At 38.5% G+C, this 131,590-nt stretch overlaps 1 protein-coding gene across 4 annotated transcripts; it reads left to right on the top strand.

The window, feature by feature from the left end:
* The first annotated feature begins 24,216 nt into the window (after positions 1-24,216).
* On the top strand, positions 24,217-114,835 carry GALNT1 (polypeptide N-acetylgalactosaminyltransferase 1). Of its 4 annotated transcripts, none has more exons than XM_065052820.1 (13): positions 24,217-24,810; positions 50,340-50,508; positions 69,105-69,336; positions 76,607-76,781; positions 90,570-90,736; positions 96,247-96,454; positions 98,054-98,224; positions 99,661-99,778; positions 100,801-100,981; positions 108,147-108,286; positions 109,395-109,493; positions 110,230-110,364; positions 113,190-114,835. In XM_065052820.1, the coding sequence occupies exons 3-13, from the start codon at positions 69,198-69,200 to the stop codon at positions 113,334-113,336; spliced, it is 1,680 nt and encodes a 559-aa protein (XP_064908892.1). In that variant the 5' UTR covers positions 24,217-24,810; positions 50,340-50,508; positions 69,105-69,197; the 3' UTR covers positions 113,337-114,835. The 4 variants fall into 4 exon arrangements, with proteins under 4 accessions (XP_064908892.1, XP_064908891.1, XP_064908890.1 ...); XM_065052819.1 differs by having other exon boundaries at positions 50,335-50,508; XM_065052818.1 differs by lacking the exon at positions 50,340-50,508.
* The last annotated feature ends 16,755 nt before the right edge of the window (positions 114,836-131,590 follow it).

Raw genomic sequence — 131,590 nt, 5'->3', positions numbered from 1 at the left:
AAGAAGCACAAGGAATTACTGCAGGGGGTCCAGTGATGGGCTACAAAGATAATGAGAGATGTGGAGCATCATTCTTACAAGGAGAGACTGAGAGAGCTGGGTCTGTTCAGCCTGGAGAAGAGAAGGCTGAGAGGGGATCTTATAAATGTTTATAAATATCTCAAGGGTGGATGTCAAGAGGAAGGGTCCAGACTCCTTTCAGTGGTGCACAATGATAGGATGAGGGGCAATGGGCACAGACTGAAGCACAGGAGGTTCCATCTGAACATGAGGAGAAACTTCTTTACTTTGAGGGTGGCAGAACACTGGAACAGGCTGCCCAGAGAGGTTGTGGAGTCTCCTTCTCTGGAGACATTCAAAACTCACCTGGAGCAATCCTACACAACCTGCTCTACATGAAAGTGCTTTAACAGGTGGGTTGGACTAGGTGATGTCCAGAGGTCCCTTCCAACCCCAACCATTCTGTGATTCTGTGAATACAGGCTGTAGTTTGAGAAACAGACCTAGCCCATGCACAGTGTGAGCACTGGAGGACAGTGCTGTGTATGCAGGCAAGTCCTGTCTTAAGCCTGCCCAAAATGAGGTAAGGCAAAATGCTTTCAGACCATGAGAAGGGTCTGTGAGTCTCTAATATGTCAGCTTTTTCCAGTTGCTGTGATAAAACATGCATCTGGTTTTAATTGCTCCCTTCAGCTCTAAGATCATGTGCGCTGCAAAGGCTACTGATATGTGTTCTGTGTTATTGTCCACCCTGTATAATATTTTTGACATGCAAGATTTAGGTAATTAGAGTTGTCATTAAGGTTTTTCAGAATATGACTACAGGTAACTGATAGTAAGTGTCTTTCTGGGTAATTCATACTGTTACAGATTTGATTGCATCCACCCTGTTTTGACATGGCTAGGGAACTGGTCCAACAGTCTTTGCTGCATTGGAATCTGGAGTAATTTTGCACCAGAGCAATGTATCAGAATAGGCTTGTGGTGATTTGGACTGTGCTCCAGAGTGTTTTACAGTCTTCTTACTGTCTGTGCTGTTTCATACCCTACCCCAGAGAACTGGTAGGTGCTAATATGGGATTGCAGACAGTTCTCAAGTTGGTTGGTGGCTGATAAAACTCTTTTTAGCTTCTTTATGCTTGCATGCACCTGCAGTCAGCATACTGGTCAACTTATTACCATATTTGTTTGAGCTACCTCTGTACAACGTGCAACTACCAGGCTTCTAGCTGCAGCTGTATGAGATCCTGCCTCAGGGCAGGCCTTGCAGAGAGGCAGAGGTCCAAGAAGTTGGAATTCAGGCATAAAAATTAGGTCACGTTTATAGATGGTGCCATAATGAGGACTGAGCTTGGTCACAGTGAGGGTGCCAGGCAGTGCTGTGTAAAACAAAAGCTTTGAAAGCACCCTGGAAGAAAGTTGAGGACAAAAGCCTGGGCTTCCAGGCTGTGTTCCAGATACCTGTGTATGTAGCAGAAAAGCAGGACAAGATTTGCTTTCCAGGGACATAAGCAAAGTCTTGTATAAGTATCCAAGCCCCATCTTCTCCTTCCCAACTGGAGTTGCTGTCATTCTGCCTGAGCATGCAGGCTGCCAGTGGCACTGCAGAGCTGCTGGTAAACACGATTGCGTTTGCCCTCAGTGATCGTTCCAGGCTGACGTGTGCTATGCAGTATGTGTTTCTTCTCACTTCAAATGACAGCCTCCCGTTGCATGCTCAAGATGGTGACCTGAGTTTGAAATTAGCAGTAGTGGGCACTGGGAATTGCAGGGGAGTTGTGTCCCCTGAAAAAGCCAATCTGCATTGCTGTGTGCTCAAAGCTTTGATTTTGCCTTAGTCAGCCTTTTTTTGTTCCCAGTGCTGGGTCCTGTCTCCCATGCACATGCTCTGTCCTCAGCTCCCAGCCATGCCCAACTAGAAAGCAAGCATACCTTATCACAGGAATGTTTTTATCGAGAGAAGCACCTTAAACCCACTGCAGAGTAGATGTTGTGTGTGAATCATGTAGTGAATTAACGTGCTGCTTCCGTGGAAGTTTTTAAATAGCACTTAAGCATTTTCTTATCTGTAGCCATTTTTATCAATTGGTTTACTAAAAACAAAATCAGAAGTCCCATGGGTATTGCAGCAATGTTAAGTACAATGCAATTTTACACTGTACCAAATGCTTTACGATCCCAGGAGGCCTACAAATCACTGGCAAATAGCAATAATGGAAATGTAAACATTGAGAGTGTCCACGGGGGATGAGTAATAGAATTAGGATGTGGGAAGGGCTGTGGAGTTTCAAAGCTGCCTTCTCTCCACTCCTTGAGTGGCTGTCCACATCCAGCCCTGCTGAAAATGAAGAGGTGTTGGTCTGGTGAACAAGTGCAATATGTATCTTACTACGTTCCTTTTTGGTTTGTGGTATAGACGAGGGCTCGCCTGAAGAAGTGCAAACTGCAATTGCTAGTCTGGCTTGGTGTGACGTGCCTCTTCCTGCTGTTCATTTTGAACCTGGCTCGAGGTGAATACCCTTCTCCTCACTAGTACTGCAAGGTCTATTTTTTTTATATGCTACCTCAATAATTAGAAAATTAAATACAGCTCAGCAATAACTGTACGTGCTCTTTGATGTGAGCAGTTTCCCACCTGCCTGTTAGTACTAAGTCTCAGTGAACTGGAAAGGTTCCTTGTACTTTTTTAGACAGTATGTGAGGAAAAATGCATAAGGACTCTGGAGTCTCCTGAATTAGGGTAGAATAGCTCAGGATCCTATCTCAGGTTTGTGAGGTTTGGTTTTGTTTTGTTGTTGTTTGTTTGTTTTCCTCCCTTTGATTTTATGGAAATTGACAACTAATGACAGTTTTCTCATTATGCAGAGGGGATTACTCCAGTTGAGGCGTATTGTGTGCCTCATGATTAGGATAATTTAAATATTTTTTTCTTAATGGAGGAAGAAAGTGATAAGAGAAGAAAATGTTTGGAAAACCAGGGGAAGGATCGTTAGCATGAGTTAGGATAAAGCAAAGCAGAGCAGAGAGAGTGAGGACCCCAGCACCTGCGCTCTGCCCCCGCGCAGCTGCGTCTGTGAGTCACAGGGGTCCTGGCCGGTCCCTCCCATGCAGGTCGCTCTGCTGTGACATCACGACCGGGACAGCAAGGAGCAACCTGAACTGGAGAAGAATGGCCTCTCATGGTGAATGTCAGTAATATGTATCTGGAGGTGCAGGGACAGCTGATGGAGAAGATCCATAGGCAGAAATGGTTGGGGCAGCACACGCTTGGTCAGAGCTGCTCCCTGCCCCAGGAGCTGCTTCCTGGTGAGCAGAGAGTTGTGTGAGCTCCCTTGCTACCCATGCTGGTGACCTGACCCAGCAGAGCAGCTGGCTGTGATGGGATGCCCTTCGACTGCCATGTTCAGGCTGTGGAGGAGCAAATGCCTTGGATGCTTTCAGTCCAAATGCATTGGTACTCTTCTGCTCCATCAAAAGGAAAAACCTGGTCTCCACAACTATGAATTTATTCTGCTCCAAGCTTTGAAACTGAATCTCTCCCAGTACCTAATTTACATCCCACCTGGCTGTTTAGCTTCCAACATTCCTACTATTCTTAATTCTCTACTATCAGAAAAACGAGGGGTTAAAAATGAAATTGTCTGTGGCTTCACTCATTGGCCATATTGCAGTTTATAAAATTGTTAGGTATCTAAAATGATGTGAGAGAATACACATAATCCTTCTGTATGCCACTGAATTAAACTGAAGGTTTTAAAATTATTACATAACCTCTTTCTGCATTTGTTTTCATATGTACAAAACAGGGATAACTTTTTTGCTAGATGGTAGTATGAACTCAATGTAGCAAGTTGTGTCATTTGAAAAGTATCTTCTAATAATGGTTACATAGTAATTTGTACCATTACAATTTCCTGTACAGTATCAGGCAACTTTTCTGTTCATTTATCCATCTTTAGCAGTGTTGCACAGATGCAATATGTGCTATGATTTTTAAGTGTTTAAAAAGACTTAAGTTTTATTAAAAAAAAAAAAAACCCAAACACACACACACAAACAACAACAACAACAAAACCACAACTTTTTGTTCTCATGGTTAGTTGTGTATGTGTCTACTAGGTGCCATTCGTATTTTTATAGGGTCTCTGGAAAAAGAAAAGATTAAAGTTCTTATCTTCACCACTCTATCAAGTGAAAACTGATGGATTCCTGCAGGGTAGTTTGTGAGGTCTGGTGGTATTTTGTACATTATTCTTTAAAAGTATTTGGAGGCTTTGATGACTTTTCAGAGCCTGCAGTGTGAACTCTTGTGATTTGCATTTGTTCCTTGCAATTTGCAGCTGCAGGCACTGCACTAGCTTTCTTCAAATATAATGCCAAATGCCTTTAAAATGGGTATTTGAACTTTGGATTAAGGAGACTACTTTTGTAATATTAAAGGCTTTTTTACTGCACACATCAAATATCTAACTTTCAATGCAATCTTCCTGTTAGAAGTTTTGACAAAGCCATTGCTATATTCTTCATAACACAAAAAGAGAAGCAGGGTCTTTAGAAATGCCTTTTGTGCCATTTTCCTAGTAGCCTTTCGAAGTTTATTTTAAAATGTGATGAATTTGACACATCAGAAGTGAGCAGTAAGAGAAGAGTCAAAGTGCTGTTCTGTTTGCATTTTAGTTATACTTTATTTGAATTTTTTGCTACTGACTCAGTAAAGTTATGTTGACAGCACACTTGCTCTTTATCAGTACTGTTATCTGGAGTGTGGACTTCTCACCAGAAATTGCATGCATGCTCTGCCTGGCAAGTTTAACCAAAATATTGCGTAGATGAGAGAAATCTAACCCAAAAGTTGAGGTTAAATACAGATTTCACTACGGTAAAATAGAGTTCTACACTGGAAAAAACCTATGGCATGTAATATTTGACTTTGACTCTAAATGTTATTCTGTTTGCGTACACTGTGAAAGGAAGAAATGCTTCTGTGTAGTTAATGGAATTCTATGTATCCAGGGTAATTATTTATTACGCAGTATTTAACATATTTACCCACTGTCTCAAAAGATTTAGGAATTAATTTTTCATATTAGATTTAATCTTATCTTTTTGAAAGTGAAAATGTGTTAGAGTGTCCCCATTTAGTTTGCATTCAGATTCTGATTAATGTTTTCTGCAGTTATTCATGTGAACAAGTTCTTGATTTCTGAAATGCTCAGCTGAGAAAGATAAAAATGTCATGCTACTCATTTGCATAATCTTTAATGCAGTAACCACCTTGAAAATGCTGTACATTTGTAGACTGAAAAACTGTGGATTAGCTGAGTAAGTAATCTGATTTATGAACTTAAGATCTTGGTGGAATGGCAAATAGTTTGTGAGCAATCTGGAGCCTGAGCATGGTCATATAATTAATTTATTATTACTTCTAAATAAAGAATAAATTCACAGAAATAAAAATGTCCCATTGAATTCATTAACAGAAGAGGAGTTGAAGTCACTGAATAAATAGCTCACAGGGATTAGCTCATGCCTGTCTGCTTGTTAGAGCAAGTGTTCTGGTGCTATAGCACTTTTAGTTCTATAGTGATTTTGCACTTGCTTGTAGATTAGGGCTGTGGTATTTTTATTGCAGTTAGGATATAAATTTAAAGAAGGTAATATTGCTAACTGTATCCCTAATTGTTAGTAGGCCATCTGCAAGTGTTTTCTGCTTTGTTCAGTATTATTTTCTCAATGAAAAACAAACAAAAACAACAAAAAACAAGAATAAAATATGAAGATGCAGAATGCAACCAATATGTGACACCTGCTTGATAATGTCTTCACTTTATGGTTATTTGTCAGTGACACTTTTTTTTCCCAAATGCAAACTAGGAATTCAGGTGCTAGGTAAACCACTCTGGTGGGTGCTGAACTAGTCAGACTATACCCACTGTCTTAGCCAACGACTGTAAGAGTCTCTGCTGAGTTGCTAGTATGCAAACCAGATGATGGGATGGAAAAACAAAACAAAAACAAAACCCCTAACTAAATTTGCAGAAGTGGTGTATTTTTGTTTGTTAGATTTTTATATATAAATAAATCAGCACAGACAAGCACAAATTCATAAATTATTTTTACAGCCAGTGATCTTTAAGAGTCTGGTGAGTTGACCCTGGGAAATCTGTAGAGACCACGTGAGATGACCAAGAGAGGCAGATTAATACTGCTTCACACTAATGCAATTTTTGTGATATTCTGCCCAAAGATCATCTCTTCTTGGGGGAAAAAAGTGTTCTGAAAGACAGAACATAAAAGAAATGAAAAATGAAAATGATTGGAACAACGTAAATCACGAGCTGGTGTAAAAATGAGTAAGGGTTGAAGAAGAAGGCTTTGTAGAGCCTGTGTGAGGTATGAGCTGAGTGTGGATCGCCGGAATCGCGGTGCCCTGGGACACAGACGTCTCAGATGCAGGAAGCCTGTGAGGCACGTGCTGTGATCCTTCCCCTTGTCAAAGCTTTGGCTGGGCTCAGTGTGAATGCTGTGTCTGGCTTTGGGCATCATGCTTCTAAACTCTCCAAATCTTTCCTGGCTTTCTTGAAGGGAAAAAGGGGATGCTCTGAGGTCTAGGAAGCGTGATCTGGGAAGAGTGAGTGAAATGTTGGGTTATGTGTGTGGCATAAGAAGGAAGAGAGGGCTGGAGGAGATTTCTGCAGGAAAGAAAGAACTGTTCTCTGTGACCATTGTAGATGAACTCAATTTCCTGAGCAGTATAAGCCATTTTTTTATACGCTAACCATACTCCACGCAGGGGTTTTTTTACTAGTAATGACCCTACTGGAAGAATCTGTTTTGTTACTTTCTGCAATGCACTTAGGTGGGTAATATTAATATGTAGAGGAATTTTGGTATTTGGGGGTGGGTGGTGGTGCTTTTTCGGTTGGTTGATTTTTTTTTTTTTTTTTTCTTTCAATCATGGGTTGACTACAATTTAAGAGGGCTTGGTTTTTCTTTCTAGGTTTTTGTAGGTAAGTCCAAGGATATGAAAGGCCACTGCAAGGGCAGAGGGACCATCTTTCCCTGTGTCTGTAACAATGAAGAAATAAAGAAATTAACTTTGCAGTAAGGAAGATTCAGGCTATATCACAAAAAGCTTTTTTTAGAGAGGGCCAGCTTCACACTAGAATAGCTTGCTTTTGAAGGTTTTGAAAAACAGGTTATACATCTACCACAAAAGATCACGCACAAGTGATTCTACCAAAAGACAGGAGACTAGATTAGATGACCTCAAGAATTTTTCCAGTTCTGTTTTCTGTGATTCTGTCAATTCCATCGTTATTCATAAAAGGCATGTGCTTTCATGCAGAGAAGTGAGAATGTGAGGCTGGCCATATGGGGTCAGATTGTTTAACCCAGTACACCGCCCTTGGTGGGAGCTGAAAGCAGATGTGCAGGGAAGACTGTACAAACAGGGCAACTACACAGGATGACACTTGTTCTGCAGATGGTTTCTGTGTTTTTAGTAGCTCTTTGTAGATCCCAGTTCTATGAATTCATGTGGTGCTCCTTGAACAAGCCTGAGCTGTTAGTGTTCACAGTATCCCACAAGCAGAAGTTCTTGCAGCTGAGTCACATGTGTGAAGACCCACTTTTTTCTCTTAGTTTGGACCCTGCCTCTCTTCTAGCTTCAGTTGGTGCTTTTTGGCTCTTATTTTGGAGAGACATTAAAGACCCACCCTCTCCATTGCCTCTAAAGACTTTATAGACCTTTATGTTATTCAGACTTAAACATTTCTGGTTTTAGACCCAAGAGTTCTAACTTATCTAAATATTTTTCCTATGGATGATGATACTTGGATTCTCCTTGCTACCTTGTTTTGAACATTTTCAGTTCTACTGTATATTGTTTTGAGAGGGTGGCACAAACTGCACACAGTATTTAAGATGCATGAGCTCCATAGGTTGCAAAGAGATGTTTTCTGTTCTGTTGTCAGCTCCTCTTCCAATAATGTTTTTTCTTTTTTTCATTGCTGTTGAGCACTAAGCTTATGTTTCCATAATCTGTCTGTCATGACCTCAGGGTCTCTCTTCCTGAGTAATACTGGTCGACTCATTGTGTACATGAAATTTGGACAGCTTTATTCTCCTGTGTATCATTTTACATTTATCTATATTGAATTTCCTGTGCTGTTTTATTGACTAATTACTAAGTCACATAAGGTCTGTATGCAATTCTTCATTATGAACCCTCACCTTCACTACCCTAAATAATGAAGTAGCATCAGCAGCTTTTGCCACCTTACTACACCCCGTTCTAGCTTGCTTATTAATACAATGAGCAGCACAGTCCCAGGACAGACCTCTTTGAGGACTATTTACTTCCCCAACTCTTTCACGTAATTATGGCCTATTTTTTGACAAGTTCTTACTCTGTCCAAGAACCTTCATTATTTTTTGGTATGTGCTTAGGTTCCTTAAGCTTTCTGGAAATCCATATAGATTGTATCAACTGGATTTCCAGTGTCTGTGTGGTCATGGATATAAAAATATGAAAGTAGTAGCAAACAACATGATTCTCTTTCACATAAGAAACTATGCTTTTCACCAAATACAAATTTGTTAGTTTAAGCACAGTATTATGTTCCTAGTTTGGATGCATAGACTTTCTGTCTTTATTTTTATAATACTGGAATTATAAATGGATGAATTTTACTGCTTGAAGAAAGATTTTGATGAAGAATGTCACTAACAGTGTGCTGTTGAATACGTCATATTATACAGTAAAACGTTTTGCAAATGCATTTGAAGATTTTCAATAGACATGATTAGTATTTAAAAAAACTAGATTATTTTTCAGCACTGTTTAGTGTTATTGCTGAGATTATTGACAAAAAATGTGTGTCAGCCTGTTGTAGTGTCCTTTTTATTTCCTAATTTGTGGTTGAATATGGCTCAGCAAACTTGAGTGAAAGGTGAAAGGAAAAAGAACAGGTAGCCTCAGGTCAGGGTTGTGCTCCCCTGGTCGTGTCCTTTGCTCTGAGTTTGGCAGAAGAGCTGAGTTTACTTGCTTGCATTAGATGTATATATATATATATAGCTGTACGCAAACAAGGAATTTTGCTAATTATTTCATTGTATGAGCAAGCTAATATCCCTGCTCCTTTAATGGAGAGGAGCCCATCATTAAAAATGTAATGCGCATTTTTGTGTAAATAAAAATGGTGCATCTGAGTACTTTTCAAGGTTTTTCCCTTCCCCCAGTTCCTTCCTTCCTCCAACACAGTTCTGGCGGGGGGGGGGGTTGTTTCCTGTAGCAAATATTAAGGGCTGATATGAACAGAAGATATTGACTTTATCACTTTTCATCTTTCATGATTGAGAGCAAATGTTTTCTGCATTATATTTTTTCTTTTAACTACAAATACCATTTAAATTCCTCTCCTGAAAGGTTCCAAGGAATCCATCTTCTCCAGCTAAGGATCTGTGAATGCATATAATTATACCTAATAATTCCACCACTGTCAGATTAGATTGATTTTTAGTCACTTTTGTGCAGATTAGGTTCAACTCAGGTGCTCAAAGTGAAAGAAGGTGCATTAATCTGCAGTGACATTCTGTCTCTCCCAATTAGCAAGTTCTAAGAGAGGTTAGATAATGCAAGTTTGATGGTGTGAAGCATTTTTGTTCTCCCACGGACTTTAGTAAAGTTAAGGAGGTTTAGGCCTTCAGAGGGTAACCATCAGCAATTTCAGTGTTGGGCCTACAAAAATAGGCATGAAAAACTACTGGAATTCCTGACAGATTTAAAGGTTGGGGACAAATGATGGTGTTTAAACAGAGATTTTGAAGGAGTCGCTAAAAAAAATGAAATATCTATAATGTAAGCTTGTAGTGTCCACATCTCCATGCAATCAAAACATGTCTTTCAAAATTTGATTAGCATATTGACATTTATAAAGTGTGAAAGTTTGCATGTAGTGGTTTATCTAATGCTGCATAACCTCATTGTCTGACACGTATTGTTTCTGTGTAGTGTTGAAGGTCACACACGTGGTCAGACCATAATTTTAATTATTTTCAAAGCAACAGAACATTAGCATTACAGAAGTGAACAGTGAAGGACAAAGTACTGAAAAATGAAGTGCAAATAAATGACATTGCAATGTGTGCATGTCTTCTGATTTGGCAGAATTAATGCTGGCAAAGCTTTGCTGTAGCTCAAAGTATATGTTTATTGCTTAATTATCTCAGTTACTGAATATGCTCATTGCATAATCTGGGGAAACAGTAATTGAGTCCATTACTGTAGATAAACAATTGCCAATTTATAGTACTTCAGAAAAAAATCTTGACTGTAAACAGATGTTACAAAATCTAAAATATTGATGCTATCTTATTTTTAACATGATGAAATCTTAAATGATTTCCTTAATGTGCACTCTGCCAATGCTTGTTGAAAATATTGCCAATATTTTTCTTATTTCTTGGAGAAAGGAGTCTACTCTGATTATATTAAAAACATTTTTCCTTTTCACACTTGCCTTGATTTTTGTATGAGGTATTAATTTTTTTGTTTATATTTTAATGTTGATATTAGCTAATGTCAAGAAGCAAGTTCTCTTTAATAACTGAGGACTGGCTTTTGATTAAATGAGAGCAATATAGGATGCAATTTTAACTGATGGAGCAATGATGATTTTGTAGGCGTGTAGACATTTTTCAATCTCCTACTTAAAAAGATATAATGGGTTCATCCTATTTTAGGAATGTTTGCATAAATCCCAATTTAATGTTAAAACAAACTAAAAACCAAACCTGATAAGAGCTCAGTATTAATACCAGGAGCTATTTTGAACAGCTTGGTGAGATGCAGGGGTTTTCCTGGAGATCATAATCTCTTTTAATTTTTAGATTTAATTCCTTATGTTTTGCAAGGCTGTTAACCCACCTAATCCCAAAGCAGTGGTCAGTATCCACTTTCCCACTTTCATAAAGCTTGAACTGATTGTTTAAAACTGTACCATAGGTTGGAAAGAGGGAATTTTGCTACATCTGAAACACTCCATGTAAGAAATAGGTTGGGGGGGGGGGGGTGTGTTTATTTATGGGGGGCTTTTTTAATCTGTTTGGGAGTTTGTGTTTTGTTTTGTGGGCTTTTTTGGTTTGGTTTTCCTTTCTTGGTGATTATGAATTATCTAGTGCTTTAAAATACATAACTACTAGACCAAACTCCTGCATCTGCAAGGACACCATAGTCTTGTCTGAATTATTTCTGTTTGGATGAAGCAAGGCCTGGGCTGATTCCTCCTGAAGACAGAGGAAAACTCTCCATTGACCATAGCAGGAGCTAGAATTCCTCCACAAAAAGAGGAGTTACTTTATGCACATAAGAAAGTTATGTGACTCTAAAGCTGGAATTGGCACCTCTAATGTCATAATATGAGAATGAAGTTGCATCCTGTGTGAAGGACTTTCTGTCTTGTAACTGCTCCCTTGCTTTGTTAGGTTATGTATTCACGTATTACAATATACGCTATATAGCAATGATAGATTTATATATATATATATATATGAATATAGAGAGATTTTATTTTGTAGCGTAACTGTAAGTCACATATGTAGACACACACACACACATAGATATAGATATATATATAAAACTTCTATACACATGAGTGGAAGTGTGCATGTGAGTGAGTGTATGTAAAAAGCACTGCAGAGGGCTCTTATACTATCATTGAAGTTTTGCTATTGAGTATAGTAAGAGTGAGTACGTGCTTCCTGTTATGCAGAATTATTCTCCCAGTCTCAGGGGGCAATTTTGTATCTTATGTCTGCAAAATGAAACCGATCTTACAAATACTTAGCCCAGAAGTGTTCATTTAGTCTTGGAAGTAGTCCCACTGAATTTAATGAGCCCTTAGATGGTAAATACTTTGGGGCTCTTATTTTTCTTTGTGCCTTATTCAGTGCTAAGCACAATCTCCATTAGCTTTTACATTAACATCTACTGTTACTTACAGCAAAATGCTTTTAGGTTTTGGCTTGAATATGATAATTCAAACAATAAGCACAAAAACTCTGAAGCAAAGGACAATGATTAAATTAGAATTATTCCAAAATTACGTTTGAAGTATCTGAGTTGGCTTTGTGAAATTTCAGAAGATACATTTTTGCGTATTGCTGCAGGGGCTGTCTGATTTGGCCTTAGTTGGAAAAAGAGTCTTACAGCCATTGGGATTTTTGAGAGAGAAAGGATTATAGGCCTCAGATATTAAACACTCCAACCTGCTGATGTACACTGATGGTCAAGGCAACTCTGGTTGCTCTGTAGCTGGGAATAAGTGTAGAAAACCACAGCTTTTGTTAATTCCGATGCTGATGTCCAAAGGTGTCCGACTGTTAGCCGCTGGGGTCCTCTGAAATCCATTCCAGTCAGCAGCGTTCTTCCAGCTGACTGCACCAGCTCTGGATGAAGCTTTTCTTCTGCATGCTTCCCAAATCACATGCCTAAAATGAGCTTCCTGCAGGCTGGATTTGCTCAGTGGAATTGATGTGGTCTGACTATATATTTATTAATAGGCTATACTTAATGCACAAGCTCATTTTAGATAATTGACACTTTTTTGTTGTTTTTGTTTTTGTTTTGTTTTTTTTTCCCCAGGTGGTTTCAATCTTTACTTTCAGAGCAGAGGACAATTCAACCTTGCCAGCAAAGAATTTCTGTAAACTTTGTAAGTTTTTTGATTCAGTTAGAACAGCATTTCTATTCTGGTGGTGTAAAACAACGTCCCATGCTGACCAGAGCTGTGCATGAGGCTTACAGTGCATGAGCATATTCCCTTAGCATTTGAAACAATTAATAGGACAATATGCTTGTTTTTTAGGTATTTTTGTCTTGAGGGTTATTTGCTATTTTCTTTTTCGAGAAAAAGGAGAGAGGTAGGAAATGGGAAGAAGATGGAGCAGTAATAAATACAAATATAGACAATAAAACCAAACTAGTTTATCATTGCTATGAGAGAATTAGGTGAGATTAGTTGATTTGTATATTGGTTTTCACTTGAAGGCTGTTTGAAAGGCATATCCACTGCATTGGTTGTCATGTTAAAAAATGGTATTCTGGCCCAGCAGTGCTGTCAAGAAATACAATATGTCCCACCTCATTAAGTACCATCTTTTCCCTCTCCATCTGTCTAGTACAGCAGGAAAACTAGTTTCCAAATAGAAAAATAATAAATTTTGCACATTTCTTTTCTTCACCTCTGTATCTGTATTCATTTAAAAATTTGATCAAATTCTCAGGGAAGCACAGCTAGAAAAACAATCCTAATAAAGGCGCCATTTAGTACATCAGGGCCTGTTATTTGGAATGTAGTAAGGTCAGCAATTATGAGAGCCCAAACAAAAAATATATTAGACACATGAGAGAAGGAAAATATGCCCATTTAATAGAAATATAAACTGTGATTGATTGATTGACAGCATAGCTAGAAGAAATTTAGAAAGGCAGGTATTTCCTCTGTTTGAATATGTGACCAAGAGGTTCAACACTGGGTGTTAGTAGTAGTGCAGCCCTCCCACCTAAAAAGCCTGAATGATATGGAAGTCAATAACTGTGCCATATTCAAGAGAAATTCTTTGAAGGTTATTTGATTCATTACAGACAGTACTGTTTAGATTAAGGGCATGATCCACCATGGCAAAAGTGCAACTTTGCCAACAAAGTAACTTGCTTAACCGGGGAGACAAAAGCAAACTGCAGGTGCTGGCTTTACTGTTGGAACTAAGAGGAATGAACTCCAAAAGCCAGGAAGATAAGGCAACAAGAAAACCATTAAAACATTGCCTGTGTTTTCAGGTAATTGCTTTTATTGCTGTTCGGCTTTTGGAAATTCCAGCATTCTTCAGGTTAAAGCGATTCTCCTGATGGGACTCATATCGATGCCATCTCCTTATTCTTTACAGCAGCTGCTCAGAGGTCCTGCAAGAAATCAATTTGAAGCCTGTATTGTCTTTCTGGAGAATACTCCCAAAGACTGAACGAGGGGCTCTGATTAAACCTTTTGCTTTCAGAGGCCTCAGATCATACTGATACTCTTCAACTAGTCGGAGTTGTGATACTGAACAAATAAAAGTGTTAACTTCAAAAGGTCACTCCTTTGCAAAGTCAGAGAGGGTGGCTATTGGCAGAAGTTGGCTGCACACATGGCTGAAGTTCCACATCAAAGGCTGGCTAGAAAATTGTTTTGCAGCTGAGGCAATACCAGAGGATGTGTAACTGCGTGAGTGAGTATTGTTTGCAATACAAAAAGCTGTTTTTAAAAAGTAAATACAGGTTTAGAAAAGCAAATAAGCAAGCGTAATTTATTCCCTGCATCCTAAAATATTTACATGTTTAGTTCTATGTAGACACAAAAAGTAAGACCCCATGTGCAACCGAAGAAATAAGCATACAAATCAGTTGCAGGCAACAGACATCAGTTACCAATTTGCCACTAGGTGATGTTTAACAGTCTGAGAGTAATGAAAGGAATTTTCAGGGAGAATAACTTACTGTGTTCTGGGCTATGCATGTGCTGAAAAAATAACTATGCGGACCATAACTAGTCTTTCAGCTAGAGAGATTTAACACCTATTTGCAAGGCAGGAGTGTATCTTTAAAGAAATCACTTTTCTCTTTCTCCAAAGCCTTCGCTTTATCTGAAGAAGAATATTTTAAAGCATAAAGCAACTTTTAAAACTCTGCTAAACAGTGATATGCTGAAGTGAGATGCATGTAACTAAATAGGTGCATGACTTAATAATGAAGCACAGGAATGGGAGAGGATGTAAGACCTTTAATCCTTTTGGCACTATGTCACCGACTTGCTTTGCAGCCTCAGCCAAGGCCCCAGTTTGCCTCCCAAAAAGCAGGAGTAACCTTACTTGCATGACAGGGTCACAAGTTTAGTTTGGATTCAGTGTGGTGTCTCCGGGCCTTGGAGTCAAGGTGGCCATTGGCCTGGCAAGAATGAGACCAAGACAGCTGCATCAGCAAAAGCTGTGAGAACCTCAGGTGAAAAAAAAATGCGGACATACATGTTCACTTACCTAAGACTGGTACTAACCAACATGCCAGTGTTACTAATATTTAATAATCATCAGCTCTTGTGTACATTCAGATAACTAGACAAAGAGCAAGACTTTGTTTAGCTGCAAAGGTGAACTTTAAAACAGTATGTTGGAAATGATGATATTGTGCTTACTCTTGACTCCGATGGAAGTGATTAGCCAAGATGGTGTGAAAATGCCTCAGAATTAGTATGGGTCAACTGGAATGCAGTTTGTAACCCCAAACAGGTACCTTCCATGCCCACTGCCACTGCTGCATCTTGCTGTTGACTTTGTCAGGCTGATGGGTTCACACAGAGGTTTGAAAAGGAAACTTCACGTTCTTGCACTTTGACTTTATTCCATTGGCTCTGTTCCATAGCAGGCTTCAAGATCCCACTGGGACTTGTGATATTTGGGCATTGTATTAAGCGGTTTATCGAAGCTTGCTGAAATACTCACTGAGATCTCTGCTCATGCACTTCTGCTGCTCGATAACACGAGAAAGCTCGCAGACTTTTCCCTTTTGCATTGTGAGAAACCATCTCAGAAATGGCACTCTGGAGAGTTAAAACTTTTTTTAGAAAAGACTGGAGGAAAAAAAATATATTAAAATAGATTCATACAAAATGAAAGACATTAATTTAATGCTGCTATGCTGGTTCTAGACTGTATGCTCCAATTTTTTCTCATCTCCTTCTAAGTGTGTAGCTCGTTGCTTGCACAGTCTCTGTGCTTGTTACATTTGATGAAATAATCTTTCTGTGCTATCCATCTCTGCTAGGATTTCTGAGCATATATCCAAAAACGAATGCAGCTTCTTTTTAATTTAACAATATAATACTGGGGTGGGGCTGGGGGTAAGGGAGGGGAGGTTTCTGTGTAATAGGGATGAAAAGAGTCTTTATCCTGGGTCCATGACATTACTCACCAGGTAGAATTATTTGCATGGTGCAAAGGAAGAGTTAAAAAATTCAGGCAAGCCACAAGGTGGGAAGAAGAACTAGATCAACAGTTCAGGTAGAGCTTCCTTATTTTGTCCATTCCAAGCCGTGCTGCTCTGGCTGCAGCAGCTGCTGTAGCTCTAGGGCAGAAACAGCAGCTGCCAAGTACTACCTTGAGGTGCTGGATTTTTCTTCTGTAATCCCTCTCTGCTGGGCTCATGCTCAGCCACGGTGTTCTCAGTTCCAGTGCAGGATTTAGGAATCAGGCAGTAAGCATTAAAACAGTTCCAGATGGAGTGATTTTAACCACCTTGTCTAAAATCAGTGCATCCCTGGAAGAAAGGCAGTGAATGTAGTAATATCAAAGATGATTGCTACAGAGTAAGACAGATGAAAACTTGTTTGAATGCCCTCAGTACTCAAATGTATCCTGGGTAAAATATTTTATACTTGCGTATACTTAGAGACTGTGGGTTAGAAGGATTTAAGAATAAGAATGGAGCTGTAAGAATGTTAGACAATTTCCTAATACTTGAAATTTGTTAACAAAGAAGTCTGAGTGACTATACTTGTGATAAATTTATACTTTGGATAAATTATTTGACCTCACACAGATGTTGTCCACTGGTTTCAGAAATCAAAACCCCAGGGAAAGTATGTCCGGGCCAGATCATAAAGGAGAAACTGAATTAAGACATAGAGCTGATAGCTGCCTTTTGCTTTTGCCAGCAGCTCACGTCTCCAAAGCTGACCTGCAGCAATTAAGCATCACCAGCGCATTTAAATTAAGCATGTTCTTACGGGGAGAGGTAACTGAGGATGATCTTCAGCATTATTGCCTCTGCAGACTTCTGCAAGTTGTAGAAGATAAGTGAACTGCAAATCACCTTTGTATTGAAAAGAGAAACTAAGCCCAAGTTCAGGTGGAAGTTGGACAGGTGCCACCATGTGTATGCAGTAGCTGTTGTAATCTTTTCCTGCATACCCAGTTTTGGGGACGGGACGTCAGAGTGAGGAGCTGAAGCTAGACAGACCTTTGGTCTGACCCAAACCATTCATCCGTGCAGGCGTAGCTCAATTACAATGTAATTTGGGTAAACGGTAAATGTAATTAAATCATTGAATTGCAGTGGGTGTTGACCATTTTAAAACCTTAATTGGGCAATAAAACTGGAATCTAGATTATGGGTGGAGTCCTTTGACTGGAAATTACATGTGGAAATGCTAGTCAGTGCACACTTTACTGTGGGAATGCCAGACTAACAGGGGAAAACCTACCAAATACTTAATAAGGGCTCATCCTACCTGAAAAGTGAGTGGTAAGTAATGTATTTTACCATAACAGTCCACATCCTTCACCTGCCAGTAATTTCTTCTGATGCTTGTAACTAAAAAGAAATGTTCCTGCTTTTTTTTGTTGCTGTGCTTCAAAAGCCATATATTTAACAAATAGTGCTTTTCTAACACAACTGTTTATTAAGTTTCAGTCACTGCCTCCACTAGAAACCTGCTGAAGGCAAATGAACTATTCAGTTGTCACTGAAGGCATAATTTAGTGATGTAGCATCTCTCTAGACTGATGAATTCAGCCTTTTTGTTGTGGTTAATCTATGATGTGTGGAGCAGACAGTACCTTCATTTTGCAGAGCTGTCTGTGGGAAGCCCACTTCCTCTTCTGTATATGATAAACAGAGCCTATTTATTGTAGAAGCCATCAAGGTATGAAGCTGAAGCCCTCGAGTGCTACTTATACAGTCCCTATTCAGAAGATACCTCCTTCTTCAAACAATTGGTTTCCAAGTGGCCTCCGACATCCTCTATGAAATTGCCTTGTTTCACATTTGGCAAAAATTTATATTGCTGACCCACTGTGTTAACAGTGATGGTAAATAGTGAAGGATACATGGAAGCATCTGGGTGAGAAATCTGTGACAGGCTTTTATGTGAAAACATTCAATATCTGCTCTCACTTTAATCACTTATTGTTTTTAAGTCAGTGACAAAAACATCCTGCTGAAATAGGAACACTGGGATCCCATCTGCAGGGAGAACGAATAGTGTTAGACAGGCCTTACTGTCATGTAGACATGACGATATATCAGGCAAACATAGTGGTTGCTAGTTTTACCGTTGTTTTTAAAACTTCTGGAGGAAAGTTGCTTTAACCAGGCTTATGAACTTCCAAATGGCTACATAAAATTATATCTTGTCCTTGTTTCTCCAGAACATAAAGCTACTCTGGTAAAAATAAAATAGAGACTTCATCTTTTAGAGGTTTACTATACCTTTATGTTGCCCTCAGGCCATTTCTATTTTTCTTGGGAGAAGGCTCATTCATATTTCTTCCAGAATAGGACCGGTCACTTTCACTTTGTAAAGGCTAGAGCTGCTTGTGACAAATCACCAGTCCTTTCAGTCACGTGTATATTTGAATGAAGTGTAATAGTTATTTTTCTTTCATGGTTTAAACATCCATGTTTTGTAGTTGTGGACATTCTCGCTGGATTAAGTGTTTTGTAACATATTGAAACATGTTGTTGCTGTGACAGAACTTAAAAATAAGTATCAAAACACATTATGACATATGGAAGAACAACAGGCTGTGTAAGAATGATGAATATGCTCCAGGTTTAATGTACATGGAAGTAGAAGCACATTCATACCTGCCAAAGCCTTTTAACGTTTTGAAAACTGGTACTTACATTCTTTGAAATGTTTATATCTAGAAGCAACCTCCTCCTTTGGCAAACTTGGTTTAAATCATCTTGGACCTCTGACAGCTGAAATAATGAATATACGGATATGCTCTGATGTTGTCCTAAAGCTTGTTTTCAATAGGAGAGTTAACAGAAGTAAAAATTAAGGACTGGGGTTTGAGAAACTAGTGCCTGATGAGAAACTAACACTCTGAAAATGTTAGCCTCTGGTGGTTTGCTCCAGTAGGCTCAGTAGGAAAAATATAGTGTTGGTTAAGATGAATTTTAAGAATACTGAAGAAAAAGGAAGTGCAAGGGACGCCAACAGCATTCTCTTTTAACCAAATGCTTTCCATAATGATTCATGGTCTCCTGCAACTCCTGATCCGTTTGTGGTAAAATATCGCAGCATAGATGGCAGCAGCACATTGTGGCTGCTATTTGGCTTGCACGTGAATGCAAATGGTTCAATAATGATTAGGTTGTCAAACTCAAATGATATATGTAAGGCTAGGCTTACCCAGTACAATTTTGCCAGTCCAGTCTTACTGTTTTTCTGTCCTTAACTTTCTCCTCAGATGCAGGGCAGCATCCTACTTGCAGTCCAACACAGAGGCAGGAATGGGGTGAAGGAGACCTGTTCTCTCTCTTACGTCTCCCCAGTAAAGGAGCACAGTGCACAAGAGCCGTGCACTCGTGGGCTCTGTGAGTGTCCATGGGATGTGAGAGTGCTGAGGCCCCTGTACCCTGGGACATGAGAAGGTCCTCTCCCATCCCCTCCAGGGCACCAGTACAGATCCCAGCTGTTTCCTCCTCCCACCCTTACAAGTGAGGCAAGATCTGATTAGCTGGAGGGGTGGGATTGGGTTGATGAAAGAAAGACATATTCTTGTGGTGCTCTCTTTCTTACATGCCATTTGCCCAAAAGGGTATTTTTGTTGTTATTAAGAAAAAATCACCCAGTACAGCCACAGCTTTCTTGCAGCAAATCAGTGGCACATGTGAGGAACACAGAGCTTACCTGCTCGTGTTGGCTTGGTTTGAGTAAACAAGAATTACCCATCTTTATTCACTGCATGTCAACAGAACAAAGGAGGACATAAAGCGTTTTGTTCTTGCCCAGGCTGGAGGGAAAAAAAAAAACAACACCCAAACAAACAAAAAAAGAAGTTGCATTTAATAGACAGAAGTCTTGGATTCTGGAGTAGAAGCTGTGCGTGACTACCTCTCATGTGACACGCTAATTCAGAAGTGGTGAAAGGACATCTGTTGGCAAATTGCCTTTTTGGTTATTGAGAGCAGCAAGTTGAAAAACAGAAGAGATGAGGATATGTGGGATCCCAGTTGACCATAAGAAATCAAATTGTACTCTTTAAAAGAAAACTGATTACCAGACATATTAAAGCTTTAATCTTATTTGCAGTTAGTAGCCCCAAAGAGAATGCTTTGTTGGAGACCTTCCAAGAACAGCTATTGCAGCCAGCTTGTAAAACAAAGACAATGTGATGGAAATAATGCAAATACGGTTCAACATTTGCTATAATAAAGTTAGTTTATGCACCCTTTGTAACAACCTCAACAATAAGCACCAATTTCTTCATTGGCAATTAGCTCTGGTGGGACAAACACTTCCCTAACGGTGACATGAAGATGGTATTTACATATTTCTTTTTAGAAAGTGGATTGTATCTGGCTAAATATACTTTTTATTTTTAAGGTTTTCTTTTAAAAACACCATTTAAACACTGAATGAGTGTAAAATGACCTCCATTAAGGTACTGCTTGTTTGCATTCGGTTCAAATTGGATGCTGCTTCAGATTCCAGCGCAGCAAATTGCCAAACCCTGACACAGTGACCTGCTTCAGCTGGGGAACATTTTAATCCCCGTTCTGTGAGGATTCTTTGGCAAGGCTGCTCCTGGCTCTTGTCCTCACAACACTAAGCTGTGCTGCTGATGTGAATTACGGTTACGTGTACCCTGTCTGTGGGAACTGGCCCCTGGTGCCTCTGTTTACCTTGCAGGTAGCCTGGGCTTGAGTTCCTCATCTGCCCTGAGCCTGGTGGCTTTGGGATTTGCCTTGGTCAGTTCGCCTCCCCACAGCTGTAGGTGGGCCATGTGTAGGATGGAGACCTATGAAGGCAACTCTGCCCATTAGTGCCTTCTCCAGCACAAATTACTCAGGAGGTTCCCCTCTGCAGTGTACCAGCCACTTGCCCCAGACCTGGTATTTTGTGGGGTTCTGGGCACATCAGAGGAGTGGCACAGCTTGGACAAGCATGTAACCGAAGAAAGAAAAATACTCTTTTTTATTTTTTCTTTCCCTTTAGGTATTCTGCAGTATGTATGTTACGATAATTTGAGTCTCATGAAATCAGGAGGACAGCATTGACTATAATTACAAACCATCACAAAGATTTTTAAAATTTATTTATTTGTTCTCATGACTTGAAGATACACATATTTTAAAAGATCACTGCAATAATAATTTTACAAAGTTGACTTAGTAGTGTTCCACAATCCATAAACCTGAATCTCGATATACTTTTCTTAATACAAACACCATAAACCCAGTCTTTAAATTACAGACTACATTTCTGAATGTTCACTTACTCCAAAATTACATCTTTTTATTTACATGGTTTAGTGAATTCATATAACTTCTTAAAGTGTCTTTGGCTGCATCTAGATATCTCATGCTCACTTCTTTTTCATGAAATTGGTAACGTTTGTGTTAAGTAAGTTTCCTGGACTCAGTTGCAATGCAATAGAATAGATAATTGAGGTGTCATAAAGCCATTCCACCACAGGGATTTGGGATATATCCTACAGCATCATCAATCATAGCAAAACACGTTAAGCTCCTTGCATATGGTTAACTGCTTACATAAAACAGATCATTCTTGATAAAACTTTTTAGCATAAAATGAAGACGCTCATTTTTGGCACGAGAAAGCCCCATGCTTCTTATATTATCTGCCTTTGTATAAACACACATGTATTCAATCCCCAGCTTATAAATGCTAAATGGTTCTTGCAGTGGTGTGCATTACCTCTCACAGGGAAGCCACCTCTCATGGTACATGATCCCTGATGAATGTATCAGCTGAGCAACACAGACATTTAAGTTGTTTAAGCACACAAGGAATCCCATTCAGCTCATCGAAGGTGAACATATGCACGAGTCCTGCACTGGGTGAAGAATGCCTCCTTGTCCTGCTGTTTATGCATTGGCTACCTTGGTATTTTTATATGTCTGTTTACTCTATCACCTGACTACAGTATAAAGCATTTTTCAAAATGCTTTTTTTATTCAAACCAATTCAGTCAACATTAGTCAACACCACTTTTAGTCAGCTTACCCTGGCTAGATGTCTCCTCTCCTCAGGAATCCGTCACCCAGTTTTGGTTGTCCCCAGCTGAGGGGAGAACAGGCAACTGGAGTCCAAGTGTAACCACTGAGCTGCTGCCTGCCCTCTCCTGCTTACAGAGGCTGCGCCTGAAATATCTTCTTTAACACTTGCAAAAGTAGACAAGTATACAGCTGTCAAAATAAGCATACATCAATGTGCAGAGAGAACAGGATTCTGTATGCTCTCTACCCAGCAAACTAAGTGCTCACCCTCAACAGCTCTATGGGGCCACAGAAGGATTCTGAACTCAGCAGTTTTACCTGAAGAAAAAGTATCCCAAATGAATGGTTCGGAAAACTAAGTGCCTTTAAGAAAGGCCTGAGTTGCTTTCAAGGGAGGTGAGAGTGAGTAGCACCTGCATATGTGGCAAAGAGAATAATAAAAAAATCTTAGACAAAATAAAATACCACAGGGCTAATGGCAGCTGCAAGTGTGTGGTAGGTAAAGGACTAGAACCAGTCTGCCTGAACAGAGAGATCTTTTAAGAGAGACGTAAATGGAAGCACAAGCAAAATTCCCCACAAAATTGTGGGGCATCAGTATGGCAGTGTTCAGCACTCACCTAACTTTGCTTTCCTGTTTAAATTCTATTTAGAATATCGGGTTTCTGCCAAGGAACTCGTTAAATATGTTTATAATGAGTACAGCATGTTTTGGGGGTTCTGTAAACAAACACCTCTTTAAAGTTATATATCATTTCAGAGACTAAGATCTGCTCATCATGGAAACTCAGTGTTTTCTTCACTGAAACTTTGCTAGTTATACTTTTTAAAGAGGGCATACAAACTTTGATCTATAAACTTTAAAAAGCTGGATTTAGGAGTAGGGAAAGATAAAACATTTCCCAGAATTCAAGTGCCAGAATAAATTTGGAGGGGGGTTGAAGTAATCTTCTAGCTGCATTAAACAGTCTTAGTACACAGGCATTGTTACAGGGTGCATGTCTAACATTTTGATGCTGCAACGGGCCCAATACCCATGGCCTGCTGCTTTGCTCAGCGGCCACTGCTAAGAGGTTTGTTACAGCCTAATGACCCAATGCAACATTTCTTTCACACAGAATCACAGAATGTCAGGGGTTGGAAGGGACCTCAAAAGATCATCCAGTCCAATCCCCCTGCTGGAGCAGGAACACCCAGATGAGGTTACACAGGAAGGTGTCCAGGCGGGTTTTGAATGTCTCCAGAGAAGGAGGCTCCACAACCTCCCTGGGCAGCCTGTTCCAGTGATCTGGCACCCTCACTCTGAACAAGTTTCTTCTCAAATTTAAGTGGAACCTCCCGTGTTCCAGTTTGTACCCATTGTCCCTTGTCCTATCATTGGTTGTCACCACGAAGAGCCTGGCTCCATTGTCCTGACACTCACCCTTTATATATTTATAAACGTTAAATGCTTCAACCATGGTTCCTCAAATCATTGCCAGCACACAGTGTTGCCAACGCACAAGCCATGCCAAACCCATCCGTGGTCCATCAAGGAGCTGGGAACCGCTGCTGCTGGCAGCACCCCATCAAAAGGTGTAGGAAGAGGAGTTTGGTCGGCCGTGCAATTTTTGTTCGGCCTCGTGGACCAGACCCACTTTTGAGGCCTATGTCACTGCGGCTGTGGCAGATGCCAGCGCAGCAGGGATGACACAGGAAAACACCGCACCTGAAAACTGACTACAGACCCCGTAACGCCACACAGATCCGTGACCCCTGCTTGTAGCCACGCGTTAGGAGCCCGCAGGGCCATACAGGAAGCCCAGGCGCCGCACACCCCACCCCAGTCACCGGGCTGGTGCGGGGGGCGCAGCCCAGCGGCGCTCGCTCTGACTGGAAGCAGCCCAAACGAGCAGCCCCCGGGAGCCAGACGGGTACCGAGGGGACGGGCGCCCGCGAGCCCTGCTGCACCGGGAGAGGCAGCAGCGAGACCCCCCGGGTCCAACCGCCCCCACCCGGAGCCGTTGAACGCGCGCACCCCCACACATCCGGGGTAGCGGCGGGGTGGGACGATGCGCGCGGGCTCCGCCCAGGGGGCGCGGGCGCGCGGGGGACGTGTCCGCGCGCCGGGGCGGTCGCCGCCCCTTTCCCTGCGCCCGCCCCCTCCCCCCAACCTCCCGCGCCGCCACCGCCCCCGCGCCGGTGATGGAGGCGCGGCGCTGAGAGCGCTCGGGCGGCAGAGGCGAGCGCGGGAGAGCGGGGGCGCCGCCGGCGGCGGTTGTTGCGCGGAGGCCGGGGCATGCGGAGCGGGCGCTGCCGCGGGGCTGCAGCTGCGGGCTCCGGGGCGCTGAGGAAGGCAGCGGCGGTTCCTCCGCGGGGCTCCGTCTGACCGCGCCGCTGCGCCCGGAGCGCGGCTCCCGGCAGCCGCAGGAAGAGGGGGGCCGAGGCGGCCGTGGCGGCGCGGCGCTCGTTCCCCGGCCGCGGAGCGAGGCGGCGAGCGGAGGCGCCGGTTCCCCGCGGCTGTAGCGGCAGCCGCCGGCAGCCCGGCTGCGTGACGGCAACGGCGGCCGCGCCTCAACTTGGTGCGAGGCAGCGGCCGCCGCGACGAGCGGGCGGTGCGCGGCTCGTCCTCGCCGCCGCCCCGAGGATCTACCCTGCGGGACTCTCCTACCCGGGCGCCCGGTGACAGGCGCGGCGGGGCCGGCGGCGCCCGGTGCTTCCCCCCACCCGCCGGCCGCCCCGCGGCGACAGAGAGGGCCGAGGTGAGTGCGGGCTCCGGGCGCCTCGGGTTCCGCTTCCCCCCCGCGCTGGGGCTCGGGGAAAGGGAAGCGCTGAGTTCAGGCAGCGCCGGGCTTCTCCCCCCTCCGGCCACCGGCGGGGCAGCCGCCGCTTCGGCCGATCGCCGCTTCCTCCCGTGGGGCGGCCCCGCCGCGGTGCCGCTCGGGGGGCAGCCGCCGGGAGGGTCGGGGCGGGGGGAACGGGCACACGCAGCCTTGCGAGCTGCCTGGCAGCGGCTCTCCGAGTTGCTCCGTGCCGGGGAAAGGGGCGGGCGGGGAAAGCTCTGGAGACGTCCTGTTGCTGCTCCCAGGCTGCTCGGTGTCCACAGGGGGGGAGCAGCGGGGCAGCATCCCCGGGCCTGCCGCTGCACCGCTGTCACTCCGAGTTCGATCAGTTAATGGTCATTATATAACATGTGACTAATATTTTAGACTTTTATCTGCTGGAATCCGGATCAGCCTCATTTTGTTCCCTTTTAATTCATAAAGCTGAAGAGGTTCGGGAAAACTGGGGCTCTCAGTCCGAGTAGTTGCCTAAAGCAATTTAGTTTTCATGTGACTTTACCCGTGTTAACAGGGTTACCACCTCCTTCCACTCCAAGAAAGCAGAAGTGAGTGTCGTTCATCTGTCCTTCCCCACCCCCCTCCCCACAACCCCGTTTATCATTAAGTACGGCCAAGTTTCTTTAGGTCGTACTTGTGTTTAGCAGTCTTTAGAACCCGCCACTTTGTGAACTTGCAGGGTGAGATACTGAAATAGAAACTGATTTTTGTGCGGCAGCTGCTGAGAGAAATAACTTTTATGGTGATGAACAGGAGTGAAAACAAGCCTCTTCTGTCTATATAGATGATGTTGGCACTACATGAACTGTAAATGAACATAGCCAACAGCTGTTCAAACCAAAACTATGTAACTAACCATGTATTTTATACACTGCTACTCTCAACTTGACTCCTTTGTAAAGGCAGTGAAGATCATGTTCCTCTGAACACTTGGAACACCACAGATCTCGTTTTTCTTGTAAATACAAAGGATTGCTTATATTGGAGAAAGCATTTAACTTTGTAGTGCCAGCTTCATAATTTTCTGTGACTTGGAATTTTGTCTGTGTCCTCCTGTGATGTTGGTCTTTTTAAGTGGTATTGCTAGCACTTGGAATGTGAATTTTCTCCGTTTTATCAGAATTACCTTATCTGTAAAATGTGAATGAACATCAGAGCTGAAGGTTCCTCAAATGATTGTCAATATGCAGATTGTGGCAGCATGGTCATCTTCAGAAAAGTGATACAAACGGTACCTGGCAAGGACACTACATGCAAGCCACCCTTGAGATCAAGGTGATGGTGATAACACTTGCACTGGTATTGGATGCTGCCTGGCTTTTCAGAATTGTAAGCTACATGAATGAGGATACCTTACTCCTCATATAACTTGTTTCTGTAGGAATAGGGCAATTCAAAAACACTCATGAAAGTAATGGAAATGTTTTAAAACTACCATGTGACAGTCTTTGCATATCCTAGTGGTGAGGTGGTACTGTTTCACTTTTACACAAAAATTCCACCCCCCACCCCACTCGTCATCCCAAACTGGATTTGTACAAATGAGTTCAGGAATAAGCTATACAGAGAAAGAACTGAGGTAATTTAGAATGAATTTCAATGCCAGATTGCTGCTTTAGCAGAATAGTACCCTGCTGTCCTTTCTTTGTTGCATACGTGTTGGTAAAATATGTATTAGTTGTAAACTTATTAGGTATTATTCTTTCTTCTATCAGAGAAAGAGCATGCTGCTTGTCTTTTGAGATGAGAACAAAAAGTAGCTCCAGGGACACTCGTCTAAAAATAGGATACTTCCAAATACTTAAATCACTTGAATGCAATTTACATTATGTTTAGTTCAAGAGACATGAGATTCTTGACAGAGTTTGCATTTTATATTTTTAGTGGTTTGTTTTGTGGGTTTTTTTGGTGTGTGGTGTTTTGGTTTGTGGCGCCTTTTTTTTTTGTTTTAGTGCACATTATAAGTCTCAGACTGTCCACCTGAGACAAAAGTTTGATTCACAGGTCCCAAATGGTATGTTCTTTGGCTCTGCAGTCCTCCCCAGTCTCTTTCTTTAGGTGTCTTCTACATGGAAGTTCAGGAACCATCTCTAGATGTAAGTTGACCTGTGTTGGGAACTTTCAAGGACAAGGACTGGCTTACAAATTGAAATATATATATATATTTTTTTGTAAGATTCATTAAAACACTTTTTAGTAGTTGGAGTGGTGCTTTTGAGAATGGTGCTGTTTCCTACTTATAAACCAATCACTTTATCAAGAATTTTGGAGTTATTTTATTTCTCTTAAATTATTAACAAAAGTCTGGAAGTCTGTAGTTCTGTCTGCTAGGCCAAGCTATAGTGCATGTTTTGCATTCTAGGGTTTCTCTTCAGGATTTTGATTTTTAAAGACTGTTTGGAAGGGGTGGTACTTTTGGTGTGTGTGTCCTCCCCTTGCAGGGCCAACATGGTGATTTTCGCATTGAAATTGTGGCAGTGGAACTTAGTTGGAGTTCATCTAGATGAACAGCTTGTGGCAGATAAAAGAAAGGTTACAGGCAGCAGATGCTGAATATTTTTGTTATGGTATGTGTCTTACAACAATATTTCATAGAAGTAGACTTGGATCCTTAAATGTGATGTTCCTCATCCCAGTCCAGTTTTCTGTCCTTCTTTGGCTATGAGCAGATTCTTTGTAATAAAGATGCACTAGAAATTAGTATTTAATTATGCATTGTATTGAGAAAGCATACCTCTGAACTATATGCTTCCCACTTTCACTGAGCAGTATCTTATTTTTTGAAATTTAAATTATTTCCCTTCAGTTTTCATTGTTTAGTCTACTTATAGCTATGTATTTTTTCATATCCTACTTTGTGATTCTTTGTATTAGCAGTAATATCTTTATACAATTTACAATTGTAACAATTCGTACAATCTCTTTATACATGTTTCTTCACACACTCTATGTAATACTGCAGCAGCCTTTTTGAGGTAATGGTTAACAAAGAAGCACTACTTTTATATGACGAAACCACAGTTTTGCTTGTGTTTGCCACTGCTGCTTTTGAATCCTGATACTTTTAATTTTCAACAGCTATGCTCTCACATTGAACAGATATCTTCCCTGAGTTCCACAGGGATGCTTGTAATCCTCTTGTTTATACTAGGTCTACTTAATTTAGAAGGTTGCTGGCTCTACTAATAATTCTGTCTTTAGCTTTCAGTGACACTACTTCTGCATGTATTAATATTGAATTTTATCTGCCAGTGTGTTACCTGTACATCGTGGTTGATTAGCTCCCAGTTGGTTACATTTTTTGGTCTTCTGTACTTGACTAACCTACATAACTGTTAACTTTTCTACTTTATTTTCTAGATCATTAATTAGTGCCTTTAAATGTTGCTTGCTGTATGGATCCTCAAAGCATCCTGCTGTTAGCCTTCTGCTGTGTTGAAGTTTGACTAGGTATTCATAATGCAAGCTTTGTGTTTCTTAGCTACCAATAAAACAAAATATTTAAAGCAAAATATAACTGAAATCTGCAAAATATATCTGCAGTGTTGTAACCATGGCTTTTACTCAACTTTTAGGACCAAATCTATTCTTGACAGTAGTATTCTAAATTTAACATCTCCAAATAAAATGTTTTAACTATATGCTTGTTGTAAAAGCATTTTGACACCATCTTCCACTAATTCTGGCAAAGCATTTTTTCCCTTTTACAGCGTTTGTAGCAGCCCTAGTCCATTATGTGAAATCAGCCCATCATAAAAATCAATGGAATTGATATACTTTTAGCTAATGTATTAAAGAGCTGGCTAACTGCTCTATTATTCACTTTTTGATTGCTTGAATATGGTTTTACACTATGAAATATCAAGATTCTAATTTAGCCAAAAGTAAATGCTCTTTAAGAAGCTTGTGACTTTGAGTGCTGCATAAATATCTTGTGCATGTACTGTTGCAGTAACTCCCAACCCATTGAGGCATTTTTATCGTCGCGTTCACATAAAGGTCTGGTTATAATCCAGTAAGGAGAAATAATTAGAATTCTAAAGCCCTAGACTATGCAGGTTACTCAGTGGTGGGTTGCAGTTTCTTGTAGCAAATATGATTTTGACTCCTTGTGTCTTTGGTTGAAGGGCAAACGGAACCAAGCACTCCACATGGAAAAGTCTGTTTAGTTGTTACAACCTTAGTTGTCACTGGAAACAAATGTGCTTGGAGACTTGGTCAGTTAAGAAAAGGTATCCTTGGCAAGGTGGTTGTCATAGATTGTCTCTTGATATCACTTACCACACTTGCTTGTTATCCAAGGCTTTATTTTCAATCATTAAAAATAAAGAAATCCAAGTTTTTAATCTTCTCTTCTGCCTTTAAGTGGTAGATAAGTTGTGAAGTGGCTTCAGAACTTTTTTTTTTTGCCAAGGTATTTGATTTTGGTGTTGGAGTGGTCAGCTTCATTTCTGTGAAACTAAAAAGTTATCCTTGAGAGTCAGAGGTTTGTAATGGTGCCTTTTTACTGTAATCAGTGTTGAATGACTACTGCAACTGTCATTGGTAAATTCAGCTGGTGTATTTTTCCTTTATTATCAGCTCTTTTTGAGCATTTAGAAGAGATACATAGGTAGGGCTATTGAGTACTGTTTGTGCTGTGGACTACTATTCTGCCTAATCTGATGGTCCTTAAGGCGTTAGTGTGTGTTCTCCTGTGAGAAGCTAGTGCTAGTGAATAGCGGTATAAAGCAGTAGCAGTTTGCTGCTGTGTAAGTTTAGACTGTGGTACCAGCTGATGTACAGCTGCTGCGAAATTCATTCCTAATTAAAGAGGGATCTGTTTTCATACTTTTCTTTTTCCCCTCTTGTGCCATGCTGGTATCAACTTTCAGAAACTTTACTCAGGCAGAAAACTTAATGCAAAAGATAGACCAGTTCAGTATTCTGCAAGAGCGTTAGCATCCTTTGCAGGCAGAACGTGTGAACTGCTCTTTCATTCCATAAGGCTAGTCCTGCTTTTTGAAACTTTGTCCTGTCAATTTTAAGCCAGTGTAATATTGGAAATGTTTTGGAAAATCTGCTTTATTTTCACTAGTGCTGATATTGGTTAAGCTGAGAATCTCCAGGTGGTTGGGGTTTTTTGTTGTTTGTTTGGTTGGGGTTTTTTGTTTGTTTTGTTTTGGTGGAATTTCTTACTATGGCTGAAATCTTGCCACTTTTTGTACAAATAGCATTTCTTTGTAGTGGGCTATGGCACTATTTTCATGTTGAGTTCAAATATTTCTTCACTAAGAGAATTCCTGATGTGTAAGTGAAGTCATGTGACAAAATTTGTCATCCCAGTTATGTGGAACAATTGAATTGGGATGATATTCAACATCCAAGTTTCCTGTGAAAACTTGTTATGGGCCAGCAAGAGGGTATGTCATACTTTTTGACAGTGCATTAGGATAGACTCCAGAGCTTCAGCTGGTGCTTCCTGTCAGCCACAGGAATTACGATCATATCACAGTGCGTAACTATCTCACATGAAGTTGTTCTACAGGATACAGGAATGCTAGCCTCATTTTGCAACCACAACATGATGAAGGCCAAAAGAGCCTGAAGAACTTGAATCCGGATCTGTTTATTTTTCTATAGCTACGAGTCATCGTTATCTTTTTCCATGTCATTTAAACCTACACTATGTATGCTAGCAATGCTTTAGTGCAAATTGTGAATGATAACCAGAATTGCACTAAAAATTAGAAGGGAAGTGATAATGCCAGGATTCTTCTAGGGAGAGGGAAACAAGGTGTTATGTGTGTTTGTTTTTCTCGGGGTTCTGTGAGGAACAAACCAGGGATGGGAATATTGGTAGTGAGTTGGAATCAGTTGTTACTGTGTAGAGAGATTTTGAAGCGCTCATTAAATATCTGAATGCAGAAGCTGATTGAAAAGCAGAATGAAAAATACATCAAATGACCATGGACCTCCATAAAGAGAAAGAGGTCTTAGGCAGATGTCCCCACAACAGTGTTCTCAAATGAGTTTGACTAGAGCGGCCAGGATGAGGAAGAACTAAGAAAAAGCATAAAGCTATCTCTCACCCCAGCCAAAAGTGGATGACAAGAATATGAAGTTTCATGTGGTCAGTTCCCAGCTATGCTAGGTATTGCAAACAGCAAAACCAACCCACAACTACAGTAGGCTTCTGAATCTTCAGATGGCCCAAGTGGAAATGAGCTATACATGAAGAGGTAGGATTGGTTGGAGTTGTGCTATCACTCAGTGTGACATTCATCAGTTTGATTACCATTATGAATAATTTAGCATTAACAACAACCTGGCCTCTTATGTGCATATCCTGTTCATGATGTTTCTGCATTAAATACATCGAAGAGAGAACATTCACTGATGGGGTGTTTTTAAAGTATCTTTAAGGACTCGTTTATGTTAAGGTTAAGCTAATGTATTTATTTAATTTTCAGTTCATTGTGTACTCAGGGTAATTAGGATTGATATACTTTTCAAACACAGAAATGAATCCTAATTCTAAATGAAAAATTCAGCTTTGACTATTGTCTCCAGACAGTCCTCCTGTAAGAAACTACTTCAGTTTCTGCTGATTGGAATGCTACTTTGAATGTCCAGTTTGTGAGTTAATGACTGTTGTAAAGAAGTTAAGGATGTATTTCCACAGAAACCCTTTCTTTTTTTTAATTTTCTTTAAAGACAGCTTTGCAGTTTTAAACTCTGTCTGTAGTATCATGTGTGTGAAGTGAGCATCTGCTATCTTTACATTTACATACCAGAGCAGTGCTGTTCCAAAGAAATACTTGGAATAACAGGTATACTTAGAGCAGCCAAAAAAACCCCACCCCTGCAAGCAGTGTGTGACTTTTTCTCCCCCTTCCAGTATACTCCTGCACTTTTTCTTCATGCCTCACTGGTCAGAAGTTTAAGAAATATAGGTACTTAAATTAGTAATAGTTTAGGAAACCTATTTTGTTTTCAGTTTCAAATTCTGAAGACAGTGCCAACAAGTACACTCGTAATACAAATACTAAGCTTCTTAAAGTGCAGCAGAGGTACTACAGTTTAAATACATCTATTTGAATACATATTTCAAAAAAAATTATATGCACCCCTAAGGCCCTCTGTCTACAAAGAGAAGTTATAAAATTGAAGTCCATTTTCAGGCAGACATTTTTAAATATTTGATTTTGTGGTTTATTTTCCTGAACTTTAAGTCTCAGAAACAGCATAAAAATACAAAGTCATTCAGTTCAGTAACTTTAGGGAGTAGAAAAGTAGAGTACCACCTTCAGGAGGAGCCTTAATGTAGTTGAAGAAGTCCATATGCTTTATATCTTCTCAGAGACTTTGAAAGGCCTTGAGGTTCTTCTTATGACTTATGCCTTGCTCCACTGCTGTTTGTGTATAGAATGGGTTACAGATAGGATAGGAAAGTCCAGTAAGTTAAACTTGCATTTGCTTGAGACTTAGCATTAATCTAAGTATCTGTCCTCTTTAAAGAACAGACTGGTAATGTTTTGGAAGTGTGGTCTAAGATAGCTGTGGGAAAACAACTCCAAGCTGCTTAGTGGTCCCTTTTCTTCAAATTCTCTTGGGTACTGAAGTGAGCAGGGAAAATAATGTGACAGGAAGGATGCACAGGAATTCTTTATTCTTTCTAAAAGCTCAAGTTTCTTGCTAAAGCAGAATGGAATAGGGCAGCTGCTGCTGTGTTACATGGCATACTCATCAAAAATGAGAATATTGTGTGTGGTGTGGGTTTTTTTAGGTTTGTTTTTGTTTTTTTCTGCTTCAAATCTGTTTTAATCTATGGCATCATGGGGTTTAGGAACATTGGAATAAGATATTTACATGGGAATAAAATATTTTTGGAGTATCAGCCTTGAGGACTGCTCCAGCTGTGCAGAGTTCCGGAAAGAAATGGTCAATAGTATAACCTTGAAAATACCTCTGATGTACTGAGAGCTTAAAAAGTATTGGTAGTATAGCTTTAGAAAAACTAATAATTATTACAGGTTTTACAAGCTCTAAAATCTGTATTGATGCTCAGCTGTGAAGAGATACATTGAATTGCTAGGAGCTGCATTAATATTTTATCAAGTCTAAAATAATGTGTATGTTGTTGAAATATACTACTTTGTACAAAACGTTAAAGAATCAGGTAGCATTCTGTACCGTGACTGTCCAGTAGCACTGGCAGACTCCTGCAGTGAATATTAAACAATCCATCAACTCTTGTAAAAATGTAGTTGGGATACAGCAGAATCAAAGTTACTCTGACAAAAGCATCTGAAAAATCTTAATGTATATATATTCAAAAGGTGTATGGTACAGTTGTTGAAAGCTTTTTTTTTTTTTGTATTATGCATTAAAGTACTATTTCATAATATTATTCTCATTATTCTGCTATAGTGTTATCTCTTAGAAAGAGAAAAGTGTTTAAAAAACATTATGAACAATTCTGGGAGTCTGGGGAGTACCACTTTGTATATGCAAACCCAACATAAAACATTTTTCTCTATCAAAACATGCTTGTCAGGCTACATATCTAATTTTGCACTGCAGTTCTAAATCATAACAACTTTATATCTGCAATAGTTAACTTAAAAAAATGTAAGGTACCCAATACCCAAAATAAACCAAGTAATCTTACCTATTGAATTTAATTAGTTCTTTAAAAAAGAAGGCCTATAAAACCCAGAAACCAAGTCCTCCATTTCTAGAAGTTTCCTTTGTTCTGGTTCCTTCTAGTTCCTTTTGGGTTTTGCAGAGTTGTCAAATCACATCTTTTGTCTTTCCATGTCCAGGAAAACTCATCACTCTTCTGCAACCACTTAATGCTTGAAATTTGCTGCGTGCAAGAAACCAATTGTCCCAATCTCAGCTGTGATGTGATTCACAGAAGTACAATAATATGTAATTTTCTTGCTTTGGATTATGTCAAAGCTTTCTTTTGCAGTTTTAGGCTATCATGACTGTCCCTTTTTTCCCCTAAAAAATTGTGCTTTCCCAAATACAGCAAGAACGACTTAGGGCTGAAACAATGGCTTTTCTATTCTTCTTGAGTGTTGCGTATATTTGAAAGATATCTAAGAACTCCTTTAAACCACATTTTCCTCTTTGTCTAAAACTTAATAAAACAACTCAGCTTCTACCAGGAAAACAGTGCCTTTTATTTTTTTTTTATAGCCTACTTCATGTTGTATGCATGACAGTCGAACAGCACAGAGTTATAGCCAGTAGTTTACACTAATCCACTACTTTATATCACGTGGTTTTAAACAAAGAAACTACAATGGGATGGTTTTTAAAATGAGCTGGCTTTCTTTATTGTCACTTCTATGCAGAAGAGCCCAGACTTAAATAGCATGCAAGTCAGGTACTGATTTCCTAATCAAATGTTTGACCTTGGGATCCTCATAGCTAAATTTTCAACTCCGAGGCTGTAAAAATATATGATACCAACTTTCTTCTAATCGAGCCATTTTTTGTTGAGGAAACTGATGAAATTATGATTCACTGGTGCTTCCATCTGCAGGGATGAGCTGTACCGTCTATTTCTATGGAGCAGAAACGAGAACAATTTATTGATTTTTCAAAGAGATGGTGTCTGCTTCTGTATCTGTCACTTGTAACGTGCTGGCTGTTAGTTTAAAATATCTCTCATCATTTAACTGTTGTAGCATGCCCTCTTAACAGTTTTCCATAATTTGTGATTTCTTTGTCTTCTCCATTTGTTTGGGTGTGTAATGACAGGTCGGGTGTATCATTAATTTTTATTCAGAAAGCTGTGATAATGATTCAAGAATGGGAGTAGAGAAATGTATCTGAAATACGAGAAAATAATAGAAATTGCTAGTAATTTGGGTTTTTTGATCTCTAGTTTGACATATCTTAGAGACTTGGCTGTCTGAAATTCAACCTTTTTCAAAAAATAATCCCTTTTTTTTAAGTGTAACTCAAGTATTTCAGAAAAAAAAAAGAAAATTACCTCAAAGTCAGCTTACTGAGAATGTTCATTTTACCTTAACTGATCCTTGGAGAGTATTCAGAAAAGACATGAGGTCTTGTATTTTCCTTTGCATGTGAGTTCTTGACATAATTTAATTTACCAGAGATATTTCAGTGTATTTTGAATAAATGAGTGCCTTTGTGTTGTAACGATGTACTAAGCTGTTAGATAAAAGGTAAACTAGGATATGTCAGGAGAGGGAGACAATACTTTAAGAGAGAAGTGATGACTGGCATCTTTGAAGTAAATTGAAATCTATTTATGGCCGGGCATATTGAAGAGGAAATGAACACAGTGGCCCAAGTGACATACAATGTGTTTAAAGTTTTCCAAATCTGAGTCCTCTGGTGTAGAAAAAAGGGGATTAGTTTGGTTCTTTTGGTGGCAACTGGAACTGCTACTGCCTCAGCATCATGAAACTTGTGGGCTGAGCAGTCCTGTTCAGAGAGGAGAAAGTTTAGCGAGTCTTATGCAAACAGTTGTTGAAGAATTATCTTCCTTTTGTGAAAGGGATTTGTTTTAGATAGAGAGGTGGTGGAAAAAAAGTGGTTATTTGTAAAAACTCGAATGCTTATGGAGGAACATTACTGCAAAACCTCCAAGCTTATGAAGCCAGCTCTATGTAGACTAGGGAAATTTTAAGGGACTTCTATCTTAAAAACTGCGTATATGTCTGAAAAACTTGTTACCTGCTGCAAGTGAAGGTTTATGGGAGAAATACTATGTTCAGCTTCAAACGTAAGGCTTTTCAGTTATAAGTAAGCGTCTTTTTGTAGCTGTTAGACGAGACTTTAATATACAAAAAGTTTGAAAGACATTTGGAAAAACTTAGTCACTTGCTTTGGCTGCATGTGTATGGATAAAATGTCCAGTCTTCAAGTGATGCGAGGGGTATTTCCCTGGCTGCACCAGCGCTGGCTGGGATTCTGTTCTCTGCCTGCAGTCTGTCTGTGTTCTCATTGTACATCAGTGGGAACATCATGCCCTGTGGTAGTCCTTGTTGTAAAAGCTAATAGTGTTTTTATGTGAATGCATGCTCCAGCCAGGCAACAAAAATTGCTTTGGCAGGAGAGGAAGAGTTTCTTTTTGACACAGTATTACCTCCTGCTTGGTTCACCTTTAGTCCTCCATTGCTCTTCCCCTGTGTGCACTCCCCAAAATTTGTAGGCTATTTTTAGTCAGACTCAGTGGGCAAGGTCCTCAAAATATTAAGTTAGCAGAAGTTTGGAGAAAATTGATGTGGAGGAAGAAGAAAGACAACTAAATAGTTGCCTGTTCTTTTTCTAGCCTGCCGATTCCCCAATGACCCATGTTTTTGACTGACCAGATGGCATACCTAAAGCTTGGAACAAACCCTAGCATGGAATACCTCTTGCTGCTTTGGTAATTAAGAGACATAGGGAAGATAGAATAGTATCGTGTGGGCATGGAGGTTTTGGGAGTGGAGGAATGAAGAAGAGCTTGTAAGGGGCAGCAGCGTCAGGGTGCTGAGGTTATTGCTGTTGACTGAAATCCTGGGAGATGAGTTCTGCTTTTCACAAGGCAGGATAACTTGTTTTAGCAAGGGCTGTGTGCAGGTGGACTGTAATTTATTTCTAAGCATCAACATTCAGATATTTTTTCAGTGTGCCACTGCTCCTACTGTAGCTGGTCCTTTTAAAATATAAAAAAAGTAGCCAGCTGCTGCTGTAGGGTAGTTCTTGGGGAAGTTAAACCATTTTGCTTGCATTAATGAGTAGTTGGTCGTGTTTCTTCTCCCTGACACAAGGTTTCCAGAGTTTGCATATGAACATTTCCATACTGAATGTATTTTTTTTTTTTTTTTTTTAACTGGGAATAGTTTGAAATCTGTTCACAGAAGAGATACTTAGCTTATAAAGTTGGTGTTTCATAAGTATGCTATCTCCTGTTCTCTTGAAAAAACGAAGGGGAGAATAGGAGAGCAGACTGCAGACAAGATGAAGTGAAGATTAATGTATTGTTCATACATGTAAAGTACATGAGCTAATGTAGTTAGAGAGAGTGATAACCTATTTTGTTTACTTTCTGAATAGCATGAGGAAAAGGAATGAAAGAAGCTCAGTTCACTGTCTTCATGCTACTGTTTTCTGCACTAAAATTAAACCTTACTGCCTTGGGAAAACTAAGGCTTTATTCTTAACTGTGGCACCTACTTGCACAGAAGGGTGGTATGAGAAAATTAATAAAGCAACTGTCTGCCAAGATTTTCTTCAAATTCAATTGTTGGATATTTAGTTATGACCTAGTTTCTTTGGACATGTGTTCTACACTAATCAACTGTTAGAAAAGACCCCTTATACTACAAATAATAGTAAACTGTTTATGATAATATTCTCTCACTTTCTTGAATGACTGCAGCTAAATAAGATTATTTTAAGGGCTTGACTGTTATCGAGGAGTGAAATGTTAGTGTTAAGTATGGACATATTTTTAACACTGTCACCTATGCTTTCACTCCAGTTTTTACCTGAATTATCTGCTTTTTTCTACATGTAATATCTAACTTTATAACAACTTTTTTGGCATATTAAAAAAATATAACAATCAAAAGAGTTGGTTGCTTCAAGCTTTGAAATGAATAAATCCTAAGAAAAAATATAGGTTGTCTTAAGGTGCATTGTAACTATCTTAAAATTTATTGTTAATGGTATCTGAATTGTGTTTCTGTTGATCTGCCTAATGGTGATTGCTCTCTTGTTGTTTTGTTTGTTTGTTTGTTTTTCTTTTAGCATATTATTAAAAGACTACAAATTACATGTAATATAATCAATTCTGTTACCAGAATGAAGAAATGTTTAAGTGTAATGTTCATGGGTCATTGATGTTCTTTGCAAAGCATTATAAGTAAATGACAGGATCACCATATTGAAATATTGTACTGTTGGCTCCTCAGCTTGTAATTATTTCAGTAAGTATGTAAGCTGTAAATGGTCAAAGGCTAGACATCTGGTTAAAAAAATAAAGTGGTATCTGATATCAGACATTGCTATGTTGAAGGCTGTTTCAGAAGATACAGATTGCCTCAAAGAGCCAGTGTTTCAGACTGAGGAAAATTGGGACTGGGTGACATAGTGATGTTACCAAGCATCTTTTAGTGATTAAAAGTAGTTGGAGGTGGGTGAGAATTAGAGATTTTGGTAGCATCTGAACAGCTTTGAAATAAGAACTCTGGTACAAGATTCTGTTGATCAAACTAAAGCTGTGATCTCCAGACTTCCCTGAACAACTGCCGTGGGCAATGTGAAGGAAGCAATGACATTTCCCTTTTCAACTTTTTGGTTTACTGCAGCAACAAACGGCATTGGAGAGTCTCCTAGTCAATGCTTTGCCTAAAGGAATGTGTTGCGGGCTCCAAGTATAGGCAAACAGCAGTTGGGCAACCAAAAAAACTCATAGGAGATGGGAACAGAAAAAAAGAAAAGTGTTTGCAAATCCGGAACTCTTGAGAGAATGTAGAAGTGTTGACTGGGGAGTATCTAGCTATTGGCAGGTGAGAGTTTTGACTAGCATGATGAGCCTGTTTAGCCAGTTTCAGGTAGGAAACAATCAGTTTGATCTTCTCCCTTCTCATTCCTCTTGACTAGGGCAAGAGTAAAGCTTACTCTTGACAATAGGACTTTGTTTCCTTTTCAGGCTTGCTCGTGCTTTCTGGAAATAGAAACAGAAAAATGGGAAAAACATGTACTAAATGGTAGAGACATTGATCCAATTCAGGCAAAAGCGGGTAGCTATGTTTAGCAAGAAAATATCAGTGGGATTTTGGTAAGAAATAGGAGGGGTTCTTATACCCCAGTAAAATGTAAAGTAGGCATACTGTCAGATTTCATTTACAGCATAAGGTACACCGTTATAGCCCTGAGGTATGTTGGAATGATTTTTGTGGAGGTAGGCAAGAGAGTTGATGTATTTGGATAAGATGTAATGTCTTGAGCAAAAAATTACATGGTAGTACAAACCAGATAGACAAGACAGTCATATAGAAGTCAAATGTACATGTTGTCTAAATTCTTGTAGTCTTCTTTCACAAACATGCTGAAGATAGCACTGAACTTTAAGTCTTTTGCAAACTTTTTTGCCGTATTAATTCTTGATGAGTAAGCAGAATATTGTTTCTATGGTATGGAAAATCAAATTGAATTTTCCTTTCTGTATATAATTTTTCAATGACTATGGAAGGTTAAGGCTTTTGCTGAAAGAATCTTATTTAAGACATCTTTTTTTTATTTAGAGTTTATTTAGAACTTAGTTTCTGGAAGCATGGAATTTCTTTTGGGTGCAAATTTAAGAGTAATGCTGACAAATCAGTGGTTTGAACATACTTGGTCTGTAGAACACTTCAACTTGCAAAGCAAGTAACTGTTCTCAGCATTTGCTCTTCTTTTGAAGCTGATGAAGCACTTGAGCTGCTACTTATAGTTGCTTCTTATTAATTTTATATCAAAGTAATTTGAAGCTAAATGTTCATGTATCATACCATGGAAATCCAGTTTAGTTATTTTGAAAAATGGATTGTCTCCTGTTTCGGTGAGAGCCCCATGGGGAGATAATTGCAAGCCCCAAGTTTTCAGTTGCGGAGGAAGGTCTTAGAAATACTTTTTCAGCTGGTATTGCTTGTCTAGTTTAGTTACTAATGATGAATTTGATTTGAGTCTTTAAAAACCATAGTACATTTCCTAACATATACAAAAACGTTAGTTGATACTTTCCACATGAGCCAGTGTTAAGAAGTGTTTTGCTAAGTGTGTGCCTTTATCAAACAGTTGAGCTAAAAGCAGAATGAGTTGGGATGCTTGTTTTGGCCTGTCATGAGGTGTGTGTAATAGTGTTGAGAGGTTCCTGTTTGCTTGTCTTGACGTCAAGATAAAGGTTTCAGGTTAAGTGGCTTAAGATAGTACTTCCAGTGATTTTTTTTTCCCCATCTTTCTAAAGGAATAAGCATAATTCAATACTGATTGGATAAATGTAGTACATTCGTATTTTTATCGCTTTTTATTTAACCGTATTTTTAAAAGATGCTTTCATTTTGGTGCTTGCTGAAGTGTTCTGTAGTATAGCCCACCTTCATCTCAAAATGTTCAGATTTTATTCTTCTGTAAGTCATAGTTCTCTCTATATCCTGACCTTTATCTCAAAATAGCAAGTATTTAGCCTACTTGTTCCACTATTTTATCTTTAGTAACTTTGTTGTTATGGGTTGATTAGAAACTTAAACAATCTGAGTGTTTTCCTGCTGCTACCTAACTTTTGGTGTACCCTAGGATGAGTTTCTATATGGAAGATTCCAGTTTCATCACTTTCTAGAACATTCAAACAAGAATTATTCCTCAACCTGAACCAGCCAGGTGTTTTAGGAAAGCAAGAGTTCATACAACTGAGGTCTTTCCAGTTACTACAAGTGCTAAATGGTTGAGTAGCTGGTGGAGATTTCCAGTAGTGAAAGTTTCTCAGACCCTGAAGCAGTCTGCCAGGTATCAGATTAATAATCCTTCTCCTCATGATGTTATTATGTAATCCACACTGTTCCTGGTCCACAGCAGCTACTAAAGAGGTGTTTAAATTGAGATAGAAAACCGATACAGAATAACAGAAAAACAAACAATTAGAGAAGATAGAAGGCATAATGACCATGTAATAGGCCTGTTGAGATTTAGCCTAACAACAGTGGCCAGTCTCAAAATTAGTGAATTAGGTGGTTAGCTTCATGAGCATGCCAGTTTGCCGCTGCTGCTACAGTGAACAGTCTTTTCCTGGCCATTCTTTCCCTTCTTTAGGCATGTTTTATGAAATATCTTGCAAAATTTTAGTACAGAAATGTACTGCAATACAGAAAATAGCTCTAACCTATACCCAAATGTGATGATGTCAGAAAGGAGTGTGGGGATCGAAGCAAATGCTTAGGGACTAGGGGACATTATTATGTATTCCTTGAGCTGCACTGCTGATTTTTAGTGTAGTTGATTTTTTTTTTCCTACTCAATTTTAGGCATGATGCATATGTAACCTTGCATACCTTGTTCCCTGCATAGTGACGCATCTTCTGGGTTTGTGCTTGTAAAAAGAAAGGCTGTGCAGACAGCTGACTGGCTCAGCCATCAGTAAACTAAGTGGAACAGAGTGTTTCTAGGAAGAAACCTTAAGATTTGCAGTGTCATTTGGAAAATTATTTGCTGGATTGCTGCATTGCCAAAGGCTGCATTAAAACAGGAGTGCTTTTTTTAGAAAAGATAATTCATTGGTTTATTGTTGCAGTTTCCTCACCCGTGTTATGACAGTGTTAATAGCTCTCGATATTCTGTTTCAACTACCTGTTACTGATTTTACAGAAAGGAAAGGACAAGAAGGAATTTAGGATAGGTGTTACTAACCAAATCCATTGTTTTGGAAACTTGATAACATTGTGCTTCCTGTGTTCCTTTGTGGTAAACAAAACTTCCTGAAAATAGGGACCATTATCTCACCTGAAACCAGAAAATGTTTGCCTGCCGATTTGTACTTAAAAGAACAGAATAATTTTTTTTTGGTCAAAGTGATCTTCCTACTCTTGCAAATGAGAAATGATAGTAATTTGTCAGCTCGGCCAAATTTCAGATACTGTTGGAAGCAGCAGAGCTTTGCCTGGAGGCAGATGAAGATACCAGAAACTAGAATTTCTGTGGGAGACTTAGCATTTGTGTATGAAGACATATGCTTGCTCAAGCAGTTTGTTGTTTTAGGGTACATATTCTGTTGACACTGACAGACAGTCTTACTGAAATGCTTTAAAACTGGCAGGAGGCAACAAACTATTCCCTCTTCACTTCTGTGTTTCTTCCCTCACCACAACATTTCTGTTTTACATAGAGCATTAATATTTTCAAAGAACTGAGTCCCCAGGACAGAGTTTTTTTCCTAGGGGAGGTTCTACATGTTACTTATGTGCTCTAGGGTGTTTTTTTCTGAAGGTTTACTTTTATGTGCTGTAAGCTTACTGTTCCCTGAGTTAAAGTCCTCCTAATAAGCAGTGTGTTGCTTTGGACTTTGGAGTTATGATATGCTTGTTCACCTCTTAAACAGCTGTCTCTAATATTTTAATTACATACTAAGGGACTAACGTAATGTGTGATAATATAGGGCTTCATAAAAGCTTGTGGACAAGAATACCATTTTCTCATTTTACTCTTTGATTAACGTGTGCTAATTACTTCTTGCAAGAGGATTCCTCCTATTTGATTTGTGAGGTTTTTAATGGTTACATTTGGTTCTTAAGTTAGTAAACATATAAATAACCCTTTTAAGCTGTGCATACAGCCATAAATTATTTGGTTTAGAATAAAGACTCCAATATTTATATTTCTTTTGCTATTAAGGTACAGAGCTGAATAGACAGTAGACTATCTCTTATGCCAGAGTGCTGGAAGAAACAATTTCTCATTTTCTAAACAGACATAATTAGATGTGTGGAGTAGTGGTTTTACTTTGGGGACTTTCTACCACTTAGCACTTTGTTTATTATCTTCATGAGAAAATATTATATCGAGATATTTTGTAAATGTTGAGAAGCATTGTGTAAATTTGACATTTGCTTTTACAAATTTGCCGGTTGATTTATTTCAAATACTGCCTGTTGTGAATGGGAGGTCTTAGGATCTTGCCTGGATACATCCCCCTCTCACTTTTCTCACTTGAAGTAATATGCTGTAGTACACACTATAATACTCTGTTTGATCTTCAAAAAGCCTAAACCTTTGGTAAGAAGTAGAAGAATTCTGTAGCTCCCTTTATGTATAGGACAGAGTTGCTCTAATGTTATTATACCACAGTTGTCTGTTGCCACTTACAGACTTGACTTCTTGGCCTCTGGAAGGCTGAAGTTGTGATTTTTTTAAACACTGTTAAAGTAGCATAACTGTCCATATTTTTGCATCCCTCTGATAATTTCTGAGGTAATGGGAAATATTTGTAGTTATCTCACTCTCTGTAGTTCTATTAAAAATTACCAGTGGAAATGGAGAAACTGGGTATGACCATACCTCGGGTACATTTTTTTTCTAAACTCTACTCTCCCATACCCTCCCCCTGTGAGCTTTCCTACTGCATCACAGAATCGAGTGGGTTGGAAATGACCTCAGAGATCATCAAGTCCAACCCTTGGTCCAACTCCAGTCCATTTACTAGATCATGGCATGTGTGTGTTTGTTTTTTATCAGATCAGAAAATGAAAGAGTACAGATTGTTAGTTGAGTATCATACTGTAAATAGAGCAGGTAGCTTTCCTTGAAGGTCTCTGCTCACTGTTGAAGAAAGCACTGATCGCCATAGGGCGTGCAATTTTACTGAATGTTTATGAGGGCAGCTGTGATTGATTGCTTCTTAATGTAGTTATGCATTTAACTATTTTGTATTCATAATTAAATAGGATTTTTTCACAGTATCACAGTATGTTTGGGATTGGAAGGGACCTCAAAAGATCATCCAGTCCAATCCCCCTGCTGGAGCAGGAACGCCTAGGTGAGGTCTCACAGGAAGATGTCCAGGCGGGTTTTGAATGTCTCCAGAGAAGGAGACTCCACAACTCCCCTGGGCAGCCTGTTCCAGTTCTCTGGCACCCTCACTGAGAAGAAGTTTTTTCTCAAATTTAAGTGGAACCTCTTGTGTTCCAGCTTGATCCCATTACCCCTTGTCCTATCATTGTTTGCCACCGAGAAGAGCCTGGCTCTGTCCTCGTGGCACTCACCCTTTATACATTTATAAGCATTAATAAGGTCACTCCTCAGTCTCCTCTTCTCCAAACTAAAGAGGCCCAGCTCCCTCAGCCTTTCCTCATAAGGGAGATGCTCCACTCCCTTAATCATCTTTGTTGCCCTACGCTGGACCCTCTCAGGTAGTTCCCTGTCCTTCTTGAACTGAGGGGCCCAGAACTGAACACAGTATTCTAGATGGGGTCTCACCAGGGCGGAGTAGAGGGGAAGGAGGACCTCTCTTGATCTACTAACCACTCCCCTTGTAATACACCCCAGGATGCCATTGGCCTTCCTGGCCACAAGGGCACAGTGCTGGCTCATGGTCATCCTGTTGTCCACCAGGACCCCCAGGTCCCTTTCCCCTACACTGCTCTCTAATATGTAATTTTCCAACCTATACTGGAACCTGGGGTTGTTCCTGCCCAAATGCAGGACTCTACACTTTCCCTTGTTAAATTTCATCAGGTTATTCCCCGCCCAACTCTCCAGCCTGTCCAGGTCCCGCTGGATGGCAGCACAGCCTTCTGGCGTGTCAGCCACTCCTCCCAGCTTAATGTCATCAGCAAACTTGCTGATAGTACACTCTATTCCCTCGTCTAAATCGTTAATGAATATATTGAATAATATTGGCCCCAGTACTGACCCCTGAGGCACTCCACTAGATACTGGCCTCCAACTGGACTCCGCACCATTGACTACCACTGGTAGTCCTCAGTATATCTGGGAACTTTTTGCCTGATGAGGCAGGGAAGACTAGAACAGGTTAAACAGAAAGGTACATCTTTCTCAGTTGAAGGGATACTATGTTTGTTTTCCAGTGTTAATGTCACCTACACTTTTTCTAGTGAAGAAGAGTACTCTGAAAGTGGACATTGGGTCATATTCATAACAACTAAATGAAGAAATTCACTTTGTGTGCATACCTATGCAGATGTACGTGTCTATATAGGTAGCTGAGGTTAATGTCAGCTGGTATACTGGAGGGAGTCGATGATTCTGTCTAGTTGCTGCTGCTTGGTTTAAGGCTGTTGCCATACTCGCATTTTTTGAGGAAGATGACTACTTGATCTGTTACACCAAGTGATAATTATCTGATGTCTCCTGAACTTCATGTGACTCATGGTGAAGAATTGTCAGTGAGGTCTAAAGTCAGTGCTTTGTAACACAGGAAATGTGTTACCTGTAATGTCAGGGGTGTGCATCTGCTGCTGCTCCCACCTGAGAGCTTGCAAGTAGGGGGAGAAAAGACAAGACTGTTGTTTGAAACTGTTGTGGAATAGGATAGGAAGGTGGAGATTTTCAGAGGGAAGTATAGCTCAGTCTAAGTTTTCGATAGCCTATTATAATAGAAATATTAAAGAAAGACTAAATTACCCACTCTTTATAAACAAACGAAGCAAACAAAAAACTCGTAGTTGACACTTGATCTTGTTTTCTTGACTTCTGTGTTCCTTCATAGTGAATGCTTTGTCCATTGAAAGGGCAGAGAGGTGTCCAGTGCATTTTACACACATCCTCCACACGAATTGCGCTGGTTGCTTTGCATACTTGTGAAACAATGAGGGTAGTGTTTCCTGGTGGCTGAAGAGAAGGTGCAGAGCGTGTCTGCCAGCTCGTGGCAGTCAACACACAACTCTTTGTTGATAGTCCTTCTGAAGGCAAGCATGCCCGGCCCATTGATGCTCTGTGCTCATACTTGAGGCTGGTGTACGTTAGTGCTTTCAAAACAAACTGGGTTTGGTGGTTGCTTTACTAATGTTTTTGAATCATGATAGATAGAAAGACTTCCAGCATCTTTACAGACCTGTAGTTCTGCTCCTGTTTTGCAAATAACCTGTTTTTTGTCTTTCTGGAGAACAGTTGTGAGGTTATGAAAGGTACCTTTTATCTTTTTTTGAGTTGTGCAATTCTGTGTAGGTAGTATGAATTATGAAAAAGGTATTTTTTTTACAGTCTAGAGAGATTTGGTGATGATGCTGAATATGATAGTAGACACTTTACTGATGAAAGCAGTAGCTTTTCTGGTAATTATTTTTTTTCTTATGCTTTCTAGCAGTGTAGTACTCTCAAGCGAAGTGAAAACAAGCTTTGCTGTAGTCTTGATTTGGGAACAGGGGAGGAGGAAGCATTTTTACAATTGACTTCTAAAAATAATATTTACTTTAAAAAAAACCCCTATGGGTTCAATCACTCTTGGTCTCTCTCATACAGTGCTAGTATTGGCTTGTGTTGGTTTGAGTCAGTGTCCCCAGAAGACAGAAGGCCTGTGAGAGGAAGGCGCTGCTGCGTTGTTTGCATGGATGTATTTGCCACAATTGTTGCTTGGTTGGTGAACAACCTATTGTCTATTTTCTGACAAATTGCATGCAGGAAAAAAAATCTTTGGACTGTCTCCATGAAGAAAGAAAGATTTATTCAAATTGTTGTTTTCCTTGCTGTTTTTCTGTATAAGAAAAAGCCATGGAGAATTGCAGAATAAAACTGTGGTGGTGTGTGGGTTTGGTTTTTTTTTTTGCGGGGGGGTGTGTTTGTTTGGGGTTTTTTTGTTTGTTTGTTCAATATATACTTGGTCACTTCAGGACCAACAGGTAGCAGATGTGTTTTTATCAGTGTTATAAATCTGTTTTCTCTGGAATTTCATGACAGTCTAATAATTTTCTGTCCTTTTCATGTGTTCCTGTTCACTCCATTGCTCTGGTGTTTTTGACCATGTGCAGGGTCATACCAGTGGACTGAGCTGGTAGGAAAATTAAGCTGATGAAATAGAGTTGGCTGCATACTTTATGACAGCTGTATGATTTTGTGTGTGTGGGGAGGTGTGTCAGTGAATAAACAGAAATGGGAAGATAATGCATGACTAAGAAGGAAGAGGTGAAGTGGTAAGTGGGGTAGAGAGTGACAATAAGGAATAGGTTCTTCATTGTGCGTAAGTAGCTCTGTATGATTGCTGTTATTAACATTAAATATGTCAGAAGGAAGTTCTCCGAATAATGGGAATGCAAATATTGAGGCTGTTCAGTATAGACACTTACTTGAATATGAGACAATTATATTTTGCACTCTACAAACACTGTGGCTGTGAATCTGGGCAGCATATCAGAGTGGCTGGCTAAAATTGGTTCAGGTTTACATAAAAGCTCAGGGTATTGGATTCCCCTGAAAAGGCAATTTTCAAAAAAAAACCCTTTATTTGTTGTTAGGTGCCACTTAGAAAAGCTGGGGCACCCACTGTGCAGAGGGTCTGGTGCGTGTGACAACAGAACATTTATCTCGTGGTAATGGAGTATAAAATGGGGAAGTCAAAATTATTGGCAAGGGAGATCTCTGTCTAGAATCATCCTGAGCTAGCATTAATCCTGTAAAATACTTGGAGTTGATGTGAGAACTTATTAAGTCTTGTAGGCTATTTGGATGCACAGTTTAAAGCAGAAGTACTCTTCCGCCTAGATTGTGTAGCAGTGTAACATGGTTTGGGGCACTGAAAGGTAATATCTACTGGCAGCCTTGATCTAAGACTCAAAACTGATATTGCAGCATATGCTTTCTTGTTTTTCTTTACCTACATGTTCTGTTATTGGTATCCAGCTCTCCTAACCCATTTGCCTGTCTACGTCAGCAGTGTCCATAGATTATTGCTTTTTTTTTTTCTGTGTTACATCAAGAAAAGAAAGCGCACACTGCGTCATCTTCACCTTGACTTCTTTTGCTTGTTTCTGGCTAAAATGGCTTTTCTTTTGAGTTGGAACCACGAGAAAATCACCAACCAGTTCTATGTGCCTACTGTGTCTTAATTTTTGTTTTTGACAGGATGTAGTGGAAAATCCAGCTAGAGTAGAAACATACAGAAGTGATGTAGTTACAAGTAAGACAGTCCTCTCTTTGAGCATGTAGTATAGGGGAACAAATTTGGAAGCCTTATTGTAGAGATCAGAAATGCATAATCAGGCTGATCTAACTTCCTCTACAACAGGAAGCTTGTGGACTGGAGAAAGCCACACATGATAGTCTTGCAGAGCAAGCTGAGGAAATATGGCCTAGATTAAAAAAAGCTATTTTAGGATCTGTGTAAAATCATTAGGTTAACAGTAAGCCAGTGTTTTATTTTTCAGTATTTCACCTTCAGCAAAGGAAAGCATATTGTATGGGATTTTGTGAAGTTCTTTTAGGTTATTGGTCTTGTTCATGAACTGAGTAATGGCATACTAGATTATTATAAAATCTGAAGATACTAGGTGTTTGGGAATAAATACAGGTACACGAAGCTGGAATGGCAATTCAGAAAAGTCTTGAATGTTGGAAAGACGTCCTGAAAGAATAGGATGTGATTTAGAAGAATAAGTGAAATGCTTTACATTTAGGTCAAAATAACATAAAAATAAAAGATGGACAAAATCTGTTTAAGTTGTTCCTGCCACCCCATCGCCCACCCTGATCGAGGACAAGCCATGAATTATAAAATGAAAGTTAACAACGCAGCATTTTTCAGAAAGAAGTGTGTGTATGTATTGGCATGAATAAACGGTGGCATAATGTAGAGGATATGTGGAGCTGAACTTTCTGCTCTGTTCTGTGTTGTAAGGTTAAAATACTGTGTCAGTTTTGGCTATTGTACTTCAAGAAAGATGAAGGCACAGTTAATTTGCCTCGCGAGGGTAATGGTAATGGCTGGTGATTTAGAAAAATGGTATGTGCAGAAAGAATGATTGAATTGGCATTTTGTAACCCAAAGAAAAGATCAAGGGAAATGATAAGCTTTTAAGTGTGTGGGAGTTCACTACAAAATAGCAAACATCTGCCCTTGGTAGATGTGCCTTGCTTACTAATGGCAACGTGGACCATTCTCTGTGTGTCCTGCTCTCATTGTTTGCATTTTGTTTGTGTGTTTTAAAAGAGCTATTTTTGTCCAGTGTCTGAATAACATTGAACAAGGAGCCTGTTGTTTTAGGATCCTTTGAAGAAAAATATAAATTAGCAAAATAATCACTTGTAATCACTTCATCTAACCAGATAGATGTATAGATAGATACAAGTTAAAATTCTTGAACAGATAGAAGAAAAATTGCTCCCAGATTTGCCAGCCACTTATCCAGAAATGTACTGGTTTCCCCATCTGTAAAAATGGATTGTGTTCTCCACCTCCGTAAAGCACTCGAGTTTTACTGAAGAAGGATGTGACTAATTTGCTTTGATAAAGGTGATTGGATCTCTTCAGAATTGTCATGATCTCTTAAAATTTAACACTTTGAGAAAGGTAACAATCACATAATTTGTTAGTTGTCCTGCTGGGTATGTCTTGAGTCATTTTGTGAACCTGTATTTTTCCTACCCCTTTGAAACGTGACTATTTTTTTTAGATTTGGTAAAAATTGATATTATTTGTGGGAGATCCTTAGCCAGTTCTTCTAAAATTCAGACTGCAAACCACTTCTGTGGATATAAAACTGGTTGCTATCCCTATTCTATTAGTATGCTTTATGAGTATTTTGGTAATCTATCTTTGAATGGAGAACAAAATTAGGGGTTGAGATACTTTTCTCTTTCTACAAAAATGGGGAGCTGCCACATATTATACTTACTTCACCTGCCTCAGTACTGGGATAATAATGTGTTTCAGAATAAGTGGTTGACAAACATCTTTCCTATTACTGCCAATCTTGGCTTTACTTACCATGTGTTTCCTCTGTACTGTCATGTTATAGTGTCATCATCTTATTTTTTCCTCCCTTTTACATAACTTAATCTGGACAGACAATACATAAAGCTAACAGTTTAAACAGGTAGAGTGATAAACCTGAATAGATTAGTAGGCTCATATATAATATGGCAAATACAACACATAAGCTCATAACATGTGGCTAAATACTAAGTGTAGGCAAGTTACAGTTGCATTAAAAATGAAAAAGTCTGCTTTTTTATCTGCTAAGATATTTTATTTACTTTTCAGGTGCTTAGAATTTTCTTCAGATGTTGCTGTATTAACTAGGTAAAGGAACAGATTTAAAGGAATTAATTCAATATTGCTAAAATTTTAACATATAACTCTTGGAAACGCTCAGGCATAGTTTTTCGGGTGTCACTTTTTTTTAGAAGTGAAAAAAACATTATTTCTTAAACATCAGGTCTGTGTTAGTTTAATAACACCTTTTTATTACAAAAGCTGTCATAAATGCTAGTGTTTAACTTGTGGGCGAGAGGAGAGAATGTGAAAAAACCTACATCTATGAACTAGAATATGTATGGGAAGATGTAGTCTGAAAGAATGATCATCTGGGGAGCTGCTCATGTGAATGTGTGCTGTTGAGTAGGCTGTTTTCTAGCCTTATCAAGAGCAATTCATTGTTGTTTGTGCTAAGTGCTCATGATTGGATAGAGGGCGACATATATAGAACTCAAAAATAGATAACTGCTTATTTGAGAGGACAGGCAGTCCTCCCACTTAAATCATATCATCTGAAAGGCTAAAAAATTTTGATGACTTGTTCCACCTCTCCACTCTACCCTACATATGTTGTTTTCCTCACAGGCTCAGTTCACTGCCTCTTTTTAGAAGCAGTCTTTTGGCTCCTTCTCCCTTGCATAGGATTGTGGATTTTGAAGTCTTAAATGCTGGATAACTTTCCTTCTCTTCCTCTTTACCTCAAACTCTGCCAGAATTGAGTCTGGAACTTATCTGAATTTCTGTTCTTCTTCTAGGACAGCCTTAAGACCTTGTGGATGGAAGACCTCTTTTGCTTCTACGTTCATGTCAGAATGACCTAGGCCAGTCTGTTACTCTATGGTTCCTACCACAGGCGCTCTACAGCAATGTATTGGGATTTTGCCACCAGTGCTAGTGGACTTGCAGATGGCTGTAAACCTGCAGAGGAGGTTAGTACAAAATGTGATCCAGGAGTTTTATGCTTTGATGAGGTCCATCTGCTTTGGATGTATCTGACAGCAAAGAGTGCTTAGAGTCTGCCTATATGCTACTATTTTGTCTTTGCATATTCCATATGTTTCTGTTCCTTCAGGGTCCTGAGGGACCAGTTCAGTTGTCCGCAGCTCATAAACAGGTGTCCATAAGAATCCCTTTAGATATTAGTACAAACCTAATTTATCAGCTACTGTGGTTGTGTCTTGGTATTGGAAAATACAATATCCAAGTGGGTAAAGTACCTCGTTTTTGGTTCTCCTAAACTTAACTTCACTTTCTTAGTATGATATCATCTTGAAAAGAGCGATCTAGGCCAATGAGCTGGAATTCAGATCAATTTTCAATCCAGCTAAACTAAAAAAAGCCTGGTTTTTATTTTCTGTGTTGCTACAGTAAACACAGTTCCCGTAAAGTATCCTTGTCAGACAAGAGAGGACTTGTTAAACTACCCCTGTGTAGTCACTAGCTGCACAGTGAGGGGTTTAACAACTAATTTCTTGTTAAGCTTTCTTTCTGTATGCGTCTCCCACTTGCTACTGGTGTTTTAAGCTTGATTGAAAGAAGATGGAGAGCCATAGTTTAGTGAGACAGATGGGCAAAGCTGTGGTACAAGTCTTTTTCCTTTGGCAGAAAATATTAACCGCTTCAGTTGTAGTAATATTTAGTATGCTGCATGTTGTCCTCCACTTGATAACCTTGGTATTGGCATTTTGTGCTTATTTTCCGCTTTGATTTTTTTTTATTTCCTGCAAACCTGTTAGGGCCTCTCATAAGATTAGTTTTCACAGACTGAGTTCTGAAGAACTCATTGGACCCAACTTTGAAGTTCAGGTTCAGTGAGGTACAACGGAAAAAGCCTGGTTCAGGGCTAAGTGGATCCTTTTCCAGTCAACTTCAAAAGATCTTAACCTGGCATGTACTCTTAATTTCAGTGCTTAAAAAATATAGCTTGGACAAGCATCAGTTTACGGGGAGGGAAAAATAGATCCAGAATTACTACCTAGTACCTTTAAATAATAGCTGAAACTACTCAGAATTAAAAAATCAGGGTAAAAAAAAAAAAGAAAGAGCAAATTTTTTATTTCTGGACTTCCTGCTTATTATCTCAAGCTGTAGCTCTACTGACATTTCTTTTGCTGTAGCCAACACACCACTTCTGTGGTTGTTGACTCTTATCGTAAGTTTAATAAAGGAACAGATTTGCGTGGAAGTAGCCGCTGTTGGGTGCAATACCTGCCTGGTCTGGGTCTGCACTGGGGGACTAGTGTGGTTGAAAAAACACAATTGTTTTTGGTTATTCTTCAGTTGTATCAGTTCCCTGATTGAGTTTCTTCATTGGTGTGTAAATTTTTGCTGGCAAAGTAGAAGACTGGCATGTTGGAATGAGAGAGAAGATGGAGTAGACACTACTCATGCAGTAGGGTGTTGGTGAATCTTTAACCATGATCTAACCAAGTACTATTGCCTCTCAGGCATATCTGCTCTGTTGTAAAGATTCTAGTATCTTCAGAGAAGTTGAATATCTTTCAGAAAAGTTACTGAAAAGTAATTTTAAATTAATTGAAGCACAAAAGAGGATTTTAAACCATCTGATTTAATTAAAATTTTTAAAAAGTGATTGTATTATTGTGGTCTCCAGTTTACGCATAGCTGAGTTTGCAAATGTTCCATCATATTCCCTTTTCTAATGTTTTCTGACACATTAACCTTTTCACCTGTTTCTTTTTTGGCTTGTAGTCAGGTATGAATTTTGAATTGTAAAAAAGCTTAAGTCGCTACCAGCTTCCTACCTTCAGAAAATGATGTGTCAAATACATTAGCTGTTTTTTAACAAAGTGCCTGACAACTTCTGGAAAAAAGGTGCAAAGTAATAAACACCTGAGTATTTGAAGGAACTTAAATGATGTAGTGATGCTTAATACATATCTGCCATATCTAGTGCTACACTGATTGTTTTCACTATGCAACTATGCAGAAAATTGTTAGCATTAGTCTTACCGATAACTAGGGAAAAAGTGAACTCTTTCAATAAGTAATCTTTCTGACTTAAATTACATATCACACTCCAGATTTCTCTGGACTGCTGCACAGTGCAACAGACAACAAATTCTAAATTTTATTTACTTTTTTCCCTTACTGATGCAATACTTATTTCTTGATATGGCTATTCAATTTAAATTTGCCAAACTTTTTTCATATTAGTATGGGAACTTACAAATTAAAGCAGATGGAAGACCTTTTTTGGAATCAGTAGCTGTGAGAGTATAGTCTTGAAATTTAGCACGCGAGTGGATCTACCATTTTCTGTGAAAATGACTTTGTTTAAATACTTTCTATGATCTAAGTGAAAACTTTTTTGAGTTTTATTGGGTTTTTGGTTGTTTTTCTTTTTTTCTAGTACTTTCACAAAGGAGCTCAAAATCTGGTAGGTTTGTTCTTGTTTAAAAAAGTGTATTTTTGAAGCTGTTGATAAAACAGGATTGCTTTTTTCTATAGAACTCAACTTATTGTTTCCATACTACTGCTTTTGATCAAATGTGAACACAAATGTCAGTTTTTATTTTTTGGGGAAGTTGAAAGTTGGGAGAAGAGCTCAGTGGTTTTGTTTTGCCTTTGGAAATCCAAACTGGAATTCAATACACAAATTTAAGGGAGTGGAGCCGTCTCCATTATGAGGAAAGGCTGCGGGAGCTGGGTCTCTCTAGTTTGGAGAAGAGGAGACTGAGGGGTGACCTTATTAAAGTTTACAAATATATAAAGGGTGAGTGTCAGGAGGATGGAGCCAGGCTCTTCTCAGTGACAACCAATGATAGGACAAGGGGTAATGGGTTCAAACTGGAACACAGGAGGTTCCACTTAAATTTGAGAAGAAACTTTCTTCTCAGTGAGGGTGCCAGAGCACTGGAACAGGCTGCCCAGGGAGGTTGTGGAGTCTCCTTCTCTGGAGACATTCAAAACACTCCTGGACATGTTCCTGTGTAACCTCATCTGGGTGTTCCTGCTCCAGCAGGGGGATTGGACTGGATGATCTTTCGAGGTCCCTTCCAATCCCTGACATTTTGTGATTGTGTGATTACAGTAACTTGATAGGGCTACCCAAGAGCTGTTTTAAATTTATATCTGGCTGTTTGATGTAGACTTTTTTCCTTCTTGTTGTATTTTCTCTCATTAATCGTGGTATGCTTTTTATAATGCTGTGTCCCGAGTGCAGAAAAAAGTTCATTCTGAAAAAACTATAAAACTAAGATATTCTTTGTCACACTTGGCTGGATTTAAATGCAACATGTTCTTCAGCTCAATGTTCATATTCTGTGTTTTTAAGTTTCAGTAAATCAAGTCTACCTGGTGGATTAATTTTATTTTTTTGGTTAATTGGAAGTATTACTCTAGTGACTATGAAGATGTTTAAAATATTTACTGTAGTATTGGAGATGAGTCTGAGAAAAGGTGTAGCCAGCATTTAGTTTCTCTGGGAATACTGAAAAATTGGCTTCTAAATATTTTTATAGAGTTACCTAATATATCTAGCTTGGGGCAGGAGGGAGAGGACAAAGTTGTTCACAAAGAAATTAAGAGACTGGATTTTTTTGTCCTTTTTAGTCCTTTTTAGTTGTGTGGGGTTTTTTTGTTTTGTTTTGTTTTTTCCTATATATAATCATAGTATTGTGCAATTGAAATTTATTCTGCTGGCTGGCCATATATTGCCTTGTTTTTCCCATCACATTTCTGCCAGTCTTTCATGACTATTAAGTTGTGCTTTTTGGACTCTTTTTGGTGTACCGATCTAACTTTTTCATGTATTTGTATTTTCTGGGGACTTCTACTGTAAAAATGGTTTCATTGGTTTGTATTAGGACTGGCACATGACCTGGGTGGGTCAAATTGAGTTTTTTCCCCACCACCTGATGGAATGTGGAAGCTCTGCTTGCTGATAACTTATAATAAGCTAGGTGTATGTCCATGGTCAACTACGATTCCTATGCTTAGGTCCATCATTTATAACTGTCTGCTTTTACAGTTACAGAAAGACATATTTGTTGGATAGATGAATACTGTGTGCTTAAGGCTTTTTTGAATCATACAGGCAGCTGATTATTTCTTAGACAGGTGGGGTTTTAACTATTACTTCTCCTCTTTCCTCTTCCTTTTCTTAAATAGTCTTGATTGCTGCAGCAACAGAAGATCACTTTTTCGGCTTGTCTCTGCTTCACCTGTTGTCTGCATTATTGTTTGCTTGGTAGCAACCTAGGAGATGTAGACGTAATAACAGTGGGGGAAGGAGGGTGCATCTGGTGCACAGAACAGAATTGGTCCGAGTTGCTGCCTGCCTGAGAGCTAAGGAGAGTTTCCCTGCTTGAATATCCAAGGAAAAAGTGCATTGGAAAGGAAAAGGAGAGTAGATGTCTGTTGTGAGAATGTCCCAAAATGTGAAACTAGCCTTTCAACATTTCAAAGTAGACAGTACTGATACTTCTGTAAATTCTCTTGTATTGTTAGTCATCTCTAGCTCACTCGAAGTCTGAACTCCAGAGTTTAAGCTCTGGTCTTGTGGAAATATCAGTATCAGTGCTGGAGACCAAGATGCCATGGGTACAAAGAAAGTATCCTATCCTTTAGTCTGGAAGTGGAGCCATTGCTGTATTGGGCTGTTTGCAAAATACTGTAGCAAATTCTCCCTTTCCATTTCTTCTTTCTTTGTCCTGTCTTGAAAATGATTCCAAATTCTTTTATTCTGGTTTATCTCTCTGAAGTAGAACCCAAAATGTAAGCATTGTCTACCTTAGAAATAGATTTTTACATGGACAAATTTATGGATAGTTGAAGAAAATCTCATGGTAGTTCTTTTTATACCATATGTACACTCATATGGGTTGACTATGGAAATACAGAACTTAAAGCATGGCATTTCTCAAGCTTATTTTGTCAGGGATATCTGGGAAGACAGAATTAAGCAAAACTAAATTTAAAACAATTGAGTATAAGAAAGAGGGAAAATGAAAGATGGATGTGAAGAATCTTATCCTTAATGCAATACTGTATTAATACGAAATAGTTGTTAGCAGCCAAAGTTACCTGCTGAGCAGACAGCTCTATGATGTGAAAACAAACTTCATGTGTCATGAAATTGGACAATGCTAGCTTGCCTTTTTGTTTGTTTGTTTTTGTACCTGATCAGCCTTTTCTTTCTAGTGAAAAAGAAGCAAACATATATTCTGATTTTTTGGGGGGTTGCTTTTCTTTTTTTGATAGAGATCTGATGTTTTCTCTGTATTTCAAAAAGTGTTTAGTCTTGAAAAACTGCTGAGCTACTTTTGGTTAGAATTTTTGTGTTTCCTTAGGCATGGTGGGTTGTGGTTTTTTGTTGTTGTTGGGATTTTGTGTGTGTGGTGGGTGTTTTTGTTTATATATATATATATATATATATATATATATATATATATATATAAAACTATCTGCAGCATCTTTGTTAAAGGTGTGTCAAGCAAAACTTGTTAACAAAACCTTTGAGTTCTTTACCTTTTTTTTTTTTTTTTTACTGGAGACAATATAGCCCACCATGTGTTAAATGATTGTCATCCTTATTTTGTCAAATTTTGTCAAATTATATTTCCTAATTCTTTAAGTCTTCATGTTCAGTCACATGCATTATCCTATTCAGCAGTTTTTCACTTGATATCTGCCTGTATTTGATTTGTCAGCAGGTTCTGCAGTTACTACAGGCAGAATTCAGCCAGCTTCTGTAGAATAAACACCATGTGGCCCCAGCACATACCATCAGTTTTTCTTTAAGTGTATTGTTTTCAAAGCTTTTCTTCTAGAACGCTTCTAATTTTTGTAATATTTTCCACATATATTGAAGGCAGAGAGAAAATGCTCTTTGAGTGTATTTATTTAGTAGTTATTCAAGTTCCCATTCTGAATTTTTAATCTGCAACAGAGAGTTTTCAGGATTAGAGGTTTCTGCAGTTACTCACATAAGGAGTTTACTGTATTTGCCCTACGTTTCCAGAAATCTCCTTTATAATCTTTTTTTTTTTCCTAATTAGCCAGTTCTGTTTTTCTTTAATTCGAATTCTTGCCCATTAGTGATTCATCCTTAATGATGATTATTTGCCTATGTAATTTTGTGCTGTCTTTAAAAGTGTTTGAGGAATTAATGAACAATTTTATTCCACTCTAACTTTTGGCTTTGATACATATCTAAATAATAATCAGAAGCTTTATGGAGATTGGATGTTTTGAAACATTTGAGGCTTACCTTGCAAGATTTAACAGTTTCTCCTAATATGAGGAAATATCAAAAATGGTTTTATAAAAGATTTATTCACTTGACTGTTCATAGTCTGCTTAGGTCTTTCTCTATGAAAAATATGTAACTAACTTGGTGATGGTGAATTCTTCTGACCTTTAAGTAGTCAAAAATTTCTCGTTGAAATTTGTGATACTTCAATACTGACATCTGAGTTGCTAGTTTTCTTCGCTTCTATCTTAAGGCCAGAGCAGAGAGTAAATTCCAAACCCCTTTGTCTGTATCCATCAGTGTTTTCAGGAAGAATCTGCTTATTTCTGCAAAATACTTCAAAAGCAAATGCAACCTGATGTTTGTAACTGTTGACATGTGCAGACTGAAGAAAGTATCACCTGCAGAAAATTCTGTTGGGTATTTGACACATTTGTATGAAGAGTGATCTATTGATAAGGATAGTATTCATTTTAGTTCAGTCTCAGCTGGTAAAAAAACTGAGTTTGCAGTTTGACATTTTAATGTAGAACTTTAAAAAAAAATTTGAAGTAAATCTGATTTTCTGGACTATGCAGAAACATAATAAGGGAAGATGAAAAATATGAGCATTGAGAATATGGAACAGCTTACTTTGTTTTTACTTCCATATAGTCTAATCTAGTGCATATGATTTTTTTAAACAGAATGATCGCAATAGTAAATCTGTTTATCTTCAGCAGGAATTTTAACTTTAGAAGAAGTCACGTAGGTTGGTCTGTTCTGCTTATAGCTTATTCATCTTGCACCTGTCAGATGATTTAAACTAGTCTGTGGAATGTGTGACTTTTTGATTATTAGAAATTCTTGACTGACTGTATGCATTTGGTCTTAGTGAACATATGTCTTGTAAGGTCAAGTGATGCTGCTTTTTGGCTGGAAGCCTTCATGCTTTGTTACATCATGTCACAAGCCTGAGTATCTAAAATATGTGGAAGTGTTTACAGGTTTTTGTTGCAGACAACAAATAGTATAGTAATAGCCTAATCTCTACTACTGTGGCACTATCCCTTGTAATATAAATTTTGGGTAGTTCAGATTTTATTTCTTAGAAGAGCCTTGGAACCAGCATTTAGCTCTTATAGGGAAGCTTAAATTACTTAATTAAAAAAAAAGTTTTGTCTGAGTAATGGTGAGCTTGCAAGATCTGTAGCTCACACGGCAGAATGGTTTTTCTTCAGGAAATGGAGATTTTCACCTAGAACACCTATACCAACGAGACCTGGATTTTCCTCTTCCAGTCCTGTAGTGCTGGGATTGAAAGACCAGCCAGCACACAGCTCTTCAGGGATTTATTGAAGATCCAAGTCAGTTTATAGCTCTGGGGTGCTGGTTGACAGGAGCGTTGCTGTACTGAAAAGCTAAGTGCTGGGTCACCAGCTGTGAATCTTCCAGAAAGAAAAACGAAAGAAAATCCCACCGCAGGCCTCTGTGAAGGATAGCAGAGGCTCAAACACGTCTTACTGCTGCATCTTCAGGCATTAATTATCGTACGTTGGGGATTTATGAGCTTGGTGCATTGCTAGCACTGACATTAAAATCCTCTCTTGCTGCTGTTAATAAGAAAAGCTCTTCACTCATGAATTGCTCATTGTTTTCATGATGCCTCTGGTACTCACTGAGGAAAATACTGTCTGTATTCTCTCACTGCCTGTTACTCCAAGTCAAGTACACTCAGTAGCCCTCTTGGAGCGTGCAAGTGAAGTAGCTGTGGCTTGGAAGAGGAATGTTTGCTCCGTGTCAGCATCTGAGGTGTCAGTAGCCCAATTTGAGACTGCAGTTTTTTCGGGAAAAGAAATAACTGTCGGCTTATAAATCTGCTTTCCTGAAAGGATTGTCTATTGTGTAGTTGTCAGGAGAGGCAATATCTGCTGTTCAATGTAAGAAGGAAAAGGTTTGAATAATGGTGGTTTGAACTCACCTGCTGCTACTGTAATACCTGAGAACTGAATGCCTATGCAAAAACTTACTGCTGTTAGCTTCAAGGTGCTATATATATATGTATATGTATCTATCTGTGTATCCATTTTGTTATATGTTGTAATTAAATTGAACTAATGATATACACCTAATATTTGAATCAGTACTGTAAGAAGATGTATAGGCGTTTTTGTGTAGGATTTGCAATATTCAATAATATATACTGATTGTTCACTGGGCATAATAGAAGCATATTTTAAATCTCAAAGCAGTTGAGAGAACAGAAATGTGTGAGGGATCCCTGAATAAATCTGTCTGGTTTTAGATAATTTTCATTAAACCTGGAGAACAGACAGAAAAATGAAATGGTTGCCTCAGTCATTTGAAAGCTACTTTAAAGTCATGGAATAGGAGTCAAGTGAATCTCATCTTTTGATATATTGACAGCAGTAGTCTTTGTACTCTTATTGTATTCTTGGTTCCTAAATTTTAGCTATCCTCTTGAGCTCTTTGTAATATTTACAGCGGTATTCTGATAGGGAATGTTTTGTCTCCCTCCTGGATCTATTTATTCTTCTTCATGTATAGCAAAAAATGTTGCAAAAAGGAATGTAAAACCAAAATCTGTGGAGTAAATTGGTTTTGATCTTTTGTTATTTGATTAAAATATTTTTCATTTGGTCCTTTGAAACCTTCCCCATTGCATTTTCTTCCTTCAAGCAAGATAGGGCTTTCTTAAAGTCAGTCTAAAAAGTATTTGCTATGGTTGGGGTAAAGAAGTAACATAACAGAGCCTTTCAAAGATTTTAATTTGAGGAGTTCTGTAAATAATCCTTTATTTTCTTTTCAAAAACAATCTATTGGGAGAATTTGGGTTTAGGGGAATCTGTGAGTGTGGATTTTTTTTTTCTTCTCCTGAAAGACCAACTTAAAAACAACTCCTGCGTACCTGCCCAACTCAGAGCTGGTGTGGAGGGGTTTTATGACAAAGGTCTGGCATCTGCATTTGCTTCTGGAAGCGATTAATTTAGGCCTTTGTGTTGTTTGCTCCTGTATAAATTCCAGGCTGGAAGACTGGGAGTAGAAAGGATCACTTGGATCACTGTGTCCAGGCCCCTGCAGTGGACTCTTACAAATCCCCAGGGTTCTGCTTTGAAACATCTTGTTTGCTACTACATAGCTCTCCCTCTGCCCTTCCCTTGTGTCATAGTGGTGTGTCATACAATCGTTTCTGGTTTTATACCTAGGGAAGATACTTAAATGATGCATTCAAAAATCTCATTGGCCTTTTATCTATGACTGGATGACAGTGGCAGCTCAGAGTGTCACCCTTCTGAGCATTTGCTCTATTGAAACTCTTCGGCTGACAGCAAAGTTATATAGTCCATTGCATACTGTTGTGCGTATTCTATTGTGTCATGTTGATCTTGTTATTCCAGTTCACAAAACCATCTGTATTTCTATCCTATCACTTGTTACTTTTTAATGGCAACAGGTCTCAAGATTGCCAATCTAGATCTAGCACCAAGATTACTAAAGCAAATAGTTGCCACATTATTGAAGGTGCATTCTTGTCAGCCTACTGAGTTTTTTTCAATAAGTCTTTACAGTCTTTCTTGTAATCATCTCGTTTCTCCACATTATTTTTTTTGTATTAATTCTGATCTCACTTTAAATAAGTTTTCCGTGTCAGAGCTATATTTAAAATGTTTTGCACTATCTGACAGCAGTAACTTTGAAGTCAGTTGGAGATTGAATGAAAATTACACTGTTCTAATTTTATGAAAGTGGTATTGGTACTTATTCAGCTTCTGATCTACTTACATCTCTGATCATTTACTCAGTGTGTTCTAGAAACATTTGCAGTATTTAAATACTATATACTGTATTAATTACTGAACTAACGTATACTATGTTAATGCAGTATTAGCATAATTTATTGTATTAAACTAACTACATGTCTGGATGGCTTGCTGTCCTTCTGAATTACATTTATGCCTGTTTCAGGTAGTATATGTAGTAAATTACTAGACCTGTCTGCTATCATGCTTTGAAGTTTCACATGGCAGATCTTTCTGGGCCCTACAGAAGGGATCGTACTGGCCATCCTGTTTTTACCAGAGTAGGTAATCTTAGTTGGTTTTATTTTGTCTTGGGTTAGATCATTTCCATTTCCTTGTCCCTCCTGCAATTGTTTTTCACATATTTAATCTTTGTTAAAGGGGGGTAAACTATATTTCTAGGATAATTAACGTTGGGTCCATACTAAGTAGTTATTAATCTGCAAATTATAATTTTTATTTGAATAGTGCTAATTAGGAAGAGAATCAGGAAGGATTGCGAAGTAGTGGGAATTCCTTGAAAGTAATGACCAAATGCTTGGTAGATTTCTTGGAAAGTTTTGCGGAGACTTTATCAAGATAATATATGCTGTTTACAAACTCATTGGAGAAACTGTTAAGTACTCTAATTTGCAAAATTAACTACAATCATTTAACTTTTGGAAACAGTTTTTAAGATTTTTCTGAAAAACATAGGCACCAAAATAACAGTGTCTTTTAGTTTTCTTGCAGTAGCTGGAAGAAGAGCTTGCTTTTGAAAGCATTTCTACACAGTTTGGAAATGTTATTTCCTTACTATGTATCTTAGAAGTAATTAGAATTAATCATAAAAGTTTAAAGGTTAAGTAAAGACTATGTAGGTAAGTAAATCAGTAGAATCAGAGGTTCAAGTGCATAGTGACTTAGTTCCATACAGTTATAAACAGTTTGACAAAACTGTGGGTGGAGTATGTACCTGTTGTTCCATTGTTGGCATTGCTTTTCTGTGTGATGAGCCAGATTTTCATCTCACGAGAGCTTCCACTTTTGTAAGTGTATTTATGCATTCTAGTTTAACTCTAGTAAAGCCTTTAGGAACTCATAACTTCTGTTTTTCTGTATTAAGTTTATCCTTGTCTTTTCAAGTATAGTCAGCTACTCCTATGTTTCTATTTTATTCTTCCTTCATTCCAAGTTCTACCAGTTTTAGAAACATAATTGATAGGGTTTTTTTCAAATGGTCAATTTAAAACATTGACTTCTGAATTGAAAATTAGCTTCTGATGGATTGAAAGTGTAGTCTTTCTGCACAGAGCAAGAAAAATAGAAATTGATTTTACTGACCCACATTTCTCAGATTTTTCTGAAGAGTAGGTTTACATTTATTGAATTGTTCTCATACTGCTTCAAACTAGAATGAACTGTTTTCTCTCATCATTTCTTCAGAACTTCCTGTTGCTGGATTATACTGAACAGGTGCCTTTTGAATACTGAAACCTTTCAAAATCTGTCACACAAGTGTAGCTCCATGAAGAGTACTACTCTATGTTAACTTCCAAGCAGAAGAGAGTACTGGCATCCTCAAACTTCTGGATATTTTTTTGCCTGGTGAAGTTTACCAGATGTGTCTATGTTTCGGTGAAGATGACATACCATACACCTGTTTTCCACAGATTGACCTTATGATTAGAATGTTTTTTAGAATGCTTTTTACAACATTGAAACTAGGTAAGACTTTGTTTATCCTCAAACTGACCTATTTACTGAAGAGCTGATGGTGATGAGCTTCCTGGAAGCAAGTACTAAAAACAATTTAACAGAGCGTGGGCCAGTAAAAACACAAAAAAACATACCAGCAGAGTAGCAAAAGTGGTTCTGAAACCTGAGTTTAGTGCTGGCATCACTTCTGTTTTCAAATATAGACATACTTAACTGGATAAGCCTCATTAATAGTTCAGATGTATGGAGTTTTAAGCAATGCTTATATTGACAGCTTGCATTTGCTTCATTTTTTAGGCATTTGCTCAAAAATCCATACATATTTCTAATATGTTACTTTAGAGTATGCCAGCTTCTTCTCCCTCATTACTAAATAGACTGAGAAGCTGAAAATTCAATTTCATGTAGGCCATCAATCTTTCTTTAGATGCTGTTCAGTTAATCACTTCCCATTTGGTTTAAATTGATATTAGTAGTTTAGAAATAGCAAATGTTGTGTCAGGATTTTGATGAGCCCTTTCTTTGTGCCAGCTTCAATCTATTTATATCTGAAGGTTTAGAAGAGAAACTTTACATCAGCTTTGTCTGTTCAGGTGCCACATCTAGTGTAGAATCCTGATTTAGCCAAATAACAGTGATGAAGTCCTTTGTCAAGTCTGTTACGAAGTCATATTGAAGACTGATCACTAGTATAAACAAAAATGAAATTGATCTAAAGATAAAAATGACTGAATGTGTTGTAATGAAAAAATGAAAAAAATAAGTATTCTTTGCCATGCCAACTGTGTTAGTAAAAGGAGGTGGTAAAGTGAAACAATGTACTTTATATGAGAAGTAATTTTAAAGATGACCTTTCCTATAGTGTCAAGTGTGTCATTGATTTTTGTCAGGGGAAAAAAAAATTGCTTGACCTTCAGAAATAATAAGACTTGAACATACCCATTTTTCTTCCTTTCATTTTATTCTTGATAAGTTACAGCCTTCTACTCTTTCAAAGGTGTTTTTAATACTCCTTTTACTTCCATGGCATACAGGTTTTGTTCTCTATTATCCGATATTTTGAAGGGAGAAAAAATACCTGGTTTTGCAAAAATATTCAGTTTTATTACTTTGCTCAGTAGCAGAGGCAATTATTAAACCTATGCATTTTGGTATTATTGCTGTGCTTACTGGACTTGTTTATAGGTGCAGCTGACTTTCTTTGCTGTAAGAATGTACTTCTGTTTCATGTGAAAGTTGCCATCAGACTGCAAAGGTTTCTTTCTGCAGAGCAGCTTCCTATCCTGTTGACACCCAGCCTATACAGATAATCAAGTTATTCCATGCTGAGTACAGGACTTTGTACTTGCATTAGTTGAACTTCTTTAGGCTTTCAACCTGCCTGTTTTTGTAGCTGTTGGATATCCCTTGGACTGGCCACCCATGGCTGTTCCAGGGTATCGTCTCGAGGTATCATCTGCATGTTCCACCCCCAGTTGGGTGTCACCAGCAGCTTTGCTGAGCGTGTATTTAGTCTATCAGCCAGGTTCTCATGAAGACTAACCAGTACCAGCTCCAGTTATGACCTCTGAAGGACACCACTGGTGAATGTCTGTCAGCTGTACTTTGTACTGCTGGTCAAAACCCATAGAGCCAGGTGGTCCAAGGTAAACAACACTCACTGTCCTCCTCTTGTTCATCAAACCGGTCCTCTCCTTAAAGCAGTCTGCCAGGTTGGTCAAGTATGATGTGCTCTTGGTGAATCTGGAGAGTCTTGTTCCCAGCTGCCTTTGTTTTTTGTGTGTGTCTGTAGGTTCCTGGAGGATTTGTTCCATAATCTTCACAAGGGTTGAAGTGAGACTGACTAGCAGATGGCTTTCCAGATCCTCTTTTTCCTTCTTGCTGGTAGTTTTGTTTTGTTTTTTTCTAGTCCTGATGCAACACTTAGGATCACCATGACCTTTCAGAGATGATAGAGAATGACCCTGCAGTAAGATAAGTCTGTTCCTTCAGCACCCTCAGATGCCTCCCATCTGGTGCCACGGAGTCGCACACATCCTAGTGTCTTAAGAGGTCCCTGACTCAATCTGTCTGTACTGCACATTGATGTTTACTCCCACAGACTCTGCCAGTAGACTAAAATCTGGGACACTCAAGAGTAAACCTTACCAGTAAAACAAAGAAGGCAAAAAAGTTACCCAGTATTGTAGACTGTTCCACACCTGTTGTTACCAGGTCTGCTGTTCCACTGAGCAGTGGATCTGTGTGATTCTCAGTCTTTCTTTTGTCAGAATCTTTATAGTTGCCTTTGGCTTTTTTTTTTTTTTTTTTCTTCCCTTTTTTCCCTGCTCTTGTTTCTTCTGAACTTTAACAGCAGGGTTCCATGCTCAGGATATGTTTTTATATTCCTCCAAAGTAGCTGAGTTTCTACCTTCTGTGTATTTTGCAGAAGTACAAGAGCCTCTTCATGAAACTGCTTGCCTCAGTTTGTCACACAGATTTTGCTCAGCAGCCCTCTTTCCCCAAAGCAGGTCTGTTGGTCCTAGAAGCCTGCCTTTGACACCAGCCAGGTATTGGTAGGCTGTCTCCCACTGGAGCAATTAAGGAGAGCAGTATCTGGGTCCCATGCCTGTTGCCCTCTACCCTCCTGGGCTCTGCAGTCATTGCTTATGTGCTCAGGTTCATACCTGGCAGTATCATCAGTTCATACATGGATGGATAGCCAAGGGTTGGCTGTCTAAGAGCTGAACTCGGGAAGACTCATCAATCTTTCAGCAGCATCCCAGATAGTATAACTGTTTTGAAAATGCACATCTGCAGGCTTTCCTTCTGTTGCCACAAGTCACTGATTTCCTGGATCTGTCCATCACCCAGCTACCATCTTGGGAGTCTCCATCCACCTATTCCTTGAGTGCAGTGCCTAGCTGTTTCTTCTTCCTCACCTCATGGGGCTTAGGTTTGTGATGCTGCGAGGTCTCTATGAAGACCCATTTAACTACTCTTCATTGTTGCTCATGGTGTGCCAGTCTGCCCACTTTGCCCTGCAGCCCCTTCCACTGAAGAACCAATGCTTCAAGCAGAGCACCCCTCTTGTGCATGAGGCCACCACTACCCATCCAGCACCAGAAAGAGGTGCCTAGCATTTCTTACAGCCCAAGCCCTGGGTGGTGAAGTCTTCTTCCAGAGCTCTGAGTCAAGACTGGTATGCAGAGGGCAGTTACTTCAGCAGAGTTTCTAGGCCCCTTTGCTTCACTGCTCTACTGCCTGAATTCTGCTGGTAAGCATACAGTGGAAGTGCTGTCCTAAAACCAGTGGTAAAATTACAGTGTAATTCATGAGATGGTAAACTGCCCAAGGGAGTGAGAGCCTTTGTGTAAAGGTAGAGGGAAGGGCCTTATTGGTGGTAACCACTGTGAGTTGAACTTTTGCATTGCTGTCTCTTAATCACTTCCCTGAACTGGCAGCGGATTCAAAGCATTCACAAAGTGTCTCTTTGACATTTCACTGAACTCTCAAAGGAATTTTCTTTCATTAGAGGCAGATATAGTGCCAGCCTGTGCATTTTAAAACACTTGATATAGTTGGTATTTTTATGGACAGAAAGTCTAGATTACAATTCTCCTGGTGTTTTGTTAATTTGAGGACCCCTAAGTACTGTGCTCCTGTGTGTTTTACTCTTTCTTTTATAGCCTAATATCTCACAGGTCTGAACTTCAAGAAATATGAGATTATTGACAGCTGGCTGAACACGAGCCAGCAGTGTGCCCAGGTGGCCAGAAAGGCCAACAGCGTCCTGGCTTGTATCAGAAATAGCGTGGCCAGCGGGACCACAGAAGTGATCATTCCACTGTGCTCAGTATTGGTGAGGCTGCACCATGAATACAGTTTCGGGGCCCTCATCAGAAGAAGGACACTGAGGTGCTGGAGAGAGTTCAGAGAAGGGCAATGGAGCTGGTGAGGGGCCTGGAGCACAAATCTGATGAGGAGCAGCTGAGGGAACTGGAGCTGTTTAGTCTGGAGAAAAGGAGGCTGAGGAGAGACATGATCACTGTCTACAACTATCTGAAGGGAGGTTGTAGCATGGAGGTTGTTGGTCTCTTCTCCCAAGTAGCAAGTGATAGGACGAGAGGAAATGGCCTCAAGTTGCACCAGGAGAGGTTTAGATTGGATATTAGGAAAAAATTCTTCATGGAAAGGGTGGCCGGGCATTAGAACAGGCTGCCCAGGGAAGTGGTGCAGTCGCCATCCCTGGAGGTGTTTAAAAAAGGTGTTTAGACAAGGTTGTTAGGGACATGATTTAGTGCTAAATTTAAGTTAGGTTGTGGTTTGACTCAGTGGTCCTGAGCATCTCTTCCAACTGGAATGATTCTACAAGAATTTATTTAGTTTTCTTTTAAATTAACACTTGTTTAAGTACAAGCAGAAGGTCGTGGTATGACTTGATTCTTTGCCGAATCGTTTCTGTGGTGTCCTGAATTAGAACAAAAGAAGAAACCTATTGTATGGAGAGTTTAAGTACAGTTGTACTGTGTCAGACAAATTTTGTCTGTATACAGTATTTGTTTCTTCCAGTGGTTGATAGTGTATATCTAGGGAAGAGAATAGGGGAAATTGTAATAATACTTCCTTGTGGTCCGTGGAGTGACTTGGTGGTCACAGTCAGGGACTGCCTGAAGGAGCGAGGACTTGGTATTTAATAGCTAATGAATAGACCTACAGCACTGCTGGTGTACTGTGGTAGGCTGTTCCCCTCCATAAGTACACATTGTGGGGAATACATTCCTTTTGTTTTTTAACCTGCTGGCTGATTTAGGTTACATGTTTTCCAGCCAGGAAGAATGCTGCTGTCTTCACTCACATCTTATAATGAAGCTATCCCTTGTTGTCTTTATTCTTTTTGTCCTTTCTAAACTCTGTGTTCTTTCTGAAATGACAAGGGTGAATGTTCATAGAGCGCTCAAGATGAGAAGGCAGATACTGTGTAATGGCATAGTGATAGTTTGGTTTGTGTTCTTCTCTTAGTAGTCTGTAATAAATTATTTTTCTTTCACTGCTGCTGATCACCAAGCTGATGGTTTTATGGCGCTTTGTAGTGCAACTCCAGGATCCAGAGTTCAAGACCATCCTTGTGTCTGTTGGAAACAAACAAACTACCCCTAGGTTTTTTCTTAACATATCTCACTTAATGATTCACTGTGGTAATTTCATCTGCTATTTTATCATCAAGTTGTTAATTACAGATACTTATGCAGTTCTTAATTTTATATAGTTGTCCCTGTACACAAAAACTATATAGATGCAAGCTGAGGTCGTCTTGAACAAAGCACTTTCTTGGCATTTGATGTGTACCTATGCAGGAAGCAGAGGGATACACATACACCCTTCCAGTTATGCGCAAGTGTGTGGCTACAGGCTCCTATGTTGTTCTTCCATCCAAACTGATGCCACTTAGTTGTATTGGAATGCATGGAGACATCAATGTCTCTTCTGCTAATAAGAAGTAAGATGTATTCAGAAGAGGCAATATCATAGTACTTTCTCTTAAGAAGAGAGAAGGAAGACAGGGATCAAATTATGACGATGAAATACTAAAGAAAGAGTAGTCTTAGAGATACAGGGTTCTTTTGTGAGGATTTTGCATAATCATGTCTTACAATTAAAGTTCTTCCCAGTAGATTCTTCAGTTTAGGCTGAAAGTATGTGAGAGAAACGACGTGTGTGTCAGTTTTAAAATTCTAGTGTGTTTTTGAAGTCTTATTTTCCTTTTCTTTTTTTTTAAATAAGTAGTTAAGAATATCTGTAGTTCTGGTTTTAACTTAGTAAGCTATTCCCACTGGGAAATACTTTGGTAATACTTTAAAATACATCAGTACTGGTGGGGAACCTGTTGTTGGAAAAAAAAAAAAAAAAAAAAAAAAAAAAATATATATATATATATATATATATATATATGTATAAAGTAGTATAAGCAAACAAGTGCAAAGGTGTTCTTGATTCTACCCTACACAATTGTCAGTCATGGAAATAAGCAGTCCTTGTAGTAAAATTTCCTTGTAATCTGAGTAGGCCAAAAGAGAATTTCAAAGGTTAGTGTTCTAAAATGTTAATGTATACATGTTGAAAAACATATGAAAGTTTGCTCTGTAATCAAACATTAAAGTGTACTTTAAGCATCGAATGGTTAATTGATACCTTTAGCTTTGAATGTCTAGAAAGGGATCACAGTGACTTGTTCATACTTTCTTCACATTGCCTACGGTTTACCTACCAAAAGGGATGTTTATTTTTGGTTCGCTGAAAGCAAAGCATTTTTCTCTGTGGCCAAGCTGTAATGTGCCATTGGACTTCTATATAAAATACAGGCATTTGTAGATCAGCATTCATAGTGATGGGCCCAAGAAGTCAGTGTGTGCTACACAGCAGGAGCATGAGGAATATTAGCCATGGGCTTCATGCAGCACAGATTGATACCTTGCTTCCTGAGACGTTCCTGCTTTTCATTCATTGAGCTTGTTCTGATCTGCAGAGGTTCCAGAGAATGCCTTTTAATTTCCTTAAATGCGCATACCCTCTTCTCTAGCAGCTCTACTCTGTTTTGGTCACTTGAAGTTTCCAATGATGACTGTTGACGTGGTAAAAGACTGGAGTAATGCTGCTTTAATATAACCTGCTCCCTAAATCTCTTTGGAGTGCCTAAAGCATTCATTTTGATACATAGAGCATTTGGTAAATAAATCATTACCTCTAAAATGTAGTTAAAAATTCTGCTTTTAGCTCCTGTCCTTAGGTAACTTTTTGTGACTTTTTTCTTTTTTTTTTTTTTTTTTTCCAGATATAGAAGAACGTGGTCTCTCAAACTGGATTAAAGAAACCTGTTGATATTTTTATTTATACTTTTTTATTTTTGTATTTGACTTGAAGTGCCATGAAAAAATTTGCATATTGCAAGGTGGTCCTTGCCACCTCTTTGGTTTGGGTCCTTCTGGATATGTTTCTATTGCTGTACTTCAGTGAATGCAACAGATGTGATGAGATAAAAGAACGAGGCCTGCCCGCTGGAGATGGTAAGTTTTCTGCCTGAGTAATCTTTAAATTGTGCTCATTTAAAATTGCACTTCTTTTAAACATTTATTATTATTTTTTCCCCAACAATATAGCTTTGCATCAGCATTTAGGTATCACAGAATGTCCAATCTTTCTTTAAAGGACTAGGGAATAAGCACATTGCTTGAGCTCTATGTTGCAGACTTAAATGCTTACTTAAGGTGTAGAATTTTAAGCACTGATGTATACAAAAACAAATAATAAAACTGTGCAACAAGCAGTTCAGGAATGTAAGCTATGTTAATCTAAAGCATGTTCTAAGTTTCCACCAGTAAGGAAACAAAGGCACTGTCAGCTTCATTAGACTCGGTGGTAAAACAAACCAAAGCTAACCAACAACCAAATTTACTTATCCCCTACCCCTGAAAAAAAACCCAACAAACCAAAAAACGACACAACACACAAACCAAAACACTCCTTCCAAACAAAGCAACTAACAAAAAAAAGCACAAACAAAAAAAAACCCACAAAAACCAACCAAGCAACCAAAAAAATAAAACCTAAGCCAAAATTTGGCCAGTTACTCTAGCAATAAGGAACAGTGAATGTTGTAATGAAAACAAATTTATGAAAATAACTAGAATAAACTTGGATGTAAAAGTGACAAATATCAGAGCATGTGTATGTGTGTGTGTATGTACACATTGATATCTACATGCAACTGTATGTAACTTTTTATTTGAAGGGAGAGCTGTATTATTCAGTACTAAAGCTCTTCAGGTAAGCTTTCAGTTTTGTTACTGGCATGTTAGTTTTTGGGAACCAGTTTTATGAGCAGAGTGTGGCTTTTCAAAAGCCCGTACCATTCATGTTGCCAACTCTGTTTTAAGGACATCATTGTAGTTGATCACATGGGAGAAAGGGTTGGTGCAGGGAGAATTCCCATCCCTGCAATGTCTCAGTGTGGACATTTAGAACTGCAGGCAGCTGTCACATCCCGTTCATTTGTGAAACATCTAATTTTGTGGTATGGTGTCTCTCCCACCAGAAAGGCTGTGTCTGTATGTTTCGCTGCTGCTGTAGGAAACTTATGCTGTGATGCCCAATGTTAAGTCTAATCAGCCAACTGTACTGGAGATTAATTAATGGATTCTGTCACAAAAAACTTTTTCAGCTATTGACATCTGGTATGGACAAGTTTGACCTGCCTGGGAAATTTTCTGAAATGTTTTAAGAACAGTGTTGCTTTGTTACAGGATAACACTGGGGAGATGTTGGGGCTAAAACCAGGCTGATAAATCTCCAGAAAGAAGAGCAATGTATAGGAATGTCAAATTTCTGTGCTTAGTACCTCAAAACTGTTGTTTCCACAACTGCATTCAAACATTTTAGAGAGGTTTTAGTTACCTGAGCTTTGCAAAAGATATTTAAATTTTCAGCTGCTTGCATTTCATCTTTTGGGTTTCTTTTTCAATAAGTGGAAAATAAAGTGATAAAAAAATGGAGGTTATATAGAAAGTATGTCACTATACGAGCTCAGTCTTTTTTTTTTGGTCTTCAGAAGTTGGGAGGTTTTCTTGAGGATAAAATGATGACTGTTATTGTGGTGTTGAAGAATTGATCCACTGTTTGGATTCCCACAAAGGTTTTAAGCAATACTAAGCCTATAACTTTTGTCAGGCTTCTTTAGGGCTGTCTTGCAAACAGGATTTTTTTTTATATATCAAACTTGATTTGATATATTGATGATGTTGAAAGTTCAGATGACTTTACACATAAAGTCCTTGGGGGCTCCTTCAGGTGAGGGAAAATCTGCAGTTTTTAAAGATTAGTACTTTAATTTTCCCCATGCAACATTATTTTTACTTAATTTGGTAGCTGAGTACAGTCTTCATTCTGGCTTTTCCCTAACCTGTGTGTGTATTAAAATCCTTAATAACTTTTTCATATCTTATTGGCTTGTAAAAAACGAACAAACAATACACAAAAGCAAAGAAACAAAAAAAAAAAAACAGCCAAAAACCAAACCAACCATCAAAATCTTTGTATATAGTTTTGTACAATTATTTTTTTTCTTTTTTTTTTTTTTTTACAGCTGACTTGTAGTAGGGTTTGTGCTGAAATATGTCTGCTAGACGCCATAGTTGTAGTTGACAGTGACACTTCCTTTTAACCTAGTTGCATGCCTGATCTTAAATATTCTCATTTGTTCCAGCAGTGTACCCATTTGGAGTCTATAATGGCTTTTTTTCCCCACTCAGAATGCCTCAAATCTCCTCAGATAACATTGAGGCTATTTTTCTTGTGAAGCTTTTATCAAAATCTGCTTTATCACTTTTTTCCCCTATTAATTTCCATAATTGATTTCATTTTCTTGATTCAGCATAAATTATGTAAGTGTTCTGAATTTAATGTCCTTTTTGTCCATGTCACTCTGGTATATAGCTTCTCTTTGAAATTCATGGAAGAATTCCATGGCAGTTAATTAACCTACTGGATACACAATGAAATTTTTCTGAAGAGTTTGTAAGTTTATTTCAGGCTGTTCTTGCCTAGTTGGAAAAATCCGTCTTCAGATATTTTCAGCAGGATTTTGAGGATAGTTTTGGACAGTCTAGGCTTTCACAAAGTTAGAAGGATGTTTTCTTAGGTTTTTAATACAGAAAATGGGGGGAGTTTCTTCTTCAGAATAAGACTTAGAGCCATGCTCTAAATTGCCTTTGAGGAAAAAAAAATCTTTCTCCTTGGTATATAAGATACTAGCATCTTAAATCACAAGTTTCGGCTTATGTGTCTAATGTTGTATTGTAAAGATACAGCTGTCCTGTTTTACCAATGGTTCTGTCATGGTTTAACCTGAGCTAGCAATACAACCACGACAGCCGCTCACTCACTCCCCTACCCCCCCAATAGGGGAGAGAATCAAAAGGGAAGAGAGAAACTTGGATTGAGATAAACACAGTTTAATAACACAACAAAATACTAATACACTACTAGTAAATATATCTATAAAACAGAAATAAAAGATACTCAAGGCAGTTCCTCATGAACATGCTGAGCAACCAGTCCCAGGAAATGGCACCTGGTCCCAGAGCTGATCCCAAAGAGAAAAAAGAGAGGAAAAAGGCAGAAAGGCTCAGAGACCTCTGCAAAATGGTAAAAGGCCGAACTAAACACCCTGACTGAACTGCTCTGGCTCCAACAAGAAAGGGCGAAAAAAAAAAACAAACAAAACAAAAACAATGCCCACAAGAGAAAGTGCCCGAGAGAGTGAGAGGAAGACCGAACTTGTCTTATATCTGAAACATGACACTAACGGGATGGAATACTCTTATTGATCAGTCTGGATGTCAGTCAAGTTCTGCCCCATTCATGCCCCCCTTCCTCCATGCCTCGTGCCTGTGGGCAGAGCGCTCAGAGTGTCCTTGGCTCTCAGATCAGTGCAATTAAAAACATTAACTCTGTGCTGGGGTGTTATCTTCTTGTTCTCAAACTAAGTCCAAATAATGAGCTTGCTATGAAAAAGAAAGGTTTCTAACTGCATGAAGAAAATTAACCCATTTTCAGTCAAACCAGCACAGGTTCAAAAGTGGCGCATCTAGGTGGTGCTTCCCTCTTTGTATTAATAATTACTGATTGTTGATCAGTTAAATTCACAAAGGGTAGTAGCTGACAATGGAAGGCTGTTGCTGTAAGTTTAAAAGTTTTTTAAGAGTTGAGAGAAAAATCACCGAACCTTAGTAAGCATTATCCATGTTATGAAGTAGTTTTTTTCCAACCCTGAAATTCATAGGATATCTAGTGGAGCACTCCTGTTTCCAGATAGGGATTCAGCATTGCAATTTAGATTTCACAGCCTGGAATAGAACTTACCAGTAAGTGTAAACAACTTCTACGCTTAAAGAAAAGGTTCAAGCTGTTTTTTTAACAATACAAAAAAGGGGCTATTCCTATAAATAAAGAAAACAAAACACAAAAAAAAATGGGTAATACTCTGGGTTTACTAATAAAGATTTTTTTTGTGTGTGTAGCTCTGTCTTATTTCTGTAAGAAACCTGTATGTCAGCTCTTAGGTCTTGACTTAAATGAAGACCAAATAAGTGCTTCCTTACTCTCAGTTAGAGGCTTCTTAAAGGTATGATTGCCAAGGAACTTCCAGCTTTGGCACTTGATGCAGTTTCTAAAGAAACTTCCAAACTCCTCCTTTTCCATTTTTTTTCTTTTTTTTTTTTTTTTTTCCTCCAAGGGGCATTCCACTTGTGGAATGATTAGAAGTCCTGCAAAAACAAACAAACAACCACAACAAAACAAAAAAAAACACACACACACAAAAAACCAAACAAACAACTTTAAGACCTAGGACTGGTATTGCAAGAGTCTTGCAATTTCAGCTGCTTGCTGTTTACACTCTTTTCTTGGGGCAATGACAAATTTAAACTAGGACCAGTCATTTTTGTCAAGTGCAATCAAGGCCTGTGTTCTGAATTTTGAGCTTTTGTAAAGATGGAATATTGGGAAGTTGTGACTCGCTTCTGGATATTCACAGCTGCATAAAAAATTCCTAAGAAGAATGACACAGACCTAATTTTTGAAAATAGGAACTGTTCATCGTAAATCAGTCTTGTTCTGTTAAGGCTGAGATGTATGTAAGAGACAATACTTCTCTAAACTTCTACCTGTTCAAATAGCTTTCTTTTAATTGTGGTAGTTCCTCCAAACATGACTGGACTTGTTGTTTTGGTCAGTTTACCATTGTTGTGGCCCCTAAACACATGCCAGGGAAGAATCCATCCGTTTTTCTGGCTTTAGATGGTCTTAGATTTTGAAGTATCTGGTTTTCATCAGACATATTTCCTGGTAAAAAGGAGTTGTAGTCCATAGACATAAAGAGTTCCTGATTTTTAATGACGATCTGGAAGAGATCAAGCCCTCTTTGAACATATGGTTTACTGATACAAACAAGAAATGTCTGGAAAAACATTACTAGATTTCCTGTCGGATCAGGTGATGATTAAGTCATTCATTTAGCTCTGGAACTTGTAACTGTAAATGAAATTTCTGTTTGTTAGAACTATGTCATCAGTGCATGTCTACAGCCCTTCAAAGAAAACATGTTTTTCATAGTTAACTGACAAAAGAGCACTGTGGTTTGAATTTTTGACAATGCATGTGAGTCATTTTGGGAGGGTGTTGTTAGTTTGTGTTTATATGAAAACTACATGCTTTTGTGGGAAAACAGAAACCTGAGAGAAGATGGTTAATTCTTCTTGGAAAGTCATCTCTGTGCATGCACCACAAGCTTGCCTGTCTTTGCATTTAGTGAGTTCCGTAAAACATTGGTGGATCGAGTAGTTAGCTGTTGCTGGATTTTTCTGCACAAGGGAGTACTTTCTTTATGTAAAACCTGTAGTATATATTTGCTAATGAAATTTAAAATTCAACTGATGAATCTGTGGAATTTGTATACCCAGTTATAACTCACTGATATGCTAAACTAGCCTCTAACAGCAAGATCTGCAAATGGGAAATATAAGTTTTAAGTTAATTTAGCTATTCAGTTTAGCTGGTTTAGTCAAAGTTAAGAAACAACTGAAAGTATAAATGAAACAAGAAATTTTTTCTTCTTCTACATAGCAAATATGGTAGGATAAGACATTGACTCTTTATAATGCTGAAAAATATGGCAAATATTTTTGAACATATATTCAGATATCTAATATGCTAATATCTAAAAGCTATGTTGAACACTCATCACTTAATTATTTTTGAAGTCAACCTATATACTAATTGCTAGACATTTAATGAAAATAGTTATGTCAGCTCATGTAATAAAATCAAGTAGAATATATAAAAATTAAGCCCAAATAATTGCCTTATTGTATACCATAGTTTTATGTTGATTGCCTCCCCAAAGGCACAAATTGTAGTTTAAAAGGTTATGCAATTGCAAATAAGCAAGCTTTGATGCGGCTTCAACCACACTTTCTTAGGAGGCAAAGATGCACAGCAAACTGCTCAGGAGCTGCTTGGACATACTTTATCTGTTTGAAGTGTATGGCTGGCTGGCAGCTTCTAGAAGTCTATAGCTCAAATGGCAGTCAAGGGGAATTTGGTAAAAAGAAAGCTTGTCTGTGGTGGGAGGATTTTCTCTGCTAAATGTCACTGCCTTAACGCAACTAGTGCAATTGCCTCAGGTACTTCAAAATGAAAGTTTCTCAAGGAACACATTGTGCTAGTAACTGATTAACGCGAAAAGCAAACTAGCAAAATGTTTCAGTTATTAGTATATATTTTAAGTCTTAGTGTTTCAGCAAGGATAGAAGGTTAGAGCTTTTTTAAAAAAATTATTCTTATTCTTCACATGGCTATTTGCTCTTGGCAAAAGCTTTAATTACACTGTGTTATCCTCAATGCAAATTAAAGATAATTTGAAGCTAGGCTTGTTACTGAGAGCTTTTGGTGCTTTTCTTTTAAAATACTTCTTCTTCCTCTGTTTAAATCTTAAATTACTATGTTTTAAATTAAAATTTTTACTAACTTTGATAAATAGTAATGTATTTCAAATTCAGTATTTGAGCATTTGAAACATTTAATTCAGGAGAAAAGTAAACAGGAGTTTTCAAAGAAAGTGTAAGAGGGGTTTTTTTATGTTTTAGTTTTACACTTAAAAAACAAAACAAAAAATAGAACCAAACAGAAAATAATAATTGAAGGGTTGGGCTTCTTTTCTCTTCCCACTCTCCCTCAGCAGTTTGATCAGTTATTTGATATTTAAACATGTCAAGTATTACTGTTTCTGTCTAGAGTACTAACATTAAACTAAACAGAAACATGTTGACTTAAAATAATGTTGCTAAAACAAATAGAAATTATCTATAAACTGTAAATGTGTCATTCTGTCAAAATAAAAATGTGGAAATAAATGTCAAGTTACATTTTTCCTTTACAGGTATTTTAGTAAAGATTAAATTCAACTTTTACTGTAAAGTTTGTGTGTGCAAGAGTAATCTGGGATATAAATGTCGGTTGTTCAGGAATTTTAACAGTAAAGACAATTAGGACCCAATGATGAATAGGTCTAAACCTTTACTGTTTTTTTCAAATGAATTGTGGTGTCTAAGAGTTGAGCTACTTCTGTTTAACTCCCAAATATGAAGATTTGTTTGCACTTCCAGACGCTGCTGGGTTTAGAACTCTGTTTTAATTAGGAACACTCCTACAGTATAAAATAAAGTATAAACAAACAAAAGCAAGTGTAAAAGTAGTTACCAACATTTTATTTATTCTTAGTTCCAGAACCCATACAAAAACCACATGAAGGACCTGGAGAGATGGGGAAGCCTGTGGTCATTCCGAAAGAGGAGCAAGAAAAAATGAAAGAGATGTTTAAAATAAATCAATTTAATTTAATGGCAAGTGAAATAATTGCACTCAACAGATCTTTACCTGATGTCAGGTTAGAAGGGTAAGTGCTTTATGTTGTATTAAAAATGTACTCTACTTAAATGAAGAATGTACGAAGAGTGATCCAAAACAAGAGTTCACTTCTGTAAGATATTACTGTTGAAGTGAAAAAGTAGGAGGATTTCCAGTACATACAGTGCTTATTTGTAAAATAAGATTGAACAGTAGAAACCAGTTTTCTCCAGAGTTATTTAACTTTGAATATGATTACAAGTATGAAGCCTGTTCGGGGAATAGAAATTAATCTGGTTGAAGGAAAACAAAGTTAACTTAAGACTTGGCATTTCAGGAAAAAATTACTTATTTGAAAAATTCATGCACTGCTTGTAATGAGATAGACTAAAATTCTGCATTATATGAAATAGAAACGATTTGATTATGAAAAAGAAATACTTTAAAAATTTTCTTATCTAATGAAATGTGCAAGACCTCATTTAGATTGTATTATATTTTTTTTAAATACCAATCTGGTTTGTTTTTGATCTTGCCTCTGAAATATTGATTCTTTCACAGCTATTTGAGTCATAAGTAATTAAAAAAAAATTGTAGCCTTGTTTCAAATAAAACTAAGATTGCTTTACTCTCCTGGGCTACTCTGGCAGGATAGCTGATGACTCCCCCTACCCCCAACCCCTCTTGTTTATGAGAGGGACTCTCAAGTTAAGTAAAGCTCATGAAATAAGATTTTCCTAATCAATTATCTGCATTCTTCTGCAAGAATCAGATACTATAAAAACCTCATTTCTTTAGCAGCTCTGCTGTTGCTTCTGTATACACAAGGCCTAGCTGCTGTATTAATTTGTTTTCGTTTCCTACCTCAGAAGATAATATTAGAAGAACGAGATGAAGCTCTGACAGCTTTTCATTTTTAATGAGTGATAAAAGAGCTGGTTTGTAGGTGTTATACCTTCATGTATAGTAATGAATGTGATTTTATGCAGCATGTGAGTTCCTGGTAGTGCTGGTGTTCTTACTAATTGAGCCATATATTTTTTCAACATATTATTTCATAAGTTTGAATTATGTAACTTTTAAATTGATTTTCAGATATATCATTAATTAGTTTTTATGGTCACTGTGGTCACTACTTGCCTGTATCTCAATTTAGTGGAAGAATGCAAATCATGAACTTGCAGGCTTTTCTTTCAAAACCAGTAGATGTTTTGAGGGGCATTGTATCCTTTTTTCTGACATTATTGCTCTGATTGTGGTTTTAACTTGGCAATGGGATCTCTTGGTACTCGTGCAGATTCATATGTAGTGTCTGTGCCTGTTATACTCTCTATAGCATAAGAAATTGCTTCACTGTAAAGTGCTGACTTCCACCACTTGAGATCTTGTAGTTAGCATTTTCAACTTACTTTAGTTGTGAGGAAAATAATAGGTTTTACAGGAGATTTTTGTCAGTTCTGCGATGCTAACTTGGTGTGATTTCTTTGTAGATATAGATATATAGATATATATATTTTATTTTTTCCTGGAAGAGCTGAATGGAAGGAATTAACAAAACTTAGGGGAATTTACATGTACGGTTGGTTATGTGGAAGGTAAACATTGAGTAACTTTTCATTATGGCCCTGGAAGTAGGGGAGAAACTAAGTAACATCATTGGTTTATCAGCATTCATACTGGAAAGCTTGCATGTATATATTCTACCATTTTTATAGTGTAAGTACAAAGATAAGAAAATAAATTTGTGGATCTAAAAATTGGCTTACCTGTAAGCTTTATGAAGTCTAGACTTTGAATTCATCAAAAATAGAGTAATTCTTAAAAACTATGAAGTGCGTTATCTAAGCATCGCTCAAGCTTTTGCAGACAAATGAAATTACAATTATAAAATCAAGGTGAGCTATAGGAATTTGTTGTATTCCACTTGGCTATGGTCTGCAGTTATTGTGTTTTGCAGCAAGATATGCATTATACATTTAGTCATGTTGCATTTGTTTCTTTTTTTCCATTTGTATGGACACAAATACTATCACTATACTATGTGTGTGAAAGTGCAATCTTAGAATAAAATTTTAGGGTAAGGTCTCAGGGCAGAGTTGGATTTTCTGGTTTTGTAAATTGCTGCCAACACTTTTAACATTTATTTGCTGTGAGCATTTTTAGTAGATTTTGACAGAAAAAATAGTCCCCAAAAGCCTCCTCCTTTTGTCATCTTTTCAGTATGTACTCTATAAGGTCACGCTAATTAAGAATTTGGGGAGTGTTTTAACATTTCCCTGGCAAATTTGAGAACAATACTGTGTTTACAGTGCAAGGGTATTTTAATCTGTATGTGTGGATTAATATTACTTTTCAAGAACACTGTAACCATTTTCAGAATTTTGAAAGCTGTAAATGTGCTCTGGTGTTTTATACATAAAATGATTTATCCAATCAGTCAAAATACTCATATGGTCAGAAACATTTTTGTTAGTGGGGTTGCTTCTGTTATAACTTGTTCTTTCTATATCCCTGCTAATATGGAAATAGTTTGAGGAGAAGAATGGGTGATTTCTAGGCATTCATTACCACGTTTATGTGCTTGCAATATAACTGCAAGTAGCACTTTCAGTCAAGGCTTTGAAAACGTGGGATATGTTCAAAGGCACATTTAGCTGTTCAACCATGTAATTATTTTCTTCACAGGTTTTGTGGGTTGCTTTCTTTAATGTGGTGTGGGGGGAAGATGTGGCTATTTCAAGTCCTATAATTCTCCAGCATGTTGGTTTTTCTAAAATACAGAAGTCTGTAAAAGTTTGGCCTAACAGTTAATCATTGAAAGGCCGGTGGAATTAGGTGTGCGAGGACCAATGTGCCACGTGTATTTAATGGGGATGGCATAACCTGTCAACTGGAAAGCGGCTTTTGAAGTACATTATCCTCCACAAGAATTTCTAGTTCTGACCAACTCTTACCATCTGTGTGAAGCCAAGTGTGTTTGTGTATCTGCTTGGTCCTCAAGGCACTGAGAACCTCCATGAGTTACGTGTTCCATCTTATACTCCTGCCGCTGGGTGCTTATAGGTTCATCTCCAGATGACCCTCTCTGGGCATCATGTTTATGTTTTGGTCAATACATTTTGTTTCCTTACTAGATGAACAAAAATTTGAGCTGTTTTAATAACTTCCGGGTACTTCTCCAGCTCAGAGAGCTCCTCAGGACATCTACAGAAGTTGAAATCTGTGTTCTGCTGAGCTGTGCCCCAGTCATATTAAAAGGTTTATATTTATTTTTGTTATGTGGCACAAAATTACCAAGGCACGTAGATGCCTTTAAAATAATTGACATATGCCTGAATTGCTAGTCATTTTGTGTCTGTAAGCAGCAACATTTTTCTACTTATTCTTCTTGTGATCCAAACTAAATTATTTGCTTAACAGAAAAAGCTAAACAAGAAGTAAATTTTTAGCCTGGATACTTCCCCGAATCTGGACTGGGGCATGTTAGTGTAACTAATTAATATAACTGACAGTGCCACAACCTCTGGAGAGATGTTGTTGTGGGGGAACGAGCAGCTGGGGGTAGCAGATCGGTTTTAAGTTATTGACACAGTGATTCTTGTAAGCATGTCTTATTCTGGTCTGTGGATCAGTCATCGAAGTGGGAGCTGATTCATAGTTTCCAGGAAAATATGCAGCTGTGGGCTTGACATGACAGCAAAGAGTAAAAAGATGGGTGATTAGGAACACTAACTAGTGTCTTGCCTTGATTCTGCTGAAAATGAGGCATGCAATGAATAAAATAGGTGTCAGTGACTAAAATAGGTGTTCAGCTGGGCCTGTGTGTCATAGACCAGTATTCAGGCTGGAAAGTGGTGTGGTTCAATGCGTGAAATTTGTATGTGTCATATGATTTGGTTTTGATCTGAATGCTGTTTGAGGTGCCTTGGAAGCTGCTTTGCAAAATGAAGAGTGAGTCCTGTGTTCTAAGGCCTTCCAGGCTGTATTCATTATTTAAATATTTGTGGAATATATAAATTATGTAAGGAAACATTTGGGTCCCTGGTATGAGAGCTTAAACCCAATTCTGACTTTTTTTATACTAGAAAAGAGCATGTTAAAACACTCTTCCAGGCTGGAAAGAATGGAGGCATAGCTGGGACAGAATTATGTCATGCATGTAAGCTCTGGTTCCCACTGGAACTTATGATGCAGCACTAGGAGGGTGTAATTGCAGGTTGTGGTTCCTTAGAAAGGTGATGGTCTTCCCCAAGCAGACCTGCAGCAAGGAGGAGTGTGGATCGCTTTTGGGATGCCTTAGCAAGACTTTCTCCAAGGCTATAGGTTCTGTAGAACTTGGCATAATAGATCTTCCTTGTAATTCTGTTCCCTTAGTTGGTATAATTTTGCCAGAATTAAGGTTATCAGACATCTTACTGTATCTCAGTTTTGCGTAACACTTGAGATCTTTTAACTGTCCTTTTCTCAAACTGTCTGTATTCAGGAAGTAGGGGTGTTGGGTTTTGAGTGGTATTGCTACTGTTAGGATATAAGCAGAGGTTTTTATCTGGGTGGCCATACATATTTGAGTGAACAGGATTTAAATTCATTCAAACCATGGCTTCAGCCATGGTTTAGAGAAAAGTAAGTTGCAGATCTGTAACTAAGACCTTAATGTTTACCTAATACGCTAATGTGGTCTGTTTAAATTGTCATTGAAGAGGGTTTGTTGTTGAATCAAACTACCCTTCTCAGTTCCTCGTGCCAAGCTTACTTTCACAATTGGGAAGAAGCAGACGATTTTTTTTCCTGGGGTTAAAAGCCATTATTCTAAGTTGAACTTACATGAATGTTGTGGAGTTTTATGCTGGGCTCCTTTCTGAGTACATCATTCATATGACTAATTCTGTCATCTCTTTGCTTAGAAAGAACCATATTTAGATTTAGGCACTGTTAATTATATGATACAACATAACACTTTTCAGTTATGGGACTAAAATCTGTTTTTCATATGTGTGCTTTAAAAAGGTATTTTTCATTTTAAGCCTAAAATATGCATGTGAGAATACACTGGAATCTGGATTTTTGACTTTTCAAAACAAATTTATTTCCTGTATACTCTAAGGTATACAGGAAAAGGTATAAGGTATACAGTTGAATCATATTATGACATATTCATAAAATTTACACAATCCCTGTGTGAGGAAAATAGTTTGAGTAAACCTATTAGTAGTAAAACTAGTAAAGGCACACATGCAAGAGCATGTTCTTGGTGCTGAAATGTGTGACATTTTTTGTTTGCTTGTTTTTTTAAATACTTGAAGTATTTACTTTTCTGTGAGGCTTGTGAACGTGTGCTCTCTTTTAATTATTTTAGTTTAGGAGAAGAGCTAAGGGGAGTAATATTATATTATATATAATCCGCTGTAAATGTGGCCTGCAGCCAAAATAAGTCTTCTCACAGCTGTTGATACTGATCTGATAATTGTGTGGCCTTGGTCTTCACTGACTGGATGGAGGATTACACATCAAAAAGGAGAAAAATGTATATTTTGTTGAATCAGCAAACTGAAGCAACACACCCAGCAGCTGAATGATTACTAGATCTGGTGCAAAAAAGGGGATGGGGCAAAACTGGAATGGTGAAAAGTGGGATTATTTTGGCAGCAGCCCACAGTTGTACCAGATTAAGTGGAACATGGTGGAGTGGGGCGGCAAATTTTCTCACAGAATGTATATATTGAAGTCCCCATAAGGTCAAGGGTATTTAAATAGCTCCATAAATTGTGATATGCATTGTGAACTTTGGGTATTTGTTTAGCTCAGGTCATAGTGATGTAAAAGATAAGAAAAAAAGAGCAAAATTGTCAACACAGGTAGTGAGATACTTTAGAAGTTTATTTGATGTTTTGTTCCAAGCTAAAAATCCAGGCTGCTAAGTAACCTGGCATCTGTAAAGGAAATCTGCTGACAGCAGTGTAACTTTGAACAATGTACCACTGGAAGTCTGAAAGCATGTGAGGTATTAAAGACTTTACAATTCTTTCAAGCAGGAATATTTTTTCATCTGGGTTTTGTGGTGTGTGTAGCCTGTTCCTGGGCCACTGTAGAGCCAATATTTGGAAATGTTCTTGTTCACGTTGACTTAATGAGTCAGCTGGAAGAAATTACCTATAAATTTTAAAAATCAGTTGCTTCCTGTAAACCATTTTTTAAATATATAGACATATACACGTGTATATATGCACATGTGTGTGTCTGTATATACACGCAAACATTTGGCAGTCTCATTTTTAGTTGTAAGTGTCTTCTGTTTTGGATGAGCAGCCATATCCTGAACTTTATTCAAATTGATAGGTCAAGTATGGAAAATAATTTGGCTGGAGAACTTAAGGTTCAGTTTCAGTCTTTGAGGACAGAATTGGTTTTGCTTCTGTCAAGATGTTCCTGTGATCACTTTCAGGATAAGGAAAACAGTCAATTGCAGCTTATTATCTTTCTGAAATTCTGCTTGAATTCTGTAACCACAATGGTTTTAAGGACCATTTTGGATTTTGTTTCCAGGGTCTAAAGAAGATTTCTACTTGACTCATGAGATAATGCGACCTTTCTTATATCCAAATGTTTGAGATCAGAAGAAAGGAAAATTTCATACTCTTGATGTCAGGTAAATTATGTAATACTATTGAAGGCAGACATTAAGCAGGCTGAATGGAAATGCTCAAATAATAAGGGATTTGCCTGCATTCAGGTCAACAGTTCAGAAAGGTTAATTGCAGTTGTGATATGAATTATAGAAGTGAGTACCTCTTTCTAAACCAAATTGTTCTGATTTGATTGGAAGAAGCAACTTAAGGGGTAGTGTGAAGTTTTGTCACAACCTTATCTGCAGTGCTGTCTCTTTGTGCGACCCCAAGATAAAGCTGTGGTTGTGTGCAAAGTCTGTGTAGTGCAGAGTGGTTTGGCATGTTGTGATAGTCAGTGATTCCATCTTTCTCATAATTATTGCTTTTAGTCCTTTCAGCTGAGTTGTTTCTGTGTGAAAATGAGATCTTTATCCAGCTTAATTGTCTTCAATTTGGGGGCTTGGAATATTGCTAAAATTTATGTTGGAAGCAGATTTATTAACATCCTTGTTTGTAATGATATCATGAGGCTGCTGCTCATATCCAGGAAAGACTAAGTCAGTGTTTACCAGAAACACACCGCTTGACTTAAGTGCTGCTGGTTCTTGCTGTAGTATTTTGGCACTTTCTTTGCCACCCCTGCTACAGGGCGTTATCCTCTGATGAAAATGTAGTCAATCTCAGCAGCTTCAAGGTGACTCTGAGTCTTGTTTCAAAATGTTATGATCCATGATTTAAGTAGAGAGGAGTTTTTGTGTTGGGCGTAGCTCTGCCTCAGCTTTGTTAGATTAGGTTAACTGCAGACTATAACTTTTGACAAATGGACAGGTACACAACAGAGTACTGATATTTTATGACACTGCAGTGATATTCAACAGATAGGCATAATTAAAGCCTGAGGTTTCGTGAGGGGAGTTCAAATTTTCTGATTTTCTTCTGTATTGATCTGGCATTAATTTTTGGTAACCTCAGTAGAAAATAAATGTGTATTCTCACGTCTAAGGGTAATGATGCTTACTTCCAGAAGTTCCAGTATAGTTTAATACTGAAGATTATGCTGTTTGTACTGCATCAGTAATATTAAACAGATTTATTACAGAGGCTGTGCTGTGTAGCATTTCCTCAAAACTTCAGCTCTAATGTGGTTTTCAGCAAGACTTGGATTATTTGTTTGTCAAATTTGAAGTTCTGGGATGCGGTTTATTTATAACTGCAGCTTTTAGTTATAACTGCTGTTTGTAGCATTCAAAAGAAAAGATTTTACTAGATTTGTAAGATGACTAAATAAGTTTCCTCCCCTGCCCCAATCTGCTGCTAGTACGGCTTTCAAGAATGAATCAGCTCTGCACTATTACAGTGCACATACGAGGTCCTGTCTGAGCTCCACTGGGATTTCCCAACTGATCCATTTAGTGCACAGGAGACACTTGTGCTTGTGTTTCATCTCTGTCCTTTACCAGGGTGCTCTGAGTTGTGTGCACTGGGCTAGAAAACAAAGGTTGAGTACATGTTTTACTGCTGTTAATGTTTCTGAGCCGCTGACAATTATTGTTCATTCCTTGTTCCTATGAAAGGCTGGTAGAATCTGGGAATAAAATTGATATCAAGTATAGCAAATGTGACTCAGGTAGCATTTAAGTTTATTGATTTTTATATTTAGGTTTGCACGAGTGGCCTCATTTTGAAAATTTTATATTTTGAAAAAAATACTCTGTTACTTGTCCTCTCATGCTCCTCTATGGAGAATAACCTGTTGGCAGCAACAGAAGAGGTCGAGATCTGCCCTGTAGTATTTAGAAATAGAGCATCTGTTTCTAATGGAGACTATAAATAAGACGTCATCTTTCTAGAAAATTACCTAATTATTTTTTTTTTTTTTTTTTTTATGTTTTGCCTTAGTGAATGAGAATTTGTCATTGTGTCTCACTGCATAAACATTGTGGTAGTGTATAATTGATTTCTTACAAGACCTTGTTTGTTACTTTTTTTGAGGCTATGATTCTTTGGCCTGTGAAATAAAAGTATGTAAGAGCTATCAGGATATTAAATCCCATTTTATTACATTACTTTCAGAAATTATTTAGCATTAATTTGAAGGGTATGCAAACAGATCACTGCTAACATTGTAAATATTTGTTTTCCAAGATACATTGATATTACACGTGTAGCACTCAATCTTGGGTTTTAGGAATAATTTCTAACAAAATTGATCCATGAATACAATTTCATAGTATTGATAAAATGCCAAGTGCTATTCTGTAATGAGATGCCTACACAGTTGCATTTTTTCAAGGTAATATTTGAGGTGTTTGTGAAAGCCCCAGCGATAGACAGAAAGAGGTGGCATTAGGACACCGAAGGGCGGTGTCCTGAGCTCCTGGCGCCTTGGTGTCTCTGGTGCCGATGGTTGGAGTGGGTGAGACTTGTTGTTCTCAGAGCTGGGCACTGAGAAGAGCAAAGATAGCTATCAGAAGAATTTAACCTTCTGAGGAATTCAAATGAAGGATCTTGTAAGACGACCTAATAGATTTCCTCTGTCCCTGCACTGAAGCTTCTTCTCATTCCTTTGCTGACATGAGAAGAGAGAGAGTCTTCCAGTTCTGCCAGGTGTCAAGGAGGTTTGGGAATATGTGGTTGTGCTGATGTAGGAAGCTCAAGATGAAAAGTTGTCATCTTTCCTTGCCAGATGGTGCTGAAGCAGCATTTAAACTCTGAGATTTAACAGCTTAATTTTATTTGGACTGAATTGCCTTACTTGATGTCTCCTCTAGGTTATTTTTGTAATATCTCCTGTGAACTATTTGTACTCTGGGCTGAAAGAGAAAATAGGAAGGCAGTTTATTCAGAGGCTCTTCGTGTGCATTTGCAGTAGCATCAGGTAGTTTTCAAGTGGCTATACATAATCCATTTAATAAAATTCTCCTTGAGATTTTTTTTTTCTGAACCATCTCCCTATGTAAAATGTTCAGAGGTTCTATATAAGATTCAATTAACATCTTCACGAAAAATCATGATAGTGGAGAAGTATAATCCAACTCATAGTTGCTACTGACCTTCAATTTTAAAAAAATTGTAATGGATTTTAAACTTCAAAATCAGGGTGTCAGGCTACAGGGTGTTAGGGACAACAACTTGTATTTATTTTGATGTCACTGTTTTTATCCTAGTATGTGTGTAGAATAGTGCTAAATATGTCCTCCTTTGTTTGCTTGTAGTCCGTGAAACTTGAATTCAGGTTCTGAAGGACTTGAATCTGTTACACTGCCTTGTGCTCTTGGGAAGATAATGGCCTATGAGTAACCATGTAGTAATAAGGGATCAGGCCAAAATATTTTGAATATATAGTGTAAAATTGCAAAAAGGTGAAATTCCGTGAAAATGTGTATGAGCATCTTAGAGAGCTTGGAGCAGCATCATGTCTTTACAGTCCCGTGGCTACTTTGTAAAACAACTTTTAAAGGTATAGCTTGTTAACCTAGGGTTTTTTTTTCTGAAATCTGTTGGGGCATTAAAGATCTTGGATGACTTTGATTTTATTTCCTAATTAATTTTGCATTTTCTTTCCTAATTACATGAAAGGAAGAAATCAAATATTAGGGAAGAATACAAGGCTAATGCAGTTGAAGCTGGGGATTTCAGTGCATGAGAGGGAGACTTGCCATCAAATAAAGAACATTACTCTTTTCAGCACTGGAATGTGTACATCAAGAAATGTAGACTAATGAGGCTTTATGTCCTGATCATATTTTAACAATCTGGCCTGTTCTTTTTCTGTGTGTTTAGGTAATAGGGCAGTAAGTCTCTGCTTGCATTTAAAATGTCTGACATTTTGGGGGAGTTTCCACAATCTAAATAATATATGGAGTGACATTAGCCAAGAGTTTGCATGATGAATGCCATAGATTAAGAAAAGGATGATGCATTCCATGTGAAGTAGAAATTCTCAGCTGCTGTTTGGAGCCTTCATTAAATTACTGAAGATGGTATGCCTTCCTAATATTATGCACTCAATTTTAAAACTGTTTGAGGCGTGATTCAACAAAAGGAACATAATGTATTAGTGGTGAATTAAAATTCAAATTATCCTCCATTCATACCCTGTGTGTCATACCCCTCGTGGTTATATTCCACTATTAATGTTGCATAACTGTTGGTTGAAACTAATTCTGTGTTTTAAATTACATAGTAATCCATTTCTGGGGTCTTCAAATTTGTCTTCAAATGAAAGACAAAAAGGATTCTTAATTTAAATGTTTTTAGTACGGATAAAACACAAGCTTTACATAGAAAGCTAATGATCTGATCACAGGTGTCAACTGTTCTGTTTTATTTTTCTTATGTTCTGCAGCAATATGTTCCTGGAGGGCAAGAAGTGTATGTCAGTGTTTTCAAAATTAGAAACAGAGGTTTTTATTTTTATGTATTCACAAAAATTTGTACAACTACAGCTAAAAGGTGTATATAAAAAGGCAGATTAAAAGAGTATTAAAAATTGGATATTGTGCTATTAATTCTTTCCTTTAGCCTGTCTGCATAAATGAATCTTTCCGGAATAACTTCAAACCAAACACTTTATTAAGAATAACACTGAGAAATTTCCAAGCCAGTTTATGGAACACCCTCGTGTTCAGCGTGGCAGCCTTTTTACATATTGATCAACAACCCAGTCCAGGGTTGCTCTTAAATTGGTACCCCAGAAAAGGTTGATCTCTGGGGGTGAGAACAGGCAAGTCTTGTTATGGAGAGGAGAATGTTCACTTTCTGCAGGACAGGGTAGTGGAATTGCCTTGTAATGGGGAGAAGTGTCCCAAAAAATCTTGTAAGCTTCCGCCTTAGTGCTAAAATTTTCCTCTTCAAAGACAGATCTTAAATGTTTTGATATATCTGTGCTTGGGGCAGTGTGATGGTTTATAAACATGGTAGTCCCTCAGCACTTGGCTGGCTTTTATTATACCGATTTATTGATTTGAGCTTAGTAAAATCTTCTGTAAAACCATTAAAAACCAAAAACAAACAAACAAAAAAAAAACACCGCAGCAACAAAAAAAAAAAATGGAGATGAGAGATTTCATATTACAATAGTAGATCTTGTGGGCACCCCAGCAAGATATTCCTGGTGAATGACACATTGTTATTGCATTCCACGGAGAACTGCCAACAGGCTTCTCTCAACTTTTTTACAAATATTCTGCCAAAAAGTAGAGGAACAATTGATGGATTTGCATTACTACTGTAGCTGACAGTCTACAATCAGACCCTTATTTTCTGATCTAGGGAACAGTGCAGCAGAAGGAATAAAACCCTGAGAATTTGTTTTTGAAGTGGCAAAATAGGCTGAACAAGTGACAAACATGGGGGGAAAATTATTTGGCTTGTGTGTTGAACTTTTCATCTGAAAATCATAGCATCTACAAAAATCTGTTTTATTTTCTAAGTGATACCACAGAAAAAACTTTCTCAGTTGGCATGGGTTTTTTTATACATGAATTAAATGAAAAAAGCACAGGGATATATGTCTGCTTTCCCTAGGGAATTTATGATGCTCACTTCAATGTGGTGAATAATTTAATTTGGCCATAATTGTAGATTAATATAATATTGAAGATGGTGCCTGATGCTACAAAGATACCGTTTCTTCAGTTCTCAGAAATGAAACATGATTCCACAGAAGCTCTTCCAGATATTTCTTGAATCGTACCTGGATTTACTGATCTTCTGAGGGATCTCAGCGCACGCTGGGTTTTTGTCACCACCTCCGAGCTGAAATGCCTGTGTGCTATCAGAGCTACTCTCACTGAGAAGAGCTCTGGCTCATCAAGTTATGCAGCAAATGAAATATTCATGCTGGGAGCCTGGTTTTGGCTGACGCTCCTGGTGTCACTGCTTGGGGTGGGATTAGATGCTGACACCATGAATCCTGTATTTATGAGGCTGCTCCTTCAGACTTGTTCTTATGTATTTAGAGTGGAGGAACTGCATTGTGCACTTCTCAAAACCTCAGACAGCACCACTGTTAAGACGGTAGCCATGCATACTTGTTAATGTATTTTACTAGTATTTAGATCAGATTACATTACAATGAATTGACTCAGTAGTTTGGGATCTAATAAAAACTTGTTGTTTGGAATGAAGGTCCATTGAATGAAGGTCCACTTTTTCCACCTCAGTGTTTCCTTGTGTCTGAGATCTGCATGTATATCTTTAGCTTTGATTCTTAAAGGGTTTAGTGCCACCGAATCTTATATAAATTTCTGTGTGCGATTTTTGAATGTGCAGGAGGAACAGGGGTGTGCAGAGAACACTTAAATTTGTATGGTTATTTTTTAGAGCAGAATTATATTTTCAGAATCGCTGAGAGTACTTTATGTACAGCATATTGATTTTACTAGGAGATACTGAAAATATTACCTTCTTTAAGGTATTGTGGAGTGTAAAATGTTTGCTGCATGTGGAGTTCCATTGCATAGATGTTCTGAATATAAACTACTGAGAGAGCTAAGCCTATCGTCTTCCACTCAAACTTCGATATGTGAATATAATTCTCTTTTAATTTGATGAACCTTTATAGTACTTCCAACATACGTACAATGAGAAGAAAGAAAACCCTCTTTGTGTAATAAAAACACATTGTATTATGAAATATATCTAACTCGCCAGTATTACAGGTAGCCTGCTTATAGTCTTGACTGTTTCCAAACATGAACTCTTTATCTCTGTTAGTTCTTACTTGGTTTTATTCATTATATACTTTTAATTGCATTTACCTCGTAGTTTGGTTGTCGTTTCTTATTTTGTGTCTCTCTCCATTGCCTCTCTGTCTGCATTACAGTACTAAAGTTTTCCCCTTGCCCTCAGGGGGAATGCAAGCCTAAATTAGGGGCTTGGATTAGTATATCTGGAGATGCTACTCTTCACAAAATAGGGGCAGAAATAAATAATCTGTTGTCATCTCTGTGTGTTAGCAGTGTGGATGTTTCTTTCATTTGTAGAATAGGTTATTGAATTGAGGTTCTCCTTTCTTAGTTGTAGGATGGAATACATAAATGTATGTGTAAAAGTCAGGGTGTTTTTTTGATACAAATATAGATCTGTAGCTTTTTCTCCTTTGTCATACTTTGCCTATGATTGGTATATTATGAATATTAGTGTTGATGCCCAGAAATAAACCTCAAAATTGCAGTTCTAACTGAAGGCTTGACCTTTACAAATATATGCCTTATTTTTGTTTATAGGTGTAAAACGAAGGTGTATCCAGACAACCTTCCCACGACAAGCGTTGTCATTGTTTTTCACAATGAGGCTTGGAGCACGCTTCTACGAACTGTTCATAGTGTGATAAACCGGTCACCACGACACATGCTGGAAGAAATCGTCCTTGTCGATGATGCCAGTGAAAGAGGTAATGATAACGTCGATGCCTTAGCTTGCTGCTCTTCTTATTTCAAAAATTGAGACTGACTTTCTACTGCCTTAGTGGTCCTCAGCAAAACAGTAGCTGAGGCAAGGGAAAGCAGAGTGAGCAGTGCTCATTTTGGAATACAGGTGGGTCATTCTCCACTGAAAACTACTCTAAGTTGATCTGTCTGACTGCTTTTCTGTTGACAGTGCAGAGTCTGTGTTTGCTAGTGACTTGATCCTATTACAGCTTTCATGTTGTGCGTTTAGAATTTTAACACATTCCTAAAGCTTGAGAGCATTAATACTTGAATCACCTGGTGGCTAATAGCAAAGACAGCTCTGTTCCTCACACACATCCAACTTTACTGTCATTGCCACCATCAAGCTTGGTGTTCAGAGGGTTTAATTTTGATTATCCAGTTCATAGCAGGTTCAAATTCAGTTTCTATGCTGTAAGAGATTCTGCTTTTTAATAACAAGTGCTCCAGCTGAAAATTCTGTATTACAGAATGAAACTTTCAATGTGTAATGAGATTGATAGACAAAATAATATCACAGAAATAAAAATAATGTTCTGTATAATACTTGATATTTCATTTCAGTTAATAGTTGATATTTGGCTTGTTGCTTAATTGTTCTTCCTTGGTGGTGTGGGTTATAAAGCATAATTTGGGGGATATTTTTTTTCTTGTGTTTGTAAATGGAGATGAGATGGTAATATGGGGCTTTGTTCATCCAAAACTTTTCTATATTTTTATATTGAATCACCCTTTTTTCTATATTTCTGCATGGAAAATTTTCCACTAAGAATAATAGCTAGTAGGCTGCTACAAAACAGTCTTGGCAGCCATGAGCTGTGGCTGTTACCTGTATCAACAGGAATTCTCATGCTTTATAGAATCATTTCAGTTGGAAGAGCCCCTCAGGATCATCGAGTTGAACCATAACCTAACCTAAATCTAGCACTAAATCATGTCCCTAAGAACTTTGTCTAAACACCTTTTAAACCCCTCCAGGGATGGTGACTCCACCACTTCCCTGGGCAGCCTGTTCCATGGCCTGACAACCCTTCTGTCACAGAAGGGTTTTTACACCCAGCATCCTGACATCTCTGCCTGATGCTTCTGATTCCAGTGGTGCAAAATCTGTGCTCTGCTGCTTATGGTAATTCCAGCTTCAGAGCAAGATGGCAGACTGTTGTCCAAACAAGATCTACGTATGAAGAGAGAGACTGGATTTCAGATAATATGGTCTAAGTAACATTATAGTGCATGGTTTACAATGGTTTTAACAGGAAGTTTGATCATAGCTAGTAGCCATTATAATGGTTAACAGGAGTTTTGTAGCTGAAGAACTTCAGGAGTGGATTTTTGCACTTCACATCTAATGTGGTAGAAAGTATAATGAGTTTCTTCTTTAGGTTGCATGTGTGTATGATGCCTTAGTATGTTAACTGATCTATTCCAAGCTGTGTCGGTCTAGATAGAGTACAGCTGGTTGTGGAATAGCTGAATAGACTAAAGAAAGATCATACCAGCTAAACTGAGCTCTGACCAACCTGTTTCCTGAGGGAAGCCTAGCTCATGCACTCAGGTTGTGTTTGTATCTTGTATCAGTCTGTATTCCTTTCCTCTTTTGGGCACCGTCACTTGCTTATGCTTTCTTACCTGATGCCAACTTCAGCTGCTTCAGCCAATTTCAGTGCAATTTGGAAGAAGGGACAGAGGCCTTAAATACAATTACTCTCTGGCAGCAGAGGAGGAATGCCCATGCAAAGGGCAAGGCTGCTACCTCAATGTGTTCCAGATTGGATGAGAGGTGTGATTAACTTTTGCTTTTAGAAAGACAAAAGATCAAGTGTTCACTGTTTTCCCTTACAGGGAATTTGTAATTACACCCCTCAATTTTGTATTACTCAGGCATCTTTTATTTGTAGTTATTTTCAACAATTACTGAAATCTTTGTTTTGTTTTCCAAAAACTTGTTATGGTTCCAACAAGCATGCTTTTACATTAAACAAAACAAAAGGGTATGATGCCTGAAAATTTGAAGGATTTAGCATGTGCCACTTAAGCATTCTGTTTGTGTTGAGCTAAAACAGCTGACTTTTCCAGGAAAAGAAACTGTGCAGCCTGAGTAGTGTATTTTGAATTCTAGCATCAGAGTCAATTTAATTGGAATAAAGTAAGCGTTCAGTCTGCCTGAAGCACTCTTTGTACCTGCTAGTGTCATGCTCTTAGAAGAATGAATTTGCATAATATCACGCACTTATTTACACCAAAAAGAAAAGCTTTGGAGAAACAAGACATATCTGTAACATCGTTCTCTAGTTACTGATCAGAATAGCATGTTTAGTTTTTAAGTATTGAACTTTAGTAACTAAAAAAAAAAATAGTTAACAGGAGAGATCAGGATTTGTCAGTATTTAAAACTAGGTCAACATTGAATAGACAAGCGTGGTAGCCAGATTGCATCAGGATACACTTAGTTATACAGGTACAGATCAAAGCAATGTAACCAAAACTAAATTCCTGTCAAGAACATCTTGTAAAAGCATTCACGCTTCTTAAAACTGTGTTTGTGTGCTTATATTTTATAAATCTATGTTTTACTGTAGTTTAATAGAAAAAGTTTGAAACTTAATTTTCATTTACATTCATATAAATGTGACTCTGTAATAGAATTGGCAAGTTATTTTTCAACTTATGCACCTACTTGGCTTGAACTCAATGCATTCGTTATTTTGGCTTTCATAGTTCTGCTACTGCCAGAGAAGATGCTCTTTAAACTGTCCATAATCCTAGGTAAAATTTTGCACCCTTTTGATACAGAAAAAGTTTGAAAGGAATATCCAGCAGAAAAAGCTAAATGAAACTAAAGTTATACCTCTGAAAATACGTGAATTATTGTTCCCAAGTAGAAGTGTTTGTGTGTTGGGTTTGTTTGCTTGTTCATTTGTTTTTATGTTATTAAACCTTATGCTCTGTTTGAAGTGTATGAAACAATGCTAGAAACGTACTCAGCTAGCAGCCTGAGTCACTCATAAGGAACTGACTGTAATGCATAAAACTTTTCATTTGAGAGTTTAATAGAGGATTTAGTATAAATATGATCAATAGGTTTGTATAGAAAATCTCTACAGCTTGATTCTGGCATTTCTTGTAGGCCAAAATATGTTGCATACATTGAAGGACTATTCAGTGCTCTGGAGAGAGAGAAAATATGCTACTTAGATTTGAACGTTTGGTAGCAAAGGAACACCAGAAATCTTTATGCCCGAGTTATTTTCCATTCTTTTGTTGGGATGAGACATCAAGCTTTACCTTTTTGCTTATTTTGCTGAAGATCTACTCATTTTTTAAGGGCACAGTTACTGAATGTCTGGCACAATGTTTTGTTTCTGGGACTACTCCCTTCTGAAGTTTGGAACAAGGGGGTAGTTCATAAGAATATTTTTATGGATGTGATTAAACATGGGAGGACTGTTCTTAACCATATTCCCTCCATAGTGAAAACACTGCACATATCTGTGATTGTTTCTTAGAGGAAAAAAAAAGTTGAAAAGTACTTGAAAAGATCAATTGAAATTTGTAATACGTTGCAGAGAAAATGTAGGTAGGACTTAAAATTTTTATATGCAGTATGTTGACCAGGACTTTCTGCAATGTAACTTCCTGGTTTATGCTAATTCGTGACTGGCTGCAACCATATTATTGAAATAATTCTTCCTCTCTTCCTTCTGGCAGAATTTTATCATCCTGTTAATGTAACTCTGCATTCAGGGGCTGATACCCCAGCCCATATTCACTCAGCTTTAAGTGGTTAGAAATACTTTAAAAGCTTATCATTGCTACACCTTAAACGCGTAGATGAACAACCTGATTTGTGTGACTGGCTCATGAGATGCTTAGCATAGAGAGAAATGCTTCACTGTTTTATCCTCTTTGTATACATCATGGGAGCCATATACATTAAAACTATAACAATTACCATGATACTACTTTGTGTGGTTTTTTTTAATTAGTGGCTTTGGAAAGCTACACAGTAAAGAGATGAGATTATATTTGCTACAGACTCAGCTAAATGATCTCTGTTTGTGCTCAACCCCCAAAGGCCTGCAAAATGTTTAGACATGTACACTTGGTTTGTAGTAATAAACATTTATTAATTTAAATTTCTGTTAATATGCAAAATAAGAATTAACTTGCTCTGAGTTTCTCTGGAGACAAACATTTAGGATCTATCAACATCTTAGGCTCTTTTAGTGCAGTTCAGCTTTCAAGATATGTCAGAACTTATATCTGTGGGTTTTGGTGACAGTCCAACAATGTGCGGAAAAAAATGAGGAGGCGATTAGAACTCATTCATCCGAGCAGTGCTAAGGAATGGTAATCACCCTCAGGTCAGCTCTGCCTCTTGAGATTTACAAAACAGCCACTAAGAGTTCATGCTGTGCTTCCCCCCCCTCCAGTGTCACACTTGTTCTTGTATGAGTTACTTACCATCTTATGCTAAATCCTACTACAGACTTTGCACTGTTGTAATACAACTCCCATGTGCTTTGAGTGTATAATCTAATATATTCTGTAGCTGTGTTGTAAGGCTATTTTGCTGTTTTTACAAGTTTGAAATCTGCAAGTTATTGCAGGAGTCTGTTTCTGTGACTGTCAATTGCATTCTTCCTCAATTCTTAGTTCTTCTTTCTGCATCATCCATCATAGTCTAATTTTTTATGATGGGCAAAAACTGTGCTTGGCAATGGGAAATTTCTTAATTTGGCAGCTCTTTGTAATGCAAGTAATTATGAGTCTTTAGGCAAACGGTAGTCAGTTATGGCTGTTCTGTTTTAAATAACTTACTCCTCAGCTACACTGAGGTTTGTTGGTGTTGCAGATATTCATTTATGTATGGCTGATTTTTGTCTTTGTTTTTAGGCGATACAGTGATAATTTAATAGAAAAAAATATTAGCCAGATCTAGAGAAAGCACAATTGAAAAATCAATTTGATCATGTTTTAAACTGCTTGTAAAGAATTCATCTGTAAGTTATGTTCCTGCAGGAAGTAATTTCTTATGTTCAGCTAGTCGGGTCACTTTCTGCATTTTCTTGGTAGAAAACTGTTATGTCCAAGAGCACTTATGCATATGTTTTTGAAAGCAAGTGTCACATCTACTCCGTGATAAAAACTTGCTTATCCCACCTGGTTTCTGTGTAAGCATTCTACACTCTCTTAATTTTTGTGTTTTCCATAATGAAGAGGAGGAAGAATTTCCTGCTCAAGCAAATGAAACACATGGTGATGTGGAAGGGCATATTGTGAAGTGTAGAATAAGCAGCAGAGGAAACGTAACTGAGAAAGTAGGAAAAGGATATGAGAAATGAGAAAATGAGAAATGAGAAAATGTCTCTTGTTTCAAGTCTCTTCATATAAAACAGAAAAAAACAAACAAACAAAAAAAACCCTGAGCTATGTAACTGACACTTTCCCTGGTTTTGATTCTTCTTTGCAGACTTCTTGAAAAGACCACTGGAGAATTACGTGAAAAAGTTAAAAGTACCTGTTCATGTGATTCGAATGGAACAGCGTTCTGGTTTGATTAGAGCCAGATTAAAGGGGGCTGCTGCTTCTAAAGGCCAGGTCATCACCTTCTTAGATGCTCATTGTGAATGTACAGTAGGCTGGCTTGAACCTCTGCTGGCAAGGATCAAAGCTGACAGGTAATTATCCATCTACTGGTCCATGTTGTTTTACTTTGTTATTAAGAAATGTTTCAAGTATTACAATATAGACTACAAGCAAATACTTTCTTTCTGAAGGGCTGGATAAATTATGTACTTCTCGTTTGTATAAGGATAAAAGGGTAGTTCAGTGGAACTTTCAACAAGTAAAACTTGGCTTAACATGAAGCTCGTATTAGGATGCCTGGGATAATGTGTTAAATAGCAGGAGATCTGAGCATGAATGGAGTTGAGAGAACAGTGGAATTTGAGTTTTTCTGTCTTCAGCCTGGCCTGTTCCTTCATGAATTTGGGAAGATATTCTTGAGGAAGAAATGGAAACCCCGATCTCATGTAACACCAACACTGTGAGCAAGAGTTGTCAGGCTTACTGTGTTTCAGGTTCTCATTGTGATTTCTTTATTTAGTGGCATATTTCTATTGTGGAAGTCTGTGCTGTGACTTCATCTTCTGGGATGTGTTTCCTAAAGTTAGAATATTACTGGAGTCATACTCATCTACACTGCAGTAATCATAGTTTTCTATTTCTATCATAAGTCACTATTCACAACACTTGTATCCGTGATGGTGTGGTGGAAATTGTATTGAGGAGAAAAAAAGTGGGAGAATCGTCTGCTTTATGAACCATTCATACATCTGAGTAGGAACTCTGTAGTTGCACACCAGTCCGTTAGTGATCAGCATATTACATAGATTAGATATTAAGCATTACAGAGTGTTACAATCTCAGTTTTTTTATGTTTATAGATAAAAATAACTTTTAAAATTTAATGTTACAAAATATAGCATTACATGGTGAAAAAGCTGCAAGTAATAAAAAAATCATTGTTCAGAACTGTCCAAAGACATAATACTAACCTTTAAGCTACCATTAATACACATTTTTGAGGGACTATGATATATAAATTGTTACAATTTTTGCAAATGGCCCAACTGAATGAGTCCTTTGAATTTAGTTGAAACCCTTTAATCTTTTTACAGAGCTTTCCTGCTTGAGGACAGTTATTTAAGTGTCTTTAAGATTATTAGAATTAGTTGCTGTGGGCATATGCATTCATAATATCAGGACAGTGACAAGGAGGCCTCTTTCTATCAATTTTGATGCAGTTAGTTATACTTTATTAACAGTGACTGTCATTTCTTAGTACTAAGGGCATATAAGAACACTTCCACAGTGCTAATGACAGAGTTTTAATTTCACGTTACTTTGACCGCTTAACTAGAAATGAAAGCTCTTATTTTCTGTACAATCACTATGAAGCATTGACGAACCTATGATCATTTTTTCCATCTGCAGAGGGGTGAATATTTATTACTGATAATAATGCAGATACTATTTAGAAAAAAGAGCTTGTATTGCTAAATTGCATCAGAAAAACAAATTTTTATTTAGATGAACTAACCCTAATTAGCAAGACAGAATTTGAGTCTGCTTCATGGCGTTAATCTATTAAGTACTGTTGTTAAGAGATTACATTGAAAACTTAAATTGTATATGTTAGACTAAAATGAAAAATAAAAACACTAAAAACCTTTTTTGACACTGACTAGTAGGTTTTGGTTCTTTCTTCTTTCTAGGAGAACAGTAGTGTGTCCCATCATTGATGTAATTAGCGATGACACCTTCGAATATATGGCAGGTTCTGACATGACCTATGGTGGATTCAACTGGAAGTTGAATTTTCGTTGGTATCCTGTTCCTCAGAGGGAGATGGATCGGCGGAAAGGAGATAGAACCCTTCCTGTTAGGTAGTGAGAAATTATTAAATTAGTAAAAATGTTCACCTGCTGTTTATTCATATCTTTCCTCTGTTAATCTTGTAATTAATGAACCATGTTGTAGCATCATTTTTGTCTTATTTGAAGGAACAGCATAAAAGTTCTTTTACGTGGATTGGTTGCTGGTAACTTTTGGTGGTTGTGAAAGAAGCAGTCAGCTCGTCACTTTAGAAATATTTTTATGTCAATTACTGCCAATTTACTGGCTTTTATTGCTTTATATGCTGATGCAGTGGTTTTTACTGAAGCTTATTTTTATCTTTTATTGACCGTTGGTCTTTTATTTCAACAAAGTAAACCGTATTTTTACAAGATGCATTGGTTTTTGGCATATGTGTGTATGTACTTGTGTGTGTGCATACACACAGAAACTGAATGTCTTCAAAGTGCATTGGATAGGAGGCAAATTTATACTTGCATGTCATGTAGATGTTACGTCAAAGGTAATGAGAAACACAGATCAATTGTTAAACACTACATGTTACGCACAAGTTAAAACTTAGATTTTGTGGCCTTACTGTTCTGAAAAGTGGGTGATATTTACTTACCATAATGTTGAGGGTATAGCCTTTGCTCTTATTTGTTTTTCATTTAAGAAATCCAGAGATCTTGTCAGGATATGGCTAATTTTATTTCCCTCTGCCCCCTAGTTTTCTTTTTAGGGGAAAAAAGCCACATACATTTTTAGTTAGATTGTGACCTAGCTTATATTTTGTGTATTTCAGAAAAGGTTCAAAGCTTTTCAGGAAAAAGACTAATGTTAGAAAATAATTTATGCTAAAAATGTAGATCACTTTCATACTTGAACTATGAAGTTATATCATCAGCCTAATATATAATTTACCTATTGCGTATTTGTTGACTAAAAGGAAATTTGGGAGATGTTGCTAATGTTAGGAGAAACTAGCAGTTATAATTTTTATAGCAGTAAGGAATTTTTGAAGAAAATCTGGATGTAACCCTGACTGTACGATTTTCTTGTATGAAGCAATGACAGTGAACGCAAGCAGGACACTTCTTGGCCTCCCAGAACTTTTTCAGGAACGGTTGCCAGCAGCATAGATTTTGTGTAACAAACTAGTTTCTTTCTTATGAGTTACCAGCATTGGAGGCAGAAGTCTTTCTCAAGAATGACAGCAGATTTCTAGGGGCTCTTTCTCTATCCAGACTCCAGTTTGAAGTGAGAAAATAAGCAGAACTGTCACAGACTGCTTCCATCTCTAGAAACTTTTGAGCTAGCAAGTACATCAGTGGTAACTGAATTTGGATGGAAGCCTACTGAAAAGGAACTTGCTAGTAACTTGAGAAATAAAAAGCCAATTTTGTCAGTGTAACTGTGAAGTGTACCTAAATATATGTTTTCATAGTGACTGATGCCACTTTTTTTCTTCCTACCTCCCCTTCAGGACACCTACAATGGCAGGAGGTCTTTTTTCAATAGACAGAGATTACTTTCAGGAAATTGGAACATATGATGCTGGAATGGATATTTGGGGCGGAGAGAACTTAGAAATTTCCTTCAGGGTAGGTAAAACTCTTCTCTTTTTCATGTTTTGTTACTCAGGGCAGCACAGCTTGAGTTCTGTAAAATGCAGATCTGCTTCCTGCATCAGCGTCCTCTCTTGTTGCTCTTGGCACTTTGCTTCCTGTCACGTTCCTCCAACGGAGATATGCAGAGACTGTGTCTGTCAGTGAAAAGTGCACGGTGAATAGTTGGCAGAGCTTTTGATTAAAAGATTAGAATGCTCATTCTGAAGAATGAATGTGTGTGTCTGTGTTAAAAGGAGTTCAGTTAGAAAAGCTGACTGGGGAGCATAAGTTAAGGGTGATGTCATCCGTGCGCGGTTTAATGTGTCAGTGAAATGTGAGCACCTCTGTTAAAAACTCTCTCTTCTTACTGTTTTCTAGCTTGATGATTGCATGTGTTCATTTGGATGTGGGCCTAACCAGCGTTGTTCTCACTTTTGTTCCTACCAAATAGCACTGCTTTCATTTGTTTTGCTTATCAGCTCAGAGTATATACGTGGATACTTCTGAAGTAGTTCAGCTTTCCAAATCTGTCATTTTTAGAGGTCCAAAATAAAACCAAAAGTATTTTTAGAAGCTTTATTTGAGAAGTGTGTGTGTGTGTGTGTGTTCAATTGGTTGGTTGTTTTTCGTTGTTTTGGGTTTGTTTGGTTTTTATATTGAGATTCTATTTTGTAATGGACTTTTTTTTGACAGATCGGCCACCTGTTATTTCCCTGTGATTCTTGTGAGATTTTTCCTTCACTGTCAGCTGGCCCAGTTCTCTAAAGTAGTCTCTTGCTGATGCATTGTTGCTATGAGGCCTGACATACTCTTTCTTATGCTACCTTACTCGGGTTTGTGAGCATCTTTATCTGTTGAACAAGAAACAGCCGTACATTTTTCTTCCATGCAGTATGTATTTGTTCAAGAACTCAACAAATGTTGTTTCTCCAAATTGAACAGGAGCAAGTGATTAACATTTTTAAAGTTTTTAAAATTACTTTGAAGCTATGCAGTAATCGTTCTGTCCCTTTCAGATCTGGCAGTGTGGTGGCACTTTGGAAATTGTAACTTGTTCACATGTTGGGCACGTGTTCAGAAAAGCAACACCATACACTTTTCCAGGAGGTACAGGGCAGATCATCAACAAAAATAACAGGCGGCTTGCAGAAGTCTGGATGGATGAATTCAAAAACTTCTTTTACATCATTTCCCCGGGTGAGCATGGCTTCAGTTATGAGAAATACCTATTAAGAATTAAAATGTTATTACTACTTGGGAAGAAAATGAGTATTTAAATAAAAATGTTATTGCTTTGAAGATTGTAGGACAAAGCTCACTTAAGATGTACAAAAAAGGTCTTAATTGAAAAATAATTTTCTTAGCCAGGCATGTGCCCTGAAGTCTTTTTTTCTTTAAAAAACAAAACAAAAACCAAAACCAACACCAACCAAACAAAAGCCACACACATGATTTATGAATGAGCTTTCTGTGCAATAGCATTAAAGCTCAGTGGAATGTCAAAGAGCTCTGCCATAGTGCTTGAAAACTAGCCATCCAAATACATCTCATAATATGCTAGAGTTTGGCCTCTGGCTTCTGTGTTGTAGACATTCCAGGTTGAATATATCAGAAGTGATTTAAGTGAAACCTTGTTGTAGGAGTGGCAAATTTAACATCTTCTGGCTTGGTAGAGTTTGCATTTCACTATCCAGAGTACAGGGGCAAATTGCCAATATACTTGACTGTGATGATATTTATTATGTTTCTTAAAATGGATGTTAACAAAACAAGAGGATGTAAAATATGAGAGCAAATTTCCTATGAACTCAAACTTTTCAAAAAAAAAAAAAAGCCTGGGAAATACTGAATTATTACTTTCCACTACAGGATATTTTTGTTGTTGTTATTTAAAAAGACAAAGAGAGACAAACTTTGGGTAGCAACAGACATCATCTCTAAATAGAATACTTAAGACATTAGAGACATTTGGTTTTAAATACTGAGTGGTAGTTCTGTATGCCACATCTGCTATTCCATCTTTAAAATTAGTATTTCCTTATGACCTGCTTATTAAACCTGCATTGATATTGAAATTTAAAAGCTGTAATACAATGTGTTATGAGGGTGAACAGTGTCAAATTTTAGATTACAGGTTTTCAGAATACTTGTAAGACCAGGTAACTGTGCTGACTTATGGTGGTTTTTTGTCTTAAGATAATGCATTACTTGTATAGCTGTATAAGATTTTTTTAATTTAAAAAAATAGTTCTTGCTACTACTCAAAGCTTTTTAGGTGAAATCAGAAGCTAACAGCTTATGGTTATTGCCCTGGGTTTTTACTAATGAAGCATTATGAATTCAAAAGTGACATATATAGATAGTCAGAAAATTGTATACAAATAGGTGCAATCATTTTTGGTTAAGATTGCTTTTATGCATCCATACCAAGCTAGATTTTAAAATGTATTAAGGAGCTGGAACACCTAACTGTAAAAATAACCTGATTCTTAAAAGCAAATGTAAATTGCTGAACACCATGATAAAGCTCCTCTTAGAACATCTGTACCTGCTGACTGGCACACAACCTTAGTGCACCCCTATCTGTATGGACACTACACTGAAGTTTGCGGCTAGAGATTGAATGTTTCAATAATAGGATCATATAGTACCTGAATAATTTGGCTTATTCTGAAATTGGTGAGTTCCCTGGGGCTGTGAAGAGGGTTGTTAGTACTGAGGTCATTCTTAGCTGTGATGTTCAGAGAAGGAACACATCGATGTACTCAGTGCCACTCATGTCTCTCACCCCACAAATCCACCTAAGTTATGAGAGCCAGTGGGTGCTAACTAGCAAGGATTACTGTTTTGGGAAGTTCACACTTTATGTTGTTATTCTGGTATCTCCAACCTTACCTGACTGTTGCAGATCCTGATTTTGCCTGTTGACAGTAAATAACACCAGTGTAAATTTTGGTGAGTCTCTCCAGCGAGGAGTTGTCCTAGGAACTCAGAGAATCTCTGCTACGTAGGCTCATTTAGCCATACTCTGCTTTTCCAGGTATCCTTCTAATATAAAAATGTAAGTGTTTAGTTCTTACAGAATGATGGTGTAGTGACCCTATGGCAGAGTACAGTACGCAGCCTGTGAAAGCTTTTGCTAGTACAATGTGTACTTTCAATATTACTGTGATAGCATCACAAGTTCTTGCAAGAAGCAAGGTGAGAATTTTAAAGCTGATGCTGGTTTGCAAGCCTGCATGGAGATGAGTGAAGAAAACAGGCAATCCTCTCTGAACCTGGCTTTTTTCTTGTTGACATGGATGAGAAAATTGGATTTTGAAGGAGGTAATACACTAACAGGCATCACTGAGCCTAGGTAACGAGAAATTTGTTTCCTCCTTTATATCCTTTCTCTTCTGCTCCCTTAAGATAGTGAATTGCAGAGGGATTGGTCCAGGAAAGCAAACCTAAGATTCTCAGGTAGCTTTCCCACTTCATGTAATCTGTGTTGTCTGGAAAAGAAAAAAGGCTTACTGCTTGAATGATAGGAACTCAAGAGACTTTCAACTATTGATGTAATGTAGTTAAATGGAAAACTGCCCTCTTGAAAAGTAAGCCTGTAATCCTTTTTTCTTTAATAAGTACAGCCTGGTAGAAATTGTTACTTGTCTGTTTTAAGCTTTCATGCATTTTAGAAGCCATCTCTCTGGTTAGGTGCAGCTGCAAATGGAGGCTGGGCAGGAAAATGTTGCAGCAGGTGCTGCTCAGCCAGAATCAGGCCTGTCTCATTGCTGCAGCTATTCTCCACGTCAGAAATGGCACAAGCCATAGACTTTTTCATCAGCTAACAGTTTTCCTCACAGTCAGGTGTCACAGCAGGGCACTTTGTCACAGACCGGTTCCTCTTGGGCTTTCAGAAAACAGATCCAGCATGTGCAGGTGAATAATCTGATTCTTGCCTCCAGTTGTTCTGTTCTGTGGACTCTGCCGCTTCTTTATTTCTAGTGATGTCCTTTCATCACTTTCTTTAGTCTAAAATACTAGGGCTGGATTGTCCAAGCTGAGGCTTCACAAGCTGGTGGTGGCAGTTTAAGAGATTGCTGTGAGGAGCGTGCCTTGCTTTTCATGGTAGGTGATGGGGCTTTACCTCCCCTCACTTCACTTGTTGATTATTCATCTATGTCAACTGATTTGACTTGCAGAACTTGTCAGGAGTGTTTGCCCTGTGGGCTGGCTCTCTGCTGGTTAGGTTAGCACCTCTGTCAGCACAGGAGGTGCAGCAGGAGTCTGAGGCTGAGCAAGGAAAAGCTGCCCCTTTCTGCACGAGCAGCTGCAAAACATTAGGCTGGCTCACCACAGCTACTTCCTCCTAAGCTTCTCCTGACTACTAATAAATAGTGAAACTGACAGGGGTAGAATTTGTTGGTATCCTTAATCTAAAGATGAAGCATGGATACTTTGAGGCTGTGTGGTTTCCCCATGCTGCATGTGAGTCTGCCTTCCAGCTCCTACTTGCACCCCCCTGCTTCTTGTCCAGGGTGCATCCTCATTATTCAGCAGCCTCTCATCTCCCAGCCAGTGAGCTGAAGACATTCCAAAAAGCACCTCTAATGAGCTTGAGTAGAACCTCATCTAGCTTGGATGGAAATAATTTCATTGTTGACGAAAAGCTTGCCTTGGAAGGTATCTTGTGTTGCAACGGGGCTAAGTGAAGAGGAAGAAGTCCTGAAAAGGCAGCGCTGCAGAATTACCTGAGCAAAAACCATCTAGGCAGAGGCATAAACATGCTATCCTGAAAACTGGATCAGTAGGCCTCATTTCTAATTGCTGCATGCACTTGGCTCTAGACAAGCATGGCAAGTCCAGGTTCAATATGTACAGACTGGAAATGGATAACATTTTATTTATGGTTGATAGAGAGGACAGAGAAGGGACTGAGTCCACATCTTGCAATGTAGCCAAGCCAATGAGTGATACCATGTGTTCTTGTTTTCAGCTACTATTGCCTAAAACATTAATTTGGAATGCAAATAATTTAGCTGTTCTAATTCATTTAAAACGATTATTGCTTATTTAGTTTCATACTACTAAATAAAAACAAGTTCCATGGTTTTTAATGAGACTAGTTTTAGATGAACCAGTTTTCATATTGCACTTTTGATAATGATTGAGCAGTTTATATTCATGATGAAAAACATCATTTTGCTTTTTTTTTTCCCCCAAGCATTTTAACATAAATATATTGCCACATATTAAACATGACAACCAAATCTTCATCTTTTTTGAAATTCTGAGGATGGTGGAACTTTTGCAACATGGCTGATGGGAAGCTTAAGTATAAGAAAATTAAGCTGAAGGAGGGGTATTCTACTGATATGCATCATTATATGTATGTTTTTGTAAAGGTATAAGTAAAGACCATTATATATTATTAATCAGAGTTGTCTGGTACTGCATACCAAACTTCCTCAAGAATAGTGATATCACAAGCAAGTGCTGAGTTGAATCTTACATTTGTACTATTTGGTGTGATTTGTATGTTTTGGTGTGATAAGATGATTTGATGTGGGGTTTTTTGCTTTATCAGTATTTATTTTTGAGTACATCTTTAGGCATACATGTGGAAAAAAACGCATGTGATTGTCACACAGAAAACAGCAAGCTGTGTGATAAACAGAATCATCAGGGACATCCATGCTTCTAATGTAATTAGGGTTTGGGGGTGGGAGGGAATATATTGCATGGTCAAGTAAAGAGAACAGTAGTAACTACTGGTAAATACTTCCTTTTTTCTTATTTTTTTAAATGAATCAAAGACAAATATTTGAAAGAACACCTAGTGTACATTATTGTCTTCCTCATGATGCACATACCTGTAAAGTCTGGCTTAATTGTCTCCTGGAAGGAAGATTTGATCTAGTTTTTGTTCTGTATTCTTGTTTTGTGGGAGTTTGTTGGTCGGTTGGTTTGTTTGTGTTTGCCTTTAAAAACAAGTACAGAAAAACTGGAAGTTATATGTCACTGTGTGTATATACATTTTACCCATCTGTGAAGGAAATAATGATTTAGACATGTACTTTATTTTTGAGATACTTTACATTTTGCAGTTTTCCTGATGTGCTTCCATTGTTCCCCATGTGTAACTGACACTGCACTCTATAGTGCAAATGTATAGAGACACTCAAGCTGGTTTTGAGTAATACAGATAAGCTACCAGAGAGCAAGGAAACTGAGTAATTCCACGTTGTTAGAGGACATTCTTAAGGCAACTAAACCAGTTCTGCTGTTCGGTCTATCTGCTGACATGATGGTAACTGTGGTCCACATGCCAGTATATGGGTTCATACAGACATAACTTCAGAGAGGATTTTAAAAAAATCTTTCAGGCTAAAAATGGTTAAATGGAATATAATACACACCTCTTATTTCATTGTAACAGAGGGAAAATCAGCTGGCACTCTTTCTTTGTCCGTGGTGACATTTAAAACTACTTTAAGAAACAGCAGGCTTGTATGCTATTAAGTATCACATTGCATTTAATTCTTTTGCGTTGTGGCTTCAGTTCTTGTTGCCATTCAGTGATGTGACAAAGCCTTAACAGTGTTGTTTTCTGAAGGTCCATGTAGCAACTGATGAATGAGTTTTGAGTATCATTAAGATTGTTGTAAGGATGGCATGATAACTGTTTCACCCATGAGCTGCTTTTTCATCATGGAATAATGATGCACTCCATCCTTAGCTGTGGCTGGTACAGCCTTTCTCTTCTTGCTTCATCGTCTCTTGAGAGAGTGCTCCTTTTAGTCTAGAGGAAATATTTGCTTTGCTGATGATAAGGCAGTATTTTGGGGTGGAATTTTTGTTTGTTTTTCTTGTATTTTTTTGCTTTTGGCATTTCTTTTGTGACTGGGAAAGCCCAGACTGAAGTTTTGTGGGGTTCTATTCCAGGAGATATTAAAATTTCATTCACCTACTCAGAATTTCATTAAAAAGCAACCTTATTTTACTTTCATTTCCTTACCACTATAGTTCTCCCGCATATATTTTTTTAAAGTCTTTAGCAAAAAAAAAAAAAAAAAAAGCAGTTTAAAAGCCTGGCTATTGGGTTTTCTAGAATCTTGAAATTGCTAATATCTTTATTGATATTTACAAACATTTAGCTGAAATTATGCAGTTATCTGTCTTAATTGAGTAGAAATACACCATCTGCTGGCAGGTTGGTTTAATAACACAGCAGGCCAACTTAAAAATGTCTCAAACTCAATTTCAAAAGGTCAACAATTTTAGAGGTAGTTTACAGTTCTGAAGGTGGAGGGATTTCTGAAAATTGTATGCAGCTGGAGGTCTATAGGTGTAGTGGCCAATTGAGCCATATTTGTGGCCTGTGTGGGGAATTTAAATTGCTTGGACTTGTTTGGGGTTTTTTTTTGGTTTAGGTTTTTGTTTGTTTGGGGGACCTTTTTGTAGTGTATTACTTTTGGCCTTTGTGGTGTGGAAAAAAAGGACTGAATGTGATGTCTGAAAATAAGAAGTTATCCTACCCTTAATTAATATTATTGGAATATTAATGACAACAGTGCTTAATTCTGGTGAGGCAAAAATGTGTACTGATCACGCACACCTTCTTCACCCCGTTTGCGGATGGACTTGCACAAGTTAATTTTCAGAAGGAATTAAAACAACCACAAAGGAGTGGGAAGCTACAGGAAGAATGAGCTCTTTGATAAACGAAGAGCAAACGAGAAAAAATGCAAGTAAAATACCACAAAAAGTGATAACAGTACTAATGGTGAACATACTTCCTGCAAAAGCTGCAGTTATATTGAACAAATACTGAATTATTAAAGGATTAGTTCCCTGTATGAAAGCCGCTTCCTGACCATTTCTTTGTGCAGTTAGATGATGAAGGGTCCAGCAGGTGGTACCTGGCTTACAGAATTAAATTAGAATGGAATTCTCCATACTCCAGAGGAGGCAACTGTTATGTTATGCTGCATAGATGTGCACCCCACTTGCTACTGGGGATAGAACGGCATTTGTGACTATAACAGTTTCAGCCTTTCCCCTGTGATAACTTAGTAAGCAATTGCATTTAAATTGTTCCACAAACCACAGGTAAGAAATCATCATGTGTAGCACAGATGCAGTGATTCCATCTTTTGTATTATCTGGAAAAAGAAGTGACAGGTAGTGACTGATGTGTCCTCTCTGAGAATATAAACAGCGTAATTATATAATTTTTTAAAAATTATTTTTGCATAGAGATGACTTCCTAAAGAAAAAGTCTTTTGTGCAAAGTGTATTATACAGATCACTTTTGTATTAAGTGGAATTATATAAAGTTTGCTAGCAGCCATTCAATAAAACTTGTTTGGTCTTACAGGAGTTACTAAAGTTGATTATGGGGACATATCATCACGACTTGGACTACGACGCAAGCTCCAGTGTAGGCCTTTCTCCTGGTACCTGGAGAACGTTTATCCTGATTCCCAAATTCCACGCCATTACTTTTCTCTAGGAGAGGTAAGATTTTACGCTATGCATTTATCTGCCCTATATAATGTATGTTGCACAGTAAGTTGTTTGTATTTGCAACTGACTAGTGCAAATAATTTATCTCCAGCAAAGTTCAAGTATCTTGCACCCGTGTTCCTGTCAACTGTAAAACGATACATCTGGCTTCTCAATGGGGCGGAAAAATGGACTTTGGCATACAGTACTGTAATTTGAATGTTTTCCCTTTTTACTGCAGTATTAAAAGTCACATAAAGGGCTTTAGAGATACTCCTTCAGAAATGTGTAGTTATCGATAACTTTCTTTATAATATTCTCTGTGCAGTGTATGGGCAGGCTTTTGCTTAAAAAAACTAGACAGGGCCAAGCAAGGACTTTACCGAAAAACTGCTCTGAACTTTACCCCCAGAACCCTCTTCAGTGACCAGCAAATTCCAGTGATTCCTAAGCCTTGCTGGGCATTTCTCTGTTTTTCTTTAAACTTCTTAACTCACTGCAGCAGTAGTACAGATGATGCTGTCCTGAATAAGTAGGTACCTATTCTTCCCCACAAGTCATATTGAACCTCTTGTAGGGTGGCTTTTTACTGTTTGTTTTTTAAAGAAAAGTTTTGAACAAAACGGAGCAGGCATTCATGCCACTGCATGAATATCGGGAGACTGATATTTGTGCCTGCTTACCCTATAGGAATACAGGGTTTAAGGCTGTAACTCAAGTGAGGAAATGGAACCCAGTCACCCTTGGTTTCAAAGGGAATTAAACCCACTGTGCCTAGGACAATGTTTTAAAACTTCTGACTGCTGAGGCTGGAGGCTCGATTGTGTCTGTTCTTGTTGTAGACAAGTCGTTGAGCAAAAAGAGTCCCCAAGATGGAAAGTTCTCAAGGAAAAAGTGAAGAAACAAATATGATTCTGTAACCTGGTAGCTTGAACACTTGCTTGGGAGTTTGAGTCACAGATAGTGGTCTCTCATTGTAGTATGGTTCCGATGTTTTATGTTTCATTCACATAACCTCTGGGTGTATAGCAGAGAGAACAGGTGCTGGTGTGGTCTGAGATGGGCGATGCTCTCCTCTAAAAACATCAACCTTTTGTAATGTGCTCTTCTTCACTCCCAGATAAGAAATGTGGAGACAAATCAATGTCTGGATAACATGGCAAGAAAAGAAAACGAGAAAGTTGGAATCTTTAACTGCCACGGAATGGGTGGCAATCAGGTGATTTTTTTTTTTTTTTATGATCTTAATGTATTGAATAATTTGGAACACTACTCCTCAACAGAACAATTTTCTGATTATTTCAGTAGTTCTCTTTAAAATATGCTGAAGTTGTAAAGTCTGGGAAACCCTCGTTGAAGAAGATCCCTGTAAGAGGAAATGCATGAGACAGTTTGTTGGTGGTTTGTCATTTATAGGTTTCTGAAGCCTGATTGCAGTAGATTTTGGATCAACTTCCAAGCAAAAAATGAAATTAGGGGAGGACAAGACTGTTACAAGATAGGCTTCACCTCCTGTACATTCTCTGAAACTGTGTCCTGATTAGACCTCCTGATTGGCATCATTATTTAAAAAATAAAATAAAATAAAATGGCACCTGTTCCTGAAAAGTACATTTTTCTGAGTGTCAGTTCTGGAATTTATTTTACATCTGGTTTTTCATTCTACTTTGTTAATAATTCTTGATTGTATACCAGAAAACAATCAAAGGTTACCTGTGTTGGGGATCCTCCTGTTTCTATGCAGGAAGCAGTTTGCAATCAGAAAATGGCAGTTTTGTCTGAAGAGCTTGTTCATATAATGTTTATAGCCTAGAAAAACCCCCAAAATTCTTTCTATGCATGGTGAAGGGGAGAAAAAAAAAAGAGTTAGTAGGCAAGTGTTCCCCTTTCCCCCATCCTAGGAATCTTTTAGTTGAAGTTTTTGCTTGAGTTCGTCTCATTCTTTTTCTGCCTAGGTTTTCTCATATACTGCCAACAAAGAAATTCGAACCGATGATCTGTGTTTAGATGTGTCCAAACTTAATGGCCCAGTAACAATGCTCAAGTGCCACCATCTAAAAGGAAATCAGCTTTGGGAATATGATCCAGTGGTAAGTCTTCTAATGACACGTGACATTAAAAAGAGGCAACTTGTGTTTTTACGTGAGCCTATAGAACAACATATACCAGTGTGGGGCCACTATTTAACATGTCAAAACAGGAGAAAAAGTCAGGACTGTGTTCCCTCTGTCATTAATTCATGGTGTAGTCACTCAGTGGCCATATGTATTGTTTTAATTATCTGGTAAGTTTTGGGGGAGATTTTATAAGAATATTTTCATTGTGTTTTGGATTCTCTGGAGAAAGTTGGTCTGTCAGTGTAGTGTTATGTTACAAGGAGATCAACAATAGAAAAGTATTCCAGGGTTCTACTGGGCAGTAAAAGCTAATGCTAACAATGTCTTACCTTGCACAAAGTTAAAAGGAAATAGTTTTTTAGTTTAAAAAAATCAGCATCCCAAAATTATAAGGAAGATTTTACGTTTCTAATCTTGGTATATTTAAGGCTTAAAACAGCTTTATTTTAATCGTTCTCTTTCTTGTGTATAATGTTCGAATTTATTTTGAAATCCATGTGTTGAACTGCCACATCTAGAAATCATTGACTGTTGATCCATTCATCCATAATTTGATTTGCAAGCTCGAAGCACAATTTTGTGATTGAGTGATGCAGTCAAGAACTCTGACTTATGGCTTGGCTAGTTAGAAAGAAATAGTTTCCAAGCTTCTTAATTTAGAATCAGTTATTCCAAAAGGCAGTAACAGGACAATTTGTGGAAGCACAGTCTTGCCAGTCTAATCACAGTGACTATTTTATAACAAGAACATGTAAATATTTAGCTACTAAAAAAAAAGTCATTGATTAAAAAAAAGAGGGAGTATTTCTAACTAAATAGACTTGCTATAGGTTTTAGTAGCTGAGGGGTTAACGAAACCTACAGCCTTAAGACTATAAGGAAAGATGAATTAATGATGTGGAGGTTTTTTATTATGATGGCAATTAATGTTGAAGACAGTGAATCTCTGCTAAGATGTCTGCACATTACTAGCAACTGCTGATAGGAGACTGAAGAAAGATGCTGAAGGATTTCAGGATTAAATGTTATTTGAAATGATTAAATTTGAGTCTCGGGAACCATTCATTCTTGTTTTCAATATATACTTATGTCGGGGATTGGCTCAAGGAGCACAGACATGAGTCCACCAAGCAACTGTACGAGCAGAGCCCATTTTAGTTGACATAAGTAGGCCTTAGTTATCTTGTCTATTAGGCCGTGGGAAAGGGGGGAACGGAAAAGTACTAACTAAGGCAGGGTCAGGATATTTTTGAAGAGATAAGAGTCAGAAGAATGTGGGATGCGCATAGCTAGCTAAACCCAAGTAGGTGGAGTAAGTAAATGTGCTTAGCCTATTAGATAGAGACAAGTATGCATAATTATGGTATTTGGTATAAATGCACGCTATCTCGGGCAATAAAGTTGAAGTATGCTTTATCACTCATATTGAGTCGGCTGCATTTCTTCCTCCGTCCGCTCGGGTCTGGAACTCTGATGGGACTTTTCTCTGCATACTTACTTTACCTGACTTAAGTAAATAGCATGAGTAGTATTACTACATGCAGTGATTCACCAAACAGCAAGTGCTTTTTATTTTATTTCTGCCTTATCAATGGTAAGAACATTGCATCTTTAGACACCTAATTGCTTTAATGTGGAATCCTCAGCCATTAATTTCGTTGTACGTGATTTTTCTCTTTATTTTGTCAATGGAAAAATGTAGATATAATCTTCAGATCTTCACTTAAAGCTGGCTAATAAAGCTCAAAAATAAGTTAGAGAATACTTAGCTAGAACTCCTGCCCACAAAGTTGAGTGATTTTTCTATAGTTTCTTTTCCTTCTGCCTCTGTTCTGGAGGCACCTAAGAAAATGTCTGCCAGGAAGAAAAAGAAAGGAGCAGGGGCGAAAGCTTTGTGTTATTTATTTGTCTGCTTAAGTCTGTTCCAACTGCCTCCTTCATTCTTCAGCTGCTGTATGAGTGTAGGAGATTGTGCTCATTTTATTTTTGGTGTGGGTGTGTTTGTGGTGGGGTTTTTTTTGGTTTGGGTTTTTTTCATTTTGCTGCTTGTGCACATAAAGCCTGCCTGTTCTGCCACTTTTCGGTCAGTCCAGTGTCCTGGTTATGCTGCTGAGTGAGAGAAGAAATACTGATAGTAATGCTAGTCAGTACCATAGGCAAGTTGATGCACTGGTGAGTATCCATAGTACAGTGGCAGGAAACGCAACTTCCGAAGATCTCTTCTCTGTGAGGATAGTGTCGAGGTAGATGGAGTGGTGTATGGAAGATTGCATAAGTAAGATTAGTAGGTACTGGAAAATATGTATATATGTGAATTTGTACACATCTCTCTTTTTTTTTTTTTTTTTTTTTTAAGAGAACATAGTGTAAGGTCAAATTTGTGTCCTCAAGTAAGACAAAAAGCATTTTTTGAATACATATTCAATATGCTTATTCTAATCTGATCAAAACTACTATTATAACTAATAGTTGAAGTTGTATATCTTTTTGTATATCTTAATTTCTGACTCCTCAAAGATCCCTAGCTGTATAGTCCTGTTTAAAGGATGGTGGATATTTCTTGATCATTTGAAAGTTCAGACTGTTCTGTTTTTAATGAAGCAATGTGTTTAGTATCTACATCACCAAATAGCATATATAAGTTTTCTCTAGAATTGGGATCTGGAGTTGGTAACCAAGGGGTCTCGTCTAGCTCCTGTTTACCTATGGAAGAACTTAAATGGCCCCTAGAGACTTTTTGGTTAGCTTATGCCTGGTGATTTTTGTAAAACTAATTTCTTTTTTATTTTGTCTTCAAGAAATTAACCCTGTTGCATGTGAACAGTAACCAGTGCCTGGACAAAGCGACCGAAGAGGACAGCCAGGTACCCAGCATCAGAGACTGCAACGGCAGCCGCTCCCAGCAGTGGCTGCTTCGCAACGTCACCCTTCCAGAAATATTCTGAGAGGTTCTAAAGAAGAGCAAGGATTGACTGGGCTACCTCGGCTGATACTTTGGCTACACTGTTAAGCAGCAACAGAAGAAACTTCTGCTCAGCAGAATCCACAGTTCGTCAGCTGATAGAACTCCCGCAGCTTCTCAGTAGCTGTGAACCAGCCTTCCTGTGTAAGGATGTGAAACTACCACACATACCAGTGAAACTGCGCCCACTGATGTTTACAGGATTGAAGGAGTTTCTTCCAGCAAATAATGTAGAGAACGTTTGAACAGCGGAAACATAATCAATGAAATAGTCTCTCTGAAGAGCTGCATATCATTGTAGTTTGCTTGCACATCGGTAACCTCTGCTGAAAGTGCTGTTGTAATGAAGAAAGTTCCATGAGTTGTTTTTTTTTTCCTGGTTAGTGGTAACCAGACTACTAAATATAGATCCACAAATAAATGAGAGAGAGAGAGCTGGAAACCAGATTCAGTAACGTGAAATAAGAATTCTGTGGTTTAAGGAAAAATGTAAACAGGGTTTAATGGAAACTAAATCAGAACTATGAAAAGTACAATTTGTTATAGTGGAGTATCAAATTTATATGTAGATTTTATACCTCACTGGGGGAAAATAACCAAGTCAAAATGCAATGTTTCTCTTTTTCAATTGTGTGATAGTCCATAAATGCTATTTTTTTCTGGTGGGTCTAAAATTATTTTGGGTGCAAACAAAATGAGCTTAAGAATAAACTTAGCTCTTGAATGTCAGATCAACTTTTTTCATTTTAATTTCTTGGCTGTTAAAAATGTATCTTTTTATTACTGTCTGAAAACTGGAGGTTAACATGCTGTCTAACTTTTTTTCTGTTCAGACCTGCCGTTTCAGTTTATACTTGGGTCAGTCAGCTTATGGACTTTCATGGCCAAACAAAAGATTTAAATACACTTGGAAATTATTAAGTTAACTTGATGGAATACATGTAGCGCCCAAGACTCATACTACTGTACTACGGTTTTGTTTTCATAGCAATAAATCTTTTGTTCCTTGTTTGATTTCAGTCATCAGAAAGCCAGAAGAAAAGATACATGATTTGGATTGCAGGAGACTGGCAAAACTGAAGGTTTTCTGGAATCCTTTTTCACTTCATATTCAGATGTGCTTCATTGTCAAGTGCATATTTAGATTAGACTCTGAATTGTAATGTTGATCTGCTGCTTTTTTCTAATAAAACCTAAAGAAAAATAGCTAAATTGGCATGGTTTTTAAAGTTGACGTAGCCAAAAGCAATATGGCTATGTCATTACATCGGTCTGCATTTTTTAACTGAACTGCTTTGTTTTGTTAAGAAAAATCTGTGTGGGCTGATCTTTAAAAGGACCCACTGAACGTTCAGAGTATACTTTAACTTTTCTTTTGGAAAGAGAAATGAAATTTGCTTAATGAAGAGGATATTTTTATGATAAATGTCATTGTTTGGCCAACTGTCCTGTAAAGCAAATTAAACCTAGACTCATGCAAAAGTTGTGTGGAATTATATTTGGCTGTTATGGCTGGTTTAGATTTGCTGTTCCAAGTTGCTTTAGTCAGTGTTTTCTCCGGTACTTCTGCAGCAGTAGACAAGAGTTTTCATACACAAAGTGGGGGAAATGTTAACAAATTGAAGTGTTATGTTGCTACTTTACATAGGATGAGATAATGTGGGGTTACTATCAGATAAAGCATCCAAATTTCTAACTGTCTTTCATTGAGCCCTCTTTTTTGATAGCCCTGCAAATCTTTTGAGGTTGAAGTAAATTTATGAAGGCAATGGCATGGTACATTTATTAGCAAGATCTTGAAGTGTGTCAAGATGACAGTCTGTCTTAGTGGTTATGTGGTAAGACTTAGTCCTCTGGTACGGTCAGTGAAGAGGATGGGATGGGTGACAGTGCCATCATTTAAAATTGATACATTTCCTTTCTCCTTACATACTCTGTGGTCCCCCTGGATTTTGTACTGTTTCTGAAGTACGGTTTGTGGTTGTCTGACATTGCATCTTAGCCACCAAAATACTGTTTTCAGTTTTCTGCTGTGTACCAGTGAACAATGTTTGGGTAATGGTTTGGATTTCATTTATCTTAGCAAACTAACACTTTTTTTGGGACAGGGGGGCATGTGGTGTGTAAAAATAAGGTTATGTATTAATTCAGAAACCATTTTGCACACTCAAGATACATCCCTTTAAAAGCATTGCCAGCAAAGAGGCTCTGGATTAGAGCTGGGTAACCTTTTATGGAATAAAAAGCAGGAGGATCAAAAGTGCTGTGTAGAAGTCCTGTAAGTTTTCAAAATATCTTATATTAGTGTTTCAGATTTCATAAGTGTGTGGCTCACCATTGAACACACAAAGCCAAATAGATTTTCACTTTCTAACTCTTACGATTACTGCTGTGATATCCTGTTCACAGAACTTAAGTGCCATGGCATATAATGCAAATAAACCTGTAAACAGGTCTCAGCATTACGATGGTTTTGACCCTTGTTAATTCAACAAGTCATTTTCTATGTCGGTCACATAAAACTGCAGTATAAATCATCGCACAACTGAAAACCCACATATCAAGTTGTCAAAGTAGCAATCTGATTTCCAGCCAATCCCTTACCGATTTTTAACCTGCAAAAGTCACCCTCTTCTGAAGGTGGGGAGGGGAAGCAGCAGATTGCAGAGCTGTCTGCAGCCCCAAGGCGTTTGGCTCAGAACCCCTTAGCTCAGCCTATTTCATGTGGGGTAACTGGTGGTGGCTGTTTGCCATGGGCTGCGCTCGGCTTGCCCATCTCAGCACAGCTTCTGTGCCATGTTGGTGAGCAGCATGGGGCTTCTGCAAACATTCCCAGTCCCTCTAGCAAAGTGCATTTCACATGCTCCGTTGTACTACGCACCTTTCAAACGTGGCCACAGAATAGCTTCCCCCACGCAGTTTACTTCTGGCTTCTCTTACCATGAATGTGGTGGCTGTCATCAGAGCTCCCTGCTGAAAGTGAGCTTCCTTGGCGTCTCTGCTTAGCTGTTGTCTCCCAGTGGTGGTCCTCCACTTACAGGCACACTTCTTCTGTGTCTCAGCTTTGACTAGGAACACTGACACTGTGCTTTCAGAGTTACAGGTATACTCAATTCCTTTCCATCTGATCTGTATTCGCATACTTATATTTTTGGTTGGCATTTTTAGAACCTGTGTGGCTATTTTTATTTAACTGTTCTGAGAAAGACTTTTTCTTACTGTGTGACATACCCGTGTTGTTAGGCATATGAATAATTTCTAGTAGAAATCCCATTCTCCTCTCCAGTGCCGCTGCATTTATGACTGCTTTGTTCAGATCAAATGTAGAAGGAAAAAGCAAAAGGACCACTGCTATCTTATTTGACATTGATAGCACATACAAACAGAGTAAGTAAAAAAAAAATAGAGCAGTAGTTGTGTTTTGAAGACAATCAGTAAACTTTTTGTCATTTTTCTGTCCTGTGCTCAGTTTGTTCAGCATAAATTTCATATGCGTGCTCTAAAGACAGTGTTCCGTTCTCCATCTCTTCTCATTTGCTTGCACAAAGACTTTTATTGAGAAATACCAGTGCCTTTTAACTGAGTTGAAGTGTATTACATATTATGGTGCAAACTTAGGATAACTAGGTTGTGCCAGCTCTAATTAGGTCATCTTGAGCCTGTTTAGATACTGGAAGGCACAAAACAGTTATCTGTGTGTACACATAACTGTGAATGTTTTTCTCTCAGTCTGCCAGTTTGTTTTATTGGTATGAAATGAAGTTGTATTTTAGTAGCTTTATTTTTATGGTAGTACTATAGAGAAGGGTGTAGCAGTCACTTTGCATTTCATCACAGCAATGGTCCTAATCTGAGTTATGTACTGTAAGCAACAGAGAGAATCTCTGTCACGAGTTAGCAGAAGTAAGATAATGTTTCTAATTCTTACTGTGCAGAATGCTTCTTATTTGCTCTAGTTTTTCAAGTAATGTAATGCATTCGAGAGCTGAGCAAAACCTTATTCTGCTATATTTCCCCTTCAAGGTAAGGAGATGCAAATATGCTTCAGAAGATAAATAGTTACTTGAAGCTTTCCTTCACTACATTAACAATTCCTCCAAGTAAATAGTTCCCAAGTTTGTGCCTTGCTCTAATAACTGAAAATTATTCAACTAAACATAGTTACGATATTATGAAAATGTGATGCATATGGTATTAAAGTACTTTGAATAACAAAATAACACTTTCTGTGTAATAAAAGTTGGGCATGTAGCTATTAGGTTATCTAGAGACTAGAAATTATGACATTGAGATGAAAACTAACTATGTTGTTCACTTTGTTTTGGATCTTGGAGAATGCATTTGTAGCATTCTGTTTGCATTTCATGCAGGGTCAACTGATCCTTACCATGCCAAGCCATTCAGCCAGATGATGCTACTCCATCTCAAAACCAAACTCAGATATTAAAACAAGCTGCTACTTCTGAAAATAAACCGAGTAATTGTCATAGCACCGGTTCATGGCATAGACAGTAACCTTCCTCTGAAATGATCATTCCTGGTTTCCTTGCCTCTGAAGTAAATAATAAGACACACAGAAGAACTTTCAATTTTAAATGCATCATCTTTCTTTCAGTAGATGAATGTCTTTAGGAGTTCTCCAATAACATTGATATTACTCATGCTTTGGATTCTTCTAAAAAGCTTTTTGGTCTTCCCTCTTATGGAGTTCTGTCTCATTTTTATCACCTTTCTCCGAGTCTTCTTTTTATGCTTTCAAAGATTGGATTATGGTGTTTAAGGTACTGATGAGTTCGTATGTTGACATTAGAGGTGTGCATTATTTCTGTTATCCACTACGCATTCTCATAGTGCATTAAGTAAATGTTCTCATGAAGTGATCCTCAGTGTCATTTTAGTTTTCTGAATATTTAGCTTTTAGAAGTAGTTCTTTGTTCCATTTTGTATTAAGTTGAATTTATAGATTTTTGCTTTCTTTCCTTATGTACTGTCCAATCACCTAGCTTTGTTTATTTTGCTATCTTAAAACAACTTGGCTTGCTTTTTCAGTACTTAATGATACCAGTTCAGTCACAAGGTTTGGACGCTTCCACTTTTCTTTTGGGTTGGAATAGGCCTCTGCAGGTCGCCTTCTGGCGAGCCTGGTTGTTTGTCACCTCTCATGGTGAAGATTTTTTTTTCCTAATAGCTAATTGGGATTTCCTTTCCTGTAGCTTTTGTGTTGCCTCTCATCCTTTCACTGTGCTTTTCAAAGCTGATCATAAATGTTTACTCTTCAGATACTGTCGGCCACGTCACTTCTGTTTCTAACACTAACCAGTTGGCCATGTATAGTTTATATACTGACAGTGAACAGCTAATAGAAAGGAGGTTAAAACAGTGTTTTAAGATACTTCACTACTGCTTCCTCTAAATTCTAGAAATATGCCTTTCCTACAAACTTTCCTTTGGCAAAGGAAAGCACCTATCCTGTGACATGGTCCAAGAAAAACTGTTCACTCCATACCCAGTCCACAGGAACTGGGAAAGGAGCCCAGCCCTTCTTTGCTGTGGCAACTTCAGCATTGGAAATATTCAGACCGAGGAATCTCAGAAAAAGTTTTGTAGTTGCCTTGGCTGCTGCTGAGGAGATCTGGCTTGTTTCAGAGGAGAAACCTTGTTTCAGGTTCAGTGAAAACAAGAAACATTTTCTAGCTTCTGTTTTCTGTCATGGTTTTGATGTATGTGAATTGTTTAGTCAAGGTATCCATATCTCTAATGGGTCTGTTTGGTCTGAAAATGTTTTCAGGTAGCTAACCGGATTAGTAGGGTGGTAGTTTCAGATGCATGCCAGTTAGATGGACACAGTTCAAATGACCAGTTCCTGGTAAGTATTCTAGGATCTCAGGGATATAACAGCTGTCACTATAGATTATGATTGCCATGGCATGGTAAGCGATGGCTTCTTGAATGCCAATGTACCCTTTGCTTGCAATTTTTCCTCTAGTATTTTAAATCAGGGAAATGCTGGGAGCGAAAAGCATCATTTCCATTGCCAGTGTAAAGAATCCCTCCCCATGTGAAATGAAAAAAGAAATGCATCCTTGAGATGGTGAGATCAAGTTGCATACTTAATTCCATTCAGATGTGGCTATACTAATATGGCGAAGGAACAAGAGACAAATAAGACAAATACGAAACCCAAAAATTTTCTGTGTCATTCACAGATGCTGAAAACCACAGGAACCAACTCCATATTGCCTATATTCATGGTTTGCTTGAATGCAGTAGCTCTCAAAAATCACCCTTTGTAGTCAAAGCCAGTCATTCTTGTGATCTGGCCTGGGCTGTTTGTGAATACCTAAAATAAAAAGCAAAGAATTTTTTAATTACAGATTGCGCATTTGTGCGTATTGATGTCAAGTAGTTTAGACAAAGCACATTAAACCACTTCAGCCAGTTACAACTGAAGTTCAGCCCCACAGCAGGAGCATGTACACCCTGTCACTCGAGAGGCTGTTTTACTGCTGTGTTATCTGTCAAAGGCATGGCCAGCATTTGTCAGGTTTGCTGCATAAGTTGTAGTCAGTGCCATCTCAAGTCTGCTCAGTCAGGTCCCTGGTGCGATGAAATGCTTCATTGTTCTCTTTCCTTTGCCTGGTTCTGGGCTGCTAGGAGGCATTCTGTGCCATTTCCACTTTTCTGCCTTGTATTCTTGCCTTGAAAAGTGCATTTCATCCATGTATAATAGTACTGAAACAAATCTTGAAGGAAATTCTATCTCCTTCTGAGTCATGGGGTTTGTAGAAACCAGACCCCAGAGGTCTGGGGTTTTTTTTCTGGCGAAGGACTTGCCAGAGACAGGATCTATTTATTGTGTCACAGTCAGTCCCCTAAGACAGGCTTTGTTTCTCTGGTGCTCCAGTCCAATTGGATCAGTGATCTTCAGCCTCATGAAAGCTTAAGAGGCCATTTGAGTATAATCCATTAACTCAGTTGGTTCCTGCAGTCAAATTTATGACAAATGTTAGGAGTGATCTTAAGTAATCACTGACATCACTAAAAATCCCAAAAACCCCACCCCCACCAGCACTTGGTCAATAGAGAAGGGATTTTTTTTTTTTTTTTTGCTTGGTCAGGACAGTAACTAGAGAGAACTCTTCAACTGTGCTTAGACATAGACATTTTAGAGCTACCAATTCAGCCCAGCACACCTGGGCTGCTTTGTAGTTGGTGTTGGAAGCCACTTGCCTGTGAGCAACCCTCTGCTCCTGCCACTGCAGTGCTGCCACCAAGCAACACATAATGGACTGGTGGCGGTGTCCTCCCTCCCTTCACCTAATCCCTCAAAAGGTGCCTCAAGATTGCAGACCTGGTGTGCCCCAGCTTGGATTGATGGGTGGTTTAGTTTTGAAGATCACAAGCTGCTGAGTGAAATGTTTTGGGTTTTGGTGGTTGAACTGATTTAATACTTGGTAAGGTGGGAGCCTCTGACCCATTTTTGCTGGGATAGTTAGTTAAAAATGCTTCCATATGAAGCATTTGCTTAGAAGAGGAGGGAGAATAGGACACATTATTCTGCACAGTGAACCGGCAGTGCCTTTTGCATGGTGTTTCATCAGTATCTGCTGGGATGCTACATGCAGCTGATACCACACTGTAAACAGCTGGTATAATATCCACAACACAGCAAAATGTTGTGTTTTGGTGTAGAAGCAGTTGACCAATGATACTGGTGTACTGAGCCTTAGATTTGGTTGTGGCTCATTTACTGCAGACTCTGAATATTCTGGTGCATGGGCTTAATTGGTCCCAGTTCCTATATCTTGTGTAGGAAATATCAGAGGAATGCGTAATGGACTTTCTTCGGGAAATGGGGCCATTTGAATCTGCCTGTTAATTGTGTGTTTGACTTGGACATCAACAAGACATATTAATTGCTCTCGTCCTGTCAATGATGTGTGGGAAATTAAAAAGAAAAAAAATAAACAAAAAAGATCCATTAGATGCAATTCTGGCTGTAGGACCGGAAAGGCTGATTTAAAAGTTTCCTTCATTTTTCAGAGAGATGACAGAACTAGAGGCATAGGAATGATGGCAATGTGGTAATAATCACTGTGGTTTGTTGGGGATTGCAGTGACAGTGGGAATGTCCTTATCACTCTCTCAAAGCTGTTCAGTGATGATGTCCCTTCTCCCCGATGGAGAGCCGTGGAGCACTGTGCCTAACAACTCTCCTTTGCTTGATCCTGGGCGTGGATGTGAGATGGCTCTTCCAAGAGCCTACATCTCTTCTGCCTTGCAAGATATTCTCATCAATGGCAAAAAGAATTACACAGCATATGCCTATGTATGATTTTCAGAGTGTTGTTCTTACAGTCCTTACTATTGCTGGTTAGACCAAGGGGAACTGTCCTTCAGTTTTGCAGACAGCATGTTATAAGGGGTTTTGGTTTTGTTTTGTGGGTTTTGGAATTTTTTTGCTTGTTTGTTTAGGGTCTTTTGCTGTGTTCACATTCCATAATATTACAGTTCCATAAGGAAGTTAGATGAATCCTGCCTGTCTCCTGATGGAACTTGTCTGTGAAGATGTCTGCAAGAAGGACAAATTCTGCCAGAAATACAGAGTAGATAAAAACATGGATAATAACACCCGTACCGTGCACCAACCTTTACCCAAGCTTTTTTGAGATAAATCAGTTCAGCTTAAATTTTTTCCTGTAGTAATCTCAGGTCCAGTTTAATTGTGACACAAAGGTACCCAGGTTTTTCATTAAACTTCTCACCTCGAGAGGTTTGTCTTTGTCAATGGTATGAGGTTCTTTAGACAAGACCAGCCCAGGTTGTTTGTAGTATTAGTTGACAAAGGTAAAGGTCACCTCTGTGTATACACCTTTGCCAAGTACTTCACTACAGTTGGGGTTACGTTAAGTGTTCTTCCTGCCGCTTCTCAAGTAGATAATGTGAGCAACCGGGGCTAACGTAGTGTCAGTAAACTGTTCGTGAAATTGCTGTTGGTGAGAAGAAACCCTCTGATAAGTAGTCACACATGTGTTTGGTACTTCATGTTAACACTATAGATGACTCCATGCATCATTCTTTTGATAACAGAATAGTTAAAAACCCAGAACTGGAATTCATTCATGTGCTCATTTTCCTTCCTTCTTTCCCTTTCTGTAAGAGCTTTTATAATCTTTACTTGACTTTGTGGCTACCAGTCAAATGGCTGTGAAGGAGCTTAGATGGTGCTGGGCACATCTGTGCTCCAAATATGAAGAGCAGAAGAGTAACTTTCCCTGTCATGGTTACTAGAAATATAGAATTGTGGTGTATGTACAACCAAGATGCATATGTGCAAGTAGACTGCAACTTGGGGAACTCCAGTTACAGGCAATCTCACGCAAACTTGTGTATGGTTGTAGGGTTTTTATTGTGTTTTGTTTGTATGGTTGATTGGTTTGGTTGTGTCTGTTTTAGGGTTTGTTTTGTTTTGGGGGGTTTTGTTTTTGTTTTGGGTTTTTTTTTGGTTGGTTTGGGGTTTTTTGTTTGTTTTGTGGTTTTGTTTTATTTAAAAAAAAAAACAAACCTGATGAAGTGGGGCTTGACTTCTGCCTATCTTGATTATTCAGAGCATGAAGCTTATTGAAAACTAGGCTGTTGCAAACGGCTAATGAAGTGATTGTTCCTACATCCTGTGGATGTAGCTTGATGACTGCAAATTTTAGTTTAGTTTTTTTTAGCATGTGCCTGGACTAGGAATGTTAACTAGCTAAAACAGATTTAATACAGCTGTATATAATGCAGGAGAGAAGGAATAGGAGCTTATTTTCTACTTGGTGGGGGTTGGATTAAAAGGTGATGGGTTAAATGTGGCCTGGAACAGAGTTTTTCCTTGCTGGCACAACCACAACAAACAAGCAAACAAAAAACCACCACCAAAAAAACCAACAGTCCTGCTAGTGACCATACTATGTTTCGATAATTTCTCACAGTTAGGGAGTAAAATAATTCAATTAATATTTGAATTTGTTGCTTCTCTGAATGTCTCAAAGATTAATTTCTAATGCTCCTCTACTTACTGAAAGCAGGATTTCTTTTCTTTGAAAGTACAAGATAGTGTATCTTCTTAACCAGTTTTTGTTGTATATGCAACCACTGTAAATGTTTAGGGAAATGTTAACGGTCAACACAGGGGCAGGCTGTGCTTTCCCAGTAGTCATTCTGTTGGTTCGAGTAACCTACAAGAAATACATATAGCAGAGTAGTAGGAAAGACAAATTATTTTTAAGTTAGGAGAGCAAAAAATAGCATCTGGATCTCTACTGGAAAAAGAGACATCTTCACAAGTCTTAGCTAAACTTTAACCTATTACTTTACAATTCCTCCTCTGAAACAGGTGACTGAGCTCACGTTCTTCTTACAGGCAGGTAACTAATTCCTGTCACCTCCGTGAGGAACTACCAGCCCAGTGGGAAAGCCCAGCTCTTCATGTTGTCACCATAGAGATGCAGAGGGCAGTTTTGCTTTGGGATGCAGCCAGGGATTTGGGCTCCAGAGTGTTGTGGGCAGCACAGAGGCAGGTTATGGACAAATAAGAGCAGAGCTCTTAAAATACGATGCCAACTAGAATCAAACATGAAACACTGTGAACTGAAGAAGCATCCTTCTGAAGATTTGCTCATCATGACTTGTGACTCTCATGGCATCACTCGTGTCTGCTTCACAGGAGGAACTTTGGGATAACCTGAAAGAGGTGCCAAGTTTGGTGGAATGTTTGCCCAAGGGTCAAAGCAGCACCAGTCCCAGGACTGGAATTTCAGTAACGGGGACTTTCTCTGAAGCACAGCAGTGCTGGTTGGGTCAGAATGGCCATTGCAGTTGCTCCATGCCCTGTTCAGTTTTCATTTGCAAAAAAGATCCTCCCTTTCCCCCCTCATGCATAGAATAGATTAATTTTCAAAGAAAATGAAGCTTTGCTCAACAGTTAAAGGAAAAACAACTTAGATTTCACTTTTTGTGGAAAGGGAGGGTACAGTTATAGAGAAGCAGAGAATCTAAGACACTGTGTTTAACCTTAAATATCTCCACTGAGCTGCCGAGAAAGCCTAGCAAAGTAGGATTCTGCAGCTGTCAGCATGACTATCTAGTTCGAGGGAAGGAAAAAAAATAAAGCCATTTTTTAAAGGAAAGAAAAAAAATCAAAACCAAACCCACAAATTTCTGTGGCTGAACATTTTGAAGTGTTTACCCTTAAAGAAGAATAAACAACACATCATTTGTGAAGAATTGGCAAATATTTGAAAGGTGATGATAGCTAAAAGAGCTGACTTCTTCCTTTTTGGATCTAGTCCCATTTTCCTGGCATTGCAACATGCCTTTTCAATTTTTTTCAATTTTTCTTTAATCCCCCTTCACTCTTGTCTTGAATGCCAAAAATGTAGCTCTGTGGTTATATCAGAGGTGTAATCTTGGGGCAGGGGAGGAGGTAGGCAAGTGTGGTGTTTTGCTGCTCTTGCATTGCTCTGCACTTTCCTTGGTTGTAATTATTCTCTCAATTCTGCCTCCCACTGTTTATGCTGTTACAGACAGTTGCTTCATGTGGCTTTTACTCACCAAATCAGAGCAACCACCCACCCTTCCCCTTCTGATCTCAAACCAGTGACCAAAGACACCTTTAAATTTCAAAACCTTCCCTCCCATTGGTATATCTCTCTGACATTACCTCCTCTCTGCTTTCCCTCCTCGTTGCAAAAGTATCCCATATCTAAAGCTGGAGCCCTGTTCAGAGGGGCGATCGGATCCATGGATTCATTCGACTGCCTTTTTGACTGAATCGCTGTGGCAGATGCAGCTAAATCAGCACTAACACTGGCCCTGGTGTGCGGCGGCTGCCGCTGGCTGCCCAGCTCCTGCTGTCCCCACCGCCTCCCACAAGGGACCCCCCCATTCACCTTGGGTTGTTTGGCTGCTCTTGGCCTGAGTGGCTTCTGCTGAACCAACCCGAAAGGTGCAACCTTAAAGCTGGTGGCAGAGACAAAACAGGTTGATGCCAGTGTTGGTTCTGGATGGCGTAAAAATTGCCTGTGAGCGTTTTGATTTTTGACAATGTTTTAAAGGTGGGGAAAAATAAAGTTTTCTTTTGGTTTCATTCTATGAAGGATGCTGGTGATCTCACTGGTGGCTGTTACCATCACCATGGTTTTTGTCCAGCTTAGTAGTACCCATGAAAAGCAAACTTGGACCAGCTGAAACAAGGTCTCTTTCTTCAGCAACCTCTTTGCTCGTGAGTTGTGTTGTGAGTTTCTCCCGAGATAAGCAGTCTTGTTTTTCTCTGTGTAACTAAAACCTTTCAGAAAACTTCTGAGCATTACAAGCAAAATCTTTTGCATGGCAGCAAGTGATCAAATCTTAGAGAAAACCATTTTGCAGTTGTTTTAAACAGATCTGAAGTGTTTGTATGGGACTGGGGATTTTTTGTGGGTTTTTTTTTTTTTGGCATTCCCTTTTTTGTTCTTAAAGCCAGGAGCATCAGTTACTATGAACACAACTGTGCAAGGCCAGAGGCAGCTATAAAAACATGTGAAAGGAATTAAAACCTCTCTACCTAATAATGCTGGAAGTTCTGTGATCTGAAATTTTAGGATCTTGTAGGGTTAATGGTAATTATCAACTGTCCTGTCAAACTTTGTCATAGCTGGCTTAACATGCTGGCGTAAGTGTGGAATTACCTCTGTCTGCATTACTCAGCTCCAGTCCCTTTCTAGAAAGTGGAGGAATACAAAGAATGAAGCAGCAAATCTTTCCAGCTCATGTCAGACAGCTTTCTAGATGCCACTGAAACTGTCCACAGCTGACCGTGTAAAACCAACTGGCTATTGGCACCACATTTTGATTCACAATGCAATGGTTGAAATTTTCAAGACAGTTATCTGTGACTTTTATCTAGTTTGCAGATTTTGCTTCAACAGACAGCAAGTGCGCTAATTTAAAAAGTAGAAGAGGCTGCAGTTATTAGTTTGCTGATAAATGGTCTCTTCTGCGCTTGTCTGGATAAGTAAATTGAAAGTATCTGTGATGGTTGGTTTTGCTGTTGTTTATTTTTGTTTTGTGGGGTGGGTTGTTGTTTCGGTTGTGGTTTGGGTGTTTGTTTTTTCCTCCTTCCCAGGGTGTCAGGAATGCAAGAACTACAGCTTCCCTGTGACTTTTAAAAAGTCATCTGCTTCTTTGCTTTTCTGCTTAACTACATATGGCTGAACTTTCAGTCCTGAAGATCAGGATGTGTGCAAGTATTGCACTTTAACCCTAAGACTTGTTTGTTCTAAAACTGAAATTTGCAGAATCTTATGTGATATCCACCCTGCTTTGCAGGATGAAAAATGTGATTGTTCCTGGGAATTTTCCTTTCTGTGCTTATATTTTATTGTACCTCAAGAACCAGCCTAGACTTGATCTTTCTTATTGCTTAGCTGAAGACAAGTAAGTCTTCAATTATTTCTAATAAACTGAGAATACTGAAATGAGAGAGAAGGAGAGGATTTGGATAAAATAACATGGTCTGCTTTTAACTTACAAATAAAAATACTGCTCTAGACTTGTAAGTGGAGACTAAATAAACCCCTTAGGTTTTCTACTATGATACAGTAGGACTTCTTGCCTGATGCACAGGTTGACCAGACAAGTTTCTCTGGGCTATAAATGCACCATGTGCTAAGGAGTTAAAGAGACCAAACTGGTTTAGACCATGAGTTTGACTTTTTAAGTTAGATCAGGCCTTTTTTGCATAAAATTCCTGAACCGCATTAGGATGATACCAGAGTTCAAAGGGGAAAAGCGAGGGGGAAGGAGCAGAGCACGTGCCGTGCTACCAGCCAACTGCGCCTTCGAGGCTGCACTGAGATGCAAGAGTCTTCAGTCTTTGTGCTTTTGTTTTCTCAATGCAAATATGTGGATTATTGTTTTGTTGTGTGTGTTTGTGGGTTTTTTTATTGTTTGGTTTGTTTTTTGCCTTTTTTTTTAAGTTGTTTAAAATAATTACATTTCAGAGTCCATTACTCAGTATTTTTTACTCTTGTTTGCTTCACGTAATGATTGTCATCTGTTTGAAGTTAAGGCTTCATATGGAAAGAATCTGGAGTGCAATGGCTCTGTTCTTATTTAGAGAGTTTTCTATTTTTTTTTTTTTTTTTTTTTTAATATTATACATCTAGATCTGGCTAAAATGAAAGAGTGTTTACAGGAGTTTTGGCTTATTTCAGCCTCAAGAGCCACTCACAGAGTAGCGAACTTCCCAATAAAAGCCTGACCTGCAGCAAGCAAATAAACTTGCGTTATTGTTTCTCTGTTAGAGCAGCGCTTTTGCTGAACTTTTCTTTCATCTATTTGCATTGTGCTGATAGCAGCAGATTTCTCCCTGTGAGGCTCCTGAGTTCTGTCAGGTGGTGTTTCCATCAGACTGCAGATGGTTTTGCATGAGGGGTTCGATGGGGGAGTACATCAGTATTGTCTCCTTCTAACAGGCAGGATGTGTTAGCTGACCCTTTTCTCCCTCCTTGCCTTGTCTCCTGTGTTTTCTTATAAGGAAGAAAATACTGTATAACTCAAAGGGAAGGTGTAAGCAAAATTACCTCTGGGCTTTGAAGGAGAGGGGTAGGCAGGCTGCTGGGGATGGTGGTCCCCGTAGCACATCCATCTTTTCTCAGCTAAACCCAACTTTGCTGACCGCTCTTGTACAACACAAGCTCCTGAGCTTGCATCTGGATTTACCATCCGTGTTCATATAAGTTGTGAGCTGCTTCGCATGGCTGCCCGAGATTGCAACTGAAACGTCTTTATCTGTTTATTGTAGCACTCTTCTGAGCTGAGGCACTCGTTTAATTTTCTTTGGCTGGTGCCTGAAGCCTTTTAGAGGAGCAGGAGTCCTGTCCTTGGCTTCCTTGGAGTCCTTCTGCCCCGACACTCTGGGTGGCGTTACCTCTTATCTCCCAACGCACGTTCTTCTGGAGTAGCAAGCTGGTATGATGACTGTTTTCTGCAGTCATTGATGTCCCCGGCAGATGTGGGCTTGTGTTGCAGAAAGTGGAGGTGGAACTTAGAATAAAAAATCAGAGAGCTTTCTATGAAGTTTCATCTACCTCTTATATAACCATAAAAACTGATATCGGTTTTCAGCATCACAGCCACCCCCTTCTTGATATGAAACCACTTTGTTTACAGAAACCTGTGTTATATTGTAGATCTGCTCTAAATGCAGCTGTAGTAGAACCAGTTCAACCTAACATCCATTGTCAGTCACTGCTTTGTTACTTAATACAGTTCCTGTTATATGAAATTTGCCTTGGTTTGTATTTGCTCTGGCTCTTTGCTGAGATGCCAGTCATCACTGTTTGTGCTTCCTGATATTTGTTTTTTAACCAAACCAAGTGGTCATCATAGCAGGAAAGTATTTGGAAGGTGAAGCTTTGTAAAATGTAATTTTGTAGTTGTCTTAACCAGGTCTTCAGGGTTCATATATATTAACACTTGGAATTTTGCTTCTGTGCTGCAGCGGTGAGCAAGTACTCCCTTTCTTCATTTGGTAAAGGCAAGGAAGTGTTTTCCTGAGCGCTGCTACAAATATATTTTTCTTAATATTGATGGTGGCTCTCTCACCAAGCGCGTGCAGTTTCCTTTCTCCTCTTGCAGGACAAACTCCTCGCAATACACCGTAAACTCCCTGACAAGTTTTCAGTTCTTGGAACTTCTTTTTCCAAGTAATACTGTTGTTTCTGGCAACTGACTTGTAACTGTCTAACAGTGTACAGTTGAAAGTTAATAATCTCATTTTCTTTTCAGAGTGCCTTGCAGCAGGCTATGGACAGATTGTCAGTTCCCTTTAGCCAGCAGTGCTTGAGGTGATCATTTCTCATTTCTGTCCACTGTGTGTTTGCTAAAAATGAGGCAATCCCTTGCATGCTTCCTCCTTCCCCCCTACCATGTGGTAATACTTTCTTGACCTGTGGAGATCATAACAGATTGCTTGACTGGTTTTAAGCTGAGCAAGAATTCTCTTGCAGGATTTTGACTCTGCAGTTGGGACTGTCTGCTTCCAGAGTCTGAGCTTCATTTTAGGCTGTGCACAACCTGCAGAAATTGAATTGAGGTATCTAAGGATAAGTACAGGCTGCCTGGTGGTATCTCTAGGGCCACTGCTCTGGGTGTCCACTGCAGTCTGATTTCTTTTCAGGTCCTGACAGTGTCAGGGGGGCTGGTCAAGATCAGCCCTGGATCAGTCACAAACTCAAAAACATGTTGTACTGCTCATCTTCTCATCACAGACCCTTCCTATTCTCTTCCTCTTCCTAACCCATCTGACATGATTTATTTTGCAAGATCCAAACCCATTTTTGTGTGTACTAAAGCCTAATGGGTAGATATGGTGGCAAATGGCTGGAGAACACTTTTTGAGTATAATCTTCTTCTGTGCGCCTATGAAATATACCTATATGCACATATAAAAATAACAAAAAGTATTTGCATGTATCTATACGGTAATTTTGTGGACTGTGTTTTTCCTTCAGGAAAAACTGTCCATATTTATTGATGGGAATTGTATGCTTGTAAGTAAAGTTATTTTAAGGGTGTAGATAAATGGCCTGCAAAATGAAGTATATCCAAACAGGCAAACTGCTGTGTATTCACTGAATGCATTTATTATGTTTAGTTGCCATCTTTATTAGTCCATTTATATATGTTGCATAGATTAAATGGGCACCTTCATGTTTCATTGCTGCTCCACGCACGTGCAAGTGAACACACATGCACATGAGCAGATTGAGCATAATCTTCTTGTCATTTACTTTGCTATTTTACTGTTAACCAACACTGTGTGTAGCTGATCCATCTGTAGATTTGAGCAGTGACATTTTACGAGTCTGGCAGAGGGAGGTGCATGGTTTTGAAGAGCCAGCTGGCTGGGCTGTGACCAGCAGCTGAATGCTGCAGAGTCCAGCTGGGCACCACCGCAGCAGCCAGGCCAGGACACAAACAGCCCTCTGCTTGTGGGCTGGACTGCTTCTCTGATCAATGTGTGTCTTCCAGCACCTGGAACTCACCCATCACAAACCTTTATCTCTAGAGTGTATATATTCACCAAGCTTGATGGTATTTTTCGTTGTCTATCCAGATAGATCTAAGTTTTTTTAATAAGATAATGGATTAATAAATTGTGATTTATTGTACCTAAGGAATACAAGGCAGGAACTTAATTTCTCAAAGTTTGAGTTAAGACAGTGGTGAGCTCTGAAAGACCATCACTGTTTGTAGAAGAGACCTGTATTTCACATAATCACACTGAAGAGAAAAAAGGGTGAGGGAGGTTGATGGGTCCTCTGGGGTCTAGCAACAATAAAGGGTTTTATAGATGAACAGATCTATTTGCATCATTGGAGTCCTAATTTGTGTTCTCCGAGCTTCATTTTAGTTTGTGTGCAACTTGCAGTAAATGAATTGATTATCAAGGGATAAATATGTGTGTCCTGGCAGTCTCTCTAGGTAGTCCCTGTCAATAAAGGGCCTGATGAGCCTCATTGCTCTGATGCCATTTATGCTGCCCTTGTTCTTCTCCATGCTCTGGCATTTGCTGCTCCTACCATGCAGTTCATTTGTTGGTGGGATATAAGGAGCCAGGAGGTGAGAGCACCCAGGAGTGAAGGCAGGGGAATGGCCTGCAGGCTTAAAACTTGGCTTGTCCTGGAACTGGTATCACTTTGTTTTGTTTTGTTTTCTATTTCTGGGTAACTAATGCCAAGTCAGGAATGGTGTTATGACTTTGCCAGAATTATATACGGTCCTTCAAAAATCAGGCAAAGCAAAATCCTGGATTAAATCAGGTTTGTTCATGTATCGGTTTCTCAGTGTTTGTTCCCTTTGCTTATGTGTCTAAGTTCAGATGTTTATTGGTTTGAACTGAAATCAAGTCTTTCCTTTGCTGCCTTTCCTGACTGATTATAACAATATCACAACCTCAGAAGATATGCTGCCTATTGGAGGTAGGCACTGGACCTGGATGGGCTTTTCCTCCTTATTGTGCCCTGGAGCTGCAGTTGCTTTCTCTGGTTACATGTCAGAGACAAGTGGACGTGTTGTACATTGCATTGCCATTATCAAGGTTTTGTTGCCAGGGCCTAGCAGGAAGACTTGCAGCTCAAGAAGCAGTTGCTGAAAGATGTTGGGGATTAAATTCGAATGAGAGAATCACCTGGTGTCTTAATATTGTGTGAC

Source organism: Columba livia, chromosome 2, assembly GCF_036013475.1.
Source record: "Columba livia isolate bColLiv1 breed racing homer chromosome 2, bColLiv1.pat.W.v2, whole genome shotgun sequence".
NCBI lineage: Eukaryota > Metazoa > Chordata > Aves > Columbiformes > Columbidae > Columba > Columba livia.
The sequence above is the reverse complement of the archived record's forward strand: the minus strand, read 5'-3'. Positions and strand labels throughout refer to the sequence as shown.

Excerpts from the sequence above, each read along its gene's own strand:
- GALNT1 (XM_065052818.1), top strand. The coding sequence starts at position 69,198 with ATGAAAAAATTTGCATATTGCAAGGTGGTCCTTGCCACCTCTTTGGTT. Across the intron at positions 99,779-100,800 it reads ACTTAGAAATTTCCTTCAGG|ATCTGGCAGTGTGGTGGCAC; the intron begins GTAGGTAAAACT and ends TGTCCCTTTCAG. Across the intron at positions 110,365-113,189 it reads TTTGGGAATATGATCCAGTG|AAATTAACCCTGTTGCATGT; the intron begins GTAAGTCTTCTA and ends TTTGTCTTCAAG.